The 143,264-nt window shown below is 47.0% G+C and overlaps 2 protein-coding genes, 1 non-coding gene and 1 pseudogene across 4 annotated transcripts; all 4 read right to left on the bottom strand.

Moving 5' to 3' along the window:
• Window positions 1-7,152: 7,152 nt before the first annotated feature.
• On the bottom strand, window positions 7,153-12,005 carry HSPA8 (heat shock protein family A (Hsp70) member 8). Of its 2 annotated transcripts, none has more exons than XM_058687096.1 (9): window positions 11,981-12,005; window positions 10,759-10,968; window positions 10,221-10,426; window positions 9,827-9,979; window positions 9,179-9,734; window positions 8,755-8,957; window positions 8,317-8,515; window positions 7,878-8,110; window positions 7,153-7,574 (listed from the first exon to the last, which is right to left on the bottom strand). In XM_058687096.1, the coding sequence occupies exons 1-9, from the start codon at window positions 12,000-12,002 to the stop codon at window positions 7,389-7,391; spliced, it is 1,968 nt and encodes a 655-aa protein (XP_058543079.1). In that variant the 5' UTR covers window positions 12,003-12,005; the 3' UTR covers window positions 7,153-7,388. The 2 variants fall into 2 exon arrangements, with proteins under 2 accessions (XP_058543079.1, XP_058543080.1); XM_058687097.1 differs by lacking the exon at window positions 11,981-12,005 and adding an exon at window positions 11,706-11,833.
• On the bottom strand, window positions 9,027-9,114 carry LOC131489011 (small nucleolar RNA SNORD14). Its single transcript, XR_009250373.1, has one exon. It is a non-coding gene; the product is annotated as a small nucleolar RNA SNORD14 (small nucleolar RNA).
• Window positions 12,006-17,337: 5,332 nt separating the features above from the next.
• Window positions 17,338-114,671, bottom strand: CLMP (CXADR like membrane protein). The gene is given in 9 exon segments (XM_058687098.1): window positions 17,338-17,815; window positions 17,818-18,062; window positions 18,641-18,782; window positions 19,778-19,900; window positions 20,310-20,477; window positions 21,453-21,654; window positions 38,441-38,598; window positions 113,695-114,011; window positions 114,447-114,671. Coding segments are annotated over 8 exon segments (1,122 nt in total). The 5' UTR covers window positions 113,726-114,011; window positions 114,447-114,671; the 3' UTR covers window positions 17,338-17,762.
• LOC131486973 (small EDRK-rich factor 1-like) lies at window positions 32,397-33,422 on the bottom strand (annotated as a pseudogene).
• Window positions 114,672-143,264: the final 28,593 nt, after the last annotated feature.

A 143,264-nucleotide genomic window follows, 5' to 3' on the forward strand; every position in this document is an offset into this window, starting at 1 on the left:
CCTAGCAGAGGTCCCCAAAATTTCATGTGCCTTCTCTCTTTCACATCCAATCCTTTTATTTATTTATTAAGTTTATTTGTTTATTTTTAGAGAGGTGGGTAGGGGCAGAGAAAGGTGGAGGGAGACAGAGAGAATCCCAAGCGGGCTCCACACAGTCAGTGCAAAGCCCAACGCGTAGCTCGAACCCACAAACCATGAGGTCATGACCTGAGCCGAAATCAAGAGTCAGAGGCTTGGGGCGCCTGGGTGGCTCAGTCGGTTAAGCGGCCGACTTCGGCTCAGGTCATGATCTCGCGGTCCGTTGAGTTCGAGCCCCGCGTCGGGCTCTGCGCTGACGGCTCAGACAGAGCCTGGAGCCTGTTTCAGATTCTGTGTCTCCCTCTCTCTGACCCTCCCCCGTTCATGCTCTGTCTCTCTCTGTCTCAAAAATAAATATAAAAACGTTAAAAAAAAAATTTTATAAAAAAAAAAAGAGTCAGAGGCTTAACTGACTGAGCCACCCAGGCAACCCACTTCCGGGCCTTTTAAACATGCTGTTCCCACTGATTGGTATGCCCTTCCTCCTTCCTCTATCTCCTAGTCCTTCTTAGGTTTAGTGTAGCATTTGCCCCTCCGGGAAGCCCTCGTTAACCCCCAAGCCTGGGTCAAGGCCCCTTCCGTGGGGTCCCATAATTCCCTGTACTTCGCCCTTTCTCAAGGCCCATTAGTGTCTTGCTGCCTGTTTGGTTATTGGTCCCTTTACTGCAGTTGAAGCTCCCTGAGGGCACAAGGCACGATTTTGTACACCTTCGTATTCACAGCACCCCTGGTAAGGTAGACTACCGACTTTCAGGGAGGGTGTGGCAGATTTCTGAGCTACAACAGGACTCAAAGCCACACAAGGAGGCGGCTGTGGGATCTCTCGCTTTATCCCAAGGTACGGTTCATCACCTCCCTGCACAGGCAAACTAGAAGTGGGCAGAGCAGATCTAACAGCACGATTAGCCAGTCCCTTGGTGTGAACAGCCAACACTACGATCTGCTCAACCGTGGCCTCCCCTGCAGCCTCCCCAAATCAGCCAACTCCCCTTCGCAGCTCCTCTCCGAGAGCAGATCGACCTGCTTCCCACTAAAACCACAGACGCGATAATAGGAGGGGAAAAAAAAGGGTCGAGGTGGGGGGGGGGGGGCACAATTGGTGGCAAGGACACGAGCATAGATTAATGATGCTGACCTGGTCCTGGCCTCCCCAGCCTGGGCTGGGGAAAGTTCATAGTTGATACCCATTAAAGGGCTTAATGAAATAATTATAATTCGCACCCCAGAGCATCAAAGAAATCGATACGGGGGAACTCTGGAGCACTCTGGGGGTGGCACCTCCCTGGCTTCACAGTTCAGCGCAGCAGGCAGAGCTGGTGGAAGTAAATGCAGTCCACATGGAAGCTGCATTAAAAGAGGGCAGTAATAGATTAAAAGCTGCCGGGATCCTGGCGACAGTCGTCGATATCCTTTATTCCCTACCTCGCTCCAATTCTGCCCCCTCCAGGCACTGTTAGCCCAAATCAATGGGCTGTCAATTGACATCACCAGCTCCAGCATTAATGCGAGCTCACAAAAGCAGCCCAGCCCCATATTATCACTTCTCTCGCTTCCAAATTACCACATAATGCAGGCCACCGGCAGCCTGTGACATGTTAACACTACACACGATTTGTGCGGTTTCACGGGCTAAAGATTTCATCAGAGACTTGATGACAGAAATAAACTGCTGCCCACGGGGGAAATCGCTGGCAAGAATAGAATTAGGTATTGTTTGGGAATCCGCAGGGATGATGGGCTGGTAAAGGGATTCGAACCCACGACCTGTGAGATCATGACCTGAGCTGAAGTCCGGAGGCTTAACCGATGAACCATCCGGGCACCCCTAAATATATTTTAAAGATCTTCTGGATACCAGTCCTTTATTAGATATATGGTTTGCAAATACGGTCTCCAATTCTGTGGGCTTTTTTCACTTCCTTGATGGTATCCTTTACGGAAGTTAATTTTCAGGAAGTCTTTTTGTGGTTTGCGCTTTGGGGTCGTGTCTGAGAAAACCTTGCCTAACCCAGGTCAAGATTTGGAGCTCTTGGGGCGCCTGGGTGGCGCAGTCGGTTAAGCGGCCGACTTCAGCCAGGTCACGATCTCGCGGTCCGTGAGTTCGAGCCCCGCGTCGGGCTCTGGGCCGACGGCTCGGAGCCTGGAGCCTGTTTCCGATTCTGTGTCTCCCTCTCTCTCTGCCCCTCCCCCGTTCATGCTCTGTCTCTCTCTGTCCCAAAAATAAATAAATAAATAATAAATAAATAAATAAATAAATAAATAAACAAACAAACGTTGAAAAAAGATTTGGAGCTCTGGGGCTGGCTGCATCCTTTGAATGCCCTGATCTGTGGCCCAGCTCCTTAGAATAGGCCCTATTGGGGCGCCTGGGTGGCTCGGTCGGTTGAGTGTCCGACTTCAGCTCAGGTCACGATGTCGCGGTCCGTGAGTTCGAGCCCCGCGTCGGGCTCCGGGCCGATGGCTCGGAGCCTGGAGCCTGCTTCCGATTCTGTGTCTCCCTCTCTGTCTGCCCCTCCCCCGTTCATGCTCTGTCTCTGTCTCAAAAATAAACGTAAAAAAAAAAAGAACAGGCCCTCTTCCCTCCAAGTTGTGCTGTCTGTCCTCTCATATGGCAAAGACTAGTTGTGCCTCCTCTGCTCACCCAGCCCACCCCCACCTACTGCCCCAACTGCAGGGCAACCTAAAGACATCAGGGGGTCCATCAGGCCAAAGGTTCTGACAGTCCCGTTGCTGCCAACTTTCATTTGGCTAGACCTATTCCAGGCTTGACTGATCATTTCCTCCTCTCACCAACTCTAATCCCGGCTCCCAAATTCTGCAAGAAGCCGATCTGTCAGGGGCCTGAGCTCAGCCAGCCAACCAGCCAGCCACTCACCACTCCCAAGACCCATGACCGTGACCACACCCTCAGAAAGCTCAAAGGGAGTACATTCTACCACCAACCCGTTGGGTGCCTGTTCTACTTTTTCTTTCACTTGTGCCAAACACTAGAAATATAGGCGTGTGTGAATACTCTTGCATTCTTGGGTTTGAGTCTGGGGGTAGGTGGGAATTCAAGCATTTCATACAAATAGGATTCTCAGGAGGAGTTCAAAATAACACAGGGGCTTAAACTAGGGACAGTGTATCCACTAAGACTACTCTAACCACAGAGATTTAACCCTTTTTCTCCTCCATGGTTTTTTTTTTTTTTTTTTTTTTTTTTTTTTTTTGAGAGAGAAAGTGGGGTTAGGGCAGAGAGGCAGAGAATCCCAAGCAGGTTCTGCCAGCACTGAGCCTGACGCGGGGCCCGATCTCAAGAACTTGAGATCCTGACCTGAGCAGAAATCAAAGAATCAAACACTTTCCCAATGGAGCCACCCAGGCACCCCTCCCTCCCAAGTTTCAAAGTTCTAGATCTAACCACCACCTCCAAACCCCAAGTACTCGGAGACCTCTACTCAAAGCTATAACCCCAACCAGGAAATGCTTTACCTAGAACACGAATGTGAATACACGGGGCTTTCTTCCTCGGCACTTGCTATGCTTTGGGTTAGGCAAGACCTGTACTTTCCTCACCTACCCTTTGCGGTTGCTTTCTAAATAGCTACTGCCATCTAGTGGGGAAAGAGGCCCTTACACCCATATGCAGACCGCACCCTGCCAATGAAAATTCTGAACTTTTTTCCTACTTATGTTCCACCATCACTCCACGCTACCTTACCAGAATCCAAAAGGCTGTTTTTCCTATGAAAGTAGAGGACCTGGAAAATTATATGTACTCCATAAATATTGTTTGAGCAAAGGATTGTTTGCAAGTATTACCACGCTATTTTGTACTATGTTTTAAGTATATAAATATTAATGCTGTTGAAAGTAAATGTCTTGCGGCGCCTGGGTGGCGCAGTCGGTTAAGCGTCCGACTTCAGCCAGGTCACGATCTCGCGGTCCGTGAGTTCGAGCCCCGCGTCAGGCTCTGGGCTGATGGCTCGGAGCCTGGAGCCTGTTTCCGATTCTGTGTCTCCCTCTCTCTCTGCCCCTCCCCCGTTCATGCTCTGTCTCTCTCTGTCCCAAAAATAAATAAAAATGTTGAAAAAAAAAAAAAAAAGAAAGTAAATGTCTTGCTGTGGCTTTACAGATAAAAACTATGCCCTCAGTAGTTTAACAATTACTGTTGACTAAAAACTTCAGCTATTGCCAAATACATTTAGCTGAAACCGACACTAACTCTTAAAAAGGTGGAGATGGTTGGAACAGTGCATTTTTTGCTCCCTCTCCCCAGTCCAGTGGGATCCTGTGCAAAATTTAGGAACCAGCCATCAAGCACCATGATGTTACCACTTATAACCACAACCCCAAATCACCATTAGTAAAATTGCCTTTGCCACCCTATATAGATTTACGAGTGCACAGCTGACCATCCACCCATCCTTCCCCTAGGAGGTTGTTTAAAAAAAGTAGGAAAAGTGGAAGCTACCTGTTAACTCTAAACTGAATGTAGTGGTAAACACTACCGTTCCTTCCTTAGGGCCACCTTCTCTCCATCTTCTAAGCATTCTTCTTGCCAGAGTTTTCCTGCAAGCATGCCATTTTATACTTTGTTACTTTGGAGTTACCAATTTGTCTTCAGTCACTCTCGCCTGCTATCCTATAGACACATAAGGCTGAAACACATTTTTACCAGCTTTTGTATCTATACCCACAAACCAGGTTTCTCGCACAGCAGGAACCTAACTAATCACAAAAACAAAAGTTGATTTGAATCACTGTGCTTCTCAAACGCCCAGACTGCTGACTGCCACTTGCGAAAGATGAATCTCCAACTGAATACCCAAAGCATTGGTGGGGGGGGGGGGGGGGGGGGGGGGGGACGCTGACCATGAACTCAAATAAATGCTCAGATGAGGGCGCCTGGGTGCTCAGTCGGTTGAGCGTCTGACTTCATCTCAGGTCACGATCTCAGTCTGTGGGTTCAGGCCCTGTGTCAGGCTCTGTACTGACAGCTCAGAGGTTGGAGCCTGGAGCCTGCTTCAGATTCTGTCACCCTCTCTCTGCCCCTCCCCCGCTCATGCTGTGTCTCTGTCAAAAATAAAAACAATTTTTTCAAAAAATGCTCAGATGAGTATTGGGACCAAGTTACTAAGTACACAATTGCATGTGTTTTGAGGACCAAGATTATGAAACTCCTTTAAGAAAATATTCTTTCCAGTATGAATCCCAGATGCTCTCTGTTGAAAGGAGCCAGTTTCAGAATTCACCATGGTAATGAAGGAGCATAAAATACAGGTTTTGGAATAAAGCTGATCATTATTTGAATATTTCGATCTGCTCTCCTACCGTGCAATTTGAAATCAATGCAACTCAATCTGTGTCAACTGTAAACACCACCTTATGCAGATTAATTTTAATTCTAGCAGAGTTTATTTCCACCTTCTTGACAAAGCCCCGTTATTTGCCCTAGCACAGGTATGGCTTCTCCCATTTGCATAAAGGGACTGCCACCACTTTTCAATCTATTTGTTCCACTGATTATACTACTGTTCCTTTTTGAGATCTCAAGTCAGAGTTTTGTTCCAGTTCATAAAGAATGCAGTAACAAAAAGGGACTAAAACAAGTCAGATTAAGAAACCAAATTATATAGGGGCGCCTGGGTGGCGCAGTCGGTTAAGCGTCCGACTTCAGCCGGGTCACGATCTCGCGGTCCATGAGTTCGAGCCCCGCGTCGGGCTCTGGGCTGATGGCTCGGAGCCTGGAGCCTGTTTCCGATTCTGTGTCTCCCTCTCTCTCTGCCCCTCCCCCGTTCATGCTCTGTCTCTCTCTGTCCCAAAAATAAAAATAAATAAATAAATAAAAAAAAAAAAAAAAAAAGAAACCAAATTATATAAATACTCCACCCTGGGCCTTTGCCAAGGATCACACATTGCTTTCAAATTTTGGATAAGCTAAGGGAAAATAAATATAAATCACATATGGTACCCCAAGTCTCCTGTAGACTCCAAGCACTACAAGGGCATGGCCACAAATCACTATTTAGTGAAGTCCATGTAGTAATAACCTCATTTAGAGAAAAACTGAGGACTTCTAAACATCTTCACTATACTCACTGAACTAAACGAAGATCATTCTGCAATTACCACTGAAATCCTAATATTAACTGTCATAACAGGGGTCACCCAGGAACCAACAATTCGATAAAGGCAGGGAAGATTCCAAGCAGATCTTAAAGTTGGACTGTTCCACTGGGAGCATTAAGACCTCGCCAACACACAGCAGGTTTCTCCTAACCTGACCACCAGATGGCAGGTATGTCACCAGGCAATGTGGGTAACAGTCCCTTTACCTGTTTCCTTACTTGAGGGTTCTCAGGACAGAGCTATACATTGCACACAAGGACATTTTGGGACTGAATTTTCGTGGCAGCACTTTTTGGGTAGCCCAACACCTTGGCTAACATTCCTCAAGAACCAAGGCCATGAACGTACAGCTTTGCTCCAAAACCAGGATCACATAAAGGCAATCCAGTTAAGTGGATTTAAGTGGAAATGTAGCAATGTTTGTTCAGCTAAGTCCCTGAAGGTTAATCGGTGTTTAGATATTAAAGTCAGAATTAGATGCTCATGGTTTGATTCTATGGGTAAATAAACCCTACCCTCCTCAAACTCCACCGCCACCCCCCCTTCAAGTTCCCACCCAGCCAAGTTGAGAAAAAGGAACAGAACGGTTATCAAACGTGCTGGCGCAGGGCTTTACAGTTCCACACGTGGGTCAGTTTCACATGCTTAATGCTACTTCCGCGGACTATTTCACTATCCAAACGGACCATCCAAGCACAAAAACCCCTTCTGGTATTTTTAATACTTCCTTCCCATCAACAGTTCTGTCAACACTGAAAAATCTGCAAATTCAAAGTTCACTTTACTATTAATCTCAAACCCCAAATACAACATTAACATGAATTCATTAACCCGAGGCCTCTTTTGAAAGATAGAGCTGCCCCAATACTATTTTGTGTGATTTGCAGTTAGCCAAATATCCATCCAGCCCCAAACCAAAAACGCCTGCTGCCCTTGTATAGACTCAAGACAATCATATGGTGCCAATTTTAAATACAGTTTTATTTAAGACATTGCATTTTCCACTTAACAATACAGTGCTTATAAAGTGCAATGTTGTATTTCCTTTCCTTGTGCACGTATTCCATATTCAAGTATCAAGAATGCCCAGTTTTATTAACTATAGCAGCTCAACTTCACTGCCATGGAATTTGCTACAAATTTGGGTCCTTCAAATGTTTTGTGTGGAACAATGCTAGACCTATGCTCAGGTTGGCTTAATCAACCTCTTCAATGGTGGGCCCAGAGGAGGCACCACCAGAGGGGGGAGCTCCACCACCAGGGAAGCCTCCAGGCATTCCTCCAGGCATGCCTCCTGCACTCTGGTACAGCTTCGTAATGATGGGATTGCAGACCTTCTCCAGCTCTTTCTGCTGATGTTCGAATTCTTCTTTTTCTGCAGTCTGAAGAAGAAAAAACAAATTCTTTACTATAGGTTCCTCAAAGGAGGAAACTTCCTACCAAGTCAACCTGATGTTCCTAAAATGCAAAGACCTACCATCACATAGGAGTCTTAATTACCAATGAACTCTTGGGTCACTCAGACATCCAAGGAAGGAATCTAAGTTGCCAACATCTGAGGTTCTGGTGGAAACCGCGAATGTATGGACCATTCATCACTGTGACCGATTTGTATCGTAAAATCCCATCTAATCTTGCTGCAACCCCATACCCTCTCCACTCCCAGTTTATTAGAAATAACAAACCTGGTTCTTATCCAGCCAGTTGATGATCTCATTACACTTGTCCAGAATCTTCTGTTTGTCCTCATCGTTGATTTTACCCTGAAGCTTTTCATCTTCGACAGTTGCTTTCATGTTGAATGCGTAAGATTCAAGGGAATTCTTGGAGGACACCTTGTCTCGCTGCTTCTCATCTTCAGCTTTGTACTTCTCAGCTTCCTGGACCATGCGCTCAATGTCTTCCTTGCTCAAGCGACCTGTGGAAGTTAACTGGTCTTTTAGACAGAACTTTTGACATTGAACCTTCAGTTATCCTGCCAACCTTAACCGTTAATGCTCCAAATCCATTAGAAGCAAGCCCTTGGGTTCAATGCCCTTGGACAGATTTTATAAGATCTATGGTCCCTATGACCCCAGACCAGATCTTTTAAGACAAAGGAAAAAGTGCCAAAGTTGTGCCTACCTTTGTCGTTTGTGATGGTGATCTTATTCTCTTTTCCTGTGCTCTTATCCACAGCAGAGACATTGAGAATGCCATTAGCATCAATATCAAAGGTGACCTCGATCTGAGGAACGCCACGGGGGGCAGGAGGTATGCCTGTGAGTTCAAACTTGCCCAGTAGGTTGTTATCCTTGGTCATGGCACGCTCACCTTCATAAACCTTGGTAGGAAATGAGAATTACTAAGGAGTTGCAAGCATCACAGCGTACCAGTTTACAGACGTTCAGGTCAACCAGGAAAGACCTCGCTCAGACATCCAAGGAAGGAATTGGCCAACACAAGACTTCTGGTGGAAACTACGAATGGTTTTGGAATCGATCATCATCGCAGGACAAGTCTTCCCAAAATCTAATAGGACCTGAAGCATAACTGAATCGGTACCAATACAGTAAAACATACCTGAATGAGCACACCAGGCTGGTTGTCAGAGTAGGTAGTGAAGGTTTGGGTCTGTTTGGTAGGAATGGTAGTATTGCGCTTGATGAGAACAGTCATGACTCCGCCAGCGGTTTCAATGCCGAGAGAAAGGGGAGTGACATCCAACAGCAGCAAATCTTGAACATTTTCAGATTTGTCTCCAGAAAGGATGGCTGCCTGCACAGCTAAAACAAAAACGTTTAGTTAAAAAAAAAAATAAAATAAAACCAACCTCGTCACCTAACAAACGTCTATCGCTCAGACATCCAAGGAAGTTAGACCATCATCAGCTTAAGCTTTTGGTGGAAACTACGAATGTTTAAGAATCACTCATCATAGCGAAGTCAGCGTGGGGCTTTCAAGACCACCTGTTAGAACCATTTAATTCGAATAGTGGGATTATTACCTGCACCGTAAGCGACAGCCTCATCAGGGTTGATACTCTTATTCAGTTCCTTCCCATTGAAAAAGTCTTGGAGAAGTTTCTGAATCTTGGGGATACGCGTAGAGCCGCCCACCAAGACAATATCGTGGATCTGAGACTTGTCTAGCTTGGCATCCCGAAGGGCTTTCTCTACAGGGTCCAGCGTGCCACGGAACAGGTCAGCGTTTAATTCTTCAAACCGGGCACGGGTAATAGAGGTATAGAAGTCGATTCCTTCATATAGAGAATCAATCTCAATACTGGCCTGGGTGCTGGAAGAAAGCGTACGCTTGGCGCGCTCGCAAGCGGTACGGAGGCGACGGACCGCCCTCTTGTTCTCACTGATGTCCTTCTTGTGTTTGCGCTTGAACTCCGCAATAAAATGGTTTACCATTCGGTTGTCAAAGTCTTCTCCACCTAAGTGGGTGTCTCCAGCAGTAGATTTGACCTCAAAGATCCCGTCTTCGATAGTGAGGATTGACACATCAAAAGTGCCACCTCCCAAATCAAAGATCAGCACATTCCTCTCGGCTCCAACCTGCAATTAGAATACAAGGTGATTACTCATCCAAATCTCCAATGGCTCAAGTCAGTCGTTAAACGAATCCCAGCTCCACAAAGGAGACATACCTTTTTGTCTAAGCCATAAGCGATAGCAGCAGCTGTTGGCTCATTGATGATTCGAAGTACATTAAGACCGGCAATAGTTCCAGCATCTTTGGTAGCCTGACGCTGAGAATCGTTAAAATAGGCAGGTACTGTGACTACAGCATTAGTAACAGTCTAGAAATATAGAAAAAACAAAACCATGTTAGAGATCAGTTCATAAATCTGGCAATACTCCCATCTCCGTCTACTTGTGCGTGTACTCAAGATAGCAATCACATGCTTTCTAAAGATAAGGCAGTCAGATTACTAATGTGTATCCTTCAAGCAAAACCCCATGCATGAATTCATCAGGGAATCTAGTGCATAATGCTGCAACTTCCAGCCACGTGGTCTCTAGGATTAGCAGGCTACTCACCTTCCCAAGGTAAGCCTCTGCGATTTCCTTCATCTTTGTCAAAACCATAGAAGATACTTCCTCTGGATAGAAACTTTTGGTCTCTCCCTTGTATTCTACTTGGACCTTGGGCCTGCCGGCATCATTCACCACCATGAAGGGCCAATGCTTCATATCAGATTGGACAACAGCGTCGTCGAATCTACGTCCAATTAGGCGTTTGGCATCTAAAGAAGTTTATCAGGTCAAGTGTTACATTGCATCTACCAAGTAAGAACCCTAGTACACCATCACTGAAATGTGAAGATCAGAGACCTAGCAACCAAACGCCAGATTAGTCAAATGGACTCAAGTTCTCTCTGGCAGAATTGCTCAGATTTCCTAATCTGATACCCTATTTTTAGCATTTAAGAGTACAAAATTACCAGGTAAATTCTTAAAAAGGCTTTTCCTATTCTCAAAACTTTCATGGCTACCTTACATTGATAAACTTTGAACTTTCTCATTCAGTCTACACCACTTAAAACTCAAGGCATGTTGCTCAAAATTAACAGCTTACCAAAAACTGTGTTGGTGGGGTTCATTGCAACTTGATTCTTTGCAGCATCACCGATCAATCGTTCGGTGTCAGTAAAGGCGACATAACTTGGGGTGGTTCGGTTTCCCTGATCGTTGGCAATTATTTCCACTTTCCCGTGCTGGAAAACACCCACACAGGAGTAGGTGGTGCCAAGATCAATGCCAACTGCAGGTCCCTTAGACATAGTTGCTGGAAGAAGAAAAAAAAAAACAAACCCAGGGTTTGCTAAGAAACAACAACACTTGGAAACGCTTCCTGCTCCTCAAACTATCAGGTATGGACACTTTGGTAAGAAGATTACACTCAGCACCTCCCCCCGAGAAACACTGCCCTTGTCGGAGGAAACCACGCGGGAGGGCCAGAGCGAAAAATGCTGCAAACGGGGTGTTACCGTGCCAACCGCGGGCGAGTCCGGCCCTGAATCAAGCACCTGCCCGGAGGGTCTGCGACAGGAGCACGTGGCCTCCACTCACAGCGCAACCTTCTCCAACCCCACCCCCCACCCCGTGCTCCGGAGCCAACACAATACGGCCTGCGTGGCGTGCTCAGAAGCCCCCTCCCCCCACGTTGGGCTCGTGCCCAAAGCGGCTTCCTCTTTTTGAGAGCCTAGGGAAGGGTCCGCTCCAGGGGGCCGGCTGGACTTCCCGTGCCCCGCAAACGGATGCGGCCCACGCCCAGCCCTCCCCGCGGGCACCGCCCTGACCCCGCGGCGACCATCACGGCCTGCAGCCCACGTCCCGCTTGCCCGCAAGGCCGGGTCCACCGCCTCCCCGTAAGGAGCGCGCCCCAGGCGGGCAGGGGCCTGGGGGGCCCCCCCACCTACAAGAAAATGATCAGAAGCCTCTGGGCCTCTGCAATCCCGACCAGCCCGGTGGTAGGTTGCACGTTTCTTAGAAACTCCCAAAAGCTCAGAAGACAGGCCTTACCTTCAGGATGGGCCCGGCCCCGCTTGCCAAAGAAACAGCTACCTGAACAGCTAACGCCGCGTTGAATGAGGCCGGTTTCCGCCCGCCACCCTGTCTCTTATACCCTGCCTCAGAACCTTCCAGAAGGGGCCCACCCCTGCCGGCTGCCCATCATGACTTCCTCGACCAATGGGCACGCGGCCATCTCTGTGAGCCCCAATGACTAAGCCGGCTCTACCCTCGGGCCTCGCCCACTCCCGCCCCCATCCCACCCCACCTCGCGATGACGCACTCACCGCAGCGTTCTGGAACTTTCATTCTCGCCCCCGCTCTCCGAACGGCCCCGGGGAAAGGGAGGGTGGAGCCGTGAGAGCCCGCGCGCGGGAGTCCTCAGTCACCCCAGGCGCGGGGGGCCGGGCCGGTCGGGGTGGGGTGGGGGGGGGGTGCATCCGCTTCTGCGCATGCGCTCCCCGTCAGCGCGGGCGGGAGCGGACGGAAGGAGGTGGAGGAAGAGGGGCGGGCAATTTTGGAACCAGCCAATGACAGCAGCACTAGCCGCAATCTGGATCGACGCGCAACCGGGGGAGGACGGGCGCAGGGCCTGAAGGGAGGGGTCCGGACCCGGCAGCCCGGGAGCGAAGACGGAAGTGGAGCGAGGACAAAATGGCCGCGAAGGTTGTTGCGCCCCTCCCCCCCTCCGTCCTCGTTCTGTCTTCCCTACCCCCCACTTCGGCGTTGTAGAGGCTCGTTTAGGCCCTCCCGGATTCCACGTTCCTATGTTTCGTATCTAGGGTGCCTTTGGGCTAAGTCGGCCTTCTAGGAACCGGGAGGAATGTACCCACCCCTGAGCGCTACTAGGGTGTCTTGCCCAGGGACGCACAGATCTGTGGCTGGAGGGAGCCGCCTGGCCCCACTTGGGTGTAGGAAGAGACAGGTTAGCCAGGCCAAGCCTCCAGAACCCTCAGTCACCGTGGCACCTGGAGGCCGGCAGCCCTCGAGGCCGAGGTTGGAGGGGCTCCGGCTTTTCAGAACCTTTAAGGCCGGATGCTGTGCCTGGACCCTCGACAAAATAGGTGGCCAAAGCCGCTTCCCTGACCCCAGACAACTCCGCCACTCCCCACCTCCCGCCAAGAACAGGTTTGGCGTCTCGGCTCTGCCTCTGCATTTGCCCAAGTCCCGCACCTCGCAGTTATTTGTGAAAAAGAAAAACTTAGCCAGGTTTTTCCGTGGAGGAGAATCAGGCATTAGGAACCTGGGTTCCGGTAGCCCCGTGTCCTTGATTTAGACTCTCGGAGCTGCTTTTATTTTCAGTAACATGATGTAATGTCTTTCCTGCCTTGACTTATAAAAAACTAAGCGACAGATCGTTCAGAGGCATCTTGAAAACATTACTAATCGAGTCCACGAAACAGTACTACTTAGAATTAAATTGTGGTGCATGGTGGCAGGTATTTAGGCCTTGTCATTCTAAGAGCCTTTCTCAGTACCTGGAAATGTTTTCCAGTGTGTTCTTTCAAACAGGCAGGGCAGCTGATACTCTTATTTGATAGATAAAGGGGCAGATAGATGAAAAGATTTTTTTAACACTATCTGACACAGTGGTGTGGCCGGAATTAGAAAGACCTTCCAGACAGTGGCTCCAGAAAGGGTGTCACAAGAGTGAGGACACCTTGTCCTTGTCAAAGCCAGTAAAGCCTACAGACGGATTCAAACATACGAAGGAGACATGTTCTTTTCACATTTGCTTTTTCCGGGGCAATGTTGGCTTGAGTACGTGGAGGTATATACTTAATTTCTTCCCACCTCCCAAAATATTAATTTTATATGGTGTTTTCGCAGCATATAAAGTGCTTTCATTGGTTATATCATTCAATCATCAAAACAGTTTTCTGAGATATACATCCGGTATGAGGAGAAAAATGAGGTTCAGTGATGTTACTTGTGGAAGGATTAACAGCTAGCTGAGCTCAAATGGAACTTAGCTCTTTTGATTCCAGAATCTTTGGTCTGTGTTTGTTTTGTTTTTTTATTTTTTTAATGTTTATTTATTATTCAGAGACGGAGCGTGAGTGGGGAGGGGCAGAGAGAGAGAGAGGGAGACACAGAATCTGAAACAGGCTCCAGGCTCTAGGCTCTGAGCTGTCAGCACAGAGCCTGATGAGGGGCTCGAACTCACAAACCGCAAGATGGTGAGCTGAGCCGAAGTCGGAGGCTTAATGGACTGAGCCACCCATGTGCCCCTGGTCTGTTTTTTAGTTACACTACAGTGTAATTTTCTTTCTAGAAACACCTATAACTTCAACTCCAGAAAGTGGAAGATGTGTGCTGTGGGAGGCTCCTTTCAATTTTCTTTGGTATCTACAGTCTTCTCCCACTCAACCTATCAAGGACAGTGTCTGAACTATACCCTACATATCACAGTTTTTAACTAACCTCTGAACTACCCACATTTTAACTACTGAACCATTGGAAAATGGAACAAGGGCCAAACCACCTAACAGCAGTGATTAAAGTAGAGTAGATAACCAGTTTCCAGTCATTCAAAAGTACATTGTAGGACTTGAACTATGCTCTTATTACATAGAATGATTCAGAGTTTGTGGATTTAAAGGTCAATAAGATGACTGTCCTGTCTCCACCTCTTTAAATGCACAAGGTTTCAAACACATTCAGGATGGAAAATTAAAGTTTGGGGGCATAGGAACTGCAGTGAAGAAGTCTGAGGGCTTGGGTTTTTGACTGGGGAATGGAGTCCTTAACATACGTGAGCCTGTCACATGTACTAAGTGCTCTGTGTATATCACCTCCTCTAATTCTGTGAACTTTGTTTCAGATTCATTTGAATCTCTTGTATTTACTTCTTTTGAGATTTGAACCCCCAAGTGTGGAGTTCTGTTGGCACTTGACCTTGGCATAAAATATTTGCTTAAGAAATACTATTTATTTTTGGTAAAGTCTTTTAGAGCAGGAACTCTGCCATAACTTGGTATCTGCAGTACTGCTTAGCATCTTGCCTTGTGAGAAAATAGTACTTGGTATATTTGGGACTGAAATCAATAAATAATAAATCCTATGTAGGCTGAGTTCTTCCATCCTTCTTTTGTCAGCAAGCTAATGAACAGATTTCCAGTGCAGGTTATACGAGCTTCACCTTCTACAGTATCACCTTTACTTATTTATTTTTTAATTGCTGATACAGATGCATCTGTAATAAATATTTGGTTTTTGTGATCAAATACAGTCTCAATTACAAGGCAACTTAGAAGTTAAAATATGAACAGTTTAACACCAGAAATGAAGCAAAATTCTCTATCTTTTTGCATGAGCCATTCGGAAAATATTTTTACACAGTGTAACAGCAAGGGCATCAACTTCATTATTTTCCAAATTTCAGTTTGGTTTATATGTTTTATTGAAATGGTTATTCTCTAAACATTCACACCATTCCATCGTTATCTTCTTCCACAAACATTTTTTCCTTCTACCTTTTAGTTATTTTACCATTTTGTTGGTTTCCCATTAAAGGATCAAATGTATTTGACTTGCAGTGTTAATGGAATATGGCTTGAAACCTGTAGTGTCTCAAAACTGTATCTTAAGCCCAGAATTTGCCATGTCTGAACCCAAAAGCCAGACTCCAAGAGAAGTGCACTATCATTGCTAAGACTTGAACATCTTATCTAGGAATTTTCAATTCCTTAGAATTTCTCAGATATTAGGTAGTTATCTGTGATTTTTTTTTTGTAGATTTCCACTATGAATAGATTTCCAAAATAATCTGGATATCCAACTGGTATTTGTCTTTTAATAACTAACAGGTTTAAATAATCTAAATCTCCATATCATGCAAAGGGGACCGATTCCTGCTTTCAAAGGCATAGGCAGGAAACCTTAGGTTCAAAGGTAGAAATAATGATAAGAACAAATTGCTTGTGATGGTACAGCCACAGCCTCCGTAGTGTACTTGTTTGGCTCAGGTACTGTAGGAATAAGAATTCTCAGAATCACATAGCAGAAGTGATATCACACTACCAGAAGAATAAAAAAGTAGAGGAAGGAAGGGAGTTAATATCTTACAATGAGGCAGTGTTAGTATAAGAAGCATTCCAAATATGCCAGCCTTCTTAAATTAATAGACATTCTTTACATTACTTCCTCAATGTCTCCTATTTCCCACCTTTTTTTTAAGAGGAAGATAAAACTCAGATTACAATTTTCACCCAGGGATCAACCCCTGTTTCTTAAAGAACCTTAGAAGGAAATGCATTTGCAGTATCTGAGGGCTCTATTGTGAGAAACACAGACGTGAAAAAACAGAGAAATGGGGCAAAATCTCAGATCCACCATTTCTCTTTAAGCATCTGATTCCCATTTTAGAAACCATGCTGTCATCTCCAAATTCCGCACGATTTTTTTCTTCCCTGCAACCTGCTGCCCTTTTAATAATAAATATTTTACAATACCAACGGTGATCTGGTGACATCTGCACTGGGGTCCTTGCAGGGCGGTTTCAGGCCTACATTCTTACCACATGATCAGACTAACAGAATAGTTGGTCCGTTTTGATTAACAGAACAGTCAAAAGGATTGGAGGCTGCCGCTTCCTTTTTATTTTTCACACATCTTGTTTTTTCCCCCATGAATCAACTCTTCTGATGGTTATCCTGGTGAATCATTTCTGTTGTTTCCAGGATGGTAACAGTTCAAATGTTAGCAGTCACTAATCCAGCCCTGTCCTGCCACCCACTAGTTATCCTCACCGGCTCTTCCTTAAATATAATTCCCTTTCCTTCCAGCCCACACCTGGACTTCCTCAGAGGCTAGGCTGGGAAATTACCGAAATTCTGTGTCACCCTCTCAGGAGGGAATGGTAATGATGTACTTGCAATGCCATTAGGAAATGGTAATCCTTGATCTTTTTGATAATTTAAGGCTTAGAATTATCAAAAGTCCCAGGTTCACGTCCTTGTCCTAAAATGAAAAGAAATGGAGGAAGCTCCAAGTTTGGTATAATAGTAAACTTCTTTATACCGCTCCTTGACATGTTACGGAATATGAAGAGAAAACCGATCTAAACTCCCTTTCTAGTCATAGTCAGTCTTGAAATTCTGATTTCATATGTTCTCAGAAGAGAATGCAAGGATATGTCAGATGATATTTCAGCATCTCTGAACGAGCTCTTTTTCTCTAGAAGACTTCTGAGAACATTGTCAAATGACACATAGTGAATGTTTTCTTGCGCCAGAGATATCCAGCAGGAAAGTCCTTAGAGACATCAGATTTGAGGGAAAGTCCACAACTGTTCCAGTATAGATTTCTGATATCTGTCAGTGACCCTCTGAACATGATTAAGGTGGAAAGTTTTTTGCAGTCCCTGGTCACACGTTTTGTTTTCCTCTCTTAGTTCTCTTACTGTTCACTAGAAATAGGGAGATTAGTAGTGGATAGAGTGGGAAAACTGGCACCGCCCGCTAGTTCGGCGCCTTGTGAAATTAACATCCAAACCTTACGGTAAATGAAGTCAGGTCAGAAGAAACGTTACTTCCTTCTTTGAAATTTCTCAGAAGTGATATGCCCAGTACCTGGTGCAGCTAGGTGTAATATAAGGCTGTGGTTTCCCCTTGACTCTGAATAATCACAATAATCCAGTAGATTTGCAGAAATGCATAGAAAATTTATGAACACCACCTCATTTCCCCTTGACTATGGTGAATCAAAGTATTGATACAAAACATTTCCGGTGAGAAGTTTTAAGTGTTCAGTTCCCCTTTCCCCAACTTTTTCCACCACAGGTCCTGGCCAACAAACACACAGAGTTGGACCCCCGCTTTTCCCCACTCTGGTCTCAAGGCACCACGAGATGCCTTTTTGGAGATGAGCAGTTTACATCCTTTTTCTTGTTCAGTGTCCTAGAAAGAAAGTGCTCATTTCAATCCATTCCACGCAATGCTCACCGCTACTTAAATGACCGGTCATCTGGTTCCAGGGGGTTGTGTGGCTGGTGACTGAGCTTCAATGACTAGAAGAGTCCTAAGATCCTGACTCCTAGGAAAGCATGGGAGTCAAGTCCACTCTAATTCAGACGGTTTGCAAGGCTCTGCTCTGGCTGGGGATCATGCCAGGTGTGGTTCTGCTTTGGTCAGGGTAGCATGGTGGACTTTCTTTGGTTCAGAACCTCTCCCCGCTGGCCCCACCAGGCTGTATGCATGGGTGGCCAGCCCCGGCTGGGGTGCTGCTTCCGTCGACAGTGTCCGCTGGCTGCGTGAGGCACTATTTGCTGTGGAGCGAGTGGAGGAAGAACCAGAGCGTGAGCTGCGAGAGCCTGAGGAAGAGGAGCTAGGTTTCACCAGGCGGGCTTTCGGGGCTTCCGCATCTTCTCTGAAGAGGAAAAAAACCAGCAAAGGTAAACTTTAACACCGGCAAGACTATGATACACCTTCCACTACGGTTGCTTCCTTCTGAGGCTTCCCAATAAATTCCTCAAGCCGTAAACTTCACATTATACCACTGGAAGGCAGCCATTTAGGGGAAGAGGGACTTCCCCAGTCGCTGAGACTTAGCGGTTGACTTAGGCAAATGGATGTTTTGTTAGCCCTGAAGTCAACTCTATTACTCTGGGAGAGTACACACTTACCATTGAGATTGATCTGGGGTTTGTCTACGCAAACCCTTTCACAGCCCATCGGTTAAGCCCATTCCTTATTGTAGGCCCTTCATAAGTGGACACGAATCAGAAGTAATGTAAAGTTGATCTTTTAATTACCAGTTGAGGATAGACAGTTTCACAATAAAGGCAAGGGAAACCAGACTTTCTGTCCCTAGGCTGGAACTCCTTGCCTACCAGAATAATCCTTTTAACAGATTCACAGTTAAGAGCAAATGGGACATTTATGTTCGCTGGTCACTACAGAGCTGGAAAGGAAGCCTAGGACAAGGGATTTTGGAGGGAGGTTTACCGAATTTCATTAGGTCTCTCTTCTTCCTCATATCTCTCTTTGTCTTTCCTTCGGATTAGCAGCCATACCAGGAGGAATGTCAGCAGGGCTCCAGCCACCATGCCTGTCACTGCTCCTGCAATCATGCCGATGCTTTGTACATCTGTTTTCTCAGAAACAAAAGCAGAAGTAAAACCAAACATAAGCTAGGGAACGCATGAACTGAAAAACATAAGCCCCGGGGGTGCCTAGCTGGCTTACTCTTGATTTGAGGACTCTTGATCTTGGGGTCGTGAGTTTGAGCCCCATATAGGGGGTAGAGTTTACTTAAACAAACAAACAAACAAACAAAACCCGTAAGTCCTGGGCAGGATGGGTATTTCCAGATCTTTCTATCTTTCGGAGTTTCCCATTTACCCTTGATGTATGACTGTCCTTCTTGGTATTGAAAGGTGGCAGAATATGCCACCCCAAAATATGCCTCTTTGCCATTAGGACTGTTTTAACCTAATTTTTTTTCTTAATGTTTATTTTTGAGAGAGAGAGTACGAGTGGGGGAGGGGCAGAGGCAGAGGGAGACACAGAATCCGAAGCAGGCTTCAGGCTCAGCACAGAGCCTGTCGCGGGGCTCAAACTCACCAACCACAAGACCATGACCTGAGCCAAAGGTGGACACTTAACCGACTGAGCCACCCAGGTGCCCCTAAGCTGATTTTTTTAAAGCAGGCTCCACACCCAGCGTGGTGCTTGAACTCACAACCGTGAGATCAAGAGTCAAGTCCTATGCTCTACTAACTGAGCCAGCCAGATGCCCCCTTAATCTGATTATTTTTGAGAAACAGCAGACACAGGAGAAGTTCTAAAAACAAAGTACAAGTTCCCCTTTTATAAGGGAAATTTACATTTATAAAGGAAATCTCCCTCCGGTCCCCTCCTGGACATAACACATTTCTTTAGGGAGCTGACAGATTCACGCGCTTGTAAATACAGTTAGCTACACCAGTCGAATGGTCACTGCAACTACCGAATTTATTTTCGCGGTCACCACGTCCTCCCGGAAATAAAGATTTTGGCCTTGACCTTACTCTTACTTGCGATGAAAGGTGCTGTATGCCAAACCACGACGCGACCACAGGAATAAACCGTTTGGATACTTACGCTGTACCGTCACTCGCACCACACAGCTTTCCTTCCCCGCCTCGTTGCCTGCTGTGCACTGGTAGAGCCCAGAGGAGGACATGGTGAGATTCTGCAGCAGAACGCGTCCAGGGTTATCGTAGTCTACACAAGCAGAAGGAACGACTGTAATCCCCTGAGGGACAGGGTCTCTGTATTGTTTGCTTCAGTGCATCATTGACCTAAGATTCTCTAACACAATTTGGTGAGGAGGAGGTGGTAGATTTCTTGGAAGACGGAAAAGGCAAACGTTCTTTTAACGTGTGCGTCCGCCAAGAGTTGCAAAGGACTGTGAACGTGTAAGGGACACCAAACACGATCATTTAGATACAATGGCTACGCAGTATATTTCTTCCTCATTTTCCTGTCCCGGTTGACGGATGAAAAGTAGGAGCTCAGGGAGATTTGGCCGTGCATTCAAGGTCACGTGGTGAGTTGCTGACAAACCGGATTTAGGATTCATGGCTAGAGCACCATTCTGTGGTCTCAGCAGACCGATGGGAAGGTGACTTACCAATCCTGGACCTGGGAGGGAGATGCTCATCCTCTCCCTCCTTCTCCCGAACTCGCTGCCAGTCATACACGATGGGCTTTGTGCCAGAGGCTGACTCACACTGCAGAGTCAGGTCACTTCCTTCCGTCAGCTCTCCTTCCAACTCACACTTGGGCTTTGATGGTCTCACTGGCAAAAAGAAAGAAGCTTCAAAGATGGCCACACGCCAGACTCTGTGGAAGAACTATGTCCTGTTGAGTTGTTTCTCTAGCTGGCCATCATCTGGCCAACTTTTGCGTGGGGATTCAGTAGCCTTTTGCTACCTAACTATGCTTTACACCACCCCCAGAAATACACGCCCCCTCCATTCCCTGTGTGTGCGCGTGTGTGCATGCGCGCACACACACACACACACACACAATTCTGGCTGCTTCCAGTGGTGCTGTTGTAATTTCCAGAGGCTCCCTCAGAAACCTCCTCATCACTTCTCAAAGAGGACACTGTTCTTTAATTAGAAATTTTAGGGGTGTCTGGGTGGCTCAGTCGGTTGAGCGTCTGGCTTCAGCTCAGGTCATGATCTCACGGTTTTTGACTTCGAGCTCCGCGTCGGGCTCTGTGCTGACACCTCAGAGCCTGGAGCCTGTTTTGGATTCTGTGTCTCCCTCTCTCTCTGCTCCTACCCTGCTCGTGGTCTGTCTGTCTGCCTCTCTCTCAAATAAACATTAAAAAAATTTTTTTAATAAAAAAAATAAGAAATTTTAGGAAAGTTGAGTGTGATTTTACTAATACTGAAACAGGGACAGAAGTCTGTTAACTCGGAAGCAATTAAATGGAACTCGGCAGCTCTCGCTGTCAGAAACCAGAAAGGGAGTTGAATCGTACCTGCAAGATTTAAGTTAAATACAAGAACACCACTTCAACGTACAAAGTGCATTGTAATGCACTACCATGGAAAATTGTGATTCTTCTTTCTCCTTTTATTACGTCTGAAATATAGAACATAAACTGTAGAACATGCACACTTCTTTCCGGAAACTGGACTAGCTGATCTCTGCATGCATGATGCAGGGTATTGAAAAGTTTCATACCCCCATGATGCATTTGGCTATTCCTCACAGAGACCTTATTACTAAGATACAGGCGTTTACCTTGGTGCTGTCTTACCTAAGACTTTTAAGGTGACGTGGCTCCACACATAGCGCCCTGAATTCTTCACCTTGCAGGTGTACCGGCCCTCATCACTGGGCTTCAGGGGCTCAATCTGCAGGGAAGCATCTCCTGCCAGGAAATTGGAAGCAAAGGCCACTCGGCCCTTCTGTTCCTCAGTCAAGTTACTGTAGACATGATGACTGGAGTAAGTGATCACCTGTGGGACAGACCAAGGCAGGGTCAAGCAATGTGGCCCTCAGCCTTCCTCTCTTGCTGATGTCAAGATGAGGGATGAGGACACTCCTAACGGAACAATGCAGCCAAGACTGGGGCCGATTCTAAGGATCCAAAAGACCTCTGTTCTGAATGAAGTTAAAAGCACAATATGTTTCTCTAGGCCTTTCTTCTCCTTCCCAAAATAGCAACACTTCATATTTGTGCACGTTTTAATTACAGAGTAGCAACTGTTTTACTAAATTCTCAGAACCATTTCATTTAAAAATTTTTTTAAGGTTTCTTTCTTTCTGAGACAGAGGGAGGGAGACAGAGCAGGAGTGGGGGAGGGGCAGCGAGAGAGGGAGACACAGAATCAGAAGCAGGCTCTAGGCTCTGAGCCGTCAGCACGGAGGCTGACGCGGGGCTCAAACTCACGAACTGTGAGATAGGACCTGAGCCGAAGCTGGCGACTCAAGCGACTGAGCCACCCAGGTGCCCCAGAACCATTTCATTTTATAGGTAAGGAATTTTAAACTTGAGTTACTTGTTTAATCATGACCACACAGCTAAGGCAAGGAAGGAAGTTAACGCACAATAAATATATCAAGAGCTGGCTGTGAGGAGAACTGGCAGAATGGCATGGGAAGGAGACTTTCTAACTTTTGCATTTCCTACGAACTGCATGCGAGCTGTTCAAAATACACAACACTCAGGGCAGCTGGGTGGCTCAGTCAGTTAAGGTCTGACCTCGGCTCAGGTCATGATCTCGCGGTTCGTGGGTTTGAGCCCCGTGTCGGGCTCTGTGCTGACGGCTCAGAGCCTGGAGCCTGCTCCGGATTCTGCGTGTGTCTCTCTCTCTGCTCCTCTCCCACTCACACACACACACACACACACACACACACACACTGTCTCTCTCTCTCTCTCTCTCTCCGTCTGCCCCTCCCTCACTTGTGCTGTGTCTCTCTCTCTCAAAAATAAACAAACATTAAAACATTTTTTTTAAAAAAATACACAACACTCCTTGTTCTGGGTGCTTTTACATCTAGCTTATTTCTCACATGATTTTTGCAAGTTAAGTAGTCCTCCTCCTGCCTTATCTGTGGTTTCACTTTCCATGGTGTCAGTTACCCAAGGTCTGGAAGCAGATGATTGTCCTTCTGACATATTGTCAGAAGGTCAATAGTAGCCTAACACCGTATCACAACGCCTGTGTCGTTCTCCTTGTCCGTCTCATCACAGAGGCACTCTGTCATCTCACATCATCACAAGAAGAAGGGTGAGTAAGGGACAATAAGATTTTGAGAGGGGGAGAGAAAAACTATGGTCGTATAACTTTTAAGTCATTTTATTATTAGTTACTTTATTAATGATTGTTAATTTCTTACTCTGCCTTACTTATCAATTAAATGTTATCACAGCTATGTATGTATAGGAAGAAACACAGTGCAGATAGGATTTGGCATTATTCATGATTTCAGGCATCCAGTGGGGGTTTTGGAACACATCCCGCGTGGGTAAGAGGGGGACAGTGTATTCATGATCTCCATTTCACAGACAAGTAGCAGAACTCGGATTTGAACATCACCGTCTAAGGCCATTCAGTTCGTTGTCCCGGTATACCACTTATCTCTCAGCCACTTCCTGTGGCCGTCTCCACTCATTTCACTGCTCATTAACTGCTTTTCTAGAAAGGTTGGAAATGAAGGAGGAAAAGCGACACTATCAAATCAATCTGTTTTGTTCTTACAAAAGTTTAGAGTCCAGGGGTTCCTGGTTGGCTCAGTCGGTTAAGTGTACAACTCTTGATTTCGGCTCAGGTCATGATCTCACGGTTTGGGAGTTCGAGTCCCACATTGGGCTCTCTGCTGTCAGCACGGAGCCTGCTTGGGATCCTCTGTCCCCCCTGCTTCTCTCTGTCCTACCCCTGGTCACTCTCTCTCTCAAAAGTAAATAAACGTTAAAAAAAAAAAAATCAAAAGTTTAGAGGCCAGCCAAAGGGTTCGGAGGAGTTAAAGAGTAGGAGTCAATGCTTAAAATTCAAGTCTAATACTGAGGACTTCATTGTTTGGCTTTCCTTTGTGGGGGGTGTCACTGACAATTAGTAAAGGGAAGTCGGGTGGAAAAAAATGACATCCCTTCCTTCCATAAAATACATGTCAGCCATCATACCTTTGTTTTTCAAGGCAGGGAAACCAAAGTTTAGATCTCTCTAGCAAAAAAAAAAAAAAAAAAAAAAAAAAGTTTTTGTGAAGTTTCATCTGCCTGCATAGTTCTTGAATCCTTCCTGGGTTCTGTTCCTCCTTTGTCTCACCCCTGTTAGTCACAAAAACCATACTGATCTAGTCCACCAAGACTTCAAGCTATATAACTTCAGCTTTGCCCTTCCTACCACTCATCAATCATATTCTTAAATTCATTTGATTTTAAATGCCAGCAAACATTTTTTTTGGAATGACTGCTTCCCATCAGGTCCGGGGGAGGCTATTCAGATGACTAAAACCCTCTTCCTGTGTTCAAGTGATTTAAAATCTAATGGGATTAACAAGGAGAGAAGTATAAACATAGAAAAAGGATTAATTAACTTGCAATAGTATCAGAGAGAATGTCCCAGAAAAGTTGGAAGCATTCAAGTTAGGCTTTGAAAGATAAGTAGATGAAATAAGAGATAACAGAGGCAGGGCGAAGCGGGCTGCAGGGAGCATTCCAGATACACAGAAGGCACTAAAAACAGGCTTGCAGGCATAGGGGAGTCTCCCAGGCACATTTCTGGCTGCAGCTGTTCAAATTGTTTCGCTCCGCTCACGCCCTGAACCCCGTCCTCCATCACAGGATGCTCTACAATGCATCAAATGCTTTCCTGAAAAGATGTGAAGCCATCCAAGAAAACGTCCATCCGTTCTCTCTCCATTATGTCAAAACCCTTCAGTGGCATCCATGTTACCTTCGCCACCTTTCTGAGAAACGAGTTTTCTCCTTTCTCTGCGTACTCTTTTTCATCAGCAAACATGTACTGCGTTCGCATGGCAGGGTACAGGACCGGGTGCCGGACAACAAGCAGGAATAAGACACCAGAGCCTACCCTGGGGACCTCACGCTCTTGTGGGCGACACATTGGGGAGAAGGAAGTAAGAGAAAAGTAAAGGTAGACCCTGCAACCGATACTAAACTTGAGACATTTTCGGGGTGCCTGGGTGGTTTGGTTGGTTGAGCGTCCGACTCTTGATTTCAGCTCAGGTCATGATCCCAGGGTCATGGGATGGAGCCCTGTGTTGGGCTCCATGCTGAGCGTGGAATGTGCTTAGGATTCTCTCTCTCTCTCTCTCTCTCTCTCTCTCTCCTCTATGCCTCCCCCCCACTCACACGCGCTGTCTCTCTCTCTCTCTCTCTCTCAAATAAAAATAAAAAATAAATAGACTTAAGACATGTTTAGTATTCAATTCCGCCCACTCGTTTCAACCAGCACTACTGTTGTGATCATTCTCATCTCTCTGTGCCAACACAGTTTGGGGCCCCCGTTTCATATTTCCAGCTGCGTGGCTGCGTCTGTATTTCTGCCCTCTGCAGCCTGTAACATTGTAAATTGGACGCCAAGTTAATACCAATGTAAAACTCACAGGGGCTCTTTTCCAGCTCAAAAGCCTTCAGTGGCTCCCGGCCACCTCTGAATGATGACCGGATTCAGTCTAGAGTCCTCACAGTGACCTCTGCTTTACCTTCCCAATCTCAGCTCCTATTGGCCACCTCCCCTACCCGCATACTATCCGGTAACATCATCTCCCTTCCGTTAACACAGGTTATGCTTTCTTTGTACTCCATGCCTTTGCCCGCTGCATTTTCCCACACGGAAACTCCCTCTTCTCCATCTCTCCACATAAAGAATTCCCAATCATTCTCTTAAATCCAAAATCAACGTTAACTTCGCGTGACACATTCCCTGTTAATGACACTCAGATTAATGGTCTCTTCTCTTTGCTCTCACCCGCAGCGTTTTTTTTTGTGTTTTGTTTTGCAGCATTTTTATGTGAGGAGAAATCGTGAAAGACTTTGGTCTCATAGGTTGCTGGATCCCCTTCCTGTAAGGCTGGGTGTCGTCCAGGAGAGCGTTGAGGGCATTCGGGTTTTATGTGTCTGTTGCCCTGAATGGTCTTCGGCTAGGCTGTTTTGCAACTCGGCAGTCCTTTCGTGAATACACAGTCCCTGAAAACAGACTCTGTGCTTGGCCCTGTGCTAGAGAGGATACCAATTCAGAGAACATTGTTTTATGAACGTGTTGAGGACCGGGACGTGCCAAGATACGCCACTTTGCACGTGCCTAAGAATTCATTTTGAATGCTGAAGGCGTTTGAGTTCCTGAAGTTCCTTATCAGACCTAAAAGGAGAGCCTCTCAAAAGAATTTGTCCTAAATCCCCTCCTGAGAGCAACTCTAATCTCTTCGAGGAGACCAGAAATCTGGCACCACACCCCCCACCCGGACAGACAAGGTCACAGACTAGCAGATCTCCCATCTGTTCTTCTGAGGGCCCATTTCTTTTCCTCAGAAGTCATTTGCTTTTCCCTAACTGCCCTCTCTCCTCTTCCCTTTCCCCCACTAAGTTAGGCAGACAGCCGAATTCTAGCCACCCCTTGAGGTTGCTCATCTGTGGGTATTCGCTGCACGCTACATAAATGGTACACAGAAGTTATAAACTTGTTTGTCAGTTTCCCGTTAATCTGTCCCTTGAAATATAAGGGTTGTACATCTGAAATATAAGGGTATGTGTCAATTGCATCTCAGTAAAACATTTTACACTTTTTAAAGAGAGACAACAAACCAAGAAAAATCTTTTGTCAGTCCAATTTCTAGTGCCCCAGCTGGAGATCCTAGGAAGAGAAAGGGGAAAAGATATTCTTTTCCCTCTCCTGCAGTCTTAAAAGACAACTTAGAAAAGCAAAGGGTAAAGGGCACCTGGGTGGCTCAGTTGGTTAAGCGTCTGGCCTTTGGCTCAGGTCACGATCTTGCAGTTCATGAGTTCGAACTCCGCGTTGGCCTGGAGCCCGCTTCCAGCTCTGTGTCTCCCTCTCTCTGCCCCTCCACCACCCCTGCTCACACTCTGTCTCTCTCTTTCCCCGAAATAAATATTAAAAACAAGGGGAAAATTATGACCCTCATATACATAGAAATAGGCCCATGCCGAAGATTTTATTGCACTTGCTAATAAATGATGGAACCAGAAAGATTTTGCAACAGGTTCAAATGAGAATTGGACTAAGATTCATAGTCTCCTTCGGACAAACTTAATTTGCATTTCTACAAACAGGAACCACAGCTATGCGATGGGTAGGAAACAGGGAAATCGCTACGGGCATTCCACGAGTTAATTTCTACTTCTGCAGAAATTAATACGTGAGGAAAACTAGACCCTAATTCATCTCCGGAAAATATGGAGTCTAAGCACGAAGGTGATGTCTGGGAGGGACCTTGTATGTGGGAGGTGGAAGCAAGTGTTCCTGTTGGGGTGGGGGGGGAGCCTCGAAGGGTTAGGTTCCTTGAAGACCGCTCCCCCCTCTGCCCTGCCCCTACTCCCCGACAGCCTCCTCTGTCAGCAGGTGGCTTCACGGTTCAACCCTGCAAATTGAATAGGTGGTCAAAGTAGACCTTATTGGAAGGAGACAGGACAGTCAATACTTGAGATGTGGAACTAACCTTGGAGCTTTCTAGGAGAAAGAGAGTTCTAAGTGGAGGAAAAAGCCAGTGCAGAGACCCTAAGGCAGAAGAGTGCCTTGACATACTTGAGGGCCAGCAGAGAGGTCAGGTAACTGGAGCAAGCCAGGGGAATTGTAAACGACGAAGTCAGGCAGTGGGACCAGATCCTGCGGGGGCGGGGCTCTGGTCCATTGTAAAGATGGTGATGGCTTTCATTTTGTGGAAGTGGGGGGCTATTATAGGATCTTGAGCAGAATAGCATCATGATCTGATTTATTTTGAGAGTAGGCTGTAGTAGGCCAGGAGTGGAAACAGGAAAACCAGTCAAGAGGCTATTCTAGTAAATATCCAGGCAATAGATGCACAGCCTCTACGGTGGTAACCGTGGAAGAGACAAGAAGTGATCAGATTCAAAGTGTACTTTGAAGATGAAACCAACTGGATCTCCCAATAAACTAACCCCCTTCTTTAAGCATTTTTTTAATGTTTATTTTCTTTTTGAGACAGAGAGAGACAGAGCATGAGGGGGGGGGAGGGGCAGAGAGAGACACACACACAGAATCCGAAGCAGGCTCCAGGCTCCGAGCTGTCAGCACAGAGCCCGACGCGGGGCTCGAACTCACGAACCGCGAGATCATAACCTGAGCCGAAGTCGGATGCTTAACCGACTGAGCCACCCAGGCGTCCCGTGACCACCTTATTTAAATGTATATTTGTGGTATGAGAAAAAGAGAGGCGTCCAGGACCACGCTCAGGTGTTTGGCATGAGCCTCTGAAAAGAGAGAACAGCTACTAACCAAGAGAAGAAAGCCAGGGAGAGGAGGTTTGGGGTCAGAGTGTGCACAGTGAGGGGAATCAGGAGTTTGGTTTCAGATACTTGTTAGACTCCCAGAGGAGGAATAGAGTAAGTAAGCAATTGCATAAAAATGAGTCAGATATTCGGGGGGTGGGTAGTCCTGGAGATATACATTTGGGAATTCTAAGCTTGTGGATAGTATTTAAGGCCGTGAGACTGGATAAGATCCTGGAGGGCACGAATCTACAGATTAAGAAAAGAAGGCATAAGGAGGCTATCCAAATGGTGGATATCTAAACACAAAGGTTAAAACTCATTAAAATATCACGGGGGGGGGGGGTGCGCCTGGGTGGCTCAGTTGGTTAAGCGTCCGACTCTTGATTTTGGCTCCGGTCATGATCTTGAAGTTTGTGGGATGGAACCCCATTGTTGGGCTCTGTGCTGACAGCGCAGAGCCCACTTGGGATTCCTTCTGTCTTCTTCTCTGCCCCTCCCTCATTCACACTTTCTCTCTCTCAAAAATAAACATTTAAAAATAAATAAACAAACAAACTTAAAATACCAACCTCAGAGTAAAATTGATAATGCCATCTCGGATCTTTTTTCGCTGACTATTCAAGTCCAGCCTTTGCTCACCATTTCCAGCCTCACCCCTGGATGAGACCGCCTCTCCCTCCAACCCTCTCTTTCCTAGAGTCTCAGTGAGTTGAATCCTGAAACCACCCGCTGAGGCAGGAGGCAGTAGGGGAGTAGGGGCAGGGGGAGCAGCCTCGAAGGGCTTCATTACACTCATTATCATACAAACAGGAGACCTCTCCCTACCCCAGCCTGAACACCTGCCCACAGCCTCCCACAGACACCACAGGGAGGTCACTCCTGAACTTCATCTTCACGCAGGGGAATATTCTGGAAAGTACAGGAAATGCATGACTTCAATCAAATGTGCAGTGTTTACTTCCGGACAAAAGTTTCACCTTGAAGTTCTGCATTCTTTTCAACAGAGAGCTGTAAATTACGGGGGAGGCGACAGAGGGAGAGAAAGGGATTTAGCTTCAGGAATTTGGGGTTTAGATCCTAGCTCTGAAATCTGTCTTGGGCAAGGGGCTTCACCTTTTAAAGTCTAAAAGGTATGAAGCCCTGCACAGTCCATGAGTTCGAGCCCCGTGTCGGGTTCTGTGCTGACCGCTCAGAGCCTGGTGCCTGCTTCAGATTCTGTGTCTCCCTCTCTCTCTGCCCCTCCCCATGCCACCCTCTGTTTCTCTCTCTCTGAATAAACCTTAACAATAAATGAATGAATGAGTGAATGAGTAAATAAATAAATAAATAAATAAATAAATAAAAAGAAGGTTTGAAGCCCAAGTTTTCTGGAGAAGAATTAAGGTCTAATTTTCTTCATGTATTAAAAGAAAACTACAAAAACAATTCTTAGCTCCACAAGCTTATAGTACTAATTTTAAGAGCAGATATCTGTGGAAGGACCTCGTTCCTTTGCTCACTGACCATTCAGTGACTACACTGTGACAAATTCAGCACTCGGCCCCGGAGTTAGGAAAATATGCATCAGGCCTAGAAACAAAAATCCATCAACACGACGCAATACGTTCGGCCAGGGGGTTGTGTTTTTATTTAACAAACACGTATGTGGTATTTATTTTGTGCTAGGCACTGTCCTAAATACTTTACAAGTATTAACTCCTCTCATTAAAGAGAAAACCTTGGCAGTGAAACGTTCACAAGATTAAGGAGATTAAGGAAGTGAGTCTCTGAGACAAACTGCTTAGACTTAAGGCCGTTCTTTTGTTTCATAAATACTTAGAGAAGGCCTTCAACGAAGTGGGTACATATATCCCAATCTAAAATGGGGCGGCTGCAGTCTGGTCCTACTCAAGTGGGGCTGTTTTTGTGGGCCCTCCTGTGTTCACTAACTCATTACTGCATTCCCATGGAGACTGGGCATCCCAGGAAGGAGTTCTTAGAGCCAGGCAGAGGTTTCTTTCCTATCCTTATTCCTTAAAATGTGACCAACCTTGTGTGCCAGGCTACAGCCAGTAATGTGGAGAAGAAAGGCAAAAGAAATATAGATAAAATTAAATTTCCTTACAACTTGCAGCTCATTGGGGCATCTTGGTGGCTCAGTTGGTTAAGCATCCGATTTTGGCTCAGGTCACAATCTCACCGTTCAGGAGTTCGAGCCCCACATTGGGCTCTGTGCTGAGAGCCTGGAGACTGCTTCGTATTCTGTTTCTCCCTCCCTCTCTCTCTCTCTCTCTCTCTCTCTCTGCCCCTCCCCCTCTTGCACCCTGTCTCTCTCTCTCTCTCTTTCTCCTCTCTCTCTCAAAAATAAATAAACATTGGGGCACTTGGGTGGCTCAACCGGTTAAGTGCCCGACTTTGGCTCAGGTCATGATCTCACCGTTTATGAGTTCAAGCCCCACATCAGGCTCTGTGCTGACAGCTCAGAGCCTGGAGCCTGCCTCAGACTCTGTGTCTCCTCTCTCTCTGCCCCTCCCCTGCTCACGCTATGTTTATCTCTCTCAAAAGTAAATATAAAAAGATTTTTTTTAATAAATAAAGAGAATCATATTTTTTTTAAAAAAAGAAAGGATAGGTTTCTTGGGGAAGGGTGGAAGGAGTGACCATAAAAATGCCAAATCGCTGAGACAATAGCAAGAGGAGGAAATAAGTTAGTGACAGGAAAAAACCTGGAAGGCTGAGATCTTATCTCCTAAGACTGAAAGTTGGGGGCTGATGTTTGGAGTAAGATGGGAATGCCTAGCAGGTGCTCAATTAATGTCACTTTCTTTCTGACTTCTTCATATTACCTCATAGGTGCATAATCACTACGAGGAAGTTAGTTTGTACTTCCTAGGAAGAATGAAGAGATTCTAAACCTAGAAACCGGTAAAGCGCTGGGTAATTTTTTTTCTTTTCTTTTTATTTATTTGGGGGGGGGGGGGAGGGAGAGAGTACAGGAGCTCAAGCACCAGCAGGGGAGGAGCAGGGAGAGACAGAATCCCAGGTGCTGTCAGCGTGGAGTGGAGCCCGAAGAGGTCTCCAACTCGTGAGATCATGAGCCGAAATTGAGAGTCAGATGCTTAACCAACTGAGCCAGCCAGACACCCCAAGAGCTGGGTAATTTTTATGAATTTTGGGGTTTTGTGGGCTTTGGGAAGTTGGTGAACCTTTACACATAGCAGGTACATACAACCGAAGCGTAAGTTTCATGAAATAGCTTTTCCAGCCGGTGGTAAAAAAAAAAAAAAAGTCTGCTCACTTAGAATCCACTACAGGGCCTTGATTTTGAAAACCTTAGCCCCAGGGCTGCACCAGGGCACAGTGATTGAGAGTGAGCTGGCTGGAAATTCCACCGGTTTACATTCAAATGGGAGCCCCGCCACTTAGAGCTATGTGATGGGGGTCAGTTAATCAACCTTTCCAAACCTTTAGTTCCTCAATTGTAAAACAGGAATAAGCTACTTCATTGGGCTTTTGTGGCAATGAGAGAATAAGCGCTCACAATTACTTTCATTAGTCTGATTCTGGGTTTACGAAAGCCCCTAAGGTTTCCAAAATTGTCCAGCCCAGTACCCAAACAACATTAGTCATTCCATACATTTGTATATTAAAGCTTCCCTAGCTGAAAGCCTCCATTCGTTTTCCATCACCTGTGTGCCCTATGGACCAAAGCTTAGCCCTCTGAATGTGGCACCTAAGGCCAGTACAGCCACCTCATCTTTGGTCCCTGTCCTCACCTCTCTGAAGAGCCTAGTCCCCAAATTCGATGTCCCTTGATTCTGGAACAACACCCTCAGATGTGTCTTTGTCTCAGATCATGCAGTCTTCTTTTGAAATGCTTCTCTTTTATTTTTGCCTACACGACACCTACAGGCCTCAAGATCAAGCTCAAGGGTCAGCTTCTGTGTATTCTAGCCTTTCCTGGCTCCCTGTGTAGAATCACTGACTTCCTCCAGCAAGCCTCAGCCCTTTGAGCAAATCTCCATCATAGCACTTAGTACATTCAGGTAGGGCTGACTCCTGAGAACTTTTCTATCCTTTCCCCCAAATCCTGCCCCATTATTATTATTATTATTATTATTATTATTATTATTTTAGAAGATTTTATTTGTAAGTAATCTCTACACCCAACATGAGACTTGAACTCACAACTCCAAGATCAAGAGTCACATGCTCTACCAACTAAGTCAGCCAGGAGCGCACCCCCCCCCCTTCCCATTAATTAATGGAAAGAAAAAAGCGGGGGGAGACAACCAAGGTAAGTAGTTAACATCTTTGGAAAGCAGACATTATACAACTCCATAATAATCTGACTATAATTAAATAACCATGACCTAATATAAGCATTTTACACTCATTTATGACACAGGTTGGGGATCAGTTACAGCCTTGCAGTTTGTCTCCATTTTTTCAGACATACATTTAATCTTAGATACTTGTGTCTCTTTGTTTTGTTGATTTTTTTTTTTAGTTTAAAATAGTTTTATAAGGATATGTGATAACATACGACTGTTCACGCCACCAAATTTTGATCATAGAGCTTATTTTGTTTGGCAGCAGCGGGCAGGTTTCCAAATAGTCATCATTTTTCCCTGGTCTGCACAGGCGTCTCATTAGCTGCCTTCTGCTTTTGTTGCATTATCTCAGAGTCCCTCGGCTTTCCCTGAGAGGTAGTCAAGCTATCCTCTTTTTGATGAGGGAGCCTAAGGCCAGCTGACACCCCGCAACCCCCTTCCCCCGCCCCAGGTGGGACTTGTGTGACATTCCTCAGGCACTCCAGGCAGCCCAAGAACAAAGGAAAGAGAAAAACCAATGGTTGACTGATAGAGATCACAGTTAGCCAGGATAGGAGTCTCCCATCACTTTACAAAAGTCTTAGTAAATTACAAGAAAAAAGCAATCTTATCAATAGCCTAATCTCCAGAAACCCATAGACTCAGTTTCCCGGAGCCCCAACATCACCCTCCCCTCCAAAGTGCCGCGGGGAACAAAGGCAAGAAAAAAAATGGTAAATAAAATTAAGTTTCTTTAGAACCTGCAGCCCACTGACAAATACTTGAGACAGGCAGAGTAAAACATTCCTCCAGGAACTCTCAGTTTTAATAAAACCACCTTCTCGCCCCAAAGACCTCTCAGGAGTTCTTTCCTGGCCATCGGCACCAGACCACCGCCCACCAGTCCAAAACCACATCATTTTCTTTTTCCCTTGCTAATTTCCTGGGGTTTCTTCATGTTTTTCTGGCGGGCAAGTTCTCGCTAATTTCCGAGGGCCATGCAGACCCTGGACCGAGCCCGGAAGAGAGCTACTGGGGAGAGAGCAGCGGCCTCCCAGCTCGCTCAGCGAGGCTGTCGGTCATGCCCACCCGCAGCTCTTGAAGGCTAAGCCCCTAGGGGCGCCCTCTGCAGGGCAGACACCTCTGCTCCTCCCACAGCCCCGCCCGCCGAGGCCCTGCTTTGTTGTGGTTTTAATTCTAGGAAACCCAGAGCTGAGGCTAAGTCCTTGTTCCAGGTGTGACGGGAGAACAGTGCACATACATTTCAATCCTTTTGCAAACAGACCACAAATGAAGTACATGAATTGCAGCTGCTGTGGGGCTGTTTGTCTTCTGACATTCCTGGTGGACCCGTTCCCAGCGCATTTTTGAGAGGAGGAGGACGGTTTGTTAGGACCTGATGGAACAGATGGAGCAGCTCAGCTTTCTAGCAGGGGCTCTGCTGCGCCAGGGCCCCGCGCAGCAATCGTGCAACTGCCTTGAACGGAAATGGACGTAGGCCCCTCTCTGTGGTTTTGATAAGGGTTTTTCCTGTTCGGTATCAAAGAAAAGGGGCAGAGGGAGAAAGGATGTGCCAGAGAGGTCTGGCAGGGGAATGAGAACATCCCTGTCCTAATTTCTTTGTCTGAAAAATAGAGGGGAAAGGTCTCCATTGTGTGTCCATTGTGTGTGTGGGGGGGGAGGTGGTCACTCCGACTTTGGAAATGAACTATGTGCCCATCCCTAGAACCAGGAGGAAAGCTCCAGAGTTCTAGCGGCCACACTACCCACCTGGACTGAAATTCAAATAATCCTCAAACTGCCTACACACCCCCAAGCGTTTCCGGCACCTCTGAGCATCCTAGAGAAAAGGGGTGGAGCCAATTCGGCTCAGATTGAAACGCAAAGCTAAACTTGGGGTCTAGGTCATTGGCTAGCCTACCTTAGGCACCAACTCCGTTCCAGCCCCTCCCGGATTTTCTTTCCCACCCTCACTCTCATTCCGGACATGGTGCCAAATTTCCCCGCTACGTTTTTATTATGCCCATCGTGATATTCCAACTACCCATGGCTATAGTTTAAGCCCTTATTGTATAGCTTGAAATTGTTCAACTGACCTTGCTTCCATTCGAGTCTGCTTTAAATCAGTGCGGCGCTGCGCGGGGCCGGAGTGATCATCTGAGATGCATATATGTCCCTTTCACTCCTAACATCCTTCCAGAAACTCCATGGCATCATAGAAAAGGATCTGAGCTCCCTAGCATGGTACACAAGACCTTTTTCACGTTCTGGTCCTGCAACCTCTGCGTGCTTACGTTTTGAGCTCCTCCTGTGCTAGCTGCTTACTTTACCATTTCCCACAATATTGCAGCCTTTGCGTCTGTGCTCTTGGGAGATCCTCAGGGCAGTGCCTTCTATCAACAGTCACATCAGCTGTGACTTCTTATAGGGAGCTGCCCTTGGCCTTTCCCCCTCCTCCAACTAATTGTGGCCAGTGGCTCCTCCTTTATGTTCATCTAGAACGCTCTGCTTCTATCATGATCTATGTCAAATTGTCTCTTTACACATTTATCTCTTCAACCACCTCCTTCATGACAGAGTATGTGTATAGTGGGAATCCAGGGTTTATTCAATTTCACCTAAATTGCTTTTTGAACTTTTAGAACGTTCAACAGTGCCAGGCTTGTTCCAGCATTAATTAGGGCCCTGGCATAATTCGTTCTGTCTGGAACAATTTTCTTCCCACATTCTCCTGATTTCCCACATAGCACGTATTATAACTTCAAATTATTTATGAAGGGAACATAGCTAGCAGTTAACAGCCCAGGTACGGACATCACAGTGCCTCATTTCAAACTGCAAGATGGGTGAACTTCTGCATTTTCTCACTGTGTGTGTGTAGGTGCACATGTTGTATGTTGTTCCTTTCTTTTTTGCAAAATAGGACTAGTAATCCTGGTTACGAGGATTAAGTTAAATGAGATCATATGTGCTAAACAGACTTGAACCTGGCAAGTAGCTAATAGTGCTCTCTGCTTAAAAAAATTTTTTTTTGTTTGTTTTAAATCACGGAATGGCTGCATTGTAAGCCCCATGAAGGCAGGGACTTGGACATCTTCTTCAGTATTGTAACCCAGTGTCTACCATGGCATACGGTAGGTGCTAAATAAATCCATGTAATCTGAATGACTGAATAAATGATTGATTCTTACTTTGGAGTATGATAGGAAAAGACAGGATTCAGTAGGCAGAGAGGGAAAGGATAGGACCTGAGGTCCCTGGGGGGCTGGGGGCGGGGGGGAGGGGGGAAGCACATATTTTGGAACACCGCTGTGAGTGTCTGACCACAGCAAACTCCCCTGGGCCTAAAGTTCCTCTTAAGACTATAACTGACACCAGGGCGCCTGGGTGGCCTAGTCGGTTAAGCTCCCGACTTTGGTTCAGGTCATGATCTCGCGGTGTGTGAGTTCAAGCCCCGCGTCGGGCTCTGTGCTGACAGCTCAGAGCCTGGAACCTGCTTCAAATTCTGTGTCTCCCTCTCTCTCTGTTCTTCCCCTGCTCACGCTCTGTCTCTCTCCCAGAAATAAATAAACATTAAAAAATAAAAAAATTAAAAAAAAAAAGAACATCAGAGACACCACCCACCCCCCTCAGGATTCCCTCAGGAATTTGATAAAAGATCTAACTAAAATAAGTAGTCATAAAACATATGACCCACAAGGAATGATATGGCCATAGACCACCGCTCATACAGTGCAGTGGTGGCCATCGGGAATGGACAACCCAGCACCTAGAGCTTAGTGAGCCAGTAAGGGTGTGACCTGAGAGGGAACGAGTGGCAACCAGAACCCTATAAAACAAGGACCCTCGTCTATCGTCGCAGGCATTCACACTTTGAAATGCCCCCTCTCTGGAAAGAGAGCTTCCATACTATTCTTACTCTCTGATCTTCCACTCTAATAAACTTTTGCCTGCTGCTCATTCTGCCTCCCCCTCTTCATTCTTCCAAGTGGTGAGACAACGAATCCCGGATACTGAGGGAAAAAATCCTGCGACAGGAGTATGAATTGAAGACAAGTAGGGAACTGTCCCTGCTTAAAACGTCTCTAAAAGCCCTGCTTGAATCAACAATTAACTTCTAAGCCTTATATTCACTTGGCTACATAAACATGCAACCTTTCTTTTTCTTAAATGAAAACTAGTGGCTAAAAAGTTAGATGAGCGGAGTTTTTTATCTTTTTAATTTTTATTAGCAGACATGGCTCTTATTTGCTTCATGCAGAACTGAGACTATCATGTCTATGATTGACTAAGACCCTGTTGGAATCAATATGCTCAGGTTAAGGTGACCTTGCTCTCCAGAGAACAGAGAGACTCAGGACGATGTACTATGAGAACAAAATGACAAAGTGATGTAGGAGCTAAAATCCAACAGTTACCTTGGATTTTTTTTTTTTTTTTTTTTTTTTTTTTTTTTTTTTTTTTAGTGAAAATCTTAGCTTTGGGGCACCTGGGTGGCTCAGTCAGTTGAGCATCAAACTCTTGATTTCAGCTCAGATTATGATCCCAGGGTCACGGAATCGAGCCCCGTTGTGGGACTCTGCTGAGTGCTCCCTCTGCCCTTCTCCCCTGCTTGCACGCTCTCTCTCTCTAAAAAAAAAAAAATTTCTTTAAGAGTGCCTGGGTGGCTCAGTAGGTTAAGGGTCTGGCTGCTTATGCTCAGGTCATGATCTCATGGCTCCTGTGTTTGAGCCCAGGGTCGGGCTCTGTGCTGACAGCTCAGAGCCTGGAGCCTGCTTCGGATTCTGTGTCTCCCTCTCTGCCCCTCCCCTGCTCTCACGTGTGTGTGTGTGTGTGTGTGTGTGTGTGAGCGCGCACGTGCACTCTCTCTCAAAAATAAACATTAAAAAATTTATAAAAAATAATAAAAACCTTAGCTTCCCCCAGCACAAACCATGGTATGAAATCAGCGGTATAGACAGAGGAGAAGAAAGGACACCTTTCACTTTTTAGTAGGGCAAGAGGTAAATTTCTGAAAAGGACAAAAAGTCTAAAAAGTCAGCTTCCCTGGTATTTTGTGTGATGTTTTTAAATCACAAAACTTTCGACCAACAGATTTTTATTTATTTATTTATTTATTCTAGATTTTGTTTTTTAAGCAATCTTTACACCCAATGCAGGGCTTAATGTCACAACCCCGAGATCAAGAGTTGCACACTTCACCAATGGAGCCAGCCCAGGAGGCCCTCAACCCAAAGAATTTTTAAAAGTCAGTGGATAAATGGAATAGGAAGAGTTACGCTAGAAAAGCCAGGTGGAGGAAAGGTACAGAGGCTGAATGCAGCCAAGTCAGACAGGATAATACAGTAGCTAACTTAGTTCTCGCTCGGTAGAGACCAGCCCAGCGGATCATTGGGAGCAAAGCACTCACTACAAGCTCTGTTGACACTGCCCCAAAAGCACAGAAACACCAACGGACCTCCCATCCTGAGCACCGAAGACCCAGGGTGAGTTCCTTCATTTTTCCAACTCCAGAACCCATATCAATTCTTCTGCTGGCCAATTATTGAAGTGTTAACATTTTCAGTCCCGTCCTGCATCATATGTGGTTTGTCGTATTATATACAATCTCTGAGCTTGCGAGTCATGGCTTTGTGCAAAACTTAAATGTAGGCAGGTGGTAATGGTTTCAGAGGATGGGGAGGAGCAGGCTTCCTAGTACAGATTTGGGGTTCTGGCCACTTGGCTAGGGAGTCAAGCTACCGTATCTTAGCTCCCTTCTTAGGAAAGACACTAATACTGCAGATTCCCTCCTCGGGCAAATGATAGGTGGCTTCCTAGGAGTGTTTGCTTGCCCAAAGAGCACAGACTCTCTTAAGACCCAAATACCTTTTCTTATTTATAATGTTTGTATCTGGAGTCTTTCAACTATAAGCCAGATGGAAGAAACAGAAAACTGGAGGACTGAGGGAAGGCGACTGTAGGAGGGTGGGGAGGGGAGCCGGGGGAGGCGAGGGGTCTGGCCAGTTGTACACTCACCACTTTTTGGTTCCCTTTGTTGTCGGTGAGCAGCCATTCGATATCCAGCGTGTCTTTTTCCGGAAGCCCCAGTTGATGGTGACAGGGCAAGGTGACCCTTTCCTCTGCCACTCTCTTGATCTCAGTGTGAGTCCCCAAGGTTCCAACATAGTAGGACACTGGAAAAGAAGAGCCTCTAGTGAGTAATGCAGAAACTGGGTAGCAACGTATAGGAAGCAAGTATTACAAATAATAATTATTGGATGTTCCTGCAGGCAAGGGGCAAATCAAGGTGTCCGAAGAATCCTAGACCAGAAGCACCGGAAATCCTGGAATCGGACGGTGGTTCCTCCATTAACTGAATTCATTGTATCTTCCATGGCCCCCCAGATTACACTCTTACCTACCTTATTGGTTTTTTATGAGTGATGAAATGACTCAGGTCAACAACTGTGTGATCTGGACCTTCTCTCCCTTACTAGCAGAGGCTTCCTTAAGAACAGAGACCGAAGGAGAAAGGCAGGGGTTGGCATCCTCCCCAGAACAGGCTCTAGGTACCACTTTCCCTCCTTGAGCCATCTTAGAGACAGGTGATCCCCCCACAGACCTACCGGGAGTGCAGGATGCCTCAGAGAATAAGTGGGCTCTTATAGGCAGTTACTACTTCCTTTAGGGACACTCATTCTCTTAACCCCAACTTCTATCTTCCATTCTTTATAGTTTCACACCACATGGCTTCAAAATATAGAGGCAACCCTTCCTATCCAAAGTGAAATTCCAAGTTCCCACATTTGGATCCCGTCCCTCCACCCATCCAGTATTCCTTTGGCCACCGGGATTTCGGTTCCATTTTTGACTTTCTTTACCTCTAATTTTCATCTTTTTAAAAATATTTTTTAAGTGTTTATTTATTTTTAAGAGAGACAGAACGTGAGCGGGGAAGGGGCAGAGAGAGAGGGAGACACAGAATCCAAAGCAGGCTCCAGGCTCTGAGCTGTCAGCCCAGAGTCCGATGCGGGGCTTGAACTCATGAGCTGTGAGATTATGACCTGAGCCAAGGTTGGACGCCTAACCGACCGAGCCACCCAGGCGCCCCTAATTTCCATCTTGTTCCAGGAACGGTATTCCATCAGCAACTCTGGGTTCCAAAGCTCACCTTCTCTCCTTCCTATTAATCTCAGACATTGTTGGCCATTAAATCCACAGAATTAAAGAACTTCCCCTGGACTCTAGGTGTGATGTGTCTGGCGTTAAGGTGGGCTGTAAGGTCCTCCTTTGTCCCCTTACACAGTGACCAAGAAGCTCAGCGTGAAAATGGTCTCTTTCTCTTTCTAGTCACTTACAATGTCCCCGTGCCTCATTCACAATGTAACAGAATCATACAACCTCCGAGTTGCAATAGCCCCCAGCGTCAGGGTTTCTACGAAGTCCCCTTTCCGGGGGAGAACTCACTCTGCCAGTTCAGAGAGTTTTAAGCACTAAGCATCAAGGATCATGACTTAACGGAAGCATGTAAGCTACCTTTTCTATTCTGTGTTCATTTCCCAAGATAGATTAGCAGTAACTCTGTGGGAAGGAAAAGAGCCTGAAAGAAGGAAGAAGGGGGCAGGAGAGACTGTAGTTCCCTCTCCGGGGAGGCAGACTGGTCTGAGGTGGCAGGGCGGGACCCCCAGAGGCATCCACCCTGGAGAAGCAGCAGGTGGATTCCCAAGCTCGGAGGCAAAGAAAGGAGACCACAGAAACCCGTTGGGCCTAAGAAGGGGCCTTCAGAACCAACGGGATAAGCCCCTTCCGGAGTCTTACTGACGCTCCCAGTAAGGTTTCTGTTCTTTCCGTTTAGAACTTAAACCGCATTGAGGGTGGCCGCGGTTTTGTGAGCCCTTTGTGTGCCTTGGCTGAACGCTGAGCGCTCAACCCCATGAAGAGAAGCGTTGTTATCCGCCTCTAGGGATGAAACAGGAAGAGGAGGTCAGCACTTTGCTCAAGGTCACGCCGCTAAAGGTGCCAGATCGGGGGCTCGACCCCAGATCTGTCTCGCGGCAAAGCTCACGCCCTGACGGCCATTCTGTGCCGCGTCCGCCCTGTGTCGTATGCGGCTTCCCGGACACCCGGTTCTCCCATTAGCCTCTAGGCTCCTCGAGGTTAGGTACCATCCATCGCTACGTTCTCAATGCACTCGGCTCAGGGTCTCTCACGTCGCAGGTGCTCACTAAATAGTTGTTGGACTGACTCGAGTGTAACCTGTGTACTCCTTTCACCCTGAGCGAACTGAGGCCCAGGGATAAAGGAGTCGCCCTGAGGTCCTACAAATCACTTAAAGGCAGAAATAGCCCGTACAAAACCCATCCTCCCCCTGTCCCGGGAAAGCACACTTCCTGTAGAGCAGCAGGGAGATTAGCCCAAGAAGGAGTTCCGCCTTCTCCCCCTGCTCACTTTCCCCTGGACACAACAGTGATCAAATGAAACCAGCATCCCACAGCCCTGGCAAAGCTAGAGAACCCAGCACCGATCTGGTGCATACAGTAGGCGCTATACGTTAAATACAGGCCAAGAAACAACCAGGCAAGTTGCCGATTGGAGCCACTAGAGGGACTCAGAGGCTCAGATTTGGTTGCTGTCCCCAAAGGAAAGGAACAAAGCGGAGGGTGCCAAGTTCTATTTATACCATATCCAGAATTAAATACAGCAGGGCAGGGAGGCGGCCAGCCAGCGGATACAAATGACTCCACCAAGGCAGGGAATCTCAGACTTCAGGGGTTCGCTGGGACCCCTGCAAATTTCCCAAATTGCTCCTTCTGTGCTCCCCGCCCCCCCCTCCCCTGTGGCCGATGGCCTGAACACACAGGTGCCTGGGCTCTATTTATAATTCTCAGGCTTGGCAGTGTGTAAGGGGACGGCCAAGCATGGGTCTGTCCACTGCCTGGTGGGTGAGTGGGAAAAGCCAGCCGTGGGCTCCCGGGCATCAAAGGTTTCATCTTCATCGAGAAAGACCGTAGGAGGGGCGCCTGGGTGGCTCAGTCGGTTGGGCAGCCGACTTCGGCTCAGGTCATGATCTCGCGGTCCGTGGGTTCGAGCCCCGTGTCGGGCTCTGTGCTGACGGCTCGGAGCCTGGAGCCTGTTTCAGATTCTGTGTCTCTCTCTCTCTCTCTCTCTCTCTCTCTCTCTCTCTGTCCCTCCCCTGCTCACACTTTGTGTGTGTGTGTGTCTCTCTCTCTCAAAACTAAACATTAAGAAAAAATTATAAGTCTTAAAAAAAAAAAAAAAAAAGAAAGACCTTAAGAGATCATCAAAACCTAACTTAGGAGGAAACCACAACCCAGAGAATTGAAATGTTAAGTCACAGAGTTAGTGGCAGATACAGCTGATCTGGAACAAAGCAGGGTTAGGGACATCGGTGCCCCTCGCAGTCCAAAATCCACGTATAACTTTTGCCTCCCCCAAAACTTAACCACTTGCCGCCTACCGTTGACGGAAATCTTTACCGACAACACAATCATTTAACACATAGTCTACATGTTATGCGTATTATACGCTATATTCTTGCAATAAAGTCAGCTGGGGAAAAAGAAAGTACTAAGAAAATCACAGAGAAAACACTTGCACACTACTGTACTGTCAGAAATCCACATAGAAGTGGATCCACACGATTCAAACCGGTGTTGTTCAAGGGTCAACGGAAGTCTCCACTGGGTGTCTGGGACACTCGTGGTAGTTGGTGGCGGGGAGGTGCTGGAAGGCAGCAGGGGTGCAAATCTTCTTTGTGTGCCCGTGCAAGAGGCAGTCATGGAAGCCTTGGGCTCTCCCTGAGGGAAGGCTTCTGCGTGCAACTCAGGCACTTACCACAGGACCTTTGGGAGCCTGAGCTTGGGAGAATTAGCCTCTCTGAACCTCAGTGTTCTCATCTGCAAAATGGGAATTAACCAAGACACTGGAGGTAAGGCACCCAGCAGTGTGATGGCACATGGGAGTCTCCCCCCCCCCCCCACCAAAACGTCAGTTCCCTTCCCCTACTTTCCTCTACTAGAAGGAGGATTTTTGTTTTCTCTTTGTTTTTAATGTTTATTTATTTTTGAGAGAGAGGGCACAAGCGGGAGAGGGGTAGAGAGACAGAGAGGGAGACAGAGAATCCAAAGCAGGCTCCAGGTTCTGAGCTTTCAGTGCAGGGCCCGATGTGGGGCTAGAACTCGTGAACTGTGAGACCCTGACCTGAGCCGAAGTCAGACACTTAACTGACTGAGCCACCCAGGTCCTCCAGGATTTCTGTTTTATCTTTTCCTCAGATGATAGCTGCCCACCTTTGGCTAAGATGAGTTTAAGGTTTTATTCTCTAACGGGCATTTATATTTACTAAAGATTCTCTTTAAAAAAATTTTTTTTAATTTTATTTGTTTATGAGAGATAGAGACAGCACGAGTGGGCAAGGGGCAGAGAGCGAGGGAGACACAGAATCCGAAGCAGGCTCCAGGCTCTGAACTGTTAGCACAGAGCCCGACGTGGGGCTCGAACTCACAAACCATGAGATCACGACCTGAGCTGAAGTCGGATACTTAACCGACTGAGCCACCCAGGCGCCCCCTAAAGATTCTCTTGAACCTCCTTTAAAGAGATGGGGCAGGGGTAACGTTTGGTTTTTCAGCATAAATACTTTTATATAACTGAGGGACATAAGATATCTGTTTCGAAGGTGAATCCGCTGAGGAGATAATAGTAAATTTTAAAAAGGAGGTTTCTATAACCAGTTGACTGTTCCATTCACACGAAAACAGACAGAATCTGAGCCTTTAACCACTTTTATGCTCAGAGAGCCAGCATCGTTTCTGCTGTCAGGTAGACAGATGTCTTGGACGATCCATTCAAGCAGGTTCATGCAGTCCAACCACACGAAGCCTATATTCCTCACACGCTTGTGTCCCATCACATATGGAGGCCATATTTCTGGATCAAACCAATGACATACAGACAATTCTGTCAGCTTGGGCAGACGCGGCAAGAGCAAGAACTTGGCGAACTTTCTCGAAGGGCTCCTCTAGAGCTGCTCGTACCCATCTTGCTCTCACGGATTCAAGGAGGCAAAAGACCAGGAGAGCTTTTCACAGCAACCAGGATGCTGCATTTAAAGTATCTACTTCTCTCTTATTTCCCTAACGGAGAATTCTTCAGTTTCTCAAGTACTCCCTGATGCCCACGGGGTGCAAGGTGCCCTAGGACCTCATGGTTAAGTCTGCACGCTCACTCCCCGCCAAGGATGGACCCTCCAGCACTTGTCGTCGACACAGGCACCCAAGGCTCCCTGGCGCCTCCACCTAGGAGAGGCCACAGTGATTGGTGCACAGGTCAACGATAGATAGGTGCTTTTTTTTGTAAGACTTGAGCTATTTACCAGGCTGTGTAGACACGCAGTTTGCAAGTAACAAAGTTAGAGAGCGGCAGTTAGAGTCACTCCCTGATGTCGGGTACAGGAGCTGTGACCTCACCCCGTTCCATGTACAGTGGGGCCCCCACCAATGGGCTTCTGGGGTGGGTAACGCCTCCTTCCACTAGGGATCGTATTTTTCTCAATGGGCCTGTTCGCTTACCTGAATGGGAAGAGAATTTTCTTGTGTTTCCCTTCACATGTTCCAGAAAGCCTCATGAGAATCAAAATCATCAAATGTCCGTCAGGAAAATAAAAAGGACTTGGGATATTTTTAAATCAACTTCTCTTGTGTTATAGATCCAGAAACTGAGGCTCAGAGAGAAGTGACTCACCCAAAGGCCTCCTGATTTCTAGACTGACATACATACAATTCTGTGTGTGTGTGTGTGTGTGTGTGTGTGTGTGTGTGTGTGTGTGTGTGTTTGCAGGCATGCGCCTTCCTGGCTGTTTCTGGAACACTATGTACAATTCAAGAGACCGCATGATGTAATAGAAAGAGCATAAACTTTGGAGTCAGATCAACAGGGACTTAAACAGTACCCATAAGTCCAATTAATTTCCTGACCACTCTAGGTCATTTTTCCTCCCTGCGAAACGAGAAGAAAAACATCAACCTGGAAAGACTGTTGTAGGATTATATATGATGTATGTAAAGTGCCTAGCACAGATACACGGTATACAGTAACCAGTCACACATGGTAATTATTATTATTCATAATTCTACAACTGTACTTCAAAAGGCAAGAAAAACCAGAAGAACATGCTGAGGAGATAAAGCAGGATGGTGAGGAGTTTGGAAGTCATTTTGCTGGATAACTGTTAGTATTTGGCCGTATTTGCTTTGTCTCTCTCTCTCTATATGTGTATTTTTTGCCGCACTGGTTGAAAGTAAGTCGCAGATAGCAGAACATTTAACCTCTAAATGTTTCAGCAAGCACCTCTGAAAACTAAGGGCATTCTCAGGGCGTCTAGGTGGCTCAGTTGGTTAAGCGTCCGGCTCTTGATTTCAGCTCGGGTCGTGATCTCATGGTTTGTGAGTTCAAGCCCCGAGTCAGGTGCTGCACTGCCATCATGGAGCCTGCTTGGGATTCTCTCTCTCTCTCTCTCTCTCTCTCTCTCTCTCTGCCCCTCCCCAGCTTGCACACACACTCACTCTCTAAATAAACACCAAAAAACAAAAACAAAAAAAACCCAACAAAGGGCATTCTTCTACACAGCAATAATATCACACCTAAGAAAGTTAGTAATACTATATGGAAGCTCATTAATTTTTTTTTAAGGTTTTTTATTTTTAAGTAATCTCTTCTACACCAAACATGGGGCTCAAACTTACAACCCTGCGATGAAGTCACGTGCTCTACTGATTGTGCCAGCCAGGCGCCCCTGGAAGATCGTTTCTGACAAGAGTGGGTGAAGGAGGCTCTGGTGATAAGTGGGATTGAGATAGTTCTGGAAAGACAGACATGCTTCTCCTGCGCAGCCCGGAGGTGGTGTAGGGGCAACTTGAACAGAAGGCAGCACGGTCTTCTCCTGTCCCCTCCTTCAAGCTCCCTCACTGACAACTAGAGAAGTCTCTCTTCTATATATTTTGCCTTCCCAACCTACTCCCAGTTCCACCCCAGAATCTCTCGGGCCATTTCCCTTTATGAGGTCTTCGGAAAAGGAAAACCACATTCACTGTGACCTATTAAGCAACTGATATGCTCTCATGTCTTCTCAAACACAAACATATATTTGATATTTAGAGAAAGCCTACAGCCAACTCAGTGAGGCTTGTGGGTCATCAGTGGAATTTCAGGCATCTGAAAGTGCAGGTGACTTCTTACTTGTGTCCCTCCAGAGGCGACTGTTTGTTCTTGAAGTCCCTAAAATTCGTGGTGTGCGTGTGCAAGGACCCAGGTGGCAGCCTGAGAGGTGGGCTCGGGTCAGGGGGCCAGATATTGAACTTCCTCCCCCTCTCCCGTCTGTGGGTTGGTTTGGGGGATGAAAAGAGAGAAAGGGAGAAGGAAGAGGAAGGAAGAGGGAACAGGAAGATGGAGTGGGGGAGGGGTGAGTGAAGAAGGAGCCTAAGAGCCTGAGCTAGTGGGGGAAGGTCAGAGGAAGAGGGGAACGGAGAGCCTCACACTACAGAAGGCAATTGAAGACATCTTCAGACTAAACACAGATGGATTAAAAGTGATCACCTCCCTTGGGGCGCCTGGGTGGCTCAGTCGGTTGAGCGTCCGACTCTTGATTTCAGCTTGGGTCATGATCCCAGGGTTGTGGGATCCAGCTCCACACTGGGCTCCACACTGAGTGTAAAGCCTGCTTAAGATTTTCTCTCTCTCCCTCTGCCCCTCTCCCCTGCTCATGTGCTTTCTCTCTCTCTAAAATAAAATAAAATAAAATAAAATAAAATAAAATAAAATAAAATGATATATAATTATCTTGGGGCACCTGGGTGGCTCAGTCGGTTAAGCATCTGGCTCTTGGTTTTGGCTCAGGTCATGATCTCATGGCCGTGAGCCTGCTTGAGACTCTCTCTCTCTCTCTCTCTCTCTCTCTCTCTCTCTTTTTCTCATGCGTGTGCGTGCTTGGCACCCGCTCCCCTGCTCCGCTCTCTCTCTCTCAAATAATAAATTTAAAAAAGATATATAATTATCTTGCTAGCTGGGATCCTGAGCCAAAAGTGAGATGACATTTAATAGAGACAAACGTTAGAAGTTACAGCTAGACGCAAGCCCAGAGCAGGAAGGCCAGGGGACCTGGGCGGCTACAAGATTTATAGTGACCACCAGTGTGAGATGGCTGCGGAGAAAACTGACAAGAGTCTGGGCTGCATTGACAGAGGTCTGAGGTCCCAAATATGGGGTGGCACACTTCCATCGTATTCGATGCTAGCCAGAGGAGGGGGTCTGAAAAACATATCCAATGAGTAAGGGTTGACACAATTATAGGGGAAAACTTAGGAAGATGGGAGGCTAAGGGACCGCACAGTACCTACCTTCCAACATTTAAAAGGCTGCAAAACAAGTATTGTTACTTGTCGGGTGTTCTTCTAGAAGGTAGGATTGGGTCCAGATGGCATAATAGCTCGGACCATAAAATGATAGACTGGGAGATCTCCAACACCTCTTTCCAGTTCTCAAATGATATGGTTTTCTTACAAAAGACTTATTCCATTTCAGCTTCCTATGTTGACAGACTTTCTAACAGTCCTGTCTGACAGGAGAATGAGCTGTATAATTTGTTTGTTTGTTTGTTTGTTTGTTTACTTATGTGTGTTTATTTTTGAGAGACAGAGAGAACAAGTGGGGGAGGGGCAGAGAGAGAGAGAGACAGAGAGAGAGAGAGAATTCCAAGCAGGCTCTGCACTGTCAGCACAGAGCCAGATGCAGGGCTCAAACTCACTAACCGTGAGATCGCGACCTGAGCCAAAACCAAGAGTCAGACGATTCACCAACTGAGCCCCCCAGGCACCCCCCTTATTTCGTGGATTTTCCATTACCGGCATCATTCAAGTTGGGGATGCGGCAGGGGCTATAAGAGGGATCCTTATACATGGATGTTGAATCAACATCAAAGTCCTTTCTAACTATAATATTGTATGAAGTATTAATTGATACATCAATATCCAAGGCACTGTCCTACCTGAATGGGATGCAAAGTATAAGATAAAATGTATCCTATGGTCAGTATAGTGTGTTTTGTCACCATCAATCATCTCTTATGCAATTTACACAAATGATCTAGTTTGGTTTCATTGTTCTCATTGCTTTTAAGGATTGTTGAGGTGCTTTTTGAAAGAATTCAAGGGAACTGACCCGGGCAGTTACATTTCTTTCCTATCTGTGGACGTTTAAATCCACAAGGGGGCAGAATTTACTTAGAGAGGCTTAGCCATGCCTCCTCTTTAATGCAGTTCTTCTATTAGCAAGAAGGATGATAATTGACAAAGAATTATAGATGACCTTGGATTTAAGCTTGCTAAGCGCTTTGTTGCCACTTGTGATTATATACTAAATTTCAAACGATGCACATTTAGTCTTCAAGGGCAACAGGAATCAGAAAATATGGTCAGACGTTTGAGAGGAACCTTATCAAGGAAAGAGAAGCATATACTATTTTAGTAGCTTAAGTTCACGATTTTAACTTTTTCCAACTGAAACGGATGTTTACCTTGAGATCAAAAACCTTATTTTACTTGTAGAATTTATTATGAAGCAAATCGATTACTCAGGCGCTGTGAAGTATTGTTTTAGCAGAGAGTCAATAAGAAAAGACAAAGGGAAGGAACAAAAATCCATCACAGACGGCTTAGAAGGACTGAGGAATCAGCAAAAGAAATCTCAAGGTCTTTTCAGTCTTGAAGTATAGTCTTTGTTCTAGGCCGGCATCGTACTGAATTACAAAATCCTGGAATGTCCTGGCTATACGTAATCCACGATCTCAAGTTTGGGAAGGGCTGCAGAAGGTCATTGTCTTGCCTTCCGGACAATCTCATATTTAAAACCAGTCTGCTGAAACGTATCAGATAGTTCATGTTCCCTTATTATCATTGAGAATCTGAAATCGTAGCAAAACTGTTCCAAGATATTGATATCTGTTAGGATCAAATTTTTTAGTATTGTACAATCAGGAGATGCTTAGGGATATTGACTTCTATGTCGTAGGATAATCAGCGATACTGACTTCTATGGAGTGTCCTTAAACAAACACCTTATCCTCAATGCTTCAGATTCTGGGTGCCCCAAAAAGAAACATTGACAAAATGGTGGGTAACCAGAGGGGAGTAGCTAGAAGTTCACCTTTGCTGGACGAATATGAGTGGCATTCCTGCTACCCTACTGGATGCTGCTGGAAACAAAGATCAATGTCATTGTCTTTGTCTATAAAGAGATCACGATAATAAAGAAACAAAACAGGTATTCAACAAACCCAGTTCAGGACGGTGTGTGATCAATATCAACGTGACGGTCAGGAAGTGGTAAGGGAATTAAGAAGAGGAAGATCACCAAGGTGATCAGGGATGGCTTCATAGAAGAGGAAGTATTTCACCTGGGCCTTGAAGGATTATTAGTGAATGTGCTGCCGAAGGGAGCACTGGACCCTGAAGAACAGATTGGAATTTTAGCAGTGATAAATGAGGGGATGGCATTCCAAAGACTGAAAATGGCAGCCTGACTGCTTAGGAAACCAGTTGCAAAGCTGACCTCAGTACTTGACAGACTGGAACATCACCGTGGACCCTTGGTCTTGACAAGTTCCCACAGAATGGGCAGTAATATCACATAAACGGCATGTGAGCTGTGTCACAGTCCTACAGACTGGGGGTTGACTTTGTTGACTGTGCAAGAGTTTTATCCTGATACCTCTAGCAACAATTGTCAGAGAAAGGATACTGACCTGGTCCACAGGGATCAATCACCCTGCTGCTCAGAAATACACTTGTTATCCCTCGGAATTCTGTTCTTGGAAACACGCTAGTCCATTTTCCATGCACGTATTCGTTTTTGTGCATGTAGGAAAACCTGTGCAGAGAACCCTACAAGCATGTCTGTGTCCGTACACAGATCAGACAAGAATGTGAGCCTTTTGATTCTGAGACTCTGAGAACTAGATCCCTCACTAACCTATTTCATCGACATGTCTATTTATAGCCTCTGTCTCATTTCAAATGCTAAGTCTCTTTCTAAGTCTAAATCTTTTATTACCTTCGGCAGAGATTTGAACAGAGGGAGGAAATTAAAAACAGACACAGTCTTACAGTTGAAAATGCAATGGTCAGTTGTTAGGGATTCGTGGCAATAGAAAATTGAGATTACGCTGATAAAAATCCACTGATAAATTAAAGCAGCAATTCAGCCATTATCTATCCCATCTACCTTCCTATAAAAATTAATAACAAAGAGAAGATGATCTCAAAGGGAAGATCTCTTTCTCCCTCAGTCACCTTCTCTAGGGATAGAGAGGAGAGTCATGAAACTTTGAAAATGAATAAAGAAAAAATGTCAGCCAAAATGGAGTTGGGAAGTTCTGAAGGGACGTGCTTATGCAGGTACCACTCCTCAAAACCTACTTTACATACCCCAGCAGGAAGAAGGAAGGTTTTCTTTTTGCCTGGCAACAACTCAGCTAATGAGAACCACTGCAACTCAGCCAATGAGAAGTCACCAAAACCCCAAATTCTTGCTCTGGTCCAATGGACTTTCATTTAAAACAGCCCCTCCCAACTTCCTCCTTTCCTCTAGAAAAGGATATTCTTCTCCTTTGTTGTCTGGACTTGCCTATGGTTCACCATGCTTTGCATGTCCCAAATTGCAATTCCTCTGCTATTCCTTGATTAACTCATCTTGCTGATAAACTCACTGGTTATTTTCTTTTCAAGGTTCACAAAACAAACAAAAAGAATCAAGCAAGCTGTATTTTCTACTCACAGGCAAATCATTTCCTACATGAGACAAAATGATAGATAATACACATTCGCCATCCAGTATATTTTAAAACCCCTCTATGGAAACATTTCTTAACAATAGCTAGCAATTTTTGAATGCTTATTATGGGCAAGGCATTGTGCTACTTGATTTCTATTCATTTCCATTTTAAAAAAATTTGTAATGTTTATTCATTTTTGAGAGAGAGACAGAGACAGAACATGAACAGGGGAGGGACAGAGAGAAAGGGAGACACAGAATCCTAAGCAGGCTCCAGGCTCTGAGCTGTCAGCACAGAGCCCGGCACGGGGTTTGAACCCACGGACTGTGAGATCATGACCTGAGCCGAAGTCAGACGCTTAACTGACTGAGCCACCCAGGCACCCCTATTCGTTTCCATTTTTAATCTTCTCAACGATCCTGTAAGGTAAGCACTAACTATTATTACCCACACTCTACAGACAAAGACACTGAAATGCAGAGAGATGACTTTGTCCAAGATCACAAAGTTAGTAAGGACTGGTGCCACAGTTCAAACCCAGCCATTTTAACTCTAACATCCATACCCTTAATGGTATATTATACTGCCTCCCAGGATATATATGTAACAAAAATTTTATTGATCGAGTGTCACGCTAGCATTCTTATGAGTTCCCTCAAAGTTTTTCTTCATCTTTTCTACTCTTGGCCACATACAGAATTGCTTCTCAATATCTCTCTACTTATGCTCCCATTTTTTGCATATATAAAAATTCACACTCTACTGTTTTTGTAATAGATTAAATACTGTGATTACACAATGGCAGTTTAGAGGACACTTTTAAGAAACTAGATATGAATATAATGCTGATCAAAAGAAGACAGACACAAAACAGTACATACTACGTCATTCTATTTACATAACATACAAAAACAGAAAGAATTAGTCTATACTGTCAGAATTCCAAAGAGTGGTTACTCAGAGGAAGAGATGATGAGTAGAAGGGAACGTAGGGAGGCTTCTAAGGTGTTGACTATGTTCTATTTCTTTTCTTTTCTTTTTTTTTAGTTTATTTATTTATTTTGAGAGACAGAGAGAGAGAGAGAGGGCATGCGTGCATAACTGGGGGAGGGGCAGAGAGAGAGAATCCCAAACAGGCTCTGGGCCATTAGTGTGGAGCCCTATCTGGGGCTCAAACTCACAAACACTGAGATCATGACTTGAGCCAAAATCAAGAGCTGGACCCTTAACCAACTGAGCCTCCCAGGTGCCCCTGTTCTATTTCTTGATTTGGGTGCCTGTTGGGGCATGTTCATTTTGTGAAATTTGTCAAGCTGTATGCTTACGGGTTGTGCATTTTATGTATTACACTTTTTACTAATCATCTATTGCTGCATAACAAACTCTTCTAAACTCTGCAGCTCAAAACAACCAACATATCTTATCTCGGAGTGTCTGGGAGGCAGGAATCCGGGCATAGCTCAGCCGGGCAGCTCTGGACTCTCATGAGGTGGAATCAAACTGCTGGATGGGGCTGTGGTCTGATCTGAAGGCTCACCTGAGGCACAGAGAATCCACCTGTCAGCTTACAATGTGGTTGGTGGCAGGTCTCAGCCACCACGTGGGCCTCTCCACAAGGCTGTATCACCACATGGCAGCTGGCTTCCCTCGGCATGAGGGATCCAAGAGGGAGCACAAAACAGTGCCTAAGATGGAAACTCAGAGGAGACATCTGTTGCCATATTCTATTTGTCATAAGCAATCAAATCATTCCAGCCCACATTCAAGGAGAGGGGACCAGCAGGAGGCAGGAATCATTAGGGACAATCTTAGAGGCTGCCTACTACCCAACTTAATAAAAGCTTTAAAAATTATACAATAACTTCCTCTACCTCTCCACTCACAATGATAATCATTGTCTTATAGACTTAAAAAGTGCTTTAACCATTCATTAATGTTTTGGTAACCACAACATCCCTTAAGAGTGAGTGATGACATGAATTTTTCATTCTGTTTTATGGAAATACAATAATAAGTTTGATATTACCACTTTTATATTTGCATAGTACTGTTCAGATTTCACAGTTCTTCCCCACATGTATTTTCAGTTTTGCTCTGCAGAATAAGTGGGAATTATAGCTTAGTGTTAGTTTATCTGAAAGTACTATGAAAATTACAAAAACGTTTTATAATATTAATAATAACTAGCATTTATTGAGCGCTTACTATATACCAGTTACTGTATGCTAAGGAATATTTACATATGTATACATATGGTGTGTGTGTGTGTGTGTGTGTGTGTGTACTTAATCATTCACTTAATCATTTAACCCTATGAGGCAGGGTTTTGCCTCATTTTACAGAACAAAACCGGAGACTCAGAAAGGCTACTAATTTGCTAAGACTCCAGAGCTAATAATATCTAGAGCCAAAATTCCAACCTAAAGATTCTGATGCCAGACTTCCTATGCTCTACAAAGAAGGTAAACTATAATCTTCATATCACTCTGATAACACATTTTCCTGGAATTATGTCATGGGATTTTTTTTTTTTTAGATAGAGTGAGTGAGCAAGGGGTAGAGAGAGGGAGAGAGAGAGAGAGAATTCCACGAGGGGCAGGGAGAGAGAGACAGAGAGAGAGAGAGAGAGAGAGAGAGAGAGAGAGAGAAGCGGAGCTCACCCCAAGCAGGGCTCGTCCTCATCCCACATGGGACTCGAACTCATGAACCATGAGATTATGACCTGAGCCAAAGTCAGATGCTTAACTGACTGAGCCACGTAGGTGCCCCTATCATGGGAAAATTTTTATAAGAGTTGTGCCATCCTGATCTTGGTGTGTGTTTGGGGGCAGAGGGGCAGAACTGTCTTCAGAGATTATGGCAGGTAGAATGCGAAAGACAGTAATTCCCTGTATGGTGTTTGTATCCGACATTAAAGACTATTTTAATCCTTCTCCGAGAGGCTGATGCTACCGAGCTGTGATCATTCAGGTAAAGTGCTTGGAATACATTCTTACTAACATGTTCGTAAAAAGTCGACCGTATTCATCACACTATTCACTTAGCACCAACTCTTTCTAAAGCGCTTAAAAGTAATCAGTGTATTGGATAAGCTCTTAAGGACTGCAGTGAGCTTTAATATTCTTCTTACGTCAAGTGTATGAGCAGAATCGTAATCAGGTATAGCTCACGCTTCACAGGAAACATAGAGTTTCTCTTCTCCCAGGGACGGAGAATGGCAATTAAAAATCTGGACGTTGATCTGAATGCTACCTAATGATGGTATGCAGATAAATCAACTACAGCAGACAGCGGCTTCTCACATTAAGGTGGCAAGAATAGATCCAGACTTGCGATCTGGCTCCCTGCACTCAGGATATATCCCTGAAGAACATGTCAGTTCTCTGCAAGGGAGGATTCGTAATGCCAAGTAATTTCCCCTAACTTTGCTCTCTTCCTGTTACTCACCCACACCCAGATGACTCACATGGCCGCTTCTCGCTCATTTATTCATTCATTCCCTCGTGTATTTATTCAAATGGCCTAATGATGAGTCTTGGCTTTGGCGCGCCCAAGAACTGTCTTCCAGATGATCTTCGCATCAGCACTGCAAACGGGTTCCGGTTGACCTCCCTTTCCCCCTGCCCCCTGACCAGGTGTATTTCACGCTTACGCGGGAGAGGACTGGTGAAGAGCAAGACGTCACCCAAGTGCTTTATAACTTAAGATGGGTGGCTTCCAAATCCAGGTCATTATTAGGACCACGTAAAAAAGCTTTTAAAAAACTTATTGGGATAATATAATATAAGCGTATGGTAAACAAACAGAACAAAATGGCATATGGTGAAGAGTCAGCCTCTTGCCCGCACCCGGGTCTCAGTTTCCCTCCTATAGGTAACACTTGTTAGTTCCCGTGCGTTCTGTGTCTCATGCTTGATTCACGGTTCGGCTGGGTATAGAATGTTAGGCTGGATAGGATTCTCACTCAAATTTCAGAAGGCATGGCTCCATGGACTTCCAGCTTCCCAGGGTTACTGTTGAGAAATCTGATGCCAAATTTAATTCCCATCTTTTGTAAGTGACCTCTTTTTTCTGAAAGTTTTTAGGGTCTTATCTTCATTCCCAGAATGAAGATGGGTCCCCAGATGGGTGTTTGTTTGCAAGTCTCTTGTTCTGTTCATTTCAGTCTGAAAGCCTATTTTATTTAAATGTCAGGAAATGGGGGCGCCTGGGTGGCGCAGTCGGTGAAGCGTCCGACTTCAGCCAGGTCACGATCTCGCGGTCCGTGAGTTCGAGCCCCGCGTCAGGCTCTGGGCCGATGGCTCGGAGCCTGGAGCCTGTTTCCGATTCTGTGTCTCCCTCTCTCTCTGCCCCTCCCCTGTTCATGCTCTGTCTCTCTCTGTCCCAAAAATAAATAAAAAACGTTGAAAAAAAAATTTTTAATGTCAGGAAATGTTATTATACTATTTAAAAATAATTCCTTCCAGAGCGCGGGGTAGCTCAGTCAGCTGGGCATCCGACTCTTGATTTCAACTGAGGTCATGATCTCATGGTCCGTGGGCCCGAGCCCTGCATTGGGCTCCATGCTGACAACCTACGGAGACTGCTTGGGATTCTGTCTCTCTCCCGCTCTCTCTGCCCCCTCCCCTTCCCCCCGCATGTGCCCATGCTCTCTCTTTCAAAAATAGATAAATAAATAAACAAATAAAGAATAATTCCTTTCATTTTATTTTCTTCCCGTTTGTATATATATGTGTTATATTGATCCTGGATTGATCCTCTATTTTTCATGTTTTTCTCATGGTTTTTGACTGAGTTTTTCCAAGAATTTTTTTCAAAGGCTCTCTCAGGGGACGTTATAAATACAGTAGTTGTTAAAATCAGGGATTCAATATATTTAGTATACACGCCTTTCTAGGTGTATGACCTTTGACACTTCCCTTACCTCTCTGTGCCTCAGCTGTCTCATATATAAAATGGAGGGGAAATGATGGTACCCAACTCATAGGCATTAAATGAGGAGTAAAGGAATGCTATGCTGGTAAAGTTAGCTTTCATACAAGCCTGGTACATAGTAAATTTTCAATAAAAACTGCTATTATTATTATTATTATTAATCTATTCCTTTTGCAAAACATCGTACAATATCTTCCCTTATGTCTCCGAGGATATTAATCACAGGGTTCTCTGCAAAATCTCTGTTTCTATTTGTTTTCCTCTTACTTTTCGCAAATGGCTTTGTACGGTGGGTTTCTCTGTAGCTTTTTTTTTTTTCACGGTGGCCTTCCCAAATGTCAGCGTCTGTAGGCTTCTTCTCGGAAGCTGTTCTCTTTCTCCGGAGGAGAATTCTTAAATCACCCATCTGTCAGTGGGAGGTGGGCAGTGGCCCATGATCTCTGAGCTGGGTGAGTAAAGGGGTTGGGGCGTCCAATTTGAAATGCAAATCAAACAGCCTCAGAGAGAAGGCCTCTCAAACTCCCTTCTCCTGTGCGATGGGGGAGGAGCTGGGCGGTTCCACGGAACGTCCAGCAGGAGAACCTGAGATCTTTTTTAAACAGATTTTCACCTGACTCCCCAGCTTTAAGACCATGTCTCTGCTCCGCGTTTTGCTGTATCTGTGGCGCCTCCAGTTCCGGAGACTTTTCGCGAACTGGCTCCCCATCCATAAGCAATGGGGGCTCAGCTTTACTAGATTTAGAAGACTCTGTCTTTAACCTGGTCGATACCGCATTTGGGGGAAAAAATATTCATTTTTTGAGATGGGACACAAGAAAAAGATCCCTCTTGAGGTTCCACCTTGAAAAGAAAAAGACAGTGTTTGCACACAGCCGCAAGACAGCCCCGTTTTTGTGCAGCTCACCCGCACACAGTGGGCGTGCACACACACGCACAGACACGGTTCACCGCGTCCGTTTTGACGTTAAGAACCGGGGCTTGTTCAAGTCACAGGTGCCCCCACGTTACGCAAGGAGGCGGTTGAATTGCACGTGCACCGCGAGAAAGTGAAAATAAACAAGGAAACAAATACGGCAAGCCCCATGTCCCGGTGTAGAGATTACTTAAAAATCAAATTAAAAAAAAAAAAAAAAGCAGCCTTGAAAAAAAACACAAAAGAAACAAATACAGCAAATACAGGTGCTTGGCATTCAGAACTCGGCCCAAAGCTAACACTTAGGAATTGTCATTAAAGGGGTTTTCACTCCTTACAAAAAGGCCCTCGTTGCATATTTTAAAATTTCAAGATCCCAGAGAATTTGGCAAGTCAGTTGTCTCTCCTGCATCTGCTTCGCTTCACCCAAACATTTGTCAGCCTTTCTTTCTCCTTTGTTTCCTCCCTCATTCTCTTGTCCTGGTGGATTTGTATCGATTTTACTCCTTTACTTTCATCTCAATGGGATTCGGGGAGCAGAGAAACACAACGGTGTTCCATCGACCACATGACCTCAAACATCAGTAAGTGATTTGGGTGGGGGCAGGTATCGTCTTCGATACTGCCCTGATTTTTTTTTACCTTTTTTTTTTTTTTAATTATAGTTTTTGGGAGAGAGAGAGGGAGAGACAGAGCGTGTGTAGGGGAGGGGCAGAGAGAGAGAGGGCGACACAGGGTCGGAAGCAGGCTCCAGGCACTGAGCTGTCAGCACAGAGCCTGATGGGGGGCTCGGACTCATGAGTCGTGAGATCATGATCTGAGTTGAAGTTGGACGCTTAACCAACAGAGCCACCCAGGCGTCCCTACTGTCTTCAATACTGTAGACACTTTCTTTTCACCGTTTTTGAGAATAACTCAAGGCTTGATAGTATCTGTGGCTTTTTACCCTTCCTCTTCCTCTGTCCAACAGGCAGTCATCTTGGCAGGGCTATGTCCCTCCTCTGGGATCCCGCCATGGAACCCTGTGCCCTTTGGGGTCGTTCTTTGAGAACAGAAGTGCTTATTCTTGTACTTGGGATGTGCGCATCGGGACAGGGTGGTCACGCTCCTGCAAGAAAGCATTTCTGCTGGAACAGCCTTTGCTCAGCATGATAGAAGAGGGAAAGGACGCTGCTGCTTCCCAGCGCATTCTGTCTCTTCTCCATAAGATCTTGCCTGAGAGAAGGGCACAGAAAAATGTGAGAGCAAGTCTCGTCTGGAATGAGAAAACCGTGAGTCCTTTTGCTAATCTTGATTTAGGAAATGCACAGAGAAAAGGTGTGCGGGAATTTTGTGAATGTCTTCCTTTCCCTTCCTTTCCTTTCCTTTCCTTTCCTTTCCTTCCCTTCCCTACCCTTTCCTTTCTTCCTTCCTTCCCTCCTTCCTTCCTTCCCTCCCTCCCTCCCTCATTCCTTCCTTCCTTCCTTCCTTCCTTCCTTCCTTTCCTTCCTTCCTTCCTTCCCTTCTTCCTCCCTTCCCTTCTGTTCACCAGGCATGTTGCATTTAAGCTATTTTGGTCAGACTGGGGGAAAACGCGTCAAGGTTCTCAGACCACATGAAGGAAGTGCAGAAATCCTGGGGACGAAGTCACTATGCTCAGCATAAATGAAACCCTGTTCTGCCAGACAGAGTTCCTGCCTGTACCCTTCTCTCTTCTGCTGTGTCTGCAACTTGGGAACCCTACCAGAGACTGAGGCCTTCTCAGGACACATGTTTGTTGAAATCTTTCGTTTTCTGTGGTCTTTAAAAGCCACTGTGGTTTTTAGTCCTGGAATCAGCTTTTCTGGGCATGATACGTTGGCCTCCAGCTGTGACCTTTCTGGGGCCATGAACTCTAACAGGACTCTAGCAGAGATCTGAAGATTCTCGTTAATGAGTTGGTGGCAAACCCCGTGAGGAGCTGCGGGGGACGGGCAGGCAGACTTCGGTGACTACCAGCTCCTGTAGCGACCAGTGAACCAACCACGTGACCAGGTACCCCTTCCCAGCCTTGCACGGGAATGCCGTGGAAGACAACGGGAGTAGGGTTAACATGGGAGTCCCGGTTCCGTCCTCACGGAGCGTCCAGTAAAGTGCTAAGTTAGATGAAAGAAACAAAGAATATCACAAGACAGCACAAAATTGGTACAACCTGGAAAGCCACAGGAACTCAGAGGAGATGGCAGCCTGTGGATGATGAAATCAGTGAAGGATATGAAACTTCCAGTGTGAAAGATCCGAGCATTTCACTGGGTGGGGTGGGTGACAGGGTGAAGGGATTTGGCCAAGCCAGAGAGGCAGGAATGAGTGCTGGACGTTCGAGCAGGAGTGGATTCATCACTCAAGGTTGCAGAGAGGAAGGAGTGAGTCATCTGAGGTGAGATTTACGAGAGGGAAGCTTCTAGAAAAACACTGTTTGAATTGGCCCCTCGAGAACAGCTCTAATTTGTTGTTGTTGTTATTTTTAGTTGAACAACTGTCTCTGTTTTTATGTACAATTTTCCCAGCTCACTGGTTAACCACAGTTTGGGATTAAATCAGAGGCAAGTGGAGACTTATTTTTGCCACCCCCCCGCCCAACTTTCTTAAATTCCCACGCTTTTGGTGGACCGTGCTGTCCAGGTGAGTGAATGGAGATGAAAAGGGACAAGGCTCTATCTCGAAAACTCAGCAGACAGGCCTATGGGGCAGCAGAGGACTGAAGTGCCAATATGACTGGGCTGTGTCTCTGAAATAATCCAACAGCCACCTGTCCACGTCACCTTTTAAAATATCTGGTCAGGGGGCACCTGGGTGGTTCAGTCGGTTGGGTGTCCAGCTCTTGATTTTGGCTCAGGTCATGATCTCTTGGTTCGTGAGACTGAGCCCTGCATCAGGCTCTTCACTGAGCATGGATCCTGCTTGGGATTCTCTCTCTCCCTCTCTCTCTGCCCCTCTCCTGCTTACGCTCTCCACCCACCCGCCTCAAAAAAAAAAAAAAAACAAAACAAAACACCATTTACAGTATCTGGTCAGGGGGAGCCTGGGTGGCTCAGTCAGTTAAGCTCCCGACTCTTGATATCAGCTCAGGTCATGATCTCACGGTTCATGAGATCAAGCCTCAGGTTGGGCTCTGTGTTGACGATGCGGAGCCTGCTTGGGATTCTCTGTCTCTCTCCCTCTCTCCCTGCCCCTCCCCTACTTGTGAGTGTGCACGCTATCTCTCTCTCTTTCTCTCTCTCTCTCTCAAAATAAATAAACATTAAAAACATTCAGGGCATCTGGGCAGCTCAGTGGTTAAGCATCTGACTTCAGCTCAGGTCATGATCTCCCAGTTCGTGGGTTCGAGCCCCACGTCAGACTCTGTGCTGACAGCTCAGAGCCTGGAGCCTGCTTCGGATTCTGTGACTCCCTCTCTCTCTCTGCCCCTCCCCTACTTGTGCTCTGTCTCTGTCTCTCTCTCTCTCAAAAATAAATAAACTTTAAAAAAATAAAATAAAAACATTAAAAAAAAGAATATCTGGTCAGATTACGTCATTTCATGGCCATCATTCATTCATTTATTTTTTTATATGAAATTGATTGTCAAATTGGTTTCCATACAACATCCAGTGCTCATCCCAACAGATGCCCTCCTCAGTGCCCATCACCCACTTTCCCTTCTCCCCCATCCCCGCATCAACCCTCAGTTTATTCTCAGTTTGTAAGAGTCTCTTATGGTTTGCCTCCTTCCCTCTCTAACTTTTTTTTTTCCTTCCCCTTCCCCATGGTCTTCTGTTACGTTTCTCAGGATCCACATAAGAGTGAAAACATATGGTATCTGTCTTTCTCTGTATGACTTATTTCACTTAGCATCACACTCTCCAGTTCCATCCACGTTGCTACAAAAGGCCATATTTCGTTCTTTTTCATTGCCAAGTAGTATTCCATTGTGTATATAGACCACAATTTCTTTATCCATTCATCAGTTGATGGACATTTAGGCTCTTTCCATCATTTGGCTATTGTTGAGAGTGCTGCTATAAACATTGGGGTACAAGTGCCCCTAAGCATCAGTACTCCTGTATCCCTTGGGTAAATTGCATTTAATAAACACTTCCTGAGCATCTGCTAAGTGTCAGACACTGAGATTGCTGGGGATATAGCAGTGAGAAAAATGGGTGTTCTCCTTATTTTGTACTTCTCAAACAAATATGCTCATCTCCCTGGGGGACATGGGCAGTATGACAGGGCCACAAAAGCTGTAGAATAATCACGTAACCAGTATTTTCGGGGAAGCTTGTGGTGAGTGGTTGAAAACAAGGACCTGTATTTTTTTAAAAATATGAGAACACAAAATTCATATGCAGTTTTAAGCTAAAGCAAGACTTGAAAGAAATGCCCTTGTGGCAGGTTATTCTGGGCTGTGTTGCCAAGTACCCCGGTGTACACATGTATGCTCCTTCCTCTGCCTTTAGGCGTACTTGGGGGGAAAGTCTGCAAAGCATTGCCTTCCTTAACTGCCTCCGATGGCCTCACCTTGGCCTACAGGATCAAGGGGAAACTCCTTTGTGAGCATTCAGCGTTCTATATCTGTAAGAGTGGTCCTGAGCCACTTTGCTGAGAACTCACTCTCCCTGCTTCCTAGACCCCCCTCCCACGGCAGGAGTGAGCACGCCCTAAACAGACAATTACTGAGCACCTATTCAGTACCCACGAGCCTCTGTAAAAGTATTAATGAGTTTATTCCTTATCTATCCAGTCATGAATTAAATATTTACCAGTTTTCTACTACTGAGCCAGGTTTATGAAGATAATAGTAAGGAAACCAGAGTTAGTCTCTCCCCTAATGAAGCTTATAATTGTCTAAAGAAGACTCACAAGAATAAAAGAAAAATAATTATAAGTATCTAATTATGTTTAATGTGATAAATTAATATGATTAAGTAATTAGATCAAATCTGTAAATGTGATAAATGTTATAAAGGAAAAACATGGGAAGCTATAAACCTATACTTTCATCATGAAATATATTTGATTTCGTAATATCCTACACAGCTAAATAATTTTTGAGTACAGTAGAATTCTTCCTTTTTAAACTTTTCCTTCACCTATTCAAGCTCTTTTTGAACCGTATTGTTAGACTTTTCCACCTTTTGAGATAATGACTTCTTTTCCGTATTGGTAATTAAGACTGCTCGGACAGGGAAGGGGGTATTAAGGGGACAATCTCTTTCACATTTAAAAACCAGAGATAGGGGCACCTGGCTGGCTCAGTCGGTAGAGCATGTGACTCTTGATCTTGGGGTTGCAGGTTCGAGCCCCACGTTGGGTGTAGAGATTACTTAAAAATAAAATCTCTAAAAAAACCCAAACAAACAGAGATAGCTCTTCTGGAGGAATGACAGCAATTCTACACAAAATCTTTCAGAAACCAGAGAAGGAAGGAACACTTCCCACCACATTTTATCAACATTACTCTGATTCCAAAACCCAGATAAAGATATCACACACACACACACACACACACACACAAATCTCACACACAAAAACCACAGACCATGTGAACATGTATGCGATCATTTCTTAACAAAATCAGATCAAGTAACAAATACAAAAAATAATGAATCAGACCAAATAGGTTTTATCCTCAGAATGTAAGGTTAGTTCAACATTAAAAAAAAAAAAAATCATTGTGGGTTGCCTGGGCAGCTCAGTCAGTTAAGCATCCAACTTCAACTCGAGTCATGGTCTCACGGTTGGGTTGGTGAGATCACTTTGGATCCTCTGTCTCCCTCTTTCTGCCACACACACACACACACACACACACACGCGCGCGCGCTCTCTTTCCCTCTCTCTCTCAAAAATAAACATTTTTTAAAAATCAGTGTAATTACCCATATTTATAGAAAGAGAGAGAAGCAATATCATTTAAGCAGATCAAGAAAAAGAACATAATAAATTCAACACCCATTCATGAATTTAAAAAAAATTCTCAGCAAACCTGGAAGAAGAGGAACTTCTTAAAAAACAAAACTGAAATAGAACTCTCAGTAAAAAAAATTGGAAGACTAATTTAAAATGTAATCATCAGTGATCTTTTTATTTTTTAATTTTTTTTTAACGTTTATTTATTTTTGAGACAGAGAGAGACAGAGCATGAACAGGGGAGGGGCAGAGAGAGAGGGAGACACAGAATCTGAAACAGGCTCCAGGCTCTGAGCGGTCAGCACAGAGCCCGACGCGGGGCTCGAACTCACGGACCGTGAGATCATGACCTGAGCCGAAGTCGGACGCTTAACCAACCAAGCCACCCAGGCGCCCCATCAGTGATCTTTTTAAAAATCCAGTCATAAACTGTATAGATGTGGGAAGAACCCTGTGGAGCCCCTATGCTCATCATAAAAGTTGTACCTATTTTATAGAGAGGCTGTAAGTATAAAAAGATAGTGCTCACTGAGCTAATTTTATTGAGCACTTGCTAAGCGCTCAGGGAACACTATCTTTTTATACTTACAGCCACCCTATAGAATAGGTACAACTTTTATTCTAATTTTACGGACAATGAAACCGAGGCTTGGAGAAATCAGGTAAAATTCCTAAGGAAATATGACTCACAAATGGCACAGCTCAGTACTTGAAACTAAGGACTGTGGGCTTAACCACTGTCCTCACAACGTCTAGCCACTTTGCCTTACAGAGTAGGTGACTGAGTGTCAGGTCACACTGATGCAAGTTAATGGCAAGACTGGGACAGGAACCCGGGCCTTCTGACTTCCGGGGCGCTGTTTTTTTCCAGAAACTATGTGCTCCTTTCACATCGAATCCTTCCCCCCTCACTCCTCCTTTTCACCAAAACACACATTTTGCCTCCATGGAAGCTCTAGGCCCAAAATACTAGAGAAATAAATATAATTTAGAGAACCAAGGATTGAATTTCATCTCCTACTCTGTTCGCAGTGGAAACCACTAAGCCACAGACAGGAAGCCGCCCACATTCAGAAAAGAACAGGCTGAGGCAGGATCGGGTGGGAGCCTCCCTTCCTAGGAATGCACACGGTGAGAAAGCACATGTGTTAAAAAGAAAAGGAAGTTAAGAAAGTTAGAGGCGGGGATAGAGAATACTGGATGGTATTTACCTTCTAGAAATGTGAAGCTCTGGGGCCCGAACAGGGAAACCCCAAATGTGTAAGTGCCTCAAGAGGCCTGGGACTGGCCCTTTGGTGACAAAGATCAGTTCCCATTCCAGCGGCTTACTCACATGTTACCTAGAACAGCCCGAGAGGTGCTGGGAAGTGCCCCCCCCCCCCCCCCCCCCCCGGGCAAGGAGGCTCAGGTGTTTTGACCTGCGCTCTGGAAAGCTTTGGCAGTGTTACAAAGGAAGAAAAACACCCTTCCAATCCGAGCAATGAGAGTCAAGAAGAACAACGGTGTGGGCTGGATGGTGTCTGAGCAGATCAGGAGGGAAAGAACAAGGTCAGCACACTTTCTTTTACACACGGTGGAAAGCCCCTAAGTGACACTCTCACCTTCCCTGGCAGGCACCCAATGTGACCAACGTCATACCCGTGTCTTCTGCACGAGCCAGGAATGTACAGCAAGCATTCTGAATGATGAGGGTTGAGCTTCTGAAAATGGTTGGGGGGTAGAAAAGTAGTTCACGGGTCAGAAAACAGTTCAAAGATCTAAAACTTGGTTGAGGGGCGCCCGGGTGGCTCTGACGGTTAAGCCGTCCGACTCCTGGTTTCAGTTCGGGTCATGATCTCGCGGTTTGTGGGTTCGAGCCCAGTGCTGAACTCTGTGCTGGCAGTGCAGAGCCTGCTGGGATCCTCTCTCTCTCCTTCCTCTCTGCCCCTCCGCCCCCCTCAAAATAAATAAATAAACTTAAAAAAATGTATAAAAAAGAAAACTTGGTTGGAAGTTGCTTCTAAACACCATCATGGTCTCTCCACGGGGGTGTGATAGTCACACCCAACTAAAAAGGTGTGCTGAGACCCAAAAACTCTTTGTTTTTCTTCCCTAAATGGATTTCAAAAATAATAGACATCATTCCAAAATAGGATCTAGATGATTGTCTTTCCTTCCCTCAAACCGCATTTGGTTCGAGTTCTTTGTTCTCCTCCCTCAGATATAAAGGGTACAGAAGAAATTCCACTTGCCCTGTCAGTTCCATTAACAAATATTTCCTGGTAGCCACAGAGGTTAGGCAACAAACAGGGAAAAGAATATTTGGAGTCTTGGAGGGAATATTGCACTCCTCTTAGCTTAATTTTATGTATTTAAGATTAGGAGCAAAGCAAAACAAACAGACGATAACAACAAAATAAGCCCCAAATTTACTTCTCCAAAGTCTCAAAATAGTAGGTTTAAAAGACAGCATGGAGAACGGTCACCTAAGTGGGCTTGGGTCCAAAAGGAGTCCTTAAGTATGATCCCCCTCCCCCCCCTTTTTTTTTCCTTACGTAGATCCTTCACTTTAATAAACCTGGTTTTATTATCCATAAATTGCCTAACAATAGTCCTGATTTCGCTGGTCTATATTAATTACAGGAAAGCTGGGTTTAAAGCACACAGTATGAAATCTATCTTAGCTATTATAACAAGGAGTACAAAAGTGGAAAGAAAGGGGCGCCTGGGTGGCTCAGTCGGTTAAGCGTCCGACTTCAGCTCAGGTCACGATCTCGCGGTCCGTGAGTTCAAGCCCCGCGTCGGGCTCTGGGCTAATGGCTCAGAGCCTGGAGCCTGCTTCCGATCCTGTGTCTCCCTCTCTCTCCGCCCCTCCCCCGTTCATGCTCTGTCTCTCTCTGTCTCAAAAATAAATAAACGTTAAAAAAAAATTTAAAAAAAAAAAAGTGGAAAGAAAGGAATAATCCTAGTGAGAGGGAGGACGTAGAGGCAAGAAACCTCTCAGGAAGCAGCAGAACCAACCCTAAAGACGGAAACAGGGTCTCTAGTTTCCTGACCAAACTGCAGAAAGACAGGATTTCTATCTTCCTTCAGGCTGACTGAGCCCCACACAGACACAGGCCAGTAAGTGCGCAGCAGCCCTTATTCAGGCATTTGGGAAAGGAATGATTGCTTTGGGGAACTGTCAAACACAATTACTGTATGATCCCACTTAAGTGTGGAACAGGGGAAGCCGTTTGGAGGGTGGATGTGGAGAAAACGATTTCTTTAATAAGTCACCACAGTGTTTCCTACTTCTCAGCACTATGACATTGTAATTGCACCCAAAGGAATTCCAGAGTTGTTGGATGACCCGGAGAAATGCTCAGGGAAAGATGAGAAATTTCCAGGGACTTTAGTAGAGAACTGACAGGAGCTAGGGACTGGAAATTAACTGGAAAAGTAGATGGGGCCAGACCAGGAAGAGTTTGCGCGACATACTAAGGAGATGAGAATTTCTCCTTGAAGCATGGGCAACCGGGAGCCAGAGGAATTGCAGGCAAGGGTGTCTCATGTCCACATTGACACTCTAGCATGACAGCTCTGTTCTCAGTGTGACAAATTAACTGCAAAGAAGGGGCCTGGATCACGGGGGCCAACTGCAATCAATCTGAGAGCAGCAATAAACAAACGAACTGTTTTTGATCCTGGGAAAATTTTCCCTTTTCCTTATTCACCTCAAGAATAACAACATGTTGGGCGCCTGGCTGGCTCAGTCCAAAGAGCATGCAAAACTTGATCTCAGGGTCGTGAGTTCAAGCCCCACATTGGGCGTGGAACCTACTTAAAAAAGAAAAAAAAAGAGAGAGAGAGAGAGAGAAGCACACCAAAATACTCAAGAAAGGTGCCAAACATGATTGCAATGTTCGTGCTGATGTTCTGAGAAAGTAAGGTAGTTCTGTGAAAATGGCAATCCTGATTTGTGGAGTGCAAACGATAGGCACGAATGGCCAAGGCTAAGGGGAGACAGGTTTTTTTTTTCTTAATGTGTTTTTATTTTTGAGAGAGAAGACAGAGCGTTAGCGGGGGAGGGGCAGAGAGAGAGGGAGACACAGAATCCAAAGCAGGCTCCGGGCTCTGAGCGGTCAGCACACAGCCTGATGCGGGGCTTGAACCCACGAACCTTGAGATCGTGACCTGAGCCGCAGACAGATGCTTAATGACTGAGTCACCCAGGAGCCCCTAGATCATTACTTTTAAGCAACACTTCTGAAATCTAGGCCCAAAGTGTAACTTTCTCATAACCTGCCTTAAGTGGAATCTCACGTATGGGCTGGCCAACAGCCCTCAGCTTTTAGGAATGGCAAGCTGCCCACACCGACTGACAGGGTCTGTCCGCATTCCAAACTGGGCGAGAGCAAACCTCCCCTGTCCAGTTCCTGGAATCCCACAGAAGTTTCCATGCAGCCCTTCTTTTCTAGAAAACCAAATTAACCTTCCACCTTTGAAAGCTTGAATTTCCCCTACAAACCCCTTTCAAATTCAGAAGAAACCGGTTGGAAGCAGGGGAGTGGGCGGGTGGAAGGAGTGAGAGGAGAAAAGGCCCGTGAAGCCTGTGGGGTCCCAGAGGGGAGATGGCCATCTCCCTAAGAATGAACCATGTCACCAGAAGCTGAGCTGGGGACGTGTGCTCGCTGTTTGCTTTGGCCAGCGCTGGCTGAGAGGTCGCAGGGTTACTTCTCCCCAGGGACCCTGAGCAGGGCCCCAGGCAGCCCCAGCTCCCCCAGCACGCTGCCTGCAGCCTGCAGCCCTCGCCTGGGGCTGCCCTACCATTTCCGGAATGTCCTAGAAAGGGGAAGCCCGCCAGCCCCAAGGGGCCCAGCTCTGAGCAAACAAAGAACTCAGAGGGCCTCCCGAGCTGCTGGGCTTTACGGGGGTGGGCTGGGCGGAAGGCGCAGGGCTGGGGATTGAAACCACATGGGCTGGAGGGTTCGAGAATGCCTCAGACCCCACCAGGCTTTGAGGCGGAGGAGGTGGCAGGCTGTGAGGCCTTTTCCGACTCCAGTCTCCCTCTGGAGGGCCCTGGACCACCAGTGTCCCCACAGAAAAAGCACTACTGTAGCTGGCTTTTTCTTTTTTCTTGTCCCCCTTAATTTAGTGAAAAGTCATTCCTCACCTCCCACCCCCGAATAACAGAAAATGACCAGAAACCCCAAGGCCTGGGGCCTCTGACTCCGAGCCCCGTCTCCTGGATTTTTCTACTTATAGGAGGTTTCCCAACTCCCTCCGGTAAGACAGCAAGAAGGGCTGGATTTGGGGGTGAAGGTCCGGGGCCGGTATGTATATCAAAGTAGTGTAAGAGACACATTAACCCTTTTTCAATGTAAAACTTCACGGGTGCCTGGGTGGCTCAGTCAGTTGAGCCTCCGACTTCAGCTCAGGTCAAGATCTCGCGGTCCATGAGTTCGAGCCCCGCGTCAGGCTCTGGGTTGATGGCTCAGAGCCTGGAGCCTGCTTCCGATTCTGTGTCTCCCTCTCTCTCTGCCCCTCCCCCGTTCATGCTCTGTCTCTCTCTGTCTCAAAAATAAATAAACGTTAAAAAAAAAAATTAAAAAAAAAACTTCGAAGAATTGCAAGGCTAATACAGAAATATATTCTCTCATTCTCCTCAACCCTCCTCCCCTCCCCCATGTAATTCCTGGTAGCGATTTTATAAATGCTCTTCTAAAGTTTCCTCTCTGTAGTTTATACGTACATGCATGTGTACATATACATAGAAAACTCCGTTTCACATAGAACTAAATGAGATTTGTGTTGTGTGTACGGTTTGCCATTTATTTTCACTAGGCTTTGAAAGTTGTTTCATGCCAGACTATAGAGAGCAAACTTTTGTTCCCAAATTGGATTTATAATTATAAAAAGTGGGGAACAAGCAAGAGAGAGGGATTAGCTATAGTAACTTATCAGCAGTTTTTTTTTTAACTTAAAAAAAATTTTTTTTTACCTTTATTTATTTTTAAGAGACACAGCACAAGTGGGGAGGGGCAGAGAGAGAAGGAGACACAGCATCCAAAGCAGGCTCCAGGCTGCGAGCTGTCAGCACAGAGCCCGACGCGGGGCTCGAACCCACAGACGGAGAGATCATGACCTGAGCCAAAGTCGGACGCTCAACCACCTGAGCCACCCAGGCGGCCCTCAGCAGTTGTGACCTATAGGCCAAATCTAGTAACACTTTTCCTGTCCCTGCCCCTGCTCCCCCTTCTGTATGACCCAGAATTAAAAATTAAGAGTGGTTTAGGACATCTAGGTGGCTCAGTTGGTTGAGCGTCAGACTTTTGGTTTCAACTCAGTTCACAGTCTCACAGTTGGGGCCCTGAAATAGGCTTAGCGCTGACACCGGGGAGCCTGCCTGGGATCCTCTCTCTCTCTCTCTCTCTCTCTGCCCCTCCCCCGCTCACACACACTCTCTCTCAAAATAAATAAACTTTTTTAAAAGTTAAAAAAAAGAATTTGTTTTTACACTTTTAAATGGCGGAAATACAAAAAAAGAATAATGTTCTTTGTCACACGAGAATGATACAAAATTTAAATTCAGTGTCCATAAATCCAATTCATTGGAACACAGAGCTACATGTATTCGTGTCTCATCACCCGCGGCTGCCTTCACGCTACAGCTGAGTATTTGCAACAGAAATTGCAGGGCCTACAAAGCTTAAAATGTTTAGTCTCTGGTCCTTTACGGAAATATGTGGCAAACTTCTGAGCTGTAGAACAGTTTTCAACTTAGGAGGAACCACCTTGGATGGGAGATTTCAAAAGGCTATTGTATTCTTAGAAATCAAAAAAAGGGGTGCCTGGCTGGCTCAGTTGGTGGAGTATGCGACTCTGAATCTCGGGGTCGTGAGTTCGAGCCCCCGTGTGGGGGGCGGACCCTGCTTAAAAATAAAATCTTAAAACAAAATCAAACATACAACGGAACAAAGAGGACCAGGCTGTGCGCTAAGGGCCTGGGTTTGAGAGCCGGTGATGTTGTCCTACCTGCAGGAAGGAACTCAGTTTTGTCTCTTTATGGCTGAGTGTCCATATCTGTAATACTGAGGGGTTAGACTGGATCTCGAAGCACCCTTTCAGTGATAACACTTTAAGATTCTAACTCTGTAATTCTTACATTCGCTGCGGCTGGCCAGCCATATGTCAGAAGATGGGCTGTCATTAGTTGGAGAGAGAGAACCCTCTAGATTAGCCTGTGGGGTGGTGGTTGGTGCCTCCACCGTCCCGCCATCTGTTGCTTCGCTACCCTGCTGCCCCGCCTCCCCCAACCTTTGCTAAAAGGCTTCCTCTCGGACAAGTCTAGACCAGAGTTTTTCAACTTTGGTTTGGTTTCGCTTTTTTCAACAAGTCAGCACTGGTGACATTTTGGGCCAGATAATTCTTTGTTGTGGGAGCTGCCCTGTGCTTTATGGGATATATAGCAGCATCCCTGGCCTCTGTGCACTCGCTCTATGACCCCTCCTCCCCCATCAGGTTGCAACAATCCAAAGTGTCTTCAGACATGGCCAGATGGTTCCCGGCAAACAAAATGGCCCCCGTTTGAGAATCACCGCTCTCTAGGGTCTCTTTCTAAGCCTGGCTCAAGCTACCAGATTCTGGTTCACAGTGGGCTCTTCCATCTGTGCGTCGGTAAGGCGTTTACCCTGTATTGTAATTCAGCACTTAAGCAGAAAAAATTAATTACTGAGTTAATTTACATAGTTTTCCATAAAGTGGCTCATATTGGCTTGGGTTCATCATTTGCAGTGTGCCGATTTCACCCCCCAAAGCGTAATGAATGTGTTCGGTAAGACAGGGACGGTGTTTTGTAACTTCTTTGATTTCGCATGAGTGCCCACAAAGACTTCAATAGTACTTATTCACACAAATATTCTCCTCTCCACTGTGGCCCAGCAGGACAGCTCTCTGTCAGAGCCAGAGAGAATTAAGTGGATCTGGTCAAAGTTCTTCAGGTGGGACCTTGATCCTGGAGGTCAGGGGTGGGATAAAGGAGGCAATGGGAGATCCAAAAGTCTAGGTGCCTCCCTTATGGGTACTCAAATGATCTTAAAGTTGAAATGTGAGCCGAAGATTAAAGAGCAATCTTTAGGGAAGTTTCCACGGCACCTGGCAGAGGAGACAAAGGAACCTATAGTAAGTGGCTTTGACCTCCGAATCCCACAGTCAAAACACTAAGTGGGAGGAGGGGGAAATGAAAGTTGTGGGGTTTCTGTTGTAAAATCACCTAGGAAAAGTTGTGGTTGAGGCTCCTGGGTGGATAGGATTTCTGAAAATAGTCAGTCTGCTGCTGGACATGAGTTCACGATTTCTTAGCTCCAAGCCAAAGTCCTACCTCTCATCTCTGGTGTCTCTTGGGTACGTCCAGGGAGGGACACATCAAGAACCCAGTGAAGGTTCCTGACAACCTATTCCCTGGGCCAATCTTCTCCTGTGTGATGGCACTCCAGAGTTCTGGGGGGTCCTATTTCTAGTCCTACTCCCCAAATTTTTAGCAAGCTGCTTAAGGGCAGGATCCTTATCACTGTCCCTATTTGGTGGAAGGAACAGTGGCCAATGGACTCAGAACACATGGACCTTAGTCCCCTACAAGCTGAGTGACTACTGCTGATCATTTTCCCTGACCCTCACTGCTCATCTCTGATAAGTAGGGATATTGCCATTGTGGTGGATAGACCCTAAGGGGCCCCCCTAATCCCTACCTCCTGGTATTCATGCTTTTGTGTAATCACTGGCCCTTGAATGTGGGTGGGACCTATAGCTAGCTTCTAACCGATAGAACATGGCCAAGGAGATGGGCTGTCACTCCCATGATCACATCAAATTATAGGCTCCTACCTAGCAGACTGGAGTTAGAAGCACTCCTGCTGGCCTTGAAGAAGCAAGCTGGCATGGTGTCTGCCTATGGAAAGTGCCACACGACAGGGGACTATAGGTGGTCACTGACAGCAAGCTAGCAAAAGACAGAAACTCTCAGTCCTACAACCACAAGAAACCGAATGCTGCCAGCCGCCATGTGAATGGAGAAGCCCATCCTTCCTCAGTTGAGTCCCCAGATGAGAACCGAGCCCTGGCCAACACCTTGACTGTAGCCTTGAGAGGCTCTAAGCAGAGGATTTAGTTAAACCACGTCTGGACTCCTGGCCCACAGAAACTGTGATAATAAACGTGTGTTGTTTTCAGCTGCTAAATTTGTGGTACTTTGTTACATAGCGATAGGTAATTAATACACCTGCCCCTTTGGTCCGTGTGTAAAGGATCCGTAATCTGCAGGGTACGACATACTCACAGCCCAACATCTAGCATAGGGTCAGACACATCACACTCTCGATAGCTCTTAGTGGATGATGATACTCTTGGTCAAATAAGGTTAAAATGGGCATCAAAGTGAGTATCATGACAGAAAAGACTGTGACATGACATGACAGAAAAGCAACAGATTGTGGGTCTTTTGAAAAGTGCAGGGGAGTTCTTCACCCTGAATATTTGTAGGCAGATTGCACGTGGACCTCGGGTTGCCAGCTGGCGGATCCCTTTTTACCCCATCTCTCTGACTGCGCGGAGTCTGCCCCCATTCCAGTGCCTGTGCGGCGGGGCCCTGACCATGGCTGTTGTCCCTCAGACGTACAAGGCTCTAGCAAACTTGGTTTGGGCCAAGTGCAGGGAGCTCCAGCTACCTCAGTTTCTCCCACTCATTACCTTCGTGCGGGTCCAAGTGCACAAGACCACTCGTGGGAGGGGCTTTCCGGCATACCTCCCCAGCACTATTTCCTCTCCATCCCAACAGCGATGCTTCCAATTCCATCAGTTAGACAGCCATTCATAAAGGTTTACCAATCTGTAGGACACCTGAAGTAGTACCTGGCACATAAGTGCTACCTAAATGTTAGCTGTTATGTCTAGGGTTGCAGAGATTTTCGGTAGCTTTCAGAGCTGGCGTTGGACCCAGGGCTGTCTGACCTCAGAGCTCCTGCTATTTTCCACTGCACCACGGCGTCGCAGATTTGCGTGAACTCTGCACGAAGGCACGTGGATGGAATCTGAATAGAAAGGGACAGAGCATCAGTGATCTGACATGCCGGCAGCTTAAAGCTTGGCATGCAAGGATATGCCTGCTTTGGGTAAGAGAAAGGAGGGAAAAGGAAGCCCCATCATAGGATCATCCTAAATTTACACGTTCATAAAATGCATTGGGTTCCTGTTCTAATTTCCATCCGTCACACAACAGATACAGATTGTCTCTTGACTTAGCCTGTGGGTGGGAAGGATTTTGATGCCTAGGATTCTTCCCTTGGACAGTGGGGATCTTTACCCCCAGGATTCAGACCTTCTAAAAGACGAACAGATCACGCATCGAAGGACTCCAAGTCTAAAATTTTTTTTTTTAACGTTTATTTATTTTTGAGACAGAGAGAGAGAGACAGAGCATGAACGGGGGAGGGGCAGAGAGAGAGGGAGACACAGAATCGGAAGCAGGCTCCAGGCTCCGAGCCGTCAGCCCAGAGCCCGACGCGGGGCTCGAACTCACGGACCGCGAGATCATGACGTGAGCCAAAGTCGGACGCTTAACCGACTGGGCCACCCAGGGGTCCCATGTTGTTGCTTTCTTGTTTGTTTGTTTTATAATGTTTATTTACTTATTTTGAGACAGGGAAAAAGCGAGAGAGAGAGCATGCGTGCGATTGGGGTAAGGGCAGAGAGAGGGAGAGAGAATCCCAAGCAGGCTCCATGCTGCCAGTGCAGAGCCCGACACGGGGCTTGACTTTATGAACCAGGAGATTATGACCGGAGCCAAAACCAAGAGTTGGACCCTCAACCAACTGAGCCACCCAGGTGCCCCAGGAAGGTGTCGTTTCACATCCGGAAATGTTAGCGTTTGCTTTGGCAGCATGTAGACGAACTTCTGGAAATCTTAGGACTTCTGCCGCATGCATGAGAATGGGATTTGCTCAGGGTAGTAAGAGCGTAGGAGAAACTCAACACGAATCAGCAAGACGTCGCTCTTCCACAAAGAGAATATATTCCTGGGAGGCAGGGCGGTCTGGTGCCCGTCTTGGTAATTTTCACAAAACTTGCTTATTGAAACAAACTGACTTAGGAGCCCCGGATTACAGTCCTATCCTAAGGGGAAGAAAAGAACAGCAGGCCCACTGATTCTAGCCCATGCAGGCTTCTTGATAAACACGCTGAGAGGAGAACGAGTTGCTCTGATGTATTGGGGTCCTTCCACCTGATCTCACCACGTTCCTTTTACAGCCAGACTTGTCCACTCAGCAGGGGGCCTTCCACGTGCCACACAGACACACAGTGTGGGGACGGCAGCAGGAAGCAGGACAGGAGAGCATCCGGGAGCTTAGGGGAAAGGACCTCTCCGGCACTAATGGGCAAGGCCATGGAGAAGAAACCACTGGTTTCTGCCTAGAAACCTGTTCCATGAAATCAGTTACTTCGTGTCGTCTGTCCCACTTCCCCAGCAATTCTGTGCGATCGAGTCCACAAGCTTTATGAAGTCCACTCTGTGCATAAGAAAGCAGGCTAATTCTGTACAAGAAAGGCCACGGCTGCCTGCAGTGACCCGGTGGTCAAAACCACTTAGTTGGGGGCGCCTGGATGGCGCAGTCGGTTAAGCGTCCGACTTCAGCCAGGTCACGATCTCGCGGTCCGTGAGTTCGAGCCCCACGTCAGGCTCTGGGCTGATGGCTCGGAGCCTGGAGGCTGTTTCCGATTCTGTGTCTCCCTCTCTCTCTGCCCCTCCCCCGTTCATGCTCTGTCTCTCTCTGTCCCAAAAATAAATAAAAAACGTTGAAAAAAAAAATTTAAAAAAAAAAAAAAAAAAAAAAACCACTTAGTTGAAGTTTCTTGGGCTTTGTGGAGTTCTCTCTTAGGTTGGATTTACCTGCCTGCATATGAGGCTGTCCTGGGGACACCTGTGAAGTCTCCAACCCTTGTCCTCAAGGTCTTTCCCCTCTGCTTTTTATGCTCTTCCTCCCCTATGCTCATGTCCCACTTACTCTCGCTCATTCATTCATTCATTCATTCACTCAACAGGTGTTTACTGAGTTTCTAACCCCTGAAGAATTTTTACTAGGTACTGGATATAAAACGATGGAGAAAAGACTATCACCTCCCTGGAGGAACTCACAGTCTGGGAGGGGACAGATATATGCACACACAGTTACGGTACAACATACCAAGGGTCTGTAAGGGGCACGTGCGGACATACCTGCGCTTTTGTTCTCCCTGCTCCTATGTCCAAAGCCGGGAAAGAATCCAAAAGATTAAGTCGTGCCGAGATCCTGAAGTCCGATGAGACCCAAATACGCTAACCCCTCCCAGAGGCATTTTTTGCTTATTCCCCAGCGTTTTCATTTCTCGCCCGTTTACTGATCAAAACCAGCACAGTATGTCTGTTTAAAGTGTTCCGGGTCTAGTACCGCTCCTCTAACTCAGGCTGTCACCACCGCACTCCTCTTCTTTCTAATAACTCCCAGCCCCCTGCTCCCCGTCTGCAAGGGGCTCCTCACACACAGCCTGTCAGACTAATTCGCTTGGAGTGAATTCTGATCGCGGCCCTCTCATCTGCTGCTCAAGCAATTTAAACTCCCTCCACCTCGATCTCCGAAATGTATACAGTGGTTATGATGATGCCCTGCTGATCCTGTTACGTATTTGTGGCAAAGAACTGGGACGACGTTTGTGAAAAATCTTAACGGGTGTAAGGAGAGATCCCGCGTATGTTATTCTTGTTGTCATTTTACCAGCCAAGTTCAGGGCCCTGCATGGGAGAAAGTCTATCCACAGCCCAACCCTTCACTCTCAAGTTGCAGGCCACTGTCTCAGGCTCGTCCCTCCTCGTGTCTAACAAAATGAATGCTCCAATCTTACAGGATTGGTCTAATCCACATCGCCCGTGTGCGTCTTCTTAGCACCCCATCTGCACCATTTTCCAGGCGATTCCTTCTGCCTGAAATGTCCTCTCCTCCTCCCCTGTTAACCTCCACTCTACCCTCATCCAAATCGTATCTCCTTTCCTTTTTAGCTGGTTCAGTTTTCACACTTCAGGATAGGCTCCTTTCAAACCACACTGGCTCATGGCAATTTCTCCATCCCCTGAGCTCCTTCCCATAATACCACACACCTGGCAGGTAGCACGGCAGCCACGTGGATAGATTTGTATCACTTTTCAATGGGTGTGAATAGTTTCCTCCTCTAAACACCCCTTGCATGGGTTGAGTTATGTCCACCCTCTCTCCCCCCACAACTTATGAATGTTGAAATCCTAACCCACAGTACCTCAGAATGTGAAGGTATTTGGAAATAAGGTCTTTAAAGGGGAATTAAGTTAAAAGGAGATCATTAATGTGGGTCCTAAGCTAATCTGACCGATGTCTTTACAGAGGAGATGAGGACACAAACAGGTACAGAAGGAAGACTATAGGAAGACACCAGAAGACAACTGTCCACATCCCTGCGGACACCGTGATCTTGGACTTCCAACCTTCAGCATGGTGAGAATGAATTTCTGTGGTTTAAGTCACCCAATCTGTGGTACTTTGTTATGATGGCAAAGCGATACCACGCTGAAAGGCCGCCATTTTCTAATTTTCTCCAGAGCTCAAATAAGGGAAACATTTGCCAAGAACCTTGTCATTTTTTTTCTCACTTGGCTCCGTATCCCCGCCCCCCCCCCCAACCCGTATCTTTTCATATGGTATATCATATACGTCCCACGCAGGCTGTAAATTACTAAAAGTCAGGGCCATGCCGTCTATTACACATACTCAGTAGAGCCCAGTAAGGGACTTTGAGCACAGAGGTTGTATAAGAAATGCCAGGGGGAAGCATGTTGGAAAAGCGTTTCAGCCACTGGGCTGATACAGACTGCCCTCAAAGGAAGTTCGTTGAGGACACTCGTTCTTTTTTCTAAAGGTTTTTCTCCAGGAAAGGAACTCTCGTGATGAAACGCATCTGGCTGAGAGCGTACAGAGCAATGACATTAAATGTAATTGACATTAAAGCATCTCCCTGGACTGTGGCTGACGGAGCTCCCAGGCTTCAGGGCTCGGGTTGCACCAAGCACTGACATTCAAGCTTGCCCATCGTCTGGAACACTGAATTCTTCTCCTTTCCCCAGGCACGGAACGGCCTCCAGGGGGTTGAGCAAATAAGAGCTTCAGCTACTTTCTCTTTACGGAGAAAGGTGCAGCTCAAAACTTTTATCTGATCGAGTTCCTTTTTTCTCCTGCCAGCTTCTCCTTTGAGTCCTGTTGCCTGGACCACATAAATCCCCAGAGATGTACCTCCCCCAATTAAGATTTTGGCAGAAGTATGGAAAATACAAACCCTGTTTTCGTGCCCTTGAATAAAGCAGAGGCAGGCTGGAACATTCAAAAGGAACCCGACTAGGGACTAACAGGGAAGGGGGCAATAGACACGGACGCGGAGCAGAACAACATTTACAAACATTGGTTCTTAAACAATTGGCCCAATTAGCTTGCTCACAGGCACCGTTCTTTCCACCTCTAGGCTGAGTAAATTCCTCTTTAATTCTTTGGCTTTTCTTCCTTTGGTTTTTTTGTTTGTTTGTTTTGGTTTCTTTTCAGAGAAGACGTTGGGATTAGACATCTGTCATATACTGACCTTCTGACCAAATGGTGGGTTGATGGCCTGCCCCGGGGTGAATACAGAGCTCCCGTAATTCTCAGCTCTCATTCTCCATGGCAGCAAGACAGAGCATGGCTGAATCATGCTGTCACCCCCTGCTCCATGCAGGTAGGGTCAAAGATGATCTCCTCGCCCCCTCTCCTGACTTGACTTCTATGTGTTAGTGAGAAGCTAGCTTCTCTTTGTGATTGGAGTGTGGGCCGGCGAACTTGAAGACACAGAACTAGCTCTCTACCTTAAAGCTCTAAATAGCTCTAGAAGTTATCGACACATCAGCTAATGGGACAGCCCTTCAAGGAGGCCACATGGGCAATGGCCTGTTCTATGATACTTATGGGCCTCTCTCCATTTGGGGGGTTGGGGGTCTTGCCCATTTGTGCTATCCATGCAGCTGGGGCCTTGCAAAGGTGGATGTTTTATTCCAGAGTTCTGTAATGTTAGACTGAGGGAGACCTTGGATCTCTTATTATGTCCAACATCATGAAATATGGCACAGCACATGAAATAGATTGGGTGACTATTTAGAGTTCAGGGATGGTCACTGGCTTGGAATCAGGAGGTCCAGGTTTGAGCCCTAGATCTATTACTAACTAATCTGCATGAACTTCATCTTTCTAAACCTTCTGGAAAGGTTTAGATAAATTCCTTCATCTTTCTAAGCCTCTAAAGTAATGATTGCTTTGATTTTCACTGAAATTATCCCAACTCAAGGTGGAAGCACAGATGGTCTTTCACTGATCAGAAGTTCTGATGAGCAGTTATATAGGCTTTAATGAATATACCGGGAAATGAAACATGCAGTTAATGACATTTGTTTGGGGATCAAAGATCTATCTTCCTTCCTTCCTTCCTTCCTTCCTTCCTTCCTTCCTCCTTCCCCGTCTTTCTTTCTCTTTTCTTTTTTCCTTTCCTTTCTTTTCTCTTTTCTTTTCTTTTTTCTTTTCTTATCTCTTTCTTTTTTTTCTCTCTCTCTTTCTTTCTCTCTTTCTTTCTTTCTATGTCTACACCCAACGTGGGACTCCAACTTACAACCCTGAGATCAAGAGTCGCATGCTCTACCGACTGAGCCGGGCAGGTGCCCCTGGGATCAAAAGTATTTCAAAATATAGGGCTCATTCAGAGAAAAATCAGAAGAGCCTTGGGGGTTAAAAAAGTGGGGACTGTTCGACTAGATGCTACGGAAATCCCTCTAGTTCTGACAGTTTGGAATTCTTGTCTTGTGTTGTCATCCTATAGAAGTTGTCATTGTACAGACTGGAGAAGGTTGGGGAGGGAAGGAGTATTTACTTGATGAGCACTACTTGTGACACAGCACGTCTGTTCTCTCATTTAACACAACCATCCTGAGGAAGGTGTGATTATCCTATTGATGGAGAAACAGACGCAGAGAGGGTTAGCGTGTGCACAGCTTACAACTTGGACTGCACTCTTCAGGGGACACCAGGCATCAGGGCATGAGGACCACAAAGCAATACGTGGGAGAGACCCACATGGGGAGGAACCAAGGCCTCCTGCCCACAGCCAGCACCCTCTAAATACGCCACCTTGGAAGCTGTCGTAGATTGAATGTGTCTCCTCCATTATTATCATGTTGATGCCCTAACCCCCAATGTGGCTCCATTGAAAGACGCGGCCTCCGAGAAAAACAAGTATCGTATGATTTCACTCATCTGTGCAATTTAAGAAACACAACAGATGAACAGAGGGGAAGGGAAGGAAAAAGAAGGTAAAAACGGAGAGGGAGGCAAACCGTAAGAGAGTCTTCAATACGGAGAACAAAGTGGTGGTTGCTGGAGGGGCGGTGGGTGGGGGATGGGCTAACTGGGGGATGGGCATGAAGGAGGGCACTCGTTGGGATGAGCACTGGGTGTCACATGGAAGTGATGAATCACCGGGTTCTACTCCTGAAGACGAGGCTATATACTGTATGTTAACTAACTTGAATGAAAATAAATAAATAAATACATTTAATTAAAAAAAAAAAGATGGGGCCTCTAAGCAAGTAATTGAGGTCAAATGAGGTCAAAAGGGTGGGGCCCTAATCTGGTAGGATTATTGTCCTTATACAAAGAGACGCCGGGGAGAGTGCCTCCCCTCCCCTCCCCCGCCGTGCTGGCCCCTGCACCCGTCCACCAAGAAAAGGCCACGTAAGAACACAGTGAGAAGGTTGCTGTCCACAAGGAAGAGAGTCCCCTAGGAAACCGAATTTGCCAACACCTTGATCGTGGGCTTTTAGCCACCAGACCTGTGAGAACACAACCACTGGCAAAGCTACCGGGCCCGTGATATTTTTCTTACGGCGGGCCAGTCAGACAAATATGGACAACCAGATCCTTCAGCCCTGCCAAGGCTGCAGATAACCAGCGCCAGCCTGACTGCAGACTCGGGAGCAATCGCGGGCCAGAGCCGTCTAGCTAACCTCTTCTGAATCCCTGCCCCACAGAGACGGTGAAACAATCAGTGTTTGTAGTTTTAAGCCCCTAACGTGGGGAGTGGGTCACTGGTTTCGCGGTGAGAGATACTTGACGCCAGGGGACAGGGAGGGGACCCTATTTATCCCCAGGGCGTTTTGCATAGCAGCAGGAAGGAAGCGGCAGTCGTGGATGGGGCTTTACTTGTGGGATGGGGCCCAGCTCTGCTCTGTCCTGCAGGCAAAAAGCTCATACGATGCTTCCTTCTTTCAGCTCTGCAAAATGGTGGAGAGATGCTTAGCTGTGCTTGGGCCCGCAGAGTAACATCTCCCTAATGATGCTTCCTTCTCCCTAAAAAGATTTGCTGAGCATTCCTCAGCCCTGCTTGTGGCTCCAGGGACCACCCCCCACCCCCACCCCCCGCCAAGAATATCACCAATTGGATGCTTTCTTTCCAGAACTCTTTTACCTTGCTAATAAATTGTTTGGTTAATGTTTCTATTGAACGCTGAGGCTTATGACCACAGTAACGTTTAACAGTTTGAGAAGCAGCAACACTGAGGGATATACATTCAGTCCTGGGAGAATGGAGGAATCGTGGGGGTTAAACACCTGGGACCGATTTATCGGCGGGCTCCGAGAAGAACTTGGAGAGGTGACTGCCACCGTTGCAGAATTTTCCGAGTGGGTTTAGGACATCAGGCCTAACCTTAAACGATCCCCGTTTAGAATGTCAGAGCCACAGTACCTTAGAAATCACCAGGACCTTAGAAATCAACTTCTTTCTTTATGCCGCAAGTAAAGAAGAAACGAAGGCCCAGGGGCTCAGTGCCCTGCCCACGTGTCAAGTGCCATGCAGGTAGATGATTCGGCAGGGGCTGGAGCTCTGGCCTTGGCATTTGAAGTGCAGGCTGTTCTAAGTGCCTCCAGGGCTCCCTCCAGAGGAGAGTGTGGAACTATCACCCTCTCCTGTACCAGCACGGTACCACACCCCTCTCTGTGGTCACACATTTTCTTCCTGCTCCTTCCTACCTGGTCCCGTCTGCACAAAACCCAGAGCCCCATGTCGGGCTCTGTGCTGACAGCTCAGAGTCTGGAGCCTGCTTGGGATACTGTGTCTCCTCCTAGTTATTTTCTCGTATAAGTTCTGCTGTTGGGTATATCATTTTAGTTGCGCAAAAAACCCACAAAGCCAGTAGACTACCCAAATATTTACAGTCCGTGTGATCAAAGTTTGTTCAATTGTTGACCTCACATTGTGTTGTGGTAAATACGGGGGCTCTGGAGCTAGACGGACCTGGATTTAAAATCTGCATTATCCCTTCTGGGTGACGGACCTGGCCAAGTTACTTGGCCGCTCTGAGCCCCGGGTTGTTTTCATTTACCGAATATGGTGGTTGTTAGTGCCCAGGTCGCAGGTGGTTATGAGGGTATTAAATAAGATCATCCCATAAAGGACTTCTCAGTGTGGTGCAGAGAAAATGTTCAGTGGATATTAGCTATACTTTTTCTATCTTGTATCTAATACCTTAGCCCCCTTTATGTGCCAGGAATTGTGCTAGGCACTGGGGATTCCAATATAAGAGACAATAATTTTCTCAAGAAGTTCAGGAAGTAGTTCCTATCTAGGCTTGGCTCTAAGACCTTTGGAAAATGTGGGAAAGACCAATGATCTGTCAACACACTAAAGAAACGAATGTATTTAAATATGGATGTGTGTGTGTTATTTTTAAAAATGATTAAGACAGTGTCTGAAAAGCTCAGCAAAAAGCCAGTATCTCCTGGGAGCCATTTAACAGCTATTTTCAGTGAGAAGATAAATATCAGGCTGTGAACTTTCCAGAACGTGCTCATTCACGATTACCTGCAGGCCACTATGAAGACAGAGCTGCTGTCCCCACCCTGGGCGAGCCCGGGCATGAAGGGAAGAAGGGGGGAGAAACAGATCCAGTGGGTGAGAAGGGTGAGTACTGTCCCCTAGGGTCTGTTCAGGTTCCCCATGCACCTACAGGCAACAAGTGATGCCCCAAGCAGGTGTGGGAATCATCTGAGTGTGCGTAACGTCTGAACGAGAACATGAGAATAGGTGGCTTGCTGAACGGAGTCAATAGATGTTGAAAAGCCGTGTGCTGCATGGGTTATAATTTCTGTTAGCTTTACTGCTTCAGTCTTAACTATCTCACACTTAACAGAATAGGGATGGTCAACTGACTTTTGGAAGGCAGTGAGGTAAGTGCTGTTCCGGTGGAGACGCCAAGCTGTGCCGGGGGCCACATGGGGGAGGGAGCGGCACCCTGGACCTGATGAAGTGTGGGAACACCCACAGGACAGCTGTGATGCCCTGCGTCTACAAGGAATGGCGTTTTCCATAATTCTCTGCAAATACTCTCAGTTGAGTCATAACTGTTGCCTAATAAAGTTCTTTTTAGGGCACCTGGGTGGCTCAGTTGGTTAAGCATCCGACTCTTGGTCTTGGCTCAGGTCATGATCTCACAGTTTGTGAGTTTGAGCCCCATGTCAGGCTCTGCACTGACAGGGCAGGGCCTGCTTGGGATTCTCTCTTTCTCTCTCTGCCCTTCCCCCACTCATGCATGTGCCGGCTGTCTCTCTCAAAATAAATAAATAAACTAAGGGGCGCCTGCGTGGCTCAGTCGGTTGAACATCCCACTTCAGCTCACGTCATGATCTCACGGTTCATGAGTTCGAGCCCCGTATTAGGCTCTTTGCTGTCAGCATGGAGCCTGCTTTGGATCCTCTGTCCCCACCCTCCTCTCTGCCCCTCCCTTGCTCACACATGTTCTCACTCTTTCTCTCTCAAAAATAAACATGAAGAAATCTTGCCATTTGCGACTACATGGACGGAACTGGAGGGTATTATGCTAAGCGAAATTAGTCAGAGAAAGGCAAATATCATATGACTTCGCTCATATGAGGACTTTAAGACAGAGAACAGATGAACATAAGGAAGGGAAGCAAAAATAATATAAAAACAGGGAGGGGGACAAAACACAAGAGACTCTTTAAATATGGAGAACAAACAGAGGGTTGCTGGAGGGGTTGTGGGAGGGGTTAAGTGGGTAGGGAGCATTAGGGAATCTACTCCTGAAATCATTGTTGCACTAGATGCTAACTAACTTGGATGTAAATTAAAAAAAATAAATTAATTAAATTTAAAAATAAAATTAAATTAAATTAAATAAATAAACATCCAAAAAATTAAATAAATAAATAAATGAACTTTATAAACCGATCTTTTCCGTTTCTAGTCCAAAAGGGAAGAAACGAGGAACTCCGTGCCCAGCCCTGGGCTCTGCCTGATGGAATCTGCTGGACAAGTAGTCTAATAAGACTTGGTCTCCAAGTCCAAGTGACTTATAATCCATGTGGGGAGGGAGAGCTAAGATAGATGGAGCAAATAATTTTACCCATTAAGTATTTCTCAAGCCCCTGCTGTGCCTGCCTGAGCTGTGATTTCTCTTCCTCACAGCCAGAACGGCTGGACCTCACCTCTAGGGCAGTGGTCCTCCAAGAGCCATTTTCAAACAGCGTCAGCATCATCCGCCAACCTGTTACAAATGCAAATTGTCGGTCCCCTCCCGCAGTCCCTGGGGTGGGGCAGGTGCTCTGTGTGTTAACAAGCCCTCAGGTGCATATGACGGGTGCAGGCACTCAAGTTTGGGAACCATCGGATTCAACAGGTCTGGTTGGTGTGGGAGGCCAGAGAACTGCTTGTCCGGGGGCAGCTCCTGGAAGGGCTCGAGCTCACCCTGCATCCTGAAGCTGAGCAGGACCCCAAAGAGCCGTGGGACGACCTTTGAGGGGAAAGACGAGCCAAAGGGGCGAAAACAGGAAGGAATGGAAAGCATAAAGCCAGTAACCTGCTCTTGACTCAGCCCTGAAGAAGGCATCCCTCTAGTCACTTCACAAACGATTCCTGAGTGTCTACCTTTGCAGCTGATTATTTGTGATTGATAACTCACCAATTTCCAAAAAGGATTCAAGGGGATTTACAGTGTCGCAACACGTCTAACACAGGGGCATAAATAATGCGAGTAGAACAGAGTCCCACTAAAAGAACTGGGAAATAGATCTTTCAGGCACCAGGGATGGATTAACTGAGGGCTTGCTGGGAGCAAGGCCCTGCGAGAGATGCTGTGGGGCTTGCGGAGAGATGAGGGAACGCACAAGGGAAAAGGCACACAAATAACCGCATTTGGGCAAAGAGCTGTGCGGGTTTGAGATGTTTCCAGCTGCGGAAGAGGGTGCCCAGGCCTCGAAGGAAGGAGAGGGTTTGGGTGCTGAGATTAGGGCCACGGTTGGGCCTGGGAAGGAGCATCAGCGGAAAGAACAGTGTCCACAAAGTCCCCAAGGCAAGAAGCCTACCCTACCCACCTACCACGGGTAGGGTAAACCAATGGGAACCATGGGATCTCTCACACCGAAAAAGCTGAGGCTAACTCTTACCGGATCTCACCTTCCGTTAGAGGCATTTGCGTCCAGTGTGCTGGTCAGTGGGGAGTCACCGGAGGCGTTACAGCAGGAGAGTAACGTGAAGGAAGTTGCATTTTAGGAAGCTGAATTTAGCAGAAGAGTGTAGGATGGGGCAGACGCAGGGAGTCCAGGAAGGGAGGTCGCTGAGGAGCTGGGGTCTCAGCTGGAGAGGAGGAAGGATGGCCTGAGCTGGGGCAGCAGGGGCATAAGGAAGAGAGGGAGTTGAAAGAAAGGCTTTGGAGTTATAATGGACAGCTTGCTACTCAAAGTGTGGTCCTGGGACCAGTGGCACCAGCATCGACTGGGAGCTTATTAGAAATGTGGGGCTTTAGGCCCCACCCAGATCCTTACTGAGTCAGAATCTGCATTAAAATTTTTTAATGTTTATTTATTTATTTATTTATTTATTTTGCGGGGGGGGGGGGGTGGAGAGAGAGAGAGAGAGAGAGAGAGAGAAAGAGAGAGAGAGAACGCCAAGCAGGCTCCACGCTGTCAGCACAGAGCCCAACATGGGGCTCAGATTCACAACCCATGAGATCATGACCTGAGCCAAAACCAAGAGTCGGATGCTTAACCGACTGAGTCACCCAGGCGCCCCCAGAATCTGTCCCAGAATTTTAACAAGAACCCTGGGCGGTCTATATTCACAGTAAAGTCAGAGAAGCATTGTTCCTCAGCCCAGACAGCTTACTGACCAAAAGTAGGGAGTAGAGAAAGGAGATTCTAAGGTAGTGTCAGATGTTTTGAGGGTTAGATCATAAAGAGTAGGGGGCAGAGTCAGAATAAGTTTGTGCTGAGGCGGAGAAGACACGACTGATGGTCAGCTTGTGGGTTCAGAAGCCTATAGTAAGAGGGATATGCTGGGAGCCAGAATGTTCGTTTTAATTTTTGTATCTTTACTTCGAGTCCAAACTGTATGGTGTAGCCACTTAAATCATATTATGTACCACTGCTTCTGTAAAATGGAAAAATGACGATATTACCCAGATTTTATAGGGGAAAAAATCCAAATTAAGTCACCAAACATTTGCCAACAATAATGATAATAGTGTTGATAACAACATATATTACCGTTTGTTGAGTGCTTGCTCTGTTCTAGATAAAGTACTAAATAATTTACTTCTATGTAAATCCGTAAGAACAGGCCTGCCCCAAACTGCCTTTTTTGTTGTAAATTTTTGTACCATAGGGTTTATCTACTTATTTGTCTATCTCCCCCCCCTCCACCCAAAACAAAAAACCTCTTTGGTTTCCCAGTACTAAATATAAGGTCTTACACTAAACTCGATTTTTTGGGTTTTGTTTCAATGAATGGAAAACCAATGGAGGGAGAGTAACTACCTGTACAGTGCTTTAAACATCATGCTGTTTGCACACACATGATGTTTTGTTTATGTATCTACCTCACATAGGCAGAGACACCTTTCATCATTCTGTTCCCAGTAGTGAACCCAGCATCAGGCATATAGTAAGTGCTCAATAAATTTGGACGAATGAATGATCTTGTAGTTTGCACTCAAAGGTTTTCGGAATGTGATAATCGACTCCTAAAGTTAGTAAAAGGGACCCCGGAATCCCCAGGACTGAAGCAACCAAAGAATGTTGTAACATAATCAAGTACGTTTTCATTTGGCCAAAGAACGGATGTCATAACCAAAGAGTCGCGATCTCTATGAAGTTCTAGACAAAAGAAGCAGAAAAGTGAGGTTTGGACGGTGTCATTCTACCCTGTGCAGGGAACAGCCTGTTCTTCTAATGAAAACAGACACCTCTTCAAGCTGGAGACGGCTTGTCCAGTTACACCAGCCGGATGGAAGGATCCTTCTAGTTACCACAGCATCCCCTGGTCTGTAATCTGCCCTCCTGAGGACCTGTAACCGCACCTGGCCCCTCGGGAGTGTTCTAAACAAGTAACCAATCTTGGTATAGGCTGCTAAAACCAGCCTGACAGAGTAGAAAGAAGTTTGGATCCCAGCTCCATCACTGCCAAGTCTGAAATCTTGAGCAAGTTCCCTGACTTCCATGAGTGTTCGTTTCTTCATCTGTAAAAGAATGAAACTAACTTCCCAAGGTTATGAACGTTAAGCAACAAAACAGTGTAGGGGCGCCCGAGTGGCTCAGTCGTTGAGCGTCTGACTTCGGCTCAGGTCATGATCTTGCAGTTGACGAGATCGAGCCCCACGTGGGGCTCTGTGCTGACAGCTCAGAGCCTGGAGCCTGCTTCGGATCCTGTGTCTCCCTCTCTCTCTGGCCCTCCCCCGCTCATGCTCTGTCTCTCTTTGTCTCTCAAAAATAAATAAACCTTAGGGGCGCCTGGGTGGCGCAGTCGGTTAAGCGTCCGACTTCAGCCAGGTCACGATCTCGCGGTCCGTGAGTTCGAGCCCCGCGTCAGGCTCTGGGCCGATGGCTCGGAGCCTGGAGCCTGTTTCCGATTCTGTGTCTCCCTCTCTCTCTGCCCCTCCCCCGTTCATGCTCTGTCTCTCTCTGTCCCAAAAATAAATAAAAAACGTTGAAAAAAAAAATTTTTTTTAAATAAAAAATAAATAAATAAATAAATAAACCTTAGAAAAAAAATTTAAAACAATAGTGTAGATAAAACCCAGTGTCTAGAACCTAACAAAATAACCATCAAGGCTCCTGTCCATCCCTGCTTTTGATCATCCTCCCCCACCCCCACCCTCGGATATCCCTCTGATGGTTAACAGGGACATATTATTATTCTGCATTCCTGCAGGTGGATGCAGGCCCATGGTGACCACCATGGCCTCAGCAGCAGCAAGCCTGTCTTCATACGCTTATTTGCAGTTTCCGGACTTCCTAGCAATTCCTCCAGCTGACTTTAGGGCCAGTGTTCTTCTCGCCCAACCCCAAGTCTGTAGGACCAGTTCCAGACCCTCTTTTTTACTCTTTCATCCTCCTGGGCACCTAAAGAGCATGAGGTCTACCTAGAACACATGGAATCTAGTGCGCTCTCCCCAAGCAGAGACCACGGAAGTCCCGATGATGCCAAGGGCAGAACTGGCCACAGGTCAACAACCAGACTGGACTGTGGGTGCTGGAAGCCACCTTTCCCTTTTCCAAGCTCTGTGAAAGGTCTGCTACTTCCAATGTGCAGAAAGGGTCTTGAGGTAATCTCAAGGGAACGAACAAAAGAAAAATTCAGGGGCATAGGAACGGAATCCCCCACCACAAGGCCATATGGGCTTGTCTTACATTAAAAGTCCACTAAAACCTCTTTTGATTGGTGGCCCTGATCTTTCCATTCGTTCCACCTTCCAACCTCCCTCTGGCACTGGCTTGTTCTTACCCCGCGAGCCTGAAGGGGGAGCCGCCGAGCCCAAATTCTGGGAAATCAGTGGTGTTCGGAGGTAGGGAAGTTTCTAGTAGTTACGGCCTGCCTCCCCTGTGCCAGGTGCCTCTCCTCCAACTTCATCACTTTTGCCCAACCCCAGGGCTACACCCTCTTGAGAAGGATTGACTATAAATGGTCATCAGGGGGAAGCGGCCAGAATGCCAAGAGCTATAAGCCCGACAGAGCTTGTGTATCAGCCTGACAGCTTCAATAGCCCAGAGTCTGCATGGAATCCCAAACAGCCCTTGTTTCTTCCTCCCCAACCACAGGCTGCCTGCCTGCCTCCTTGGCCTTGTTTAAACAAGAGACAGCAGGCTGCGTTTGGACGAGAAGGCTGGTGACTGTTCCTCAGTGCTGGAGAGCAGGTCAGCAAGTCACTGCTCAGACTGAACATGAATTGCTTTCCTGCTTTGGGGGTCTTCCCGGATTCTAGAAAGTGGGGGGCGGAGGAGTTTTATCATTTGAGAAGTCTGCTGCCAGAGGTGAGGCATGACCATGAGCAGGAGTCAATTGTCGGGGACTGCACGTACTAATAATTACAGCAAACGTGACTGAATGCCAGGCCTGGCATTAGGCACACAGAGTGCTCGCCTGGCCCTTGGCACGTAGTAAGTACTCAGTAAGTGACAGCCATTACCAGCAACCATCTTGTAGACCATCCTACAAAAAGATCAGCTTTCTTTCTCCTTTGTTTTTTGGCAGCTCAGGATGCAGACACTCAGAGAAGTTCAAAGACTTATTCAAGCCTCTGTGGCCAGCAAGTCAGAAAGATGGAGTGCAGAGCCAGGCCGATTTGGTTGCAGAGATCATTCTGTGCCCCCTATACCGTGGTGGCAAGGAGATGACCACGGATCATGGTCCCAGCTCTGATTATTCCCTCCCCATGCCCCTCCTACATCCTCATTCTGGGCTTGTAGTAGGAGTTGAAATCAGTGACCTCCGAGGATCCTTCCAATATGACGTGCCGTGACTTGGGATTGCCAGTCTTGGGGAAAGGGGGAGCTCCTCCCTGGCTGAGAAATCTGCCTCCTTCTCTAAGAGAAAGCTGTCACAGATGAGGACAGATGATGGAGTTTCCTGAGAAGAAATGAAGAGCTTGGGCTCTCTTATCAGGCCCTAGGGAAGACAGGCTACCTGGGATGAAGGACGCTTCGGAGAGCAGAATGCCTGTTCTTGAGCTGACTGAGGCCACCAGGCCACCAAGGTGGCCAAAGGAAGTGGAACCGGAGAAACCTTTTCCAAACAACCCGAGCTGGAAATCTACATTTGGAAATCTACCGCGGTCATTTCCTCTTTCCACTTTATCCACTGCCCTCCCCTAGTCCACTGAGGGATCCATGGCTTTCCATCACAGAGGAGCTGCAGAGGGCGGGGTCATGTATCTGGCCAGGGCAGTGCTGTGGCATCGCACCCCAAAGCCGGGGCCAGGGTACTCCAGCTTCCGCCAGAAGCACCGGAGGACAGCCACCCACACCAGACTCTCCCCCCCCCCCCCCCCCCCATACATCAGGATTCAACTGACTTCGTTTTGTGGCTTTTCTCTGAAAGTCCTTTCCTTCCAGTCTTGGAAACAACTGTGGTAGCGGGCTAGTTACTGGGAGTCTGAGGACCCTTGGGGCTGCTTTACTCCGCACCACTTCGACTGTGCTGCAGTGCCCCCCCTGAGGGGGATGGGCAGCCAGTCAGTACCCTTCCCAACTCCGCCCTTCCCCAGTCGAAATTCACCTCCTCCGAACGCCCTCTGAGACTTTAGCACTGTATCCAACAGCACAGCCTTCTGGCCCCACCCCCTCTGTGGAATTTACAAGGTTCACATGCTATTGATTATGTTCTCATGTATATTTCTCTGAGGTTGGTGCTGTGTCTCAGGTTTCTAATTTTTTGTTTCCTTCTCTATTTTGTCCACCCATTAGATCAGGAGGACTTTAGGAACAAAAAGCCCTGAGTCTCCTCACCTCCCTCCGTCCTGAGTTTTGCAGCATCCAATCTGGGCTCCGCACAGGGCTCCGCCGTGCGGGTTCATGCAGGGTATGTGGGTACCATGCAGCGGGTTCACTCTGCCCTCATGTCTCCAGGATCGGGGCATAGGAGAGGGCAGTGGGGAAATATCTGCTCTTTAGAGACCCTGGCCCAACATAAGGGTGGGGGGGGGGGAGGAGGAGGGGCAGAACAGGGCTGGTTCTCCCAAAGCCCAAATGGCCAAGCGTCTATTGTTGCCCCCCTGAAAATGAGCTGTCGGGCCCCTGCTGGGGAATAGCCTCACGGAGCTGGGCTTCCCAGAGGCAGCTGGGCTCAGAGGGTCCAGGAGGAGGTGCAAAGAGGGAGAGATGCTGCCTTGGCTGTGAGGGCCTCCGGGACTCCCAGGGGAATCCACAGTCCTCATATATATTTATGTGACTGCAGATGCTAATGAGGGCTGTGGAGCCAAAGCCCTACTGGGCTTCGGGAGCAAACGCCTTACTTGCAACAGTCTCCTTTGTCTGCGGGGCGTTAGGTTCAAATTGCAGATCTGGGTTTGGAAGTGCAGCTGAACGTGGAAAACTGCCCAGACCTAGAGCTGAATCACAGTGGGCCCTGGGAGAAAGCAGAGTTTCCAACTGCGTTGCCTTGGACGATACACTGAAACCCAGGTCCGGCTGAGGTCACCTTGTCTACCTTCCGGGCTCCCAGAAGGGCAGTGCCCAACTCCTCTTAGGGAGATTTTCACCCCATTCTGAAGGCATCACCCCACCCCACCCCCCATCACTCGTCTAGTCCAGTGACAGCAACCTGTGGAAGTTCCTCCTTTTGGCTAACTTAAATCTGGCTGCAATGAACCCTGCTTTTTCTTGCTGCTTCCAGGGAGGTCAGGCCACAGCCATCTTATAGAGACTACCTACTTGGCCTGGGAACTCCCTGCTGCTTCGTCTGTCCCAGCTCAACCACCAGGTTTGGTTTTGTTTTTTACCTACTCATCCCTGGGCACCTACAGACAGATGAGTCTCAGACTCCATTCTCCCAGTCGTATGGTCCTATGTGGGGACAGAGGCAGGGGGAGGGAGCAAGAGACATAAAGATGCATTTATTACAACAAATTGTATTTGCGCAAATGGCGCTATGGGCAAAGTCTCTGGGAGCAGAGCCAACAGCAACCAGCTCTGCTTGGAACTGAGGGGTAAGATTTCACAAAGGGGCTCACCTCTGATCTTGGCTATAAAGGTCAAGTAAGACTTTCCCAGGTAAAAAAGGAAGGGAAACGGTGTTTGTTTGTTTGTTTGTTTGTTTGTTTAGAGAGAGCGCTAGAGAAAGAGTGAGCGTGCGTGGGGGAGTGGGGCAGAGGGAAAGAGACAGAGACAGAGAGAGAGAGAGACAGAGAGAATCTCAAACAGGCTCCATGCTTAGCATGGAGCTCTACTTGGGGCTCAATCCCACGACCCTGGGATTACAACCTGAGTGGAAATCAAGAGTCGGACTCTCACCCGACTGAGCCACCCAGGTGCCCCAGGAGGGGAAAGGGTGTTGTAAGCAGAGGGAAGACCGTGCATGAAGGCTGGAAGATCTAAAAGGGTCTGCCCCATGCGGAACAGCAAATCACATGAAGGAGCTTGAACCCTGTCTTCTAGTCTAGAGGCAACAGGCAGCTGAAGCCTGTGCTAAGCCAAGGGGTATTAACCCTGGTCAGCTTTGAGTCATAGAAGGGAACCCTGGAGACAGTACAGGCTGGGCTGGGGAGGGAGCGGGAGAGGAGGAAGGGCCCCTGGGAGCCTCCTGTCTTTTTCTAGCAAAAGAGAAAGCCATTTCAGGAGGGGTGGCCCTTAGATATTTAAGCCATTATTGAAGCAACATTTAAAAATAAAAGTTATACCCACTTATTATACAAAACTTGGCCAATAAGGACAAAATAATGAGGAAAATAACTATCACCAGTAAAACTTCCTTACAGCCTTTTTTCGGTGCCTTTACATGAGCGCAAAGTAGCGACTGTACCGTATGTCCCGTTCTGTTGTGTTTTCGTTAGTCAACATGATATCGTAAGCGTTACCCAAGTCATGAAAATTCTTTGTTATGTCTTGCTAACAGCATTCTATTCGATTGTACAGATTCACGAACATAATTTACTTAGCCATGATCCTATCTGGGGACACTTAGTTTGTGCTAGTGTTTTTACTGCAGTAAACATTTTTGGACATAAACTTGGTACATTCTGTTTATCTCTTCAGCACAGGTTCCCAACAATGGCCAAGACTATGAGTATTTTTAAAATTCCTGAGGCAGAGGCGCCTGGCTGCCTCAGTTGGCTGAGCGTGCAACTCTCGATCTCGGGGTTGTGAGTTCGAGCCTCGCGTTGGGTGGAGAGATTACTTAAAAAAAAAAAAATCTTAAAATTCCTGAAGCAGACTTCGAAACTATTCCTTAAGGTAGTTTATGCTACATGTACCCTAATGTTTATAGCGGCACTTTCAACAACAGCCAAATTATGAAAGGAGCCTAAATGTCCATCAAGTGATGAATGGATAAAGATGTGGTTTGTATATACAACGGAATACTACTTGGCAATGAGAAAGAATGAAATCATGCCATTTGCAGCAACATGGATGGAACTGGAAGGTATTATGCTGAGTGAAATAAGTCACTCAGAGAAGGACAGATATCATATGTTTTCACTCATATGTGGATCTTGAGAAACTTAACAGAAGACCATGGGGGAAGGGAAGGGGAAAAAAATAGTTACAAAGAGAGAGGGAGGGAGGCAAACCACAAGAGACTCTTAAACACAGAGAACAAACTGAGGGTGGATGGGGGGTTTGGGGGAGAGGGGAAAAGGGGTGATGGGCATTGAGGAGGGTGCTTATGGGGATGAGCACTGGGTGTTGTATGTATGCGATGAATCACGGGAATCTACCCCCCAAACCAAGAGCTCACTGTATACACTATATGTTAGCCAACTTAATAAATGATATTAAAATAAATAAATAAATAAAATAAATACATACATACATACATAAATAAATAAAATGACAAAAATAAATAAATTTCAATTTTTGGTTAAAAATAAATAAAATAGTTTGTGCTAACTGTACCCCACTAATCGTAGATGAGCCTTCCTGGAGGGACTTTCTGAAAGCATCATACTCTTCCTCTTAACCGTTCTGATGACACCTTTTCAGGGTGCAGAACATGTCACCCCTGAATACCCTTGGGTCCAGACCAGGAGCCTCTCTCTCCTCTTTATCATTGCCTCAAAGCTAACACCCTCTTTCCCAGATTCCCCAGAATAATGGCCAGTAACAGCAGATATGGTTTGCCTTGATCTCTTAGAAAGAACTCATTTCTGGGGCGCCTGGATGGCTCAGCTGGTTGGGTGTCCAGCTCTTGATTTCACCTCAGGTCATGATCCCAGGGTCTTGGGATTGAGACCCACATTGGGCTCCGCACTGAGCATGAAACCTGCTTAAGATTCTCTCTCTCTCTCTCTCTCTCTCTCTCTCTCTCTCTCTCTCCCTCTGTCCCTCTCCCCTACTCGCATGCACTCTCTCTCTCTTTCTCTAAAATAAAAATTAAAAAAGAAAGAAAGAAAGAAAGAAAGAAAGAAAGAAAGAAAGAAAGAGAAAGAAAAAGAAAGAAAGAAAGAAAGAAAGAAAGAAAGAAAGAAAGAAAAGAAAGAAAGAGAAAGAAAGAAAGAAAGAAAGAAAGAAAGAAAGAAAGAAAGAAAGAAAGAAAGAAAGAAAGAAAAAGAAAGAGAAAGAAAGAAAGAGAAAGAACTCATTTCTGGGATGGGACAGCAGGTCCAGGATTATCCCAAAGTGAGCCACGTGTCACTAATGCTCGAAAGATCAGCGCTGGCATTAGTCAGAGCACAGAACTGCTTTTCATGTGGCTGAAGGCACTGCAGAGCCTGATTTCTGGGAGATTCCCTGGTTCTGTCCTGTTACTGCTAAAGTATTTTTATGCTAGTCAGACCACAAACTTGCTCATGTTTGTAAAGCAGTCTTGGATGAATATATTCATGGACGCATGCAGATGTGAGCTGACACGTCTCTTTGTGCATGCCAGATGGAAGTCTGTGCCTAATAACCACAAGGGAATGACTGCACAGTGCCTGGCTCCCGACAGACATTTTAATGTATATGATCTCATCTCGAGAGTTGGTGTGGTTAGGGAAAGAGCACAGGCTTTGCAACAAGATATGTAGAGGGTGGTGACTTTGGCCAAGTTCCTCCGTCTCTAAGCGCCTTGCCTTCCTCCTTTGTGAAATGGGAGTTGTGTCCCCATTTGGCAGATAAGGAAACTGAGCCTCAGTGACAAGTGACATAGCTGATAGAAAAATGGAGCTCTCTGGGGCTCCCTACCTCCCTATCGATCTTAAAATTCCAGCTCCCTACGTCTAAACTTCTGCGAACCTTAAGCTTTCTACCTGATGGAGAGGCCAGGACTTACCTTCTTACGCTTACTTAAATGCGTTTCTTACTACGATATGCTTCCTCATATCGCCCTCCAAATCCAGTTCGTTGGGAACAGGAGAGAATTTGAACATTTTTTTTTCCATGTGTAATAGGAAGTTCTGACTATGGCCTTCTTTCTTATTCAGGGAAACAAGATGGTCCAGAGGAAGGGACAACACAAGAAAGGGTCATCTGGACTTAAATCATCCTGAATTCTGGCTCCTCTCCCACCTGGATACTAAGGCTCTGTCTCCCGAAATGTAATATTTCTCAGCTAAGCCTGACATTGGGTCTCCTTGAGCTGATTTATTAAGCTTTGGAAAAATAAATAACAGAGTCTCCCACTTGCTTCCTTCTTTTGAAGACGTGTTTGGTCTCTGGGGAGGCGTTGCAGTGGATGACCCCGCTGGCCTGTTCATTTTCTGAAGAAGGCCCTTCTGTCTAGAGGCAGCATCCTAACATGCTTTATCTTCTCTTTCTATTTCAGGGCCCATGGATTTCCTTTAATCTCGAAATTAAGAAACACTTCGTTTTTTTGTTTTTTTTTTTAATGGTTGTTTAGGGTTATTTAATTCATACCCTGTGACTCAATCCAGCATTCTTTCCTCTGGCCAAAGCCATCTGGTTTGTGTTCATTGTGAAACATGATAATGGGATATTAAGTTTTTGAAAGTTCAGGCAGGAAAAGGGAGTGGGGGAGGCTCTATCTTACAAAAGTGGTAGCATTTCCTTCATTTTTCAAGACCCGCAAATGTAGTTGGAAGTACATTAGCTTTGGCTGGATTGTGATTCACTTGGGCCGTTGCATTTGTCAATGGAGACTCCAAACTCGTGAGCCTCAGTTTCAAGTGGAATCGGAACTCGGGGTGTCCCTCTAGCAAAGACGCTTCGGAGGAAGATGCTGGTCACCTGGATCCTGCATAAGAAGCTGGTCTGAAGGATCACATCCTGGCCTCCAGATCAGGTGCAAACTTTAAGGTTCATAGAAAGTTTGATTCCTAGGGCTGTGAGTTACCTCAAAGAAGTTTTCTCATCTGGTGATTTTTTTTCCCCTTTCCCTTCCTTTAAAAAAAAAAAGTTTATGTATTTATTTATTTAAGTAACCTCTACACCCAATGTGGGGCTCGAACCCTCCACCCCAAGATCAAGAGTTACACATTTCTCCAACGGAGCCGGCCAGGCGCCCCTCATTGATTTTCTAAGTCTGGGGTATAAACTAGCATGCTGGAACATGAAGACATTTTCATAGCTTCCTAGAGAAGAAAAAATATCCATGATGGAATATGAATGGCGTAAAATGAAATAGGAGTAAAACTCTTAAATCGCGCCCAGCATAGAGTTAGCACTCAGTACGTGTTAGTTGTTGTAGACAGAGGGTTGTTCTTGTGTGGTTGTCTTTTTGCCTTTTTGCTATTATTGTTGTTGAAATGCCATTTCCTTTTAGGAATAATTTTAACAGCATGCCGGTGGTTTGTATTTTTGTTTAATATCTGTAGTCAGCAATATTTGAAAAGTGGGCCCCACATTTATTTGGTCCCTGAAACCTAAAAGTCCGAGAAATACTGATTTAGGCATGCCTATACTTCAGATCAAATTCAGTCTCACCCATAAATGAATTCCTTTTCGAGTGACCTAACGGAAACTTAACCGCTTGGGCCATTCCACGTTGGCCCACAGGGAATGGATGTCTCTGGACAAGGAATTAGAGCGGTGATCCATGAGCTCTACTGCTCTATAGACTTCCTTCCAAGGTTGAGATTGAGCAAATGGGACCCCAGTTGCTGAGCCCCACACCCCCTTGCTGAGAACCGTTCTCTACCCTTCTACTACCTCTTCTCCTGGGTCACTAGCACCTGCTGGAACCACTGGAGGCAGGAGCTGTGTCTCCCTCAAGAGATAGCCTCACCAGTGACAGCAGTCAATTTCCTTCTGTGAGCCAAGCCTGTCAGGCCAAGCCTCACCTTTGCTTAGAATTAACAGTGTATGTGAAGAAGACAGAGCACGTATCTCCTTGGCTCTATTTATATCACACGAGTGAGAATCCTCATTTTGGGTGTAATACTTCATGTGTGACATCTGGTGTGAGAGGCGCCAAGGTAACGTTCGTTCAGCCCTGAGTCCTAGACAAGCCCACTGCAGAGCAATACCGCTGTTCCTGGAGGTTTAGGACAGGTGCATCATTCATTCATTTGTTCAACAAGTATGGTTGTGTACCAGGGGTCAGACACCACAGGGGATGCGAAAACGATCAAACCAGGATCATGCCTTCAGAGAGCTTACAGTGAAAGAACATGTGCGTGTGAACAATTACGTTTCAGAAGGTAGAAGGTGCTTGCTGACATAATGGAAAGTTGATGGCAGTTTAGAGCAGACACAGATGACCTCGACCGGGGAGAATGAGAACGCTCTTAGGATACAGACAGTATTCAGGCCATTTCAGTCATCCTAGAGTAAGCCCTTTGCGTTCAGAGCCCTTCACTGGGAATCCTCACTACTTAGGGTATTTTGCTCCCTTTGATGCAGTATGTATTGGGGGTGGGGGTTCAGGAGACAAGGACATAGGCTGGGAAGATGGGAGGTGGACACTGACCCTGCGGCTCCTGTCTTCTGGGTGTCCTCTTGGAGATTCCGGTGGGTCATCTCATTCTTGCTGAATTGAGAACCCTGAAATTTGAGGCTTTATCGGGAAGACCAGCCCCGCTGGATTCCATTTTACTAAATTCTTCAACCCCAAGAACTTGATGGTTAACTTATTCTTGAACCCAAGTGGAAAGTACATGGGAATCTGGAGAAGCCAAACTGGGCTGCACATGCGAGTCTAGATTAAAATAAATCAGAAAACTACAAGGTAGCATGGAAATCTAAGAGGCTAAAGGGTCCTACCCCACCATCGGGATCATCTGGGTCAACACCTTCCCCCAGGCTTTCTAGGGACTGGAGACGGGTTTTCATCTTCCCTGGGTCCTTCTCCTGCCCACCCTCACAGTGAAGATCAGAATCTCAAAAATTCATTAGTAGGGCTGTTATCCTTGTGGATTTGTGACACATATTTAAAATATCTTGATTATGGGGGCACTTGGGTGGCTTAGTCGGTTGAGCATCTGACTCTTGATTTCGGCCCAGGTCGTGATCTCACGGTTCCTGGCATTTAGCCCGCATCGGGCTCTGTGCTGACAGAGTGGAGCTTGCTTGGGATTGTCTTTCAAAATAATATGTGTGTGTGTATATATATATATACACACACATATATATGTATATATATATTATGCTGGCAGTTTAATGGTCATATACATATATACATATATATATTGATTATGGTGGCAGTTTAATGGTCATATACACAAAAATAAATAAATAAATAAATAAATAAATAAATAAATAAATAAATATCTTGGTTATGGTAATAGTTTCATGGACATACATCCACGCCAAAACATAACAAACCATACATTTTAAATATGCATGGTGTGTTGTATTTCGGTTATATTGCCATCATTGATGCTGTTTTTTTTTTTTTTAAGTACTTAGAATTGATGTCAAATAACCTCCCCAGACCAATGGCTTCAATAACTCAAGACCCCATCCCCCTGCATAGATCAGGCTCCCCTGTTTTGTGCGAAGTCTGTCCGTAGGGGAGGCCATGCATGCCAACACAATACAGAAAGTTACAATGGGAGGGCAGCCAGATTTGCGTCACTTCCCACTCGGATCCCCACTGTCCTCATTCCATCCAGCGTTCTCCCTCATGTTCACAGTCCAGGAGACCCACGCTCAAATCCTGGCTTGCCGTCACTTACTGATTGAGTGCCACTGAACAAGTTACTTCTCTGGGTTTCAGCATTCCGTCCATCTATAACATGGAGACCTCTTAGGGCTCCTACGGAGATTAATTCAGTCTACATATTGTGTGCCTGGCACATCTCATGGCTTCAGTCAATGATGGTGAGCCCGACTATTATGAAAACTAGGGGAAACCGTTCAAGGAAACTGGAGGGTTTGGTTCCAAAAGAGAAGAGCAGGATGGGAGACATACATGAAAGCAACTTCCCTCATTTATTCACAGGGCTTTGGGGGCAGAAAGAAGATATGTGGGGATACTGTGGTAGAAAGGACATTGTCCGTGCAGCCTATTGGCTGTGTATCTTGGGACGAGTTGCTTAACCTCCTCCCTCCGAGCCTCAGTTTCTGTATTTGTAAAATGGGGATTGAGACTACATACTTCAAGGCGTGGTTATTGGCCTGAGGTGACACACATATGAAAATATCTAGCACAGCACCCATCATAAAGTGGAGGATCCTTGGGACCCCGGGTGGCTCAGTAGGGTAAGCGTCCGGCTGTTGCTTTTGGCTTGGGTCATGACCTCACGGTTCGTGAGTCCGAGCTTCGCGTCAGGCTCTGTGCTGACAGTGCAGAGCCTGCTTGGGATCCTCTCTCTCCCTCTCTCTCTGCCCCTCCCCACCCCTCTCAAAATAAATAAATAAGCTTTTTTTTTTTTTTTTTTAATGGAGGGTCCTTTACTTGCAAGGCAACTGTGGCAACTAATCTTTGTAGCCTCAGTTGGGGGCAGTTCCCAGGAAGGGTGACTCCAGCTGAGAGTAGAATGTCCTTCCCGGTAGTAAGAGCCGTCTCAGAGTGGAAGCATTTGTAAGTACTGACTTCCTGTTGTTTGCTCCAACAGAGGACACAGGATCATCTTTGCAATCTCTAATTCAGGTGGCTATATTCCTGCAAACAGTCTTTATTTTTTTTTTTATTTATTAAAAAAAAATTCTTTTAACGTTTATTTATTTTTGAGACAGAGCATGAACAGGGGAGGATCAGAGAGAGAGGGAGACACAGAATCGGAAACAGGCTCCAGGCTCTGAGCGGTCAGCACAGAGCCCGACGCGGGGCTCCAACTCACGGACCGTGAGATCGTGACCTGAGCCGCAGTCGGCCGCTCAACCGACCGAGCCACCCAGGCGCCCCATCAAACAGTCTTTAAAGATGCGTGCATGCTTCCAAATCCCTGAGGTTGTGAGCCATTGGAAGGGCCTGGAGATAGATAGGGACACTGGGCTGGAGTCCCCGCTCTGCTACTAACTATCCATATGATCTAAAGAAAGCCACCTGACCTTGTAAGCCTCAGTTTCTCTCCTTCCATCTCTCCTTTCCTTCCTGAGCGTTATTTTCCACAGACCAGCAGCACTGGCTGGGAACGTGGAAGCAGAATCTGAGCCCCATCCCCCGCCCCAGATCTACCAAATCAGAGTTGCATTTTAACAAGATCCCCAGGTAATTCAAAAGCACCCTCAACTCTGAGAAACACTGGCTTTAGAGGACTTAGAGTAGTACTTGAATTTATGGCATCAGCTCTGTGGTCAAACTGCCTGGGTCCAAATCCTAACGTCATGCCTTACCAGCTTTTCAGTCTTCAGCAAGGGCTCAACCTCTGTAGTGTCCCACGTTCGCCTCCATAAAATGGGATCCTGGTGGTAGCTACTCAGTAGAGTGGCCGTGGAGATGGAATGAAATCACGGGGATGATGATCTCTGGATATAATTGGGTCCATAAATGACTTTTGTCATCTATAAACTTTCTCTGTCGCTATGCATATCACACAGGAAAGAGCACACGTGTTTATTCGTCACACCTTTACCGAGCCTCTAGCTCTCTGTCAGGCACTGTTCTTAGCACTGAGGACACAGAAGTCAATGATGCAGGCAAAGTCCAGACTCTCATAGCAAGGAACAATAGAAAAGTGCATGAATGGAGGGAAAACGAGTGTTTCCGACTGCGATAAATATTAGGGAGAAAATAGAACAGGGTAAGGTGAGAGTGAGCAGGTAGAACTCTGGTTAGACCAGGGAGGGTGGGTGGAGCTCAGGAAAATGTCTCACTGAGGCAATAGTTGCACTGAAACCTGGAAGGCAAGGAGCCAGCTTTGCAAAAATCAGGGGGAAAGGGCATTCCTGCGGGGGGGGGGGGGGGGGAAACAATGCAAAGACCTTGAGCCTGGAGGGACTTTGGCCTCTTGGGGACAGAAGCCTGGGCAGGATCAGACTGTGTGGGGTCCATCCCAGTGCAAGGGAAAGCAGTGGGGGCCCAGCCCGAGCAGCAGCAGGGAGCCTGGGGGTGCGGAGCTAAGGGGCAAGTGAGAACCCCAGGAGTGGCTTGGGGCTCTGGCCTCCCACAAAGGAATACCGCAGAGCCCTCCATCTGCACAGCCAGAAGGATCTAGAAATTCTCCGTTAAAATCTCCCCTCTTGCACGGTGAAAACCCAGGCCCAAAGAGTGAGGTGCTCAAGGTCACTTCTCAACACCACCTGAGGAAGGCCCCCAAAGGGGCCTGTAAACTGAATGAGTGTTATTTCTAGAGTCAGATGGAACAACTATTTCACATGGTCTCTGGCCCGCATCTCCTGCCCTTTCCCCCTCTCTTCCTCCGCTCCGGGCTCTGCCTCTCTGGCTGCCTGCCCCTCCCTGGCCCCAGATGAAATGCCTTCAAGTCATTCTGTATTCACCTCACATTCTTGCTCCACCGTTGGCTGAAGGAAGCCCTCCCACCTCGATGACTACCCTTTCCCAAAACTCCTAGCCACTTCCTGTCCGTACCAAACACTTGGGCATTTTATGACAGTCTGTCCAACATCTTTCACCATTTCCTTCTCCTCGGCCGGTCTGGTCCCCCCACCAGACTTTGATGCGTGGGGTCTTGGGTCACGAACGGGTCCTTCTCTACCCTCGGAACCAAGCACAGAGGGTTGCTTCACGATGGAAATCGGTTATCTTCTTTTAAAATCCACCCACACCCAAGCCCTTCGAGATCCCAGGGAAAACGACCAGCCGAGAAGAAACTGTTACAAAACCGACCGACCTGGGTCACAGGCATCTCCCTTTATTACGACAGAGGTGACGGTTTGATTTCTTGGTGTCAGGGTGGGACGAGCATCACGGCAGAAATCAGCTTTGCCCAAAACCGCTCTCACTGAACGGATGAACACATTCATCTCCCCGCCTGCCTGTCACCCCGTCCCTGGGGCGGCCCTTATTTCGGAGTCCCTACTGGCCGTGTGACTTGGAAGAGAGGGAAAGTTGACAAATGTGGGTTACGCTTCTTTTAGTCCGAGGCCGCGCTGCCAGCCCAGAAATACGAATGTCTTTTCCTACCTTGCCCGGTGCCTGTGATTTTTTTTTTTTTAATTTTTTTTTTTTTTCAACGTTTTTTATTTATTTTTTTGGGACAGAGAGAGACAGAGCATGAACGGGGGAGGGTCAGAGAGAGAGGGAGACACAGAATCGGAAACACGGTGCCTGCGATTTTAACGTCTTGACGGTCAGGCTGCAGGGCCCGGAGACGAGCAGAAGATAACAGGCCAGCACCGTCACGGAAAGGCCTGGAACCAAGGCTTTGACCCCGGTTTGCTTTGAGAAGAGCCAAGGTCTAGAGAAGCTGTTGGGACCTAGCAGGAGCTGGCAACCGCATCCTCTCCCGGAGTACAGGTTCAATCACTTCTTGTTTGCAAAGCTGGGTTCAGCTCTTGTGACAAGGAGCCAGGCACCAAACGGGGGGAAAAAAAACGCATGCGTTCGGAATACCGCTTTTACAGCCTCATTATTCCTTCAATAACTAACCACCGAGGGTGGGTCTGCTCTTTGCCACGCGTAGCTCTGTTGTATGTTAAGTGCCTCCCTGTGCTTTCATTTCAGGTGTTTGAGTCCCCGGCCCCGGGGGGTTGGGGGGGGGTAGCTTAGCCCGCTGCCACCATTGCATGAAGTCTGGGTAATTGGCTGCTCACTACGGACAGTGCCAGCCTGTCCCGAGTCGAAGGGAGGGTGAGTCCAAGGAACTTCAGAGCCTTAATAAGAACATCATCGTTTCACAGACGGAGAAGCTGAACCCTGGATCATGTCATGCCGAGACAGCATCAAGACACTCTCCCAATTTGCACGCACCCCAGTTGGGTCACACATGGGACCCCTGACTTCCTTCTTCCTCAGCCTATAAGCCTTGTGTGTCTAACGCACATCAGCTGAGGTCACGGCCAAGCTTTTCCCAGGTCAGACAATTCAGGTCCGAATCTGCCATTTCCCCAACTCCTGTCAAAGGTGTCTTAGATCCTGCTCTATGTGGCTTCTCAGATGTTTCTTTTCTTTCCTTCTTTCCTTCTTTCCTTCTTTCTTTCTCTTTTTTTTAACGTTTATTTATTTATTTATTTATTATTTTATTTTATTTTATTTTAATTTTTTTTAAACGTTTATTTATTTTTGAGACAGAGAGAGACAGAGCATGAGCAGGGGAGGGGCAGAGAGAGAGGAAGACACAGAATCCGAAGCAGGCTCCAGGCTCCGAGCTGTCAGCACAGAGCCCGACGCGGGGCTCGAACTCACGAGCCGCGAGATCATGACCTGAGCCGAAGTCGGAAGCTCAACCGACGGAGCCACCCAGGCGCCCCATTTCTCAGATGTTTCTTATGTTCAGTGGGGATCCCGCACAGACCTTGCAGCGTCTGGTTCAGTGGGGCCTGAGATTCTGCCTGTCTAACCAGCTCCCTGTGATACCGCTGCTGCTGATGTGAGGACCACACTTTGAGTAGCCGGATGGTTGACCAGCAGAACGGTTTTCCCGGGACGGTTGTGGTTTCAGCGCTGAAAATCCTGTGTGTCCACATCCTGAGAAACCCCGCGATCCTGGGCAAATCAGCGTGGTCCGTCACCGCACATACGAAATCTCAAACCTCCCCAGAGAGGAGAGCAGCCATACCGGGCAAGGATCTTTCATTCAGCGCACACTCAGCGAGCTTCCGGGACAACAGACGACAGGGTGGGGGCAGGGAAGAGGCCAGCTCAGGCCCGTGGGATGATGCTGCTGCCACTCCTAAGGGGGCTCCAGCTCGTGTGGAGAAGTGGCACAAGCAATGATTCGGGGGCCAGGAGAACTGGCTTCTCGTTCTGGCTCTGCTACTAACTGGGGGACATCCCTTAACCTCTCTGATCCCTCTTCTATAAAATGGAAGCTGCCACTACCTGCCTCACCATGCTGTCATGAAGAGCTAATGTATGCAGAAAAGCACTGAGCCTGGAAATAAAATAAAATAAAATGTAAAAATATCGCTAAAATCCCACCCCTGTTTTCGGTGTTCGTCAGCCAATGAGCGTTTCTTCTGCTCGCCCTGTCTCGGTGACACTGGGCTGGTTAGTGAGGTGCTGGGTAAATCCGCCAAGGCAGAGGAGAAAGGAAGAGAAAGAGGAATTTTAACTCCGTGTGCCCAAGGACGAGCCATTCACCTCCAGAGGGCCAGGGAATGAGTCGGTCAGCATGGCTGGGCTGGCCTTCTCCACTAATGAGGCTAAAAGTTCAGATTACGCCGGAAGGGAAAGCCTCAGGTTTCCCAAATTATTACAGTACATGGAACATGGAAAATAAGTCCCCAACGTGTAAAAGGGCTGACAACTATAGGCTCCCCACCACCGGGCGGAAAGCAGAGGGTTTTCAGGGTGTCTGGCCACTTCCCACCTATGCACCTGCTCACTGCACAGCCCTGACCATCCCCTTACAAAGAGAGGGTGTAGTCCTGTTCCAGGAGCGACCAACGGTGGTTGGCCTGCTGGGGGGTAGGGTTTCCAGGCACGCTGGACGGGCTGCTTTATCTGGAAATCTTTCCACCATCTTCTGTTTTGTGCCTAAGATCACCATTTCCTCCTCGGGGTCTTTCTGATGATGAAGAATCCTCATTAAAGATACTCTAGGAAGGGACACCTGGATGGCTCAGTCGATGAAGCATCTGACTCCTGATTTTTGGCTCGGGGCATGATTTCGCAGTTCGTGAGTTCCAGCCCCGCATCGGGCTCTGCTGCTGACAGCATCGAGCCAGCCTGGGATTCTCTCTCCCTCTCTCTCTGCCCCTCCCCTGCTCACCCTCTCCCGGACCCCTCTCTCTCAAAATAAATAAACTTAAAAAAAAAAAAAAAAAGATGCTCTAGGAAGAGATCAGCTTTTTATTTTTGTAAGCTTACACTTTATATTCATCAACTTTTTCATTCATAAGTTTGTTATTTATTATTTATTTTTAAATGTTTATTTTAAGAGAGACAGAGTACCAGTGGGGGAGGGGCAGAGGGAGAGGGAGACACAGAATCCGAAGCAGGCGCCAGGCTCTAAACTGTCAGCACAGAGCCCTACGCGGGGCTCGAGCCCACGAACAGTGAGATCATGACCTGAGCCAAAATCGAGCTGGAGGTTTAACCGACTAAGCCACCCAGGCTCCCCACTCTGTTTTCTCTCTCTCTCTCTCTCTCTCTCTCTCTGTGCATGTGTCTGTTTCTGTCTCTCCCCGTGTATCTCATCTCTCTCTGTGTGTTTCTGTGTACGTGGTGTCTGTGTCTCTCTCTCATTTGGTGCCAGATCTGACAGCAGGGCATACTGGGCCCAATGAGAGACCGAAAGAGCGAGGAGAAGGTCAGGTTAACGTGGCAGGCGTGTGAGGGACTGGATTCCTCAGGACCGGGGAAGCGGCAGGACTCCGGGAACAGGGAGGGAGAGGCAGTGGAGCGGAGAGGGTGGCTGTGGAGAGGTGGCCCCGTTTCTGCCTCTTCTCCTTTGAGGGGAGAGAGGGTAAGGCGGGAGCCTGTTGTGCTTGGCCGTTGGCCGAAGCAGCCTGGGGGGATGAAACTCCACCAGAGGGAAGCAGATGGAGAGCAGGCCTCGGCTGGACACCCAGACCCTACCTGCCTGGCCCAAGGATGCATTCAGAGTGGGAATTCTAGGTCTGCAGAAATCTGGGACGCTCTGCTCAGCCCCGTTCAGTGGAGAGGGCTGTCACACTCTCCGTTGTTCAGGTCAGTGGAAAAAACAGACATTTTCCTTCTCACCTTGAGGTTTTCCTGTCCTCCCAAATTTAAAAAGGAAATATAACTCAACACATCTTGAATGTGGGTGCTGGGCATGCTGCAGTCTAATTCTGGTCAGGACAAAAGACAGCCTGGAAAGTGGGTGAACGAAGGGCTGACACTTCCTTCGGAGGCCACATCCTCAAAGGCCAGGCACACCTTGGTCCCTGAGCGGCCTCCCGTCCGGGAGTCACAACACGGAGGTTACCCACCTGTCTCTTTATTCCCGTCTCCCCTGGATCATTGCTGAAGCAGGAGGCAAACCCAGCTCCAGTCCTTACGACAGAACACCTGACCCCTTGTCTCACTTTGCTGACCTATAAAGTGGGATACTGGGGGCACCTGGGTGGCTCAGTCGGTTAAGAGTCTGTCTCTTGATTTCAGCTCAGGTCATGATCTCATGGCTCATGAGTCCGAGCCCTGTGTTGGGCTCTGTACTGGCGGTGTGGAGCCTCCTTGGGATTCTCTCTTTTTCTCTTTCTCTCTCTCTTTCTGCCCCTCCCTTGCTCACATACTCTCACTCTCAAACTAAAAACTAAACACGAAAAAATAAGAATAATAAAATGGGGATAATAATATCTGCCTCACAGCTTGTTAGGAGGATCCAAGAAACCACTCGTATGGAAGTCCCTAGCACAATGCTTAGTACATAGTTGATGCTCAATAAAACATTACCTCACGGCGAATGCAGAAATGAGGCACCCACCCAGTGTCTGCCCGGCGGGGGCAGCCCACGTTGGCACAGGCATTCGGGAGCACGTAGCGGCGAGGACAGAGCCTGGGGAAAGAGGGGCTTCGCGCTGAGCTACTGTCTCAGCAGCCTGCACACAGGGTGCCAGGTGGGGTAAGGAAGGGCACCTCTTGCCCAGGGTTACGTGACGCAAACATTACTCTCCCAGGGCGGCTGCACGCAGTTAGCGGGGGGCACAGATGGGGTCTGTGCGCCTGTTGGGGTCCCGGAGCAGGGAGACATTCCCCAGAGGACATCTGGGGACTTGTCTGCATGGGGGAGGAGCAGCAGTGGCCAGAGCTCCACAGGCTGGCCCTGCCGGCCCGGTGTCAGCTGACTTCAAGCAGAATATACCCACATCGGCCAAATCCCCATGGGCCGACCCTCCCCCAGCAAGGACAGTCACGGTCATCACCACGGCCATTGGATTCCTTTGTCCCAAGCAGGGCGCTGAGATTCTTTATATGCACGACCTCGGGTAACTGTCTACAAACCTGTGACATCGTCACTAGGTGCGGTGGCCGGGGAGAAAAGTAAGGGCAGGAAGGTGAGGGTCACATGATGGGGAGGTGGCCGAGCAGGGCTTCAAAGCTGGGGTCTGAGGAGCCCGGGGCCCTGGCTCTTACTGAAGTCGCTGCACTGCTGGCCCTTCCATGCTTCCCCCGCTCTTCCCTTGAAGAGTGATTGGAAATAATTGGAACTGTCACTGGAAGTAATGAGAAGTGACAGAGGCTGGGTTAGAGGCTTACTGCTCCCAGTCTGAACGATCCGACAAAGCCCAGCCTAAATTTAAACAATGAAGTCACAAGGCAATTTCCCCCCCTCTGAGATCTGATTGCCCCGCCCTCCAACCAGAAAAGTAAGACTATGAAGGGAGCCGAGTCTCTGCTCAATACAATGGATTTCTCTTGGAACAAAAAGTCCTTCTTGGCTTGATCCTATGTGCTTTCCATGTGGACAAATACCAATTACAGCCGTGGGTGAACAGACCTCTGCTCTTAATCACGAGATCCAAATTCATCGATGTATTTCTTTCTCTTTTTCTTTCCTTTTTTTTTTTTTCTAACATCCCCCGAAGGATGAGGCAATAGAGGCAGCTAGGGAGCTGGCAGGCTGTGATGAAGGATGAGACCATAATCTTCAATAGGCAATGACATTGGGAGGTTCAATCCCTCCAGGAAGCACCTGGCCGAATGCCAAGGACACACACCACTTAAGTATCCTTTCTGATGATGATGGGGGGGATCCATCACACCCCCCTACCCACCCCCGAGCTGTTTATTTAGCACCAACCTCAGGATGTGTTAGTGCTGTGAAGGATAGAAGGACAGCTGGCCCAGTCCCTGAAGACCTACACGAGAAGAAATACCCTCTTTCCACAAGACAGCTCATAATAAAGTTCCTTTCCTCCTTGGGACTCCTAGAAATCTTGGTACTTTCCTCGACGAGAGCGCTTTCATATATCGGTAATTCCTCGTTTATGCCTATTTCGCCCCCACTGGCCTGAGTTCTTAGGCGGTAGAAACCGTGGCTTTCTCATATCCCGGGGTCTGAGAGCCTACTACGGGACCTGAATCCACGAGGCGCCTCCCTTCTACCTCCCTCGCTGTGTCACTTCAGAAAAACCTCCAAAATCCCCCCACTGGCTGGGGAGCCATTCTGAAGATCGTTGCCCATTTTCTCTTCCCCGCTTCCCCGTGGGCGCAAGGGAGACCGCTTTCTCCCCTGCCTCCTACTGAAACAAAGCAGCTTTCAGTCTTATCACTCCCAGACTCTGGCTGATGCGGGACACACAGGGATCCAACGGACGGTCACTAACAAAATAAAGGTTGTTTGATTTCAGCATTCCTTCCCATTTTGATCTATATGGTGCCAAAGGAAATAAGCTTTTGTTTTTCTGGAATCCAGATACTTAGGAAGTTCAGATAACCAGATTTTTTGTTTGTTTGTTTTTTGGTACAGTCTGCATTCTTTTTTGGAAGGGGAGGCAAAGAAGTCAAAACTGCTGAAAACAGGGATTTAACTAGAAAAGCCACACATAGGGCGAGTCATACCCAATCATACACCTTCACCACCCATAGCCACAGGGCCGTGTGCTAAAGACGATAGTTCACGAATCTGACCCCGAAGCAGGGCAAGGTCTCTTGAATACTAAGTACCTCGATATTAATTTGAATAACCTTGGATAACTAACTACAAGAGTCTTCTGCTTAATCAGAAGAGCTAGTAATCCATGTGAGACATACACAGGAATGCTAAATCATAAACAATAGTCATATTAACCCAACCCACACAAGCCAGATTAACCATTTGAATGGAATAGGGGAAGGGGGTAAGTGATAAATGTCCTAACTGTATTTTCCACCATAGGGTTTGTCCTCTGGCATCCTGTAAATGAAGCCTCTGCTTCTTGGTAATATATTCTTGATTCTAGAATATTTCTGTCCCTCCTGGTAAATGAAAAGCAAATGGTCTCTGGAATCTGAAGTGCTGGGTTGCTATTCTGGCTCAACTATTTACTAACAGGGTAAGCTTGAGAAACTTACTTGAATTCTCTAAGCCTCAGTTTATTTATCTGTAAAATGGAGTGATAATGACATTTGCCCTCAAAGAGTGATTTAGGGATGAGGTAAAGTATGTTAATAAACTTTGTAAATTGCTCAACCTTGTACGATTGTTAGACCTGAATTCTACTGTCATGATAATCCTACCCTTATAATCCTATCTCAGGTACTACAAGTAACCTAATAATATACAGTTCATATCTCGAAACCTAACCACAAGTTCAAAACCGCGCAAGGAACCCGTTAAGCCACACACTTAATAGATCACTTTATTATATGTGAATTACACCTTATTTTTAATGCTTAATGCTTGCAAATAGTTTCACACAATAGACCGTCTATGCAGAAGTTTACTCTGGTGTCCACGCCGGGGGCTGTTTTGTAGGTAACTCTGTTTAGGGTGAGGTCAATTATTATTTTTTTTTTTTTTGTAGTAGTTTCTTTTAATGCTCTTTTTTTTTTTTTAATTTTTTTTTTTTTCAACGTTTTTTATTTATTTTTGGGACAGAGAGAGACAGAGCATGAACGGGGGAGGGGCAGAGAGAGAGGGAGACACAGAATCAGAAACAGGCTCCAGCCTCCGAGCCATCAGCCCAGAGCCCGACGCGGGGCTCGAACTCACGGACCGCGAGATCGTGACCTGGCTGAAGTCGGACGCTTAACCGACTGCGCCACCCAGGCGCCCCTAGGGTGAGGTCATTTAGGTGAGTATTTCAGTTACTAACCTTCTGGGGCATAGGATTCTAACCACCCATCCTGACCTTGAATGATCTTCCCTCCCTCGTTAACAGTGCCACAGTGCACTTCCATGGTGAAGTCTCTACTGCTCTCTTCGCATTAGGCAGAACGCCCTTCTGGATTTATAATCATATGCAACCAACTGCCGTGAGTGGACAGTGCGTGAAAAAAATCAGAAACGCATGCCAACACCCATGTGTTCCCAAACCCCAACCGCATTTAGACCAGCCAGCAAATTCTCAGAATTAAAAAAAAACCAACAACACAGAGAATGTTAATGATGTACAGAAACTTAGAGATAACCTTAGTCTAATGATCTCACATCACAGAAGAAGAAACTGAGGTTCAAAGTGGTAGAATTCACCCAGAATAACCTGGCAAAATTATGAAGGCGCCAGAGCTACTGGTTTTCCGATCTATTCCTTGTAAACACACACACACACACACACACACACCCTCTTTGGGACTATGGGTATAATTCTCTTTTTCTGAACACACCAGACATTCTACAAGGCACTGCAGAAGTTTCCAGGATTTCCACTTATGATGGCTAAATTGGAATGTTACGACATCTGCCCTATTTTTCAGGCAATTTCTCAACACAAAAACCAATGCCAATTAATCAGCACGTAGCACATTTAACTGAAGCATCTGAAGCGCAGTTGTGATCTTGGAGCTTAACTACATGAGCTGAAAAGGAAGGAGAGATCTTTTTTATTTCAAGAATGTGTGATAGAACAGATTATGGAATCAGGATTCCAGTCTTGGCCTTTCTTTTTTTTTTTTTTTTTTTCTCAACGTTTTTTATTTATTTTTGGGACAGAGAGAGACAGAGCATGAACGGGGGAGGGGCAGAGAGAGAGGGAGACACAGAGTCGGAAACAGGCTCCAGGCTCCGAGCCGTCAGCCCAGAGCCTGATGCGGGGCTCGAACTCACGGACCGCGAGATCGTGACCTGGCTGAAGTCGGACGCTTAACCGACTGCGCCACCCAGGCGCCCCCAGTCTTGGGCTTTCTATGAAGCTAGCTGTTTGACTTCAGCTGAGTCTTTCTGAACTCTGGTTCCTTCTTCACCATAAGAAAAGGAGTAGGTTTAGATCAAGGATTTACTCGGTCCCGAGGAAGGGCATTAGGACGTCCACGAATCCCCAGAGGTTACAGGCAAAATTCAATGTGTATACGCCTTTTTCTAAGAAATGGTTTCATCCGATTCTCAGTGGGGTCTGCAATTCCACAATTCTGTGTATATATTTTTTTCAAGTGGTACTAGTCCCATTTGCATTAATGGACAAGAAAGCACAAAGGCAAAGCTGAGTTAAAACTGGGCTCCTCACAATTGTGTCCTTCCACAGTCAGAGTGACGATCCTCCAATCTTTCACCTCTCTTGACCTTAAGTGTTCCAAAAATCCAACTCTCTTAACAAACGGTCCACAGCTTTTAGTCTACGCAAGGTACTGAAAGTGGTACATGGATAAAGGAGACGCTGGACCTGCCTGCGTGGAGCTTACGCTCTCACCGGGGCAAAGACAAGCCTCCGGATCACTATCATGCCAAGCAGCCTCACAGACTACTGTGATCCAAAAGAAGGAAAGTGTATCCTGTTGGGGGAAATCCTGGAAGGGCATATGGAGGAAGCGGTATTGGGGGTGAGATGTGCGGGGTGAACAAGATTTTGATCTGCTGGGGTAGGGGGAGAATAAGAGGGCATCTCTGGTGGAGGGATTCTCATAGGCCAGAAGAATAGAAACAGAAAGAAGCATGGGGCTTGTGTAGGGCACAGGAAATAATCCAGATTCCCTGTAGAGCTGCCTGGGGTGGGAGGAGAGGGGTTGTGAATGACATTGTGTAAAATCTTTGAATGAGAATGGTGTTGGTACTCAATGTTATAAGCAATGGAGATTTCCAAAGGTTTATGGACGAAGGGAGTAAAATCATAGAATTCTAGGAATTCTGAATTAAAGATCTCTTTACCCCTGTTTGAGGGACAAGAGAGTCAGAACAGGAACCCAGAGAGCTTGCCAGATTCCTAAATCCAAATTCTTTGCATTATACCAGCTGCCTCACGAGGTCCCTCTGGTAGCAGTGTGTAGGGTGGAGAAGGAAGAGTTCAGGCAGGAGACCAATATGGCAGCCATTACAGGAGTCCAAGTGAGAATTTAAGGTGGAATAAAGAGAACCTGAGCATCAGGGGAGGGAGGCAGTCAGAGGAGGGGCTGGGGCTGGGGGAGGCCATGAAATATCCCTTTTCTCTCCTCCATGAAGCTCAGAGCATTACGTGTTCATTCACATCAGAGGGGTGTGGCATTTGATTTCACTCACCGGCAGGTCCAGAGTCAACCGGTCCATCCTTGCTCAGCTTATGAACTCTTAGCCCTCCCAACTCCCCTTCAGTGCTGTGCATTCTCTAGAGAAAAGAGGCCAGAAATCACGCCGGCAGTGATCATAAGCAGCCCTGGAACTGTTCCTTTAAGGGACCGGTAGACGATTTTAGGATTCAGGCAACTCTGAGGGTTTTCTTTCTGGCTTTGCTAGAGTGCCAGGCATACCATGGCTCAAAACCACTTAGCAAATGAGGTTCATCCAGCCCACAGGAGTGCTTCCCTGGGGGCTTCTGACCCGTGCAGGAATGTCTGGCATAGAGGGGTCCCTTCCAGTGTTTTTCCCTTCAGTGGCCGGTCTCTGGATCACCAGCATCACCTCAGGTCTCTTGCTTTGTCCCTTGCCCAGACCCGTCAGCTCATCAACTCTGTGACGGGCTCATCTTTCTTGATCTGGGATGTCAGGAGTCTGAGTATGTCTGACCAAGAACAGAGGTGTGACAAAAGCCGGATAGTGTGAATGGCAAACATCCAGTTGTGCAGAATGCTAAGTCTATAGTCTACTTTTTCCCTTCTACGTTGGCCTTTCATTTGTGCCAGTTTTATAAAGACAGAACCAACAAGGGAATCATGAGAAGCAGCTTCTAGGAGAAAGAAAGTATCAACCCAACAGATCATTTTCTTGCCAGAGGAATGGCCACACGTAACAGGCGTGCAGCAAAGAGGGGACAGTGAATCAGTGACATCTTTTTGATGCTTGTCTTATCAGTTCCTCTTTCTCATGAACCAAGAGGATGACGATCGTCGAGGCCAGCCAGTTGATTTCAACGGACCATGTGGGACAGTCACTTTTCACTTTCCACCGTAAACTGTGCCCAAACAGTGCTGGTATGGAGCAGGTGTTCAGACAGGCTTAGCTTAGTTTTCTGTCCCTTCCCCAGACCCCTCACTGGCAGATTCGCTCTGACACCTCAGGCTTCATGACGAGGGCTAAACTGGATTTCACTACAAACAACACCTTCAAGTCCTTCTGTCGCGAAAGAAGGCTGTACTCACTGCGGTTTAGCAAGCCACCTCTTGAGGCAAACAACCTACATTCAAGCCCCATCTCCGTGCACCACTACGAGCTTACAGCCTCAAGCAAGTTCTCTGCCCTCTTTACACCTTGATTTCCATTAAAACGGGGATACTGACAGTGGGCAGCCAATAAGATTGGTGTGAAGGATAAATGAGTTAACAAGGTGGTGCATATCAAGCACGCGGGGTAAGTACTTAAAGAACTCCAGCTGCTTTTCATAAGGGAGCTCTGAAGTTTGAGTCTACTGAACATCTGGCGATTCATAGCTTCGGGCTAGGGGCCAGTAAAGGGGACCAAGGTGCCATCCAGATACACCAGCTGTGCACCGAAGCAGCACTGCAAGACTCGGCCAAGTATCAAGGACAACACAGTGGTTCCCCACCTGCCCCACTTGAGCAATAGTTTAGGCTAATCCACCTTCTTTATTCCTCTAACCTGGGTGATTATTGGCCCGAGGCTGGCCTCCAAAGGCCTGCACGTGGCCTCCTGGGTTTGTACGTTTAAAAACAAAAGAGAGGGGCGCCTGGGTGGTTCAAGTCCATGCAGTGTCTGACTTGGGATCAGGTCATGATCTCAGTCCGTGAGTTCGAGCCCCGCGTCGGGCTCTGTGCTGACGGCTCAGAGCCCGGAGCCTTCTTTGGATTCTGTGTCTCCCTCTCTCTCTGCCCCTCCCCTGCTCATGCTCTGTCTCTGTCTCAAAAATAAACAAAAACATTAAAAACAATTTTAAAAACAAAAGAGAGACAGAGAGCTCTAGCCATCTGAGTCAGGGTGGCTATTTTGTGCCTCTTCACTTCGGTTTGGGTTTGGTTTTTCTATTTCTAGACATCAGGCCCTGTCGGCCTCCCGGTGTTTCAGGCTGTCGGAGCTACGTGGGGGTTTAGGAACCATCTAATGGGCTTGTTTCGGAGCCAAGGAAACCGAAGCCCTGGGTAGTGAGTAAAGTTGCTCGAGATCACCCAGCTAGTCAGCTCAAAGTCAGGACTCGTTCTGTCGGGAGGTCCGGTGTCCCAGGCCGTGCGCGCTCTACCAAACCCAGCTGGGTTCGGTTTCCTGAACCCTGGCTAACTTTTCTGTCCTGTCCCCAGGGAGCCCCCACCTTCCCTGGTGCACACCACGACTTTTCTTCAGCTCAGCTCCTGCCTGCCCCTGGCGCCTCAGACACTCCTGGTCTTCCTGTCCGCTCTTGCCCACACACATCCTTGATGGGAACTGTCCTGCCCTGTCCTGCAAACCTGACTGCTTCCAGCCCAAGTGCGTCTGCGCCTTAGGGCCTGTGAGGTTTCAGGAGCCCCGCCTGGGTGACATCCAGATGGACACCGGCAAAGCTCTTCTTTGCCCCAGAACCTGTTCCTCTCTGTTCTTCTCTTCCCACTCCATTTTCCTCTGTCTTCCCGACTCTCTGTCGCTCAATCTCCCTCAGTCTTCCTCCTCTGCTTCCTATCCCCCCCTTCTCCTCTTTTCTCTCTAGCTCCCAGCCCGGTCCCCTTGTCCCTCTTCTCTCCCTCCGTCCTCACTTTCCCGTTCCTGGTCCCGCCTGCGCTCTGCCCCTTTCCCTCTCCTCCTTTTCGTCCCCGCACCCTCCCCTGTCTCTTCCTCCACTCCCTTCCTCTCACCCTTCCACACATCTGTTTCTAATCTGAGCCCTCGAGGCGCCCGTTTGAAACAAAAAAGCTCCCCCCACCCTCAGGAACCTGGCACAAAAATTCCTGAATAAACCTTCCTCCCTCCTGCGATCCTCCCGCGTCCCCAGATACTCCTGAAACTGACCACCAGCCCTCCCCACCCCCCAACCCTCCGCATCAGACGGTTCACGCCCAAAGTCCCCCCGGAGACGCGCCCCCCCCCGCCCCCCGCCCCCGGCCCCCAGCCCGCTCCCGGGCCCAGATGTGCGAGCCGCTGGCGATGGCCGACCGGGCGGGTCTCCGCGGACAGATGTGTGCCCCCGCCCCCCAACCCCGCGCGGCGAGCGGGGACCCGGGCGCCCGCGCTCCCCGGGGACTGCGGGGACGGCCTTGCGGAGCTGGCCCGCGCTCGCGAGCACTCACCTAGGCAGAGGAGGAGGAGGAGGAGGCTCATCCCGACGCCCCGGGCGCGGGCGCTCCCCCGCTCAGCCGCTGCTGGGCTCCGGGCCGGCGGGGCGCAGCCGACGGACCTCGGGCGAGCCGGGCGCGGCGCCTCGGGGTGCGCGCGGGGCGGCCGCAGCCATGTGCCGGCGCGGGAGCCGTCCCCGCGCCCGGTCCCCGCGCCCCCCGCCACCCCCCCGGCGCCGAGGGGCAGCTCGCGCCCGGACGGGAGCGGGGACCAGGGTCGGGGAGGACAGGGCCAGGCGGGAAGACGCTACCGCTCCGCCGAACACTTTTCCCTGTTAGGAAAGAAAAAAGAAGTGAAGAAAGAAGGGGGGGGGGGAGAGTGAGCTGAAACCACATGGTCGCCTCCCACCGGCAGCCCCTCCCTCGCCCGCGCCCCCCCCCCCCCTCCGCCCCGCGCCCGCCCTCGCGCAGCAGGGCCCGCCGCCGGGGCCGGGAGGGCAGGGGGCCGGGCCGCACCGACCCGCGCGGGGGATCGGCTGAGGCCTGGCCGCGCGTCTCCGGCTCCGTTCTCACTTTGTGCCTCTCTCCACTTCTCCCTGGCATCTCGTTTTCTCGCCCCCACTCACCCTCTGTGCTTCCAACTCTCTCCCTCATCTGCCCTCCCTCCCGCCACCGTCTCTCTCTCTCTCTCTCCTCTCTCTCTCTCTCTCTCTCTCTCTCTCTTCATTTCTCTCCCATTTACATTCTTCTGGCCGCTCCCCACTCACCTCCTCCCTCCTCTCCCTTCTTCCCTCGCTCCTTCTCTCCTCTGCTTGGCCCTCCCTGTCTGGCTGCGTCGTAGGAAAGCGCAGGCTGACCCTAAGGACGGTTAGGCGTGGAAGGGACTGCGACGGTCCGGCAGCCCTCCGCTGGCTGCTCCCTGCCTGCTTGGGAACCCCAGCCACCCTTCGCCTGGCCCTCCCTTGGCCTTTCGCATTCGCGCTCTCTCTCTCTCTTTCTGCTGTCAGTATTTACAGCAGCCCATCCTCAGATCCCCCGGGGGAGGGGGCCGTCCAGACCTAAGTGGAACTGGTCCATTAGGAAGCACTACACGTGGCTCTGGCCCAAATAGGCATCACTCCCTTTCAGAAAGAAAAGGCAGAAGGCGTGCAATTCCCTCCTGCCAGGGCCAGGCTCCTGGGCCCCAGGGACCCGCCTGCCGGCCAGTGGCACAGGTGGGAGCTGGCCTAAGGGAGGGAGAGGTCTGCCCTACAGGGCCCTGGAGCATAGAGGATACTAGAGGAAAGGGCAGTAGGGGCCGCGCTCGGGTGTCCACTGCCTGGAGCATGATGTGTGGTACACGCCCCTCCTGGGCTCTGGGAAACCGTGGAACTGCACTCTCTGGTCCCCAGACTCTGGATGTTCCTGGAGCAGTGACTTCTCTTTCAGCCACATTGAGGCATGAGGACCTGCTCGTCTCCAGCCTCACCGGTGTCTATGAGTGAGAGTTGGGCCCCGCCCCCCGCCCCACGCTGAGAAGTTGGGGATGCTTTGGAAGAGATGAACCCCTCCAGGCCTATTAGGCTTGCCTGATCGCACATTTGCCCCATTTTTCCAGGCCTCTCTCTAGGAATCTTAGATCCCAGGAGCTGTATAGTACCCTCTAGTCTTCCTGGTCCTAAGAAAAACCAACCCATTTCATAGACGAGGAAAGCAGAGGCTTGGAGAGGTAGGGGACTATCACCACGTCGCTCAGAAGGGAAGGTCAAGGCAGGGGCTGTCGTGGCGGCTTTGGGATCAGCTGTAAGTTCCCCGATAAACTAATGCCAACGTTTATCCATGTTGTCTCTGCTTCTTCAGTAACTATTCATCTACTGTGCACCAGGTGTGTTTTTTAGGGTGAGGACACAAAGTGAGTAGAACTTGGTTATTGACATTTTTTCAATATTTGGAACTAACGTCAGGGCACCGACTACAGACCAGGAATTATGTTAATTATTTAACATTTGTCTTTGCATTTAATTCTTAGAGCAATGCTAAGGGATAGGCGTTTTTTAAAAAAATGTTTATTTACTTTTGAGAGAGAGAGAGAGAGCGTGAGTGGGGGAGGGGTGGAGAGACAGAGAGAGAGAGAGAGAGAGAGAGAGAGAGAGAGAGAGAGAGAATCCTAAGCAGGCTCCATGCCATCAGTGCAGAGCCCCACGGGGGGCTTGATCTCACAAATGAGATCATGACCTGAGGGGAAAGCAAGAGTTGGACGCTTACCCGACTGAGCCACCCAGGTGCCAGGAAGAGGCATTTTTAACTCCATCTTAATGATGAGGAAACCAGAAACTAGAGAGATTAATATTATGCCTCATATCACAAAATATTAAAACCTCTCTCTTTTATTAATATTCTAACTTAATATTCTTTTTTTTTTTTTTAATGTTTATTTTTGAGAGAGAGACAGAGCATGAGAGGGGGAGGGGCAGAGGGAGAGGGAGACTAGAATCCAAAGCAGGCTCCAGGCTCTGGGCTGTCACCACAGAGCCCGACGCGGGGCCCGAACTCACAAACTGTGAGATCGTGACCTGAACTGAAGTCGGATGCTCAACCGACTGAGCCACCCAGGCGCCCCTCTAATTTAATAATCTAAAATATTATTATTTTATATTATAGAAGATTTAAAAGCTCTCTGACTCTGAGTAGTTTTACCTTCCATTTTATACTTCTGGTTCAATAGGAGAAATCAAAATATTCACAACTATAATTCACATGGGAATGTGTTGAAACAAGGTTTATTCTTAAAGGCTGACAAAGGTGAGAGGGAAAATAGAGAAGGTGGCTTTTTGTTATTTCTGCTTTAAAATTTTATTTAGTATTTGGAATAATTTCAGGCTTACAGAAAAGTTGCGAGAACAGTACAAAGAATTCTTGGGTACCCTTCACCCGGATTCCTCCTTTTTATTTCTTTCTAAGGGAGGTATTTTTGCAAAGGTTTTAGAGCCCCATTTCTAATCCCCCTACCACTGTGGCCTTTCTCCTGAACCTTGTGACACCATTTATTGCTTAAGGGCCGGTGTGCACAGGACAGATGTGTGTGGGTGTAAGCATGCGTGTGTTTAAACCTACATTGCTCAAGCTGGAAGGTAACAAGACTTCACTCCAAGACATGAGTCATCAGCAAAGGAAATGGATCGCCTGGGCTGAGATTAGGTCATAAACACTCGGTTTTCCCAGGTCCAAAGTCTTATAACCAGTAGATATTTGGCATATGTTCCTTGGAAAGAGGCTTTGTGTCCCTGAAGATGACTGTCCCTTTACCTGAAGCCTCTTGTCTACTATCCCACATCTGTGGGCCCCAAGTGGACAGTGCCTTGGGATGGTTCATAACTCAGCAGCCCATTGCGTACCTATGCCATAGCCCACGCTGGCCCAGCTGGGTGCCACGGGAATCGAAAGAGCTATGTGGCAGTCCTTACCCTAAATGGACCTCTCCGTCCCGTGGGAGAGGAAAAGTCAACATGTGAACTGTTTCAGCAACAATATGAGAAAGCTATGTAGTTAAGTGCCTGAATAAATTATCCTGACAGTAAGAAACACTGGGCATTCCAAGAAAGGAGGGAGCACGGTAGGCTGGGTGGTGGCGAAGTTTCCCTGGGAGAACAAGGCTGGAGTCAAGCCTTGGGGGATGATGAATAGAATAGAATTTCATTAGATGAGAAGACCTGAGGAGGACCATGGGGGTGGGGTGCATTTCTAGACAATGACGCAGAGGTAGAGTTTGGTGTACTGGGGGGGGGGGTATTAAATGAAATGAAATACATGAAAGGAAAAACCGATGGACAATAGAAGTCCCCTGGAACAGATAGCCTGAAGCAAAAATGGTGGAGTCCTGAATGCGAGGCAAAGGATTCTGGAAACGATTCTGTGGCTTCTCCAGACTCACTGACAAAACTTTTAGCAGAGGGGACTTTGATGAGAACCATATTTTAGGAAACAGAAATTGGCAGCTTTTGCCCAGAGGTGATCCCAATGACGGCCAAGGGTGGAGGGTTTCTGCACCCCCTTTCCTATCCATCAGGCTCCCTCCCCCATGCATTATGGTGACAGCTAACATTTTCTCAGTGTTTTCTTCTTCTTTTTTTAATGTTTATTTATTTATTTTGAGAGAGAGAGAGGCAGGGAGTGGGGAAGGGTCAGAGAGAGGGAGAGAGAGAGAATCCCAAGCAGGCTCCATGCTGTCAGCACAGACCGGATGTGGGGCTCGAACCCACAAACCAAGAGATCAGGACCTGAGCTGAACACAAGAGTCGGATGCTTAACCGACTGAGCCACCCAGGTGCCCAGCTCAGTATCTTCTAAAGTGATAACACATGCAGTTTCAAGACAAGTCCCTTATCCTCCCCACTCAATGGGGGAGCCAAGAGCACCACCCTACGTTTCTTTTGTACAGGAATTTTAATTTTTTTTAAAGCTTATTTATTTATTTTGAGAGAGAGCGCGCATGCGCAAGCATGCATGTGGGAAGGGCAGAGAAAGAGGGAAAGAATCCCAAGCAGCCTCCCTCCGAGTTATCAGTGCCCGACACCAGGCTCAAACTCGGATCCACTCAGGAACTGAACCATGAGATCATGATTTGGGGCTGAAATAAAGAGTCGGATGCTTAACGGACTGAGCCACCCAGGTGCCCCTGTACGGGAATTTTAGAACCACCACAGGGTGCATGAAAACATTAAACGAAAAACCTGAAGCAGAGAAACTGATCAGGACTTGTTGCATCACATGGGGAGATCACATGAGGGTTGTGAAAGAAGCAAGGAAGATACTTGGAAGAGAGATTACACAGGTCATAGCCAATGGTCATCGTAGTGGGGGGGGGGGATGAAAGAGACACCAAAAATAAGTATAAGTGATCTCATATATTGTTATATATGCTAAGATTAATAACATTTATTTACTGACCTCCTAGTCAATTCCAGGGCTTAGAAACATCATCAATAAGCCCCACAATACCATATTATAATGAGGACAATAAGGTTCGGAGAGATTAAATCAATTGCTTATAGTTTTATGTAAACAACTGAGGCAGGACGTAAAGTCAGAAGACTGAAAGCCCTTATACCTCACTGTCTTTTGATGATACCACTAACAAACTAGGGAAGTCAAGTAAGTTAACTTATCAGGAAGGGAAAGATACATTTGAGACATGGTAACTTTCAGGGGATGGTAAACCATCATTTGTCATCCATCTATCCATCCATCCATCCATCCATCCATCCATTTTTTCTATTTTTTTCTTTCAATCAGCAATTCAGTGGAAAATCAATGGAAATTCAGTGGAAAATCAATGGTGAACAAAGCCAAAGTTGCCCTTGCCCTCCAGATGTTTATGGTGAGTTAAGGAGGATGGATAATTTAAGCAGTCACGATGGGCAATGAGAAGTAATCTGAACGGGAAAGTGCACAGCACCATGGGGCTGATGGCAGGACCCTGCACGGAGCGGAGGAGCCGTCCAGGGAGACCTCCCCGGGGCGGGAGAAAGCCCTGTAAACATAGGGGGCGGGGAACAAAGTGACGAAGCTCTTCGTGGCTTCGAGTAGGTCATCTGGCTTCACCGAGCCTTCCTTTCCTCTTTCCCCAACACTGTTCCGAGGAAGAAATGAGATTCTGAAGAAAGTGCCTACCACAGTGTAACTCACAGGAGACTCAGTAAATATTTGTTCTGACAAGGTAAGTTGAGTTCATAGGATCCCATTCCCCGCAGTAAAAAGGAGCCAACTTCTGTCTCATTTCCTTTTTCTACTAAAATAAGGTTATCTTTTAATGTTCTTTCCTGTCTCGCAAGGATGCTTCTTGACCTGGCTCTTCAGTGTGCTGGTTCTTTTTCTGGCTGAACAGTACAAGGCCACGGCTGGCTTGCAGGGTCATGACTGGAGGCTGTGTCTAGGGATCCCTGTGAGCTAATGGGGGCCAAGGAATAAGGAGTTCTTCCAAAGGTAGAGAAAGCAGCTCTTTTCCACCCAGAGGGCCCGGGAGTGGGGGAGAAGTGCCAATTGCCGCGCCCTGCTCTGTCCCACCCTTTGAGAGGACAGTCCCCAACTTTGATCCGTGTGGCCAGCTGAGAAGGCAGGATGCACAGACCTGTCCCTCGACCCCATTGGGGTTTGGAGGGGGCCAGTGGGAGAATCAAGAGCCAAGATGAAACACAGAGGTGTATGTAGCTGCTGAGCCGAAGGATGTACAGTCAGAATCTTTACTGCCCCTTCTTCCCAGAGGTCAGCAAGATCTGGGGGTCCCTGGCTTTTCCCTACATCCTACTTTCAATTTCTGCTAAACTCACACCCTCAGAGAGGCAGTTTAGACTTTGGAGGAAAACTGGCTGATTTTATTTTTCGGGGTGCCTGGGTGGCTCAGTCGGTTAAGTGTCCGATTCTTGGTTTCGGCTCAGGTCATGATTTCACAGTTCATGGGTTTGAGCCCCCCATCGGGCTCTGTGCTGACAGTGCAGAGCCTGCTTGGGAGTCTCTCTCTCTCCCTCTCTCTCTGTCCCTCTTACACTTGTGCTGTCTTTGTCTCTCTCAAAGTAAATAAGTAAACAAATTAAAAAAAAAAAACAGTTTTATTTTTAAGTAATCTCTCCACCCAATACGGGGCTCAAACTTAGAACCGTGAGATCAAGAGTCACACCGTCTACCGACTAAACTAGCCAGGAGCCAAAGACAGGCTGGTTTGAGATTCTCGCTAGTCTCCTTACTGTGGCCAACTTGGGCAAGTTTCCTAACCTCTCTCAGCCTCCCCTATTTCAGCTGTAAGATGTCTCTTGGGGTTGATCAGAAGATCATGTGAAAGCACCTGACACAGGGCACATGGGTGGTCGGGAAGAGTTAAGCTCCCTTCTCTGTTCTCTCTTTATGAATGCAACAGCAAACGCCCTGACGCCAGTCCACGTGGTAACTGGATCTCTGCATGCTCCTTTCACCCCTCGGAGACTGGGAGGACAGAATCTCCTCCCTTGAAGGGTGAAGTCTTATAGCTTCCCTAGAAACACACAGCAAACGGAGAAGTAAACGCATCAGTAGCTTTCTCCCTCACCTCATTCCCCACCTCTGAGTTGAGATCGACGCCGGAAGGTTTTTCTTTGGTTAATGATACTCAGAATTAGGGGCACCTGGGTGGCTCGGCTGGTTAAGTGTCCGACTCTTGATTTCCGCTCCGGTAACGATCTCACGGTTCGTGGATTCAAGCCCCACAAGGAGCTTCATGCTAGCAGCGTGGAGCCTGCTTGGGATTTGAGATTCTCGCTCTCCTTGTCTCTCTCTGCCCTTCTTCTGCTTGTGCTCTCTCTCTCTCAAAATAAGTAAATAAAAACTTAAAAAGTTTTTAATATTTATTTTAGAGAGAGAGAGAGAGAGAGAGAGACAGCGTGAGCAGGGGAGGGGCAGAGAGAGAGAGAGAGGAAGGCACAGAATCCAAAGCAGGCTCCAAGCTCCAAGCTGTCAGCACAGAGCCCGGCGCGGGGCTCAAACTCATGAACCGTGAGATCATGACCTGATTGGTTAAACCCAGCCGCTTAACCGATTGAGCCACCCAGGCACTCCGACAAATAAAAACTTTAAAAAAATAATAATACTCAGAATTACCCACAACACCAACTGTCCTAAGGAAACCAAATGGGAGAGGAATAAGATTAAGCACTAAATTTCAGATGGTCGGATCTAAAGGAGTATTAGGGGCCACTCATCAAACTTGATTATTTTACGGAAAGGACACAAGCTCAGAGAGGAACAGCACCTCGTCTAGGGCCACACAGCTAAGCTGGTGGCATGGCAGTTATGAGAGCCCTAGTCTGATTCCTAGTCCAGTGTCTCATGCAGGCCTGCTGTGGTCCCCTGGGTAACCAGACCCATGCCTGGCTTCATCCCGCAGCCCAACAGAGACCTGGGTGATTTTTCCGAGAACGCTCCAGCATGTTTCCCTCTGTGACATGTAAACACATTGCAGAGAATGCAAACTGCCCAACCAGAAGACAGAAATAATTCATATCTTTCCGGCTGGGGAGCAGTGACTTGCTGTCCCCAGCTAGCATGAACTCTCGTGTCCTTTTCATTCATTCAGGCCTGAAAGCCGTGTTCCAGCCTGAAAGCCTGCATTAGTTCCCCCTCTGGGCAGCTGCTGTCTCCACTATCAAGCTGGATGGGTCCTTCGAGTTCCTTTCAGTTGAACTTCCTCATTTTGCAGACTTAGCCCCAGACAGGGCATGTGCTGTCTCAGGGGTCACAACTCAAGTTAGAGGCAGAGCCAAGTTTGAGACCAGTTACCTAGCGACCAGCCCCCTTCTCCTTCCAGCTGTGTGCAAATTAGCTTACAGCCTCTTCCTGAACAGTCAGGAATGAGAACAGAAAAATCCACGGTGGCAGAAACAGGTGTGATAGGGCTCAGGGAGGAGCTGGGACACTTTTCTTTCTTTTTTTCTTTTTTGCTTGCTTGCTTTCTTGCTTGCTTTCTCCCTCTCTCTTTTCTTTCTCTTTCTTTTTTCTTTCTCTTTCTTTCTTTCTTTCTTTCTTTCTTTCTTTCTTTCTTTCTTTCTTTCTTTCTTTCTACAAATGGATGAGGCTGTCAAAACCACAGCATAAAACTCAAGACAACATATGCAAAGCCTGAACAGGCCACTAGGGTCCTGTGGGGAACGTGTATTTTTGTGGGCTGAGATGCTGAGAGCTGTCAACAGCTGCTTGCAGCTGCTCTGTGGCAAGACTCATGTGTGTGGTGGCCAGGCCGAGGAGACAGGAGGGGAGGAGACACATTTCCCACCTTCCCAGCTACCACGCACGACACAAACTTGGGTCGTGGTCGTGCAGCCTCTTGCATTGTCTGGCATCTGTCCCGACTATACTATTCCCAGGAGCAGGGGTGAGGAACAGGTCAGCTGCGGTCTGAAACCGCTGTGTGAGAGGCAGTGGAGGGTAGGGGATGGAGCCCGGCAAGTGACATCAGGAGAGCAGGATTGTATACTACCCGGCACTGGCACGCACCGAGTTACCTTGAGCGAATTGTTTAACCTCAGGCTTTTGTCTGAAGAAAACAGGGATGCTAGTGCTTTGCGAACTCTTAAGTTCTTTACGGATGCGAGGTAAGGATTGTTAAGAGTGTAAATTTTAGGAAATGGAATGACCTAAGTTGAGTTGGTCATTCTTCTCTGGGCCCCCTCTTTCTCAGCTGGAGCAGAGAATCGATCAGTCCAGCGGTGTTTAGTGTCTACCCATGATAGACACAGAAGCAGCAGAACCCGGGCTCGGGACTCAGGGTAGCTCTTCCCCTCTGGCTTCCCCGAGGATGTGCTGAGCACAAAGACAAGTTTGGGTGAGTCTGGTCCCTGGATCGCCCAGCCCCAGTCTCAACACAACTCTACCATAGAGAGAACTGAAAAAAACCTGAAACCTTTCCAGGGCCTGCCTTGCTCCGGGGAAGTCCATGTGACGTCGTTCTGGCCAATGTGTCAGGAGTAAGAGAAGTTTGCTAAGGAGTTTTTGGTAAATATTTGCTTTATGCTATGTGTAAGCCAGAAATGGATTTTGCCTGTAAAGAACATCCAGTTTTAAGGGGGAGCGTATAATGTGTGTGTGTGTGTGTGTGTGTGTGTGTGTGTGTAAGTAATCTCTACACCCCACATGGGGCTCGAACTTACAACCTGGAGGTCAGGAGTGGCATGCTCTACTGACTCAGCCAGCCAGGTGCCCCTAATGTGTTCTTAAATAACCACAAACCTAAGATAAGCCTTTGGCCTAAAACAGGCATAGTCAAGTGCTGTAGAATTTAAAAGGAGGACACTATTATTTCATCCTGTGTAGTCATCAGGGACTGCTTCATGGAGGAGGTGGCATTTGAGATGGATAGAACTTGAACAAGCAAGGTCGGGAGAATCAGACACGTTTCCCAGCGACAGACTCGCCAGCCCCAAACTTCCCCACTATTCTGAGCCACGTTGTAGGTAATTTAACTGTTCTCTCCAGGTGGAAAAATTATAACTGCAGACATAATCAGATATTACATCTTGTACTCACAGAGCACTTTCTTCAGAGTCCTTTAAAGATACCGTCTGCGGCACCTGGGCAGCTCAGTCGGTTGAGCGTCCGACTTCGGCTCAGGTCATGATCTCGAGGTTCGTGAGTTCGAGCCCCGCGTCGGGCTCTGTGCTGACAGCTCAAGAGCCTGGAGCCTGCTTCGGATTCTGTGTCTCCCTCTCTCTCTGCCCCTCCCCTGCTCATGCTCTGTCTCTCTCTCTCTCTCAGAAATAAACATTAAAAAAAAATTTAAAGATACAATCGAACTCATCCGTCTATAGTGGGCAGGGGTGGATAAACAATAAAGAAGGGGGCTCACAGGGGCGCCTGGGTGGCTCGGTCGGTTAAGCGTCCGACTTCGGCTCAGGTCATGATCTCGCGGTCCGTGAGTTCGAGCCCCGCGTCGGGCTCTGTGCTGACAGCTCAGAGCCTGGAGCCTGTTTCAGATTCTGTGTCTCCCTCTCTCTCTGCCCCTCCCCTGTTCATGCTCTGTCTCTCTCTGTCTCAAAAAAAAAAAATAAATAAATAAACGTTAAAAAAAAAAAAAAGAAGGGGGCTCACAGACATGAAGGGAGGTCTCGAGATTCTAGAGCTGTTTGGAAGGAGAGCCTGCTGATCAGCCTTGATACAATCTGAGGCACCTGGGCTTGGCCACATCAGCCTTCATGGAACCTTCCACCTTCATCTTTATCCACGTAGATGCACAGCCTCCCCTGCGTGTGCACTCACACATACCCTCTAGTTATGGCGGTGGCAGGGCTTTATCCAGTATGCATCATCTAATGAATTCCCGTGCACAGTGAAGGTACATGAACTTTCTACAAGGAAGCTCTGTGCTTGGGGTTGGTTCATTATCTCTAACAGCAATTCATGGATGAGCCCAAGTAATTCGAGTGCTTTCCCTGGTGACCAGTGAATGCTTTTGTGAGATTCCTGGCTGAGCTTAGGGCTGGCATGTCAAATACAAGCTGACCTGGTTTCCCAGGGACCATTCTTCAACCCCTCTGAAAAAGCTAACCTGGACAACCACGTGTGGAAAAATCTCCATCCATACATTCAATAGGATGGCTCGTGTAAAACAAACAAACAAGGCCCAGAAAGTAATAAGTGATGATGAGGATGCGGAGAGATTAAGACCCTTGGGGACCCTAGTTGGGAATATAAAATGGTGCAGCTGTTGCAGAAAACAGTATGGTGATCCCTCAAAAAATTAAACATAGAATTACCATATGGCCCAGCGATTCCACGTCTGGATATATTCTCAAAAGAACTGAAGGCAGGGACCCAAAGAGGTACTTGGATGCCCACGTTCATAACAGCATCGTTTACAATAGCCAAAAGGCAGAAACAACGCAGACGCTCACTGACAGATGAACATATAAACAAAATGTGGCATACCCGTACAATGGAATATTATTCAGCCTTTAAAAGGAAGGAAATTCTGGGGCGCCTGGGTGGCGCAGTCGGTTAGGCGTCCGACTTCAGCCAGGTCACGATCTCGCGGTTCGTGAGTTCGAGCCCCGCGTCAGGCTCTGGGCTGATGGCTCGGAGCCTGGAGCCTGTTTCTGATTCTGTGTCTCCCTCTCTCTCTGCCCCTCCCCCGTTCATGCTCTGTCTCTCTCTGTCCCAAAAATAAATAAAAAATGTTGAAAACAAAACAAAAAAAAAATTTAAAAAAAAAAGGAAGGAAATTCTGTCCCGTGCTACCACATGGATGAACATTAAGGACACTATGCTAAGTGACATAAGCCAGTCACAAAAGGACAAATATTGTATGATTCCACTTATATGAAGGACGTAGAGTGGTCAAATTCAGACAGAAAGGAGAGCAAGACTTTCCAGGGGGCTGGGGGCAGGAGGGAATGGTGTTTAATGGGTACAGCATTTCAGCTTTGCAAGACGAAAGGATTTCTGGAGATGGGTGGTGGTGGTGGTGGCCTAATGATTTGAACGCACTTAATGCCACTGAATTGCACACTTAAAAAATGGCTAAGATGATAAATTTAACATTACATGCATTTGGCCACAGTAAGAAAAATTTTTCCTCTACAACGTTGGTTCCTTTTTTAAAAATCTACTCCTAGGAGAGCCTGGGTGGCTCAGTCGGTTAGGCATCCGACTTCAGCTCAGGTCATGATCTTGCAGTTTGTGAGTTCAAGTCCAGCATTAGGCTCTGTGCGGACAGCTCGGAGCCTGGAGCCTGCTTTGGATTCTGTGTCCCCCTAGCTCTCTGCCCCTCCCCCACTAGCACTCTGTCTCTTTCATAAATAAATAAATATATAAAAATTTTAAAAATCTACCCCTAAATGGTCCAGCTCAGCCGTGACCTAGTCTACCTTTTGGAGATCATTGATAGAACTCAAATCGCTAAATCTTGGGGGCGCCTGGGTGGCGCAGTCGGTTAAGCGTCCGACTTCAGCCAGGTCACGATCTCGCGGTCCGTGAGTTCGAGCCCCGCATCAGGCTCTGGGCTGATGGCTCGGAGCCTGGAGCCTGTTTCCGATTCTGTGTCTCCCTCTCTCTCTGCCCCTCCCCCGTTCATGCTCTGTCTTTCTCTGTCCCAAAAATAAATTAAAAAAAAAAAAAAAAAACGTTGAAGAAAAAAAAAAATCGCTAAATCTTGAATCAGAAAGCCCACATTCAAATCTCGATTCTACTGCTTGTTAGCTGTTTGATCTTGTTCTTACTGAGCCTCAATTTCCTGGTCTTTGGTCAAATATAAGATCAACTTGGACTATTTCCTCAGGCAGATGTGAAGATCCAATGAGATAATTTATGCATGTGGTGAGCAAACTGCAGAACACGAAACAAACATGAGGGATTTTTTTTCCGGAGAACAATGAGGTTCTCTCTGGGGCCTGCTGCAATATTTTCCAACTTTTCTTGCCAAAAAGTTCCTTCGATCACACCTAAATTCCTTCTAATCCAGCTTCAGCCAGCTTGGACCTAACCTTTCCATTGGGACATCTCCAAATTCCTGGTTTAGAGATCCTTCCATCTGGCGGGTGTCAAAGAGGACAGTAGGAACCATTAACAGAACCATTTGGAACCGGTAACTTTTGGGGCCCGAGGACAGAATTCTTCTCCAGGTCCGATTTGGCTTGCAAATTCCTGGCTGTCATAGCAACCCCAAAAGCAAAGGAGGACTGTTTCACATCATCTTTGACAGCAGCCTGGGCTGGGAGTGCACTCAGGTTGGCCCAAGTAAACAGCGTTCAGTGGTAACCACTCTGTGCCCCTCTCTCTGGGCCGAGGGGTGGGGGGAGGCAGGGAGCCGGCCAGCCTCAAGCCCTCTGGCCGCACTGCTTCCCTCCTGGTGTCACCCAGCTCCCCATCTGCTTCTCATCTCCCAGCGGCTTGGCCAGATCCAGAGTGGGGAGGGGTTTCCGGAAGAGGCCCACCTGGGAGAGGAAATTAACGCCACCACGGGAGCAACGCCGGCACCTTGCGTCAAGATGTAGGAGGATGACTTGGGGAGGAGGTGGTCGATGGCATTTTCACCGTGTTTCAAGCGTCCCCGTTAATTTCACAGTTGACCTCGGCTGCCCCCACTCCAGTGTTTGCAACCGGGCCCATTTGTCTCTAGGGCTGATCTAAAAATGTTGAAGATCTTAAAAAAGAAAAAAGAAAAAAAAAGTAACCAGCTTCACAATATGAAAAGAAAGCATGAAAACAAAATTAAGCTACCTCACTAAATCTACAAAGACGTTATTATGCCATTTTAATGGTTACATTTATCACGCGAATTTTACCTACCCAGAGAACAATTCACAGGCTAGTTTTTCCTCATGGGCACAATTCCTGAGTGGGTACGATAACTGCCGAGGAATCATTGTTAGGCCAAATTAGAAAAGTAAAACCATAGGGGCGCCTGGGTGGCTCCGTCGGTTGAGCAGCCGACTTCGGCTCAGGTCACGATCTCGCGGTCCGTGAGTTCGAGCCCCGCGTCGGGCTCTGGGCTGACAGCTCAGAGCCTGGAGCCTGTTTCAGGTTCTGTGTCTCCCTCTCTCTGCCCCTCCCCCGTTCATGCTCTGTCTCTCTCTGTCTCAAAAATAAATAAATGTTAAAAAAAAAAAAGTAAAATTATAAAAAATACTGCAAGATTTTTGTAGTTAAAAAAGTTAGATTTGTGGTATGTTTTAATATGCTTCATAGAAAGTGGTCTGAGGGTTCTAAAAGGCTTATGGAGGCCTCAAAATGTTCCTGCTTATTGCTTATAAGTTGATTTCTTTTTCCTTTCTCTTTCTCTTATTCTTTTTTTCCTTCTTCCTCCTTCTCTCCCTCCTCCTTTCCCTTTCTTTTCCCCTTCCCTTCCCTTCCCTTCCCTTCCCTTCCCTTCCCTTCCCTTCCTCCTTTCCTTTCCTTCCCTTCCTCCTTCCTTCCTCCCTTCCTTCCTCTTTTCTTTCTCCTCTTTTCTTTCTTCCTCCTCTTTTCTTTCTTCCTTTTTTCCTTTCTACCACAGAGCACAGTACTATTGCTCCCTGATAGCGAAGCAGTATGAAATCGTACAGAGGATCTATGAACTCAGCTTGTGTTCTCATCGTAGGAACCTGGACACATTGCTACCTGCCCGGTCCTCTGCTACCGTGTATCCACTTACAAACCAGTAACCATTGCTTCTAAGACTTCTTGCGCCAGTTAGACTAAAGCGTTGGACAAAATTAAGTTGTTCTTAATACCGATATAAACACCCACCCCATTTCGCTCGTCATCACCAAACAGTAATATGTCTTCTAGCCACTGGAATATCCCTCCTCTAAGATGCGGAGAAGCCATGTCTGTGTTTCTAGTTCTTTCTGTATTCAGGCAAGTGTGGTATCCTGTCCAAAAGTCAGTGTTGTTAAACCTATTTGATTATCATGTTTCTCCTCTCCGTGGGTGATGTTCAAAATTACTGTGCACGTGTCAACTAACTCTGGAGACTTTCTGTCGTGTTCAGGATCATCTCTTTAGGTGCTGGATCATGCGGGGGGCTCAGAGGCCTCTCAGAGGAGGATTCAGGGAAGTTGGGGGACTCCAAGGAGCCTAGAGAGTAATTGCTGAAATTTGTCAATGTGGAACAGTGCAGAAGATGTACTCTTAGAATAGAAATATTCCAATGTTGGGGCGCCTGGGTGGCTCAGTCGGTTAAACATCCGACTTCGGCTCAGATCATGATCTCACAGTCTGTGGGTTCAAGCCCCGCATCGGGCTCTGTGCTGACGGCTCAGAGCCTGGAGCCTGCTTCCGATTCTGTGTCTCCCTCTCTCTCTGTCCCTCCCCTGCTCGTGCTCTGTCTCTCTCTGTCGCAAAAATAAATAAAAACGTTAAAAAAAAATTAAAAAAAAAAAGAAATATTCCAATGTTTGGTAATGAGCATCCCAACTGAATATCAGCCTTCCTCACCCCATCGTAATCCATTATTAATTTCTGCATTTATTCTGTCTGTCAACACTTAATTTTTGACCCGCTTCTTGTGCAAAGCAACAGGTTAGACACAATGGGGGATATTAAGAAGAATAAAGAAACATGCCCTAAGGAAACAGCTGGTCTAGTAAGAGAGCTATGGCATATGAACAAATGGCCTCAGTGAGGACAGTGCATGAAAAATGTCATAAGAAAAGTATACTTGACTTGGGGGTCAAGAGCATGAAGTCACATCGGGCTAGAGAGATCATGGAAGACTTCACGGAGAAGGTAACTTCTGAGCTGGGGCCTTGAAGGATGGGTAACATTACAATACATGAATAAGAAAGACATGGCCAGGGCAGAAAGGCTCAGAGGAGGTGGAATAGAATTTTGGAGGGTCCACAAGTGGTGACATTTGGGGTGCATAAGACACTTGTGGGTACAGGTTGCCCAATGGGGTGGCATTGGGCCAAATCACTGGGAAAATGTCTAGGCTTTACTCAGTAGGCACAGGAAGCTGTTAGTTTTTGACCCAGGGAGCAACATAGTCCTCACGAAGTTTGATCAGATTCACATGTATACACCTTAAAGGAAGGCAGTGGGATTGGAAATGGTTGAGGAGAGCGGGTAGAGTGTGCTGGGACCAACTGGGATGGAAAGTTCGCCTTCAAGGCATTCAGTGTCCCAGGTGAGAGGTAAAGAGGGCTGAGCAGGGACAGAGGCAGTATGTCTAAGGAAGACATGACGAGTCTCAACCTGTGAATTGACAGTCATGAGATGTGGTGATTGATTAGAAGAGCAGGAGTATGGGAAGGGAGAGAGAGAAATCAACTGCAACGTTGGTCTCAAGCCAGGACAACAAGAAGAGTTACCATTCTTCTTTTTTTAATATTTACTTATTTTGAGAGAGAGAGAGAGAATGAGGGGGAAGGGGCAGAGAGAGGGAGAGAGAGAGAGAATCCCAAGCAGGCTTCGCATGTCAGCACAGAGCCCAACACGGGGCTCGAACTCTCGAACCGTGAGATCATGACCTGAGCCGTCAAGAGTCGGACGTTCAACCAACTGAGCCACCCAGGCGCCCCAAGAAGAATTACCATCTAAGATCAGAAAGAAACACAGAAGCCAGGAGAAGGAGCTGCTTGAGAGGAGGACCCAGTGAATGCATTTACGTTGAGCTTGAGTAATGAAAAGGACACCCTGCTGGGATGCGCGCTGGTCTTCTAGCTTCAACGTGGATTATTAGTTATCTACACCAGGAGGGACCCGAGCTGCCCCCTGGGGCAAGATTGCTAACAGACAGTGAAAACTAATGAGCAAACAGGGTGGTTAAGGACACTGAGATCTCTGGGCACCATCAGGGCAAACGGGAAGGCCAGAGGGTGGGGCACGGTGGAACAGCAGGTTGAACCAAACTTTGAGAGTTGAAATCTTCTAGATCAGACTGTTAAGTATAGCAACTTGATGCTAAGTCCTGGTGCAGCGGTTCCCTCACCCGGCGATACAGCAGAGTCACAGGAGAGCTTTTAGTAGGACATATTCTTGTGATCCCCACCCCCCACCCCGGATTCCAGTTCTCAGGCGTTAGTCTGGTGGGATTAACGGCTCTCATCTCTGCTTAGCCTGGGTCCTGGTTGGTTGCCGCAGAGCTGATCCTGTAGGTGAGAACCTGATGTTCCTGGTCTCCTCCTCCTCTTCCCCTTCCTCGTCCTTCTGAGTGGAGAGAAGACAGCCACATCGAGGGTCTGGTCCTCAGGTTGGCAAGAGTTCTGCAGAGAGGTGAAGGTGAGCATCCTGCCAGGGAGCCCTCGGCAGAGAAGTGATAGCGATGTCCTGGCTGTGGACCGACCACCAAAGGGCAGAGCGCAAAGAAGAAGAAAACTGGGTACAAGCACTGTGCGTCCTGCTGGGTGCCGATTCCCTCACACCGCCTTGCTTCTCGAAGAAAGTCTAAGCTCCATGAGGGCGAGAGTTTCTTAAAAATCTCTATGGCACATTTCCAACCTAAAAAAGAAGAAGAGAGAGGGTAGTGTGATGTGCCCCCATAGCTCCTCTGATCTCCTATTTTGCAATCCAACAGCTCTGGTGATAAGAACAGTCTCTGAGGATGGGAAGGAGGGATCAAGGAAGAATCATCAGTTTACCCTAATTCCTCTTTTAGACACAGAGGCCGTCATAAACGTTGCTCTTTCAAAATGCCACCAAGTCTCCGAGCAACATCTACAGACTCTAACAAAAAGAAATACACAAGAAGCTCTTGTTAGACCAGTTAGAATTAGAAGGGCTGCAATCTGAGTTTACGAGTGTACTTTCTGCATTCAGCAGCCTGGTCCGAATCATAAACAAATGATAATTCTGCTCCGGAGGGCGAGGCTCTGGAGAGCAGAAATATGTGCATGGTTCAAGGGGCTCAGGGCAGTAGGTAGGAGCTAGTGAGCCTGGGTGGTCTCCAACTGGAAGACTGAAAAAAGTTGTTTTCATGTTTTATTTATTTTTGAGAGAGAGCGCGCACAAGCAGGGGAAGGGCAGAGAGAGAGGGAGACAGAGGATCCGAAGCGGGCTCCATGCTGACAGCAGTGAGCCCGATGTGGGGCTCGAACTCATGAACCGTGACATTATGACCTGAGCCGGAATCCGAAGTTCAACAGACTGAGCCACCCAGGTGCCCCATCAGCTGGAAGATTTTCCCTCCGCTACTCTTCCCTCTCATGGAAATCTCTCTGTTCTAAGGCCACTGCACACCCCTCCCCTAGCCTGCCCCATCTGTAGCCCCACTTCCATACCCAATTATGGAAAAACTAAACTGAGCAAAAGAATTTGGGGAAAACTCAAGTATTCATAAATCCCCTTAAACCCGTTAGTCTTCTGGGGATCGGGAGTGGGAGAGGCTGGAGACTCATGGCTGGTGGGAATATATGCAAAGGAAAAGGGCTGCAGAAAAGGCTGGAAGGAACTGTGGCTGCAGGGGGAAGCTACTGCAGAGGGTGTGTCCTCTTTCAGATGCCATCCAAGGAGTTCCGGTCCCCCAGGTGCTGAAAGGGCCCCAGTCAAGTGTGGAAGCTTCTGGGCAGTGACTTGATCACCAAGATGTCATGAACAATATCACAGTAAGCTGCTAACATTATGGTGCCTTTTATTCATTTAGTTTAAATGTTCATTTATTTTGAGAGAGAGAGAGAGAGAGAGGGAGGGTGTGCACGCACAGGGGAGGGGCACGGAGAGAGGGAGAGAGAGAATCCCAAGGAGGCTCCGTTCAGCACGGAATCACAACCTTAGCCCAAATCAAGAGTCAGACACTTAACTGACTGAGCCACCCAGGCGCCCCTACGGTGCCTTCAGGATGGGATACTTAAGCCTCTTGCGTTATGGGAACCACAGAATAAATATGGGACATCTTGAGGGAATTCAAATTTACCAAAGATTTTTTTTTTTGGTGGTGGTGGGGGGGACCATTATTTTTTATATTGAAATAATCTTGGATATCTGATGGAATAGCATGTAAAACTTTCATGAATTTATGAAGCTACACACAAGAATTAAAGTGTCCCCTCCAAATGAATCAATCAATGAGTGAATGAAGTGTCCCAATTGTCGAGGTCTTTTTGGAGAGTTGTTTTCTTTCTTCTGCCTTCAGGGCTATTAGGGGAAAGTTTTGACAGGCACTGCCCAGACGTTTCACGGGACAGGTGAGTTACCACGAGTTTGTGGGTGTCTGTCCATCTGACGCATCTGTTCGCATCTCCTGCCAGCCTGTGAAGTTGGCGGTTTTGGGGTCTCCAGGGATGTTCTCACCCTTTCCTCTCTCTGAGCCTTTGTTCAAACTGTCACTTACGTCTGCACAAGCTCTCGCTTCTTGACAGCCACATCCCATTCTCTTCCTCTCCTCATAATGCAGTCCAAGGCCCTTTTGTCCAGGAGCCCTTCTCCAAGTTAAGAGAATCGGCGCTCAGAAGAGAATCTGTTAGGGAATGAACAAATCACGGGGACCTAAGGTACAGCACCGGGATCACAGTCAATGGTCCTGTGACGGCGTTGTGCGGTGACAGGCAGTAGCTGCACTCGGGGTGAGCGTGACACAGACTCGGTGAATCGCTGCGTGGCACGTATACGTCCATCAGTCCATCAATCAAAATTCAAAAAAATAAATTGAATGAGAAAGAGAGGAGCTGAAGGAAGGGCCAGGCTGCAACGCCAAAAACGATTCTGCTACTAAATATTTGCCTCGTTTGGTACAGGACTTTACAGTGTTTCCAACTGTCAGAGGCATGTCTTATTTAGAAATCATTACAGGGCGCCTGGCTGGCTTCATCAGTTAAGAGTCAGACTCTTGCTCTCAGCTCAGGTCTTGATCTCCGGGTCGTGAGTTCAAGCTCCACATTGGGCTCTGCTGGGCTTGGAGCCCACTTCACAGCAACAACAAAAAGAAATCACTACAACCCTAAGAAGTATAGAGGTCAAGGCTTTTTTTTATTAATAACTTTTTAATATTGATTACATATTACAATAATATTTTGCATACATCAGGTTAAATAAAATCTATTATTTTGGGGTCCACCTGACGTCGGCTCAGGTCGTGATCTCGCGGTTCGTGGGTTCGAGCCCCGCGTCTGGCTCTGTGCTGACAGCCCAGAGCCTGAAGCTGGCTCTGGATTCTGTGTGTCTCTCTCTGACCCTCCCCGCTCTCTCTCACTCTCTTTCTCTCAAAACTAAATAAACATTAAAAAATTTTTAATAAAAACATACTTTTTATTTTACTTATTATTTATTTGAAAGAGAGAGAGGGTGCAAGTGAACAAGGGGCAGAGAGAGAGAAAGAAGCGAGGCTCACCCGAACCAGGGCTCATGCTCACCCGATGTGGGACTCGAACTAACAAACTGTGAGATAATGACGTGAGCCAAAGTCAGAGGCTTAACGACTGAGCCTCCAGGTGCACAAATAAAATATATTATTATTTTCACTGTTTTACCTCATTTAATGTGATTACTAGAATTTTTTTTAATGTTTAGAGAGAGAGAGAGAGAGTGTGTGTGTGTGTGTGTGTGTGTGTGTGTGCACGAGTGGGATGGGGGCAGAGAGAGAGAGGGACAGAGGATCCAAAGCAGCTCTGCGCTGACAGCAATGAGCCCAATGTGGGACTCGAACTCAGAAATCCTGAGATCATGACCTGAGCCAAAGTCAGATGCTCAACTGACTGAGCTACCCAGGCACCCCAAGGATTATTTTTATCCTCATCTACAAGTCAGACAAGGAAGCTTTACAGACTTTAAGTAACTTGCCCACAATGACACAACTGTTAAGGGGTTCTTTCCACTCTGTTATGAAAAATGATCCAAAATTTGGAAATAAAGCAAGAGGGTGACTGCGTGTCCTCTAATGTCATCGTGGGGCATTGTTTAAAAGCTCTCCCAGGGTTTATGTAGTTCTTCTGGCCAGGCTAGCTTCCTGGGTTGCAATCTGCACAGTCACCCAGAACCCTGCACGTTAAACCACTAACTTGGTCTAATGCTCTCCTATAGCTGTCGTGACATTCTTCATAATTTTTGAACACGGGGCCCTGAATTTTTATTTGCACTGCGCCCAGCAAATTAGTCAGTCTCTAGGAGAATAAACTGATGTTTGATTTTGTTATTCACAACTAATTCAGGGCTCAGGCTCTGTGAAGTTACATGTTACCTTGTAGATAGGAGTCTAACCCGTAACATGTATCTATCTGTAGAGGTACAAATAATTTCTGTCCTTTGGAAAAGATAACTCATGCTTTTATTCCCTTCCCCCTCCAAAGCCCCTGTGGACCATCAATTAGATTTGTCTCTAATTAAAAAAAAAAAAACACTAATTTTGGTGAGCCTGTCCCTATGGGTTATATAAACCCCACTTCCTCAGCTGCTCTTGGGGTCAGTGTTTCCACCTCACTGATGCCTTCGTGTTTTTAAGTATTTTGTGAATTACACGTTGACAACTCCATACTCCAAGCTCCTTCCATTATATCATGCAACCAAAGTCACTCTTTGCTCTGCACTCTGCTGGCCAGGAACACACCCTGAATTCTTTTTGTGCATTTTGGGTGCACCTGTTAGTTTCTGTCCTGTCACTCTTTCTATCCCATCAATTCTTTTAAACTTGTATTTGCCTTTTTTTTTTTTTTTAAACAGATGATGTATTCACTTGGTTCAAATTCAAAAAGTGAAAAGGGTAAGGGGCTCCTGGGTGACTCAATTGGTTAAGTGTCTGACTTCGGCTCAGGTCATGATCTCACGGTTTGTGGGTTCAAGCCCCTATTGGGCTCATCGTTGACAGTGCAGTGCCTGCTTGGAATTTTCTCTCTCTCCCTCTCTCTCCCCTCCTCCCCCGCTTGCACTCTCTCTCTCAAAAATAAATCAACTTTAAAAAAAAGTTCAAAAGGGTGTATAGGAAACATTTTACCTCCTACACCATCCCAGACACCCAGTTTTCCTCTCCAAAGACAACTTCTATAACTTCCAGTGTTATTTTCTACATATATCATCCAATGTGTTTATACATATTATCTGTTTGTTTTTAATTTTTTTTTAATATTTATTTTTGAGAGAGAGACAGAGTGCGAGCAGGGGAAGGGCAGAGAGAGAGGGAGATACAGAATCCAAAGGAGGCTCCAGGCTCTGAGCTGTCAGTACACAGCCTGACGCTGGGCTAGAACTCATGAACTGCGAGATCATGACCTGAGCCGAAGTCAGACGCTTAAATGACCGGACCACTCAAGTGCCCCTTGTTTGCTTTTTTTCAATAAATTGCAGAATACTCTACACACTATGCTGCAACTTGGTTTTTTCATCTAACGATATAACCTGGAGATTATTCCATTTTAACGCAAGAAGAACTCCCTCATTGTTGTGTATGGCTATGTATTTATTATTCCACTGGATAAATTTAGTCATTTATCTTACCATTCTCTTATCAATAGATATCTAGGTGGTTTCTAATTGTCTGAAATAGCAGGCAGTGGTGCATTAAATAACTATGTACATATATCATCTTGCACATCTATAAATTCCCAGAAGTGAACATGATTGGTCAAAGGACATATGCATTTATTATTTTTGAAGTGTTTGAGGAATTATTCTGTATAAAGGTTGTATCAGTTTATACTCCTACCAGTAACATGTAAGCCCTTGTTAACACTACAGCAATGTGTTGTGAAATTTTTGAACTTTGAGAAGGGGCATATTATCTCATTGTAATTTTCACTTGTAATTTTTTAATTAATAATGAAATGAAGCATTCCTTTCATCTATTTCTTTTGGGGATAACTGCCTGCTCACATCCTCTGCCAATTTTTCTATGGGTTTGCTAATCTAAGATATAAGTTACAAATACTGTTTTCCCTGGAAAACAGTATTTTTTTAAATGCTTGTTTATTTGAGAGAAAGTAAGAGAGAAAAAGAGAGAAGGGGCAGAGAGAAAGGAGAGGGAGGATCCCAAGCAGGCTCCACACTGTCAACATGAAGCCCAATGCGGGATTTGAACTTATGAACCATGCGATCATGACCTGAGCGGAAATCAAGAATCAGACGCTTAACTGACTAAGCCACCCAGGTGCCTCAGAAACAATAGATCTTTTTAAACTTTATTCATGGTGATTTACATTACGTGGACTTTTTATCTGATGTTGTTGGATTTGTCAATCTTTTCTTTTATGGCTTCTGGCTTTGTGTCATAGTTAGAAAGGTCCTTCCTAATTGAGATTACAAAAGAACTCTCCTAGATTTCTTTCTGTAAGTTTATGGTCCTATGTTTCATATGTAAATCTCTGGTTCATTAAGAATTTATTCTGATGTGAGGTGTGAAGTTTGAGTCCAGCTCGATTTTTTTCTTCAAATGGTTACCTTATTGTTCCTGAGCCCTCTTTCGAATAATCTTTAAATAATCCATCCAATAGAGTCTTCAGCTTGATTCTACGCTAATTTGTCTTATGTATTAGTGTTTGTTTTTTTTTAATTTCCTCATCTAGTCCATGATCTGTCTATTCATTGTATGAGAACTGCATGATTTATGTTAATGTAGCTTCAAAATGTATTTAAATTGTAGCAAGATGTATTTCTGCTGAGGCTTGTGCTCCCCTCATTACATTTCTTTTAAACATTTCCAAGAGATTCCTGCACGGTTCTTTCCCCACATCAACTCTGGGGTCAGTTTGTTTTTAAAAATCTTGGTATTTCATTGAGAGTGCATTAAATTTACAGATGTGTTGGGAAGAACAGATTTCTTTATTTTTATTAAAAAATTTTTTTCTTTAACATTTGTTTTTGAGAGACAGAGAGAGAGACACACAGAGCATGAGCAGGGATGGGGCAGAGAGAGGGGGAGCCACAGAATCCGAAGCAGGCTCCAGGCTCTGAGCTGTCAGCACAGAGCCCAATGCGGGGCTAGAACCCGTGAACTGTGGGCTGAAGTCGGATGCTTTTAACTGACTGAGCCACACAGGTGCCCTGAGAACTGATTTCTTAATAGCTCAATCTTGTCTGTTTACCAAAGAACATGATAAGCCTCTTCATTTTGTCAGGTTTTCTGTTCAGTTTAGTTTCTGTATTGTATTGTAATTTAATTTTAGAGAGAGAGCACAAGTGGGAGAGAAGGGCAGAGGGAGAGAGAACCCAAGCAGGCTCCACACTCAGCACCCAGCCCCATATGGAGCTCAATCTCTAACCCCCCCCCCCCCCCCACCATGGGACCATGACCTTGGCAAGAGCCAGATGTTCAACCGGCTGAGCCACCCAGGCGCCCTAGTTTCAGTATTTGAACGTTTTATTCATCTCGCATAATTTTTAAGTTTATTTCCAGGTATTGTTACGTGTTTTTTTAACTGTTATTAAACAGGCCTTTTTGTGGGCGCCTGAGTGGCTCAGTTGGTTGAGCGTCCGACTTCTGCTCAGGTGATGATCTCGCTGTTTGTGAGTCCGAGCCCCACGTCAGGCTCTGTGCTGACAGCTCAGAGCCTGGAGCCTGTTTCAGATTCTGTGTCTCCCTCTCTCTCTGCCCCTCCCCCGTCCATACTCTGTCTCTCTCTCTGTCTCAAAAATAAATAAACGTTAAAAAAAAAACAGGCCTTTTTTTTCGTTCTATCTTATGCTTATTTGTGTATATGAAAGTTACTGACGTCTCTTATAATTGTGCATGAGCCAGATTACGGAATTTCCTTAACCCTAACACCTCACATTGAGCACCTGAGCTAACAGATTGGTGCCTGAACGACCCTTCACGTGCCCTCTGGGGGGCTTCTTAGAGTGTAGTGACAGCTGGCACTAAGGGAGAATTTCGTCTATCTTTCCAGGATGAAGTAGATTGTTAATAATTTCTTGCCAGACTGGTTCATTCCCAGGGACTTTTTAAATGATGCTTAAAATATTGAACATCCTGCTTGTGCCCCTGACACCACCACCAGGCCACTGGTAGCACATGCGCACACACACACACACACACACACACACACACCTTGTCACCCTCCGGCCTTCAGCCACTGCCCGATAAAATGCCCCAGTGCTTAGTAGCATATTTGACTAGAAACCATGGGCTTCCCTTGAATCATGTTGCTCTGTGTATTTTAATTATAATTAAAGTGATTTCTCTACACCAAGCAACTCTTGGAAGAAACCCCAGGAATTATCATCATCTCCTTAGGCTTTGTTTCAATTCTGGTCTTTATTTCTTTGTTTGCTTTTTTCCAGCTTTATTACGAGGTTACTGACATATAACATAGCTAAGTTTAAGGGAGGAGTCAAGGTGGCGGAACAGCATGGAAGTTTTTTTTGTGTGTCTAGCGTCTAAGTTTAAGGTATACGATGTAATGATTAGATACATGTATCTATTGCAAAATTATTGCCACAATAAGGTTAGTTAACACCTCTGTCCCCTCACAAATTATGGGGTGTGTGTGTGTGTGTGTGTGTGGTGATAACATTTAAGATTTATTCTCGAAGCAACTTTCAAGTACATACGTGCGCTAGATCTCCAGATCTCGTTTATCTCATAGCTGGGAGTTTGCACCCTCTGACCAACATCTCCCCGTTTCCGCCACCCCCAGCTCCTGGTAACCACCCCTCTACTCCAGTCCTGCCAGTTTGGCTTCTTTACCAGTTTGGCGTCTTTGAAAGCCATCTCTTAGTGCCAGATTTAGGGCTTCCAAATGGCCTGCGGAGACCTGCCTGGGTAAGAAAGCTGACGAGTGATTACTTTTGCTTTGTCTTAAACCCTGAAATAACTCTTGGGGCGCCTGGGTGGCTCAGTCGCTTAGGCAATCGACTTCAGCTCATGATCTCATGGTTCATGGGTTCGAGCCCCGCGTCGGGCTCTGGGCTGACAGCTCGGAGCCTGGAGCCTACTTCCAAGTCTGTGTCTCCCACTCTCTCTGCCCCTCCCCTGCCCATGCGCTGTCTCTCAAAAATAAATACATGTAAAAAATTAAAAAAAAAAACAAAAAACCCTGAAATAATTCTCAGGGGAGTAACCAGGCGAAGAAGTTAATCCTCACCCAGTCCGTCCGGGATCTGGGTCTCAATTTAACTGCAAGTGGGGTGTAAAGAGGTCGGGGAGGGAAGAGCCCCTGCACAGTATTGCTGCTCTGTGGAAGTTTCACACAGGAATCATTGCAGCAGGACGAAGGGGATGATGCAGCTCTGCCCTAGATCGGACGGTTTTGTGAGTTTCTTTTTTTAAAACGACATTAGTGGTTACTCTGTAAATTTCCAGAAAGTCAGCTCCGCGGGTTGGAGGATCTCAACGTAGCATCCTTGGAATTGGGCTAACATTCTAAAGGGTAAAAAGAAATCCTAGCATGTGACCTAAATACCCACAGCATGCCCTCTCCCTGGCAATATTTCACACCTCAAAATGAAAACACAAGAGCTCACTGGGATTGCCAGAAAAGGCCACAGCGGCTTTTCACGCTTCTTTTGCCAGCGAGGTAACACTCTAATTTGGGTCTCTGACTTCCTCTGGCTCTGGAGGCAGAGGTGGGGTTACGTGTTGGGTTGTTCTGCCTGCTTCTCTGGTGGGTATCGGCTCAAGAGGGTGGTTTGACTCCCTCTTTTTTTTCTCAAGGACTCTGGAGGATCCGGGGCTCACCCTGCAGCCTCAGGGAGCAAAACTGGATACAGGATTTCAAGGTGACTTTGCCCATCCCTTTTCTCACACCCCGTACTCTTTTTGCTAAAGGTCTCGCTAAGCAAAGAGAAGAACAGTCCAAGTTTCAAAGTTCAAGGAAAACTCCCGTTAAGTCTGCAAGCTTTTCTTCGGCTTGAATCTCGTTAGCTCCTGGTTATGGGGTTTGGGGTTCTTTTTACGGTTTCTTGCACCACAGAGCTGTGGGGGCCGGGAGCACACGGAAGACCTTGCCCACTGCTGGTCTGGCCGCAGTCTGACTCTTGATTTCTGCTCAGGTCATGATCCCAGGGTCAAGTGACAGAACCCCGCATGGGCTCTGTTCTGAGTGTGAAGGCTGCTTGGGACTCTCTCTTTCCTTCTTCCCCTGTCCCCTACTGACACTCTAAGAAATAAATAAATAAATAAATAAATACGGACGCCTGGGTGGCTCAGCTCGTTAAGCGTCCAACTTCAGCTCAAGTCATGATTTCACAGTTCGTGAGTTCAAGCCCCACGTCGGGCTCTCTGCTGTCAGCTCGGAGCCCATTTCAGATCCTCTTTCTCTCTTTCTCTCCCTCTCAAAATAAATAAATGAAAAACATTAAAAACAATCAAAAGAAAGAAGAAAGGAAGAAAGAAAGAAAAAGCAAGCCCAGAGGAGGGGGGGAGGAATGTGATTGATAGCTTACGAACTGGCCTCTGTGCAACAGTGCTTAACAACTAGACATACTTCATCAAAAAATACCAGCCTAGGGGGTGCCTGGGTGGCTCAGTTGGTTAAATGTCCAACTCTTGATTTTGGCTTGGGTCACGATCTTGTGGTTCGTGGGTTCCAGCCCTGCGTTGGGCTCTGTGCTGACAGTACGGCGACTGCTTGGGATTCTGTCTCTCTCCCTCTCTCTGCACCTCCCCCCACTCACACGCACGCATGACTTCATCCCCCTATATCTGGAATGTTTTCTCCAATTGCAACATAGGAGGTCAAGTCCCTGGATCCCTTGAATCTCGGTGTGCTGCTCAAATTGCCTTGGGCTTCATTCCAGTCTCGTGAGGAGGTGGGTGATGGAGAAGGATTTGGGTGGGAGGGAGGACGTGGGGACAGTTTCCTCCCAAGGCACTATGGGAGCTCCTAATAACATGCTGCTTAGTGAGGTTCTTGCATCTACCAAGCGACAGAAGGGTAAAAGGCATTCAAAAATGTGATTATGGGGGCGCCTGGGAGGCTCAGTCCTTGAATGTCTGGCTCTCGATTTCAGCTCAGGTCATGAGCTCACAGCTCATGGGATCGAACCCTGAGTCAGGCTCTGTGCAGACAGCGTGGAGCTGGCTTGGGGTTCTCTCTCTCCCCCCACCCTCTCTGCCCCTCCCCTGCTGGTACTCTCTCTCTTAAAAGAAATAAACTTTACAAAATGGGATTATGATGTGGGTGATATTTTCAAAAGTGATAATCTGCTAAAAGGAAGAAGTACCTGCTATCAGGTGACTGTGTTAGATCGCGTACATCAGCCAACGCCATGGGGCCAAAGGCCAATGCCATGCAGCCTTCGGTGGCTGGTACAGAGACGGCTCCGATGAGCTACGCAAACCAGGGGGGCTCTTCCAGTGGCCTGATGTCCTCGTTTGGAGTGCTTCCTCACCCGGCATTCCCAAACATTTCCATCTCCTTTCCTTGCCCTGCCTCTCCCTCCACTCCATGCTCCGGCAAATGAACTTTGCTCTGTTCCAAGTACATGCCCCAGGCTTTCCCACTTTTCTGCCCTTGCTCAAATTCTTTGCTCCATCTGGAATGTCCTTCTGTCTCCTTCTTTGCCAAATTTCTAAATATTACTGATCCTTAAGGCCTTGTGCAAAGTCCTCTCTGTCTGTTCAGCTGGAAATGGTCATAGCACATTTTCTATTTCCTTTTGGTAGAACATTCCTTACTTCTCCTTGTAGACATACTGTATTCTCAGTCTGTAACACGTGACTTTGAATGCAATAGCTATTTACTCTTTTGCTGAATGAATGAATGAATGAATGAATGAATGAAGGTACCAATCCTGACAGAATGTTGGATTGTGTGTGGTGCTAGGTTGAAAGATTGTCCCAGGAGAATTCTATTTGTTCATTTACGAAGCACCTACTAGGTTCCAGTTCCTCTGCCAGGATTTATTATCAAATCCCTTCTGTTTTAGAATGGTTTCTAACAAACAAATACGCATAACAGAGGGCTCCCAATCTCCAAGAGAAATACATCAAACCAAAGTGAAAAATAAATACGTTTTGTGTGTTGGCTGAAGGGGGAAAGGGTACCTGGGTAGAGGTTGCAATTAGGCAAAAGACTGCCAAGGTCCGACAAAAACAAGGAAAGAAGGAATGACTTTAAAAAGATAGGCTTGGGGGCGCCTGGGTGGCTTAGTCAGTTGACAGTCCGACTCTTGGCTTCAGCTCAGGTCATGATCTCGAGGTTGATGAATTGGAGTCCTGCATCGGGCTCCAAGCTGACAGTGTGGAGCCTGCTTGGGATTCTCTCTGTCTCTCTCTCTGCCCTTCCCCTGCTCATGCTCTCTCTCTAAATAAATAAATAGACTTAAAAAAGAACAAAAAAAGATGGGTTTTGGATTTGGGTTGAGAATACCAGTGGGCACCAGCCAGAACACACACTTGATGGTATGACCCCTCAGGGTAATGAAGGATGTGTTTCATGGACCATCCATTCAGCCTATAAGCATCTACTGAGAAGTAGCTGGAGCCAGGGGTTGGGGTAACAAACATCGAAATGACATATTTTCTGTACTTGAGATGTTCACTGTCCAGGTAAGAGACAAAAAATTAGTGCCATGATGAGGGCTCTACTGAAGGTTGTTTGGGATGTTCCAGGAGGAGACAAGAACGTTTCATGCCTGTTGGTTGGGAGAGAGGTTTCACGGAGGTCATGGCCCCCCAACCAAGCCTGAGTAAGGAGCATGATGTGAGGGTTTTAAAAACAAACTCTAGAGTCCAACTGACGAGGCAGGACTCAGGATCTGGGATCTGATCTCGCCGTTAACGACTTGCGTAATTCTGACGTGAGACTGAG

Source organism: Neofelis nebulosa, chromosome 10 (genome assembly GCF_028018385.1).
Source record: "Neofelis nebulosa isolate mNeoNeb1 chromosome 10, mNeoNeb1.pri, whole genome shotgun sequence".
Taxonomy (NCBI): Eukaryota; Metazoa; Chordata; class Mammalia; order Carnivora; family Felidae; genus Neofelis; species Neofelis nebulosa.

Coding starts and splice junctions, on each gene's coding strand:
- HSPA8 (XM_058687096.1), bottom strand. CDS start 12,002: ATGAAAGTTCCAGAACGCTGCG. Junction 9,980..10,220: donor CAGAGGCTTACCTTGGGAAG/GTGAGTAGCCTG, acceptor CTATATTTCTAG/ACTGTTACTAATGCTGTAGT. Junction 8,958..9,178: donor GGCTGTCGCTTACGGTGCAG/GTAATAATCCCA, acceptor TTTTTGTTTTAG/CTGTGCAGGCAGCCATCCTT.